General features: G+C 41.4%; 1 protein-coding gene across 4 annotated transcripts; it reads left to right on the top strand.

Moving 5' to 3' along the window:
* The first annotated feature begins 32,962 nt into the window (after positions 1-32,962).
* clstn1 (calsyntenin 1) lies at positions 32,963-106,912 on the top strand. 4 transcript variants are annotated; one of them, XM_078425437.1, is made up of 19 exons: positions 32,964-33,177; positions 62,113-62,235; positions 66,311-66,340; positions 71,545-71,740; positions 73,332-73,540; positions 76,212-76,361; positions 77,119-77,304; positions 79,805-80,062; positions 82,845-82,966; positions 83,924-84,086; positions 87,781-87,825; positions 89,831-89,988; positions 97,144-97,292; positions 98,759-98,985; positions 99,732-99,902; positions 100,973-101,118; positions 101,454-101,589; positions 103,628-103,812; positions 103,960-106,912. In XM_078425437.1, the coding sequence occupies exons 1-19, from the start codon at positions 33,093-33,095 to the stop codon at positions 104,152-104,154; spliced, it is 2,934 nt and encodes a 977-aa protein (XP_078281563.1). In that variant the 5' UTR covers positions 32,964-33,092; the 3' UTR covers positions 104,155-106,912. The 4 variants fall into 4 exon arrangements, with proteins under 4 accessions (XP_078281565.1, XP_078281563.1, XP_078281564.1 ...); XM_078425439.1 differs by lacking the exon at positions 87,781-87,825 and having other exon boundaries at positions 32,963-33,177; XM_078425438.1 differs by lacking the exon at positions 66,311-66,340.
* The last annotated feature ends 507 nt before the right edge of the window (positions 106,913-107,419 follow it).

Below are 107,419 nucleotides of genomic sequence, written 5' to 3'. Positions count from 1 at the left end.
TCTCACTTTGTGACTGCTTTTAGTTTAGTTTAGAGATACAGCTTGGAGACAGGCCCTTCAGCCCACCATGTCCATGCCGACCAGCGATCACCCGCACGCCAGTTCTATCCTACACACCAGGGACAATTTACAGAAGCCAATTGACCTACAAATCCACACGACTTTGGGATGTGGGAGGAAACTGGAAAACCCGGAGAACACCCAGGTGATGCAGGGAAAATGTTCCCAATGTTGGGGGAGTCGAGAACCAGGGGCCACAGTCTAAGAATAAAGGGGAGGCCATTTTAAAACTGAGGTGAGAAGAAACTTTTTCACCCAGAGAGTTGTGGAATTCTCTGCCACAGAAGGCAGTGGAGGCCGATTCACTGGATGATTTTAAAAGAGAGTTAGATAGAGCTCTAGGGGCTAGCGGAATCAGGGGATATGGGGAGAAGGCAGGCACGGGTTACTGATTGTGGATGATCAGCCATGATCACAATGGATGGTGGTGTTGGCTTGAAGGGCCAAATGGCCTCCTCCTTGCATCTGTTTTCTATGTTTCTATGTTTCTATGTTTCTATCATGGGGAGAAGGTATAAACCCCTCACAGACAGCACCCGTAGTCAGGATGGAGATCATGGGGAGAAGGTATAAACCCCTCACAGACAGCACCCATAGTCAGGATGGAACCCAGGTCTCTGACGCTGTGAGGCAGCTACGTCAGTATTCCTGTGCTGGTTTAAGTTCTAACTGAATCAAACACAGGACAAATATTGTTGCTGTGGAAAAATCAAGGAACTGCAGATGCTGGTTTACCAAGGTAAGACACAAAGTGCTGGAGTACCTCGACAAGTCAGGCAGCATCCCTGGAGTACATGGATGGGTGACGTTTCGGCTAGGACCCTTCTTCAGACGAAGCATCACCTATCCATGTTCTCCAGGGATGATGCCTGACCTGTTGAGTTGCTCCAGCAATTTGTGTCTTTCCTCGTAAAGATTGACACTACAGTATTTCTCTTCCCACAGATGCTGTTGCTGTACAGAGTTTGTACCTTCTCCCTGTGACCTGCGTGGGTTTTCTCCGGGGTGCTCCGGTTTCCTCCCACGCTCCAAAGACGCACAGGTTTGTCAGTTAATTGGCTTCGGTAAAAATTGTAAACTGTCCCTGATGTGTAGGATAGTGATTGTGGGTCTCGGTGGGCCGAAGGGCCTGTTTCCACGCTGCAACTCTAAAGTCTAAAGTCAATAGACAATAGACAATAGACAATAGGTGTAGGAGTAGGTCATTCGGCCCTTCGAGCCAGCACCGCCATTCAATGTGATCATGGCTGATCATTCTCAATCAGTACCCCGTTCCTGCTTTCTCCCCATACCCCCTGACTCCGCTATCCTTAAGACTCTATATAGCTCTCTCTTGAATGTATTCAGAGAATTGGCCTCCACTGCCCTCTGAGGCAGAGAATTCCACAGATTCACAACTCTCTGACTGAAAAAGTTTTTCCTCATCTCTGTTCTAAATGGCCTACCCCTTATTCTTAAACTGTGGCCCCTGGTTCTGGACTCCCCCAACATTGGGAACATGTTTCCTGCCTCTAACGTGTCCAACCCCTTAATAATCTTATACGTCAAGTCTAAAGATACAGTCTAGCCTGCTGAGTATTTCCGGCATTTTCTGGTTTTTGTTTTAGATTTCTAGCGTCCACAAGTTTTGATTTTCAATGACCTGAACCAGTTTCCAGCTTGCTGACCCTTACTGAGAGAGAAACCCCAGCTGCTACTTCTGTAAGGAATATTTCCAGCCTATCTACCAGCATACTACTTCATTTTACGATCTTACATAAATAATTCTTACTGGGAGTTCAACCTCAGGTTCAGCCTTACAATAAATGTACGCTTCTCTTCTTACATGTTCGCCAATGTTGTTCTTCTCCCTTGATGCCAACCTTCAGTAATGACCGTGGGAAATTAAAGTTCTCAGTGTCTATTTGACACTGGCGAGATAAATGATGTATTGAGCCCTCGAGGCATAGACTGGCCCATATTTGGCGCTCGAGCCTAATGGTGCATTATATTTCCTGTTATGAACACCTAATATAATACCTTTCTCTCTCGATCTCTTTGCTTGGCTCTCACGTGCCTGCTGCCTTCTATTTTTATCCTCGGATAGAGCAGTTACTTTCCCCCAGCTTTCCCTCTGCTCTTCTGAAAGGGCATTGCAAGGTGACAGGTTCCTGGGCTTGCAGGAGCTTCTTCTCCCGACTGTCCTTCATTGACCTCATATACCGCTTCGCTTGCTTACGAACCAAACATTACAGCACTGAGTCTGAAGAAGGGTCTCGACCCGAAACGTCACCTATTCCTTTTTCTCCAGAGATGCCGCCTGACCCACTGAGCTACTCCTGCACTTTGTGTGTCCATCTTCGATACGAACACCGAGTTCTCCAAATTAAGGTAACAACCCAACACCACCACCCCTCCCCCCCCTCCTCGTCACCGTTCATTTCCCTCCTCCTTTCAACGGTTCAATGGTGTTTTATTGTCACGTGTGTACTGCGCACTGACATTCCTTTTGCATGTGTACACGTGCACGAGTCGCCATATTTCAGCGCCATTTACATAAAGTCCAAAGTCCGCTCCACATGCCCAACCCAGGTGTGCACCCATGTCCCCTACTATCCCGCCCCCTTTCCCCTCCCACCACTCCCCCCAACCCCCCCCCCCCCCCTTTCTCCTATATTCCATCCTCCGGCTTCACAATTCACTCTCCTTATCTTACAGTATTTCGCCTCTGGCCTTTGTTCCCCTATCTGGCAATCTACCCCCCACCCCCCCCCCCCCCTCACCTGTTCCTATCGAACACTCACCAGGTTTTGAACCACCCCACCTCTTTTCCATCTTCCACCACCCCTATCCACCCCCCATCCCCCCCCACCCCCACCACACACAGTCAGAAGAAGGGTCCCGACACAAAAAGCTGCCTATGCATGTTTTTCAGAGATGGGGTCTGACTCGCTGTTACTCCAGCACTTTCCCTGTCGTGTTACTCTTCATTGACAGCTTTCTCTGGAGTGCCAGCGGTTGAGGGGAGACCTGATAGAAGTTGTATAACGTTATGAGAGCCATAGATAGGGGTAGACAGTCAGAACCTTTTACGTAGGGTGGAAATGTCACTTTAAGGTGAGAGGGGCAAAGTTTTAAGGCGATTTGGACGGCACGGTGGCACGGCGGAAAAGTTGCTGCCTTACAGCGCCAGAGACCCAGGTTTGATCTTCACTGCGGGTTCCATCGGTACAAAGTCTGTACGTTCTCCCCGTGACCACGTGGGTTTTCTATGGGTGCTCCAGTTTCCCCCAACACTCCAAAGACATACAGGTTTGTAGATTCATTGGCTTCGATAAAATTGTAAATTGCCCCTAGTGTATAGGACAGTGTTAGTGCATGGGGGGACCGCTGGTCGGCGAGGACTCGGTGGGCTGAAGGGCCCGTTTCTGCACTGTATGTCTAAGGTTTAACGTCTAAAGTCTAAAGAGATGTGCAGGACAAGTCTTTTACACAGAGGGTGGTGGGTGCCTGGAATGGGTAGTCAGGGGATGTGTTGGAGGGGGATAAGATAGTGGCATTTAAGTTAGGCACCAAGAAGTGCAAGGAATGGAGAGATATGGATCATGTGCTGACTGAATAATTTAACTTGGCATCATGTTAGGCACAGACATTGTGGGCTGAAGGGCCTGTTCCTGGGCTGTAACTGTTCTACGCTCTATGACAGTAGATGCTCAGAAGCTACAATGAAAACTGTTATTTAAATCCAAGTCTTCCTTCAGCATGTGTCCTCCTCATATTGGTCCCGATGAAATGGAGCAGCAATTGTTTGGGCAGCCACCTTGTGTGGATCGAATCTAGACAAACTTGTAAATATTATCCATAAAGAAGTCAAGAGGATCTAGAACCATCTTGTTGTCTGCAGAGAGCCACACGAAACAGGCTCAATTGGGAATTGGATTTATATACGTACAACAAGTGGGAATATTGTGCTCAGTTTCGATCACCCTGCCGTAAGAAGGATGCCATTAAGCTGGAACCAGTGCTAAGGCGATTTACGAGGATGTTGCCAGAACTTGAGGGCCTGAGCTAAAGGGAGACGCTGGACAGGACCTGTTCCCATGCTGTACGATTGCATGAGTTTAAACAAACTATATTGTATCCGGTGTTCCTGGGGGTGGAGGTGAAAACTGGGAGGAAGTGGAGAGCCGGTGAAGCTGTGCTACAAGGCCAAGGGGAAGGAGAGGCACAGGCTGGTCCAGGAGTTAGTGATGGTAGCGGTGGAGAAGGAGAAGTCCAGTGGAGTGGTTGGGTTGAGCCTGGACAAGGTGGGAGCAGGCCATGGACCGAAAAGTCACACGGACTGAGCTCTGGCAGGCTGAACCACAGCGTATCAAGTTCCTAGTCCAGGCAGTGTACGATGTCCTGCCCAGCCCATCCAACCTCTTCATCTGGGGCAAAGCGCAATCTCCGGCCTGCCCACAATGCTCAGGCAAGGGGACGTTGGAACACATCCTGAGCTGCTGCCCAAAGGCTCTTGGGCAGGGCCGGTACACCTGGTGTCAGGGCCAGGTTGTGAAACCCATTGCAGGAGCCATCAGCATGGGACTCAGCAGCTGCAGACGAGCACGCCCCACCACCCAGACGATCACCTTCGTGAAGGTTGGAGTGCAGCTGCCAAGAACCACAGCAGCCAAGAATCCGCCGGCAATCCTGGTGACTGCGCGGGGCTGGCAGCTTTCTGTAGACCTGGTGAAACAGCTGAAGTTCCCACGGCACATCGCCATGACCGCCCTGAGGCCGGACATCCTCCTGGTCTCACAGGCGACCAAAAACATCGTCTTGTTGGAACTGACAGTGCTGTGGGAGGACCGTCTGGAGGAGGCCCACGAGAGAAAGAAGACCAAGTACGAAGAGCTGGTCATAGACTGCCATAAGCAGGGCTGGAAGGCCAGGTGTAAGCCCATCGAGGTTGACTGTAGGGGTTTTGCAGGGCGATCGCACTGCAAGGCCTTGAGTGCACTGGGCATCACCGGAATGGAGAGGAGAAGAGCCATCAAGTACACCACAGAGGCAGCGGAGAAAGCCTGGAGATGGCTCTGGATCAGGAGAGGAGGTTCATGGGGAGGAGCGAATGCCACATGAACACAAGTCGTGGTCTGATCACCCACGGCTGGGTCGCCTGGGCGAGGGGGTCTGATGTTGAAAGACCCGAAACACCCAATGACCCCAGGTTACATCACTGTAATCATGTGTTCAGGAGCATCAAGAGATGTATTTATCAATCAATCGGTGTGGATTCCTACATATTGGCGAGACCAAACACAAACTGGGCGGCCATTTCGCTGAACACCTACGCTCAGTCTGCCTTGGCCTACGCAACCTCCCAGTTGCCAAACATTTTAATTCCACTTCCCATTCCCACACTGACCTTTCTGTCCTGGGCCTCCTCCATTGTCACAATGAGGCCAGAGTGCTAATTGGAGGAAAAGCATCTCATATTTCGCTTGGGCAGCTTACAATCCAGTGGCATGAATATTGATTTCTCTTGCTTCAAGTGACCCTTGCATTCCCCCATTCTCTCTGTCACGCCCCCACCCCAGTTCTCTCGCTAATTTCACTGTTTGTATTTCTTCGTTATCACCTCATCCCCAGCCAACAATAGACCATTGTGGGCTCCACCTTTCTTGAGTCATCGTTGCAGGCTTTGCTTTGTTCTGCACCTCTCCCAGACCTCCAGGTTCCCCTTCCCTAACTCGCAAACTGATGAAAGGTCTCGACATGAAACGTCACCTATTCCTTTTCTCTGGAGATGCTGCCTGGCACCCAATCATTTTGTGCCTGTCTTCTCAGTTACAGGGAGTTTGGATGAATGGAATGGCTTTTTCAGGTACATTGGAACAGAGAAGGCGACATCAGACTGAAAATTTGCAGAGGGATGAATCGCATCCTTATATTTGAGAACAAAATAGAAGCCGCAATTCATTTGACACTCCAGCCCCGGGGCCAAATGTGGGCCTGGCGATTTTGTAGGAAGATTAATGGGGCTCTATAATTGACCTTTTATTCTTTTTCATCAACTAGCACCAAGAGAGGGATAAAACTCTGTGGCAAAATAAAAGAGCGGTACATAATTTATTGCTGAAGGTTTCAATGACTATTACACAGCTGACCCAGAGACAGCTCGGTAAGGTAGCCCAGGCGGAGGGAGACTTTGCCTGCAGAGGACTGCGTGACATTAGCCTTTTGATGAACAGCAGCGGAGACAATAACAGAGCAGCATGCCACAGCTATGTGTTATTCAATGCGCTTTACTTGTATTGTGGTGACACTACAAACAATTGGTGTTAGGCACATATCATATCATATCATATCATATATATACAGCCGGAAACAGGCCTTTTCGGCCCTCCAAGTCCGTGCCGCCCAGTGATCCCCGTACATTAACACTATCCTACACCCACTAGGGACAATTTTTTACATTTACCCAGCCAATTAACCTACATACCTGTACGTCTTTGGAGTGTGGGAGGAAACCGAAGATCTCGGAGAAAACCCACGCAGGTCACGGGGAGAACGTACAAACTCCTTACAGTGCAGCACCCGTAGTCAGGATCGAACCTGAGTCTCCGGCGCTGCATTCGCTGTAAAGCAGCAACTCTACCGCTGCGCTACCGTGCCGCCCAATATACCTCCACATATGCCAGAGGTGGAGTTCTTGGCTATGAAAGCGTGGCCATTATGAGAAAAACATATGCAGGGCACATACTCCTCGTGTTTGGGGGAAAAAAAGCAAATTTTGAATGGCTTAATCAAATCATAATAGATTTCTGTAATGGATTCATTGCTAGTGCAGTGTGGCATTATTCCCATTATGGGCTTGCTTCTTGCAAAGACACTAATGACAAGTGATTTATGTTGAAATAGAACAGGCCCTCAGAGGTTGCAAATATAATACATGCTTTTACTCGCGAGGGATAATTGTGTAGGCAATTACAATCATATATAAAAATTCACTAAAATTGTCAATATCCGTCACTGCTTCAGGATTACTGTTAAACACTGGGGTGAATGTATACAGACTAGGTGAATGTCTCTGGGTCAGCTGTGTAATAGTCATTGAAACCTTCAGCAATAAATTATGTACCGCTCTTTTGTTTTGCCACAGAGTTTTACTCCTCTCTTGGTGCTAGTTGATGAAATAGTCAAGGCAAATGTGGGTCCCTTGAAGACAGAAGCAGGGGAATTTATTAATGGGAACAAAGAAATGGCAGATGAGTTAAACCGTTACTTTGGATCTGTCTTTACTGAGGAAGATACACACAATCTCCCAAATGTTCTAGGGGCCGGAGAACCTAGGGTGATGGAGGAACTGAAGGAAATCCACATTAGGCAGGAAATGGTTTTGGGTAGACTGATGGGACTGAAGGCTGATAAATCCCATGGGCCTGATGGTCTGCATCCCAGGGTACTTAAGGAGGTGGCTCTAGAAATAGTGGAAGCATTGGAGATCATTTTTCAATGTTCTATAGATTCAGGATCAGTTCCTGTGGATTGGAGGATAGCAAATGTTATCCCACTTTTTAAGAAAGGAGGGAGAGAGAAAACGGGTAATTATAGACCAGTTAGTCTGACATCAGTGGTGGGGAAGATGCTGGAGTCAATTATAAAAGACGAAATTGCTGAGCATTTGGATAGCAGTAACAGGATCATTCCGAGTCAGCATGGATTTACGAAGGGGAAATCATGCTTGACAAATCTACTGGAATTTTTTGAGGATGTAACTAGGAAAATTGACAGGGGAGAGTCAGTGGATGTGGTGTACCTCGACTTTCAGAAAGCCTTCGACAAGGTCCCACATAGGAGATTAGTGGGCAAAATTAGAGCACATGGTATTGGGGGTAGGGTACTGACATGGATAGAAAATTGGTTGACAGACAGAAAGCAAAGAGTGGGGATAAATGGGTCCCTTTCGGAATGGCAGGCAGTGACCAGTGGGGTACCGCAAGGTTCGGTGCTGGGACCCCAGCTATTTACGATATACATTAATGACTTAGACGAAAGGATTAAAAGTACCATTAGCAAATTTGCAGATGATACTAAGCTGGGGGGTAGTGTGAATTGTGAGGAAGATGCAATAAGGCTGCAGGGTGACTTGGACAGGTTGTGTGAGTGGGTGGATACATGGCAGATGCAGTTTAATCTAGATAAGTGTGAGGTTATTCACTTTGGAAGTAAGAATAGAAAGGCAGATTATTATCTGAATGGTGTCAAGTTAGGAAGAGGGGATGTTCAACGAGATCTGGGTGTCCTAGTGCATCAGTCACTGAAAGGAAGCATGCAGGTACAGCAGGCAGTGAAGAAAGCCAATGGAATGTTGGCCTTCATAACAAGAGGAGTTGAGTATAGGAGCAAAGAGGTCCTTCTACAGTTGTACCGGGCCCTGGTGAGACCGCACCTGGAGTACTGTGTGCAGTTTTGGTCTCCAAATTTGAGGAAGGATATTCTTGCTATTGAGGGCGTGCAGCGTAGGTTCACTAGGTTAATTCCCGGAATAGCGGGACTGTCGTATGTTGAAAGGCTGGAGCAATTAGACTTGTATACACTGGAATTTAGAAGGATGAGGGGGGATCTTATTGAAACATATAAGATAATTAGGGGATTGGACACATTAGAGGCAGGAAACATGTTCCCAATGTTGGGGGAGTCCAGAACAAGGGGCCACAGTTTAAGAATAAGGGGTAGGCCATTTAGAATGGAGATGAGGAAGAACTTTTTCAGTCAGAGAGTGGTGAAGGTGTGGAATTCTCTGCCTCAGAAGGCAGTGGAGGCTAGTTCGTTGGATGCTTTCAAGAGAGAGCTGGATAGAGCTCTTAAGGATAGTGGAGTGAGGGGGTATGGGGAGAAGGCAGGAACGGGGTACTGATTGAGAGTGATCAGCCATGATCGCATTGAATGGCGGTGCTGGCTCGAAGGGCTGAATGGCCTACTCCTGCACCTATTGTCTATTGTCTATTGTCTACACCGGCTGGTGTATAACTACCATCTCCATAGAAAGGCAGAAGGTTGCAGGCTCAGTCCTTGATCAACAAAACAGTGATCTGGAAACCAGAAAAAAAACTGCAGAAGCTGAAATAGAAAACAGGACGTGCTCGAAATGCTCAGCAGGTACAAATAATAGCGAGATAATATTGCAGGCCAAAGAACAAAGAGAGAGAGAGAAAACTTAGAAGGTTAGTTTTGAGCGTTCTGAATGATTTAAAGATGCAGCATGGAAACAGGCCCTTCGGCCCAACGAATCCAGGCATCCACCAGCAATCACCTTCTATGTTAAATCCCATTTCCCATCCACTTTCCAGAGGCCAATTAACCTACATTAACCGCATGCCTTTGGGACGTGGGAGGAAACCGGAGCACCCGGAGGTAACTCGCGCCTTCACAGGGAGAACATGCAAACTCCACTCAGGCAGCACCCGAGGTCAGGATTGAACCCGGGGGGCCTCTAGCGCGGTGTTGCCAGCGAGGTTGCGGAGGAGGGAGGCAGGGAATTGATGGGGGCAAAGGAATATCTCTGATAAGTGAAGGCCAAGTTTGCCGCGGGGGATATGCTGTAGATGAATTCGTCTGGTGGGTGGGTTCATGGGGCCATTTGCAGAGAAATAATGAACAAAAATAAGATGCGATATGCGTGCGAGAAGACACACATGAAGCTGCAGAGGTGTTGACAATGCAGAGCAAGTCAGACTTTGCCAATGGGCAAAACAAACACACAAAAAAAGATGAACTGATATTGCAGATTGATGACCAGCGGCTGAGCTGGCCGGTTCTGATATACCGTAAGAAGAGAGCGTGGGTTGCCTCAAGCTACTGAATTCAATGCTGAGTGTGGGAGGCTGCAGCGTGGGGAATATGATCCGGTCTCAGCAGTGCAGCAACAGTGGTGCCAGAGTGCCCTGGGCTGAGACAAGGAACTGCTGCCTTGCAAATCTGGCAGTGGATGAGTGGATGTGCGTGCACAGGCGAGGGACGAATCTGAACGTGATTACATAAGACTTCACTATTTTAAAGTGCCTTTCATGTTTCGCTCTGAACATTGCAGCGGTTTTTACAGCCAACTATGTTCTTTTGTAGTCATTGTTATGTTATTGAAGGCAGAGCACCCAAAATGCAACACAAGCTCCCACACACAGCAATGATGCAATGATTAGATGATCTGCATTAGTGCCGTCAGTTGTGAGATGAATAATGACAGGCGCACGAGCAACACAAGTCAATGGATATTTTTGAGATGAATACCCATTTTTAAGAGACCGCAAATGGGGCCTCGACCCGAAACGTCACCCATCCCTTCTCTCCAGAGATGCTGTCTGTTCCGCTGAGTTACTCCAGCATTTTTGTGCCTGTCTTCTCCATGAAGTGTAGGTGACTGCCAATACAATGGGTCAATTTGTCAGGTTTCGTGGCCTTCAGTTGTCAAACTCACAAATTTCTCGAGATTTCAATCTCAAATGGACTTGGTCTTATTTTGAGACTGTGACTAATATTCCAAACTCCTCGACTTGGCAAAACATCCTTCTGTATTCGCTGGGTTGAAGCTGCTCAGACTTTTGTATGTTTCCATGAGGTCACTTTCCTTCTTGCAATTTCTAAAGAATGGTGTCTACGCCTACTCAACCTCCCCTCGTGTGACAGACCCGCCACGCCACGCCATTATCCGAGTTGGTGAATCTTTGCTGGGCCCCTCTGCACGTACATCGTTTTTATGTCTTGTATGCAATACTGGTGAAGTTTCACCAAGCCCCTGTACAATTATCGTAAGGCATCTTAGTGTAAGAAAATAACTGCAGATGCTGGTACAAATCGAAGGTATTTATTCACAAAATGCTGGAGTAACTCAGCAGGTCAGGCAGCATCTCAGGAGAGAAGGAATGAATGGGCGACGTTTCGGGTCGAGACCCTTCTTCAGACTGATGTCAGGGGGGCGGGACAAAGGAAGGATAAAGGTGGAGATTATATATCCACCTATATCCTCTATATCCTTCCTTTGTCCCGCCCCCTGACATCTCGTAAGGCATCTTGAGCCTTGTATTCAAAAAAAAGATAATCGCTGTTATTTTATTTTTTAATGAATGCTTATTTATTTTTGCTATCCACTTTGCTGCTGTAACCCTGCAAATTTCCCCGTTGTGGGACGAATAAAGGATGATTATTATTATTATTATTATTATTATTATTATTATTATTATTATTATTATTATTATTATTATTATTATTATTATTATTATTATTATTATTATTATTATTATTATTATTATTATTATTATTATTATTATTATTATTATTATTATTATTATTATTATTATTATTAAAACCTCTGGCAAAAGAAGCCAAACTACTATTAAACTTCCTAAAATGTCCGCTGCACACATTTTGTGAGCTTCCAGCAAACATGGACTGCTCGGTCCCATTCCACCTCAATACTTCCCAATCTTTCACCACATAAGAGATACTCAATATTTAAGATATCCTAACACTTTCCCACTTTGTGTTCCATCTGCCATGTTAGTGTCCTCTCATGCAGCTTGTCTAGATGCTCTTGAAGCCTCCTTGCATCTTCAGCACGATTCATTTCCCCTCATGCATTTGGTCTGCCTTGCCAGACCATTGATATAGATTGTGAATAGTCAGGTCCAACCATTCTGCCGCACCCCACCGGCCACTCTCTTACAAACCAAGGAGTAATCAATTATGTAAGAAGGAACTTCAGATGCTGGTTTAAACCGAAGATAGACACAAAAAGCTGGAGTAACTCAGGCAGCATCTCTGGAGAGAAGGAATGGGTGGCGTTTCAGTCTGAAGAAGGGTCTCGACCCGAAACGCCACCCATTCCTTCTCTCCAGAGATGCTGCCTGTCCCGCTGAGTTACTCCAGCTTTTGGTGTCTATCTTCGGAGTAATAATAATGTGTAATATATTCCTTTATTCGTCCCACACTGGGGAAATTTACAGTGTTACAGCAGCAAAGTGAATAGCAAGAGATCATTCATTATAAATAAAAGATACATAAATCAGTTTCTGTCATCAGTTTTCTGTGTGTTCTTAGCTGTTATTGTTGACTCGTCTGCTGGGAGCAGTGCTGGTTGTGAAGACTCACAGCAGCGGGAAGGACCTCCTATATCTCTCCTTCACGCACTTGGGGTGAAGGAGTCTGTCACTGAAGGAGCTACTCAGTGCAGTGACAGTGTCCTGCATGGGGTGGGAGTCGTTGTCCCAGCAGCGATGTTAGTTTTGCCATCATCCTCCTCTCTCCCACCACCTGCACTGAGTCGAGGGGGCAACCCAGGACAGAGCTGGCCTTCCTGACCAGCTTGTCAAGTCTCTTCCCTTCCGCCGCTGAGATGCTGCTGCTCCAGCAGACCACTCCATAGAAAATGGCCGATGCAACCACCGTGTTGTAGAAGGTCCTTAGGAGTGCCCCCTGCACTCCAAAGGACCTGAGTCTCCTCAGCAGATAAAGTCTGCTCTGGCCCTTTCTGTATAGCGCATCGGTGTTTTCAGTCCAGTCCAGTTTATTGTTGAGGTAGACACCCAGGTACTTATAAGAAACCACCCCCTCGATGTCCATTCCCTGGATGTTCACCGGTGTCGGGGGAACCTGGCTGCGCCTGCGGAATTCTACCACCATCTCCCTGGTTTCCCCGGAATCATTTATTCCTGCTTTCCGTTTTCAATCTATTAATTAACTTTCATTCCAAACTGGGAATATGTAGCCCTCAGTCCCATGTGCTATAACTCAAGTGGGGAATCTTATTAAAAGCCTTACAGAAATCCAAGTATATCTCATCAACTGGTTCTCCAGCATCTACTCCGCTAGGTACGTGCTAAAAGGACTCCAATTTATATATCAAACATAAATCCATGCTGAATCATATTATTATTTTTTATGTTGATTGATATCGCATCCTTTATTATAGTCCAGCATTTTTCCAACATGAGATTAGGTTATGAACAGGTTGATAATCCCCTGTTCTGATCCTTTCCCTTTTGATAAACAGTAAGATCATATTTGCAACGCACCAACCTTCAAGAGCTGTGGACTTCAAAATCAACAGTCTCTTGCTAACTTACCCTCATTCCCTTTCCTTCTTGGTTGTTCATGGTTGAACTAAAAAATACAGTTTTTGTTTGCAAATGTGTATGCTTTTACTTCGATGGAACATTTTCTTTTGTTTGGATAACTTTGCGTGTTGGATGAAAAAACAAAAGTGCTGGAGTAACTCAACGGGTCAGGCAGCATCTGTGGAGGGAATGTCTCGGCGATGTTTCGAGTCAGGACCCTTTTAGCAGTCTGAAGAAGTGTCCTGGCCTGAAACATTACCTATCCATTCTCTCCATGGATGCTGCCTTACCTGTAGAGTTTCTCCAGCAGTTTGTGTTTTGCTCATAATGTCAGCATCTGCAGTTCCCTGTGTCTCCATTACCTATTGGATCCTCGTGCCTTAATTAATTCATTCATAATAAAATTGTACCTTTTTGAAAGATGCTTTGAATTTTCATGCTTAGGTTACGAATGCAGAACCTTTCTGAATGAGGATTCCACTCACCAAACCCAAGTTGATACAAGACCATGAGTAGATCTGAGTAGATCTTCACTGTCAAACTGTAGGGCGGCACGGTGGCGTAGCAGTAGAGTAGCTACCTTACAGCGCCAGAGACCCGGGTTCGATCCCGACCACGGGTGCTGTCTGTATGAAGTTTGTACGTTCTCCTTGTGACCGTGTGGAGCTCCGGTTTCCTCCCACACTCCAAAGACGTACAGGTTAATTGGCTTCAGTACAAATTGTAACTTGGCCCTACTGTGTAGGATAGTGCTAGTGTATGGGGACCGCTGGTCAGCATGGACTCGGTGGGCCGAGCGGCCTGTTTCCGCTCTGTATCTCTAAACTAAACTAAAGGAAACTAAACCAAGGGCGGCACGGTGGCGCAGCGGTAGAGCTGCTGCCTTACAGCGAATGCAGCGCCGGAGACTCAGGTTCGATCCTGACTACGGGCGCCGTCTGTACGGAGTTTGTACGTTGTCCCCGTGACCTGCGTGGGTTTTCTCCGAGATCTTCGGTTTCCTCTCACACTCCAAAGACGTACAGGTTTGTAGGTTAATTGGCTGGGCAAATGTAAAAATTGTCCCTAGTGGGTGTAGGATAGTGTTAATGTGCGGGGATCGCAGGGCGGCACGGACCCGGTGGGCCGAAGGGCCTGTTTCCTCGCTGCCTCTCTAAATCTAAATCTAAATCTAAGCTGCTTGCTTGAATGCCTGTGGAAATGTAGCTAGAAGTTCAGATAAAGAGAGAGCATTGGAATTAAAAAGACAAAAGGAGTTTAATCCAAAGATAGGCACATTTTCTTTTTAAACCTTTTTTTAAAAGACTGTGGTTTCAAATTTTCTTTCAGACAGAAATTCGACTAGAAATTATAATCTTATTTCCAGACACACAAAGAGATGATAACATTGCTTTACATTCCTGGTTGCACAACTAATCCTTCTTTTCATTCCTCAGCAAGTCCACGCACAGTCAGTTCATGAATAGCATGGAAAGCAGTGATGTTTGTGGAGCAGTTCAGTCACAGCTTGCGTGTATTAAACAGCCTTGGCATTCCTCTCCTCCCTTTCGAACAGATGCAACTTAAGGTTGGCCTTTTGAGGATTATCTCCAGCGTTGTTTGCTTGAGGACAGATAAGAGCTTGGAATTCAGATCGTAACCCGCACTGGCAGAAAGCTGGATCTTTACTTAAGGGGCTCTTTACTGTACCTCAGTACACGTGACAATAAATCAAACTGTGGCTGTTTTGGTGCAATACTGAATTGGGCAAAAGCATTTAATTACTTCCCCTTCTTTCTCCCCTTGTCTTGGAGCAGCGACCTGGGCCATAAGATGAGTCTACCAGTGATGGGAGCCTTACAGCATCGTATTCAAATGCCTTGATATTGTGGTGAGATTTATCAGTTTAGTTTAGTATAGTTTAGAAATAAAGTATGAATCAGGCCTTACGACCCACCAAGTCCACTCTGTCCATTGATCACCCGTTCACACTAGTTAGTTCTATGTTGTTGTCCCACTTTCTTGTCTAGTCCCGACACACTAGGGGCAATTCACGGAGGTCATTTCAACTACAACCTCGGACATCTTTGGGACGTGGGTGGACATCAGAGCACACGGTGGAAACTCTTGTGGCCAGAGCGAGAAGGTGCAAACTCCATACACACTGTACTGGCACTGCAGGCATTGCTTTCCCTTCTGGCCAACAAAAAACAGAGAGCCAGAAGTCCTCCAAGTTTGTGTTTAGGTTTCAGTTTATTATTGTCATGTTGTTTTGTACGCTATACAATCGAGTCAGATAAAACGATACATAAATACAGGCAAGCCAAACTCGTGCAATAGGTGGAGCAAAGGGGAAGATACAGAGTTCAGAATATAGTCTTCAGCATTGCAGTGCAGCGGTTCCATAGTCCGATGTCCGCAATGGAGTAGTGATGAATAGGACAGTACCCCGGCTTATGGAAGAGCCAGTCAGAAGCCTGATAATCTTATTTCCAGACACACAAGAGGGCAGAAGATGTTCCTGTGTCTGGTGGGGCGCGGTTTTCAAGCTTTTGTATCTTCTGCCCGACAGGAGCAGGGAGATGAAGAGATGATCGGGGTGGGAAAGGTCTTTGATTATGTTGATTGCTTTTCCGAGGCAGAGGGAGTCAATGGTGGATGTGATGGATTGAGGTACATCCACAATTCTGCACAGCACAGGCCCAGAGCCGTCAAACGCTCATCATGCATCAATGTGCTTGTCTGATACCTTGACAATTGTATCATTGCTACGTTGTTGACACCGTCCTTGGGAATAAACTCCCCAGCCTTCTGCAAGAATCATTCCATGCTCCAAGTTCCTCCGTCTTCTTGGATTTCCTTTCACCATTGTGGACAGAGCTTTGGGGAATCGTTTCCCTTCAACCTCTTTTCATGCCGAGAATCTATCGGATATGAACCTTTAATTAATATTTCACCAGAGAAGGGATTACATTTGGATAGTTTAGTTTGGAGATAAGGCGTGGAAATAGGCCCTTCGGCCCACCGAGCCTGTGCCGACCGATGATCACCTGTACTATCACTATAACACTGTGGGCAACCATGTTAATGGCAGTGTGCAAAAAGATGTCCTCAGGGTGAAGGGAATGTTTGCTCGTCCATTACCGGGTGTTCCAATAGAATGTCAGCTCTACTTCCTTAAGAAACCGGGGAGATGTGTGATCACTAGTTCTATCCCACAACCTGGGGGCAATTTACAGAAGCCAATTAACCTACAAACCTGGACGACTTTGGAATGTGGGAGGAAATCGGAGCACCCGGAGAAAACCCACACGGTCACAGGGAGAACATGGAAATTCCGTACAGACAGCACCCTTGGTCAGGATGGAACCCGGGCCTCTGGTGCTGTAAGGCAGCAATTCTACCGCTGCGCCACAACTGGATACGCTATTACACTGTTTGTAAGATGCAAAGCTGCGGGGCTTTTTTTAGCCAAAAGTCTCACTAGTATTACTTTATCGCTGGGTCAAAATCTTGCCACTCCTTTCCCAACATAATCTAAATCGCAGGGACAACAGTGATTCAAGAAGGACCCCTCTCTCCGCCACCATCTGAAAGGTATTTAATGACAGTTGTAAATGCAGGCCTTGCCAAGGACGCCTACTGTGCATCCTTTCAATGAATTGAAATAGAAAGAGGAAAGACATTAAAAAATATATCTGTACAAGATAATTATCTAACAAGAAACTGTTATGTTTTATCAGCCGCAAGACAAGTCTAGCATTTAAATATGTGGGCATTTGGACAGTGATAAGAAAATAATACTCTTACTTTGTTGAAATAATCAATTCCATTTGTCTACTATAATTATGCTAATATCAGTGGTACAACTGTGAAATTAACATAATAGGAACAAGAATGATTAAACGCCGCAAGATTAAGTTAATGGCTCCAAATATGAACAATTGTTCATCCTGGTATTCTAGTTGGATGATATTACAATCTTTTGGAGATAGATATAATTAACCGTGTAGAACATTGGTATTGAAAGCAACTCCTTTGCTTTTGATTTAAAAGAGCCAATTGTACGGGAATTAAATTGAAGAACGTTTATGTGATATTTCATTGCCTCGGTCCAAGTGTGAATTGAAAGCTGATTAAGTTTACAAAGTATTGGTTACTTGCAAGGACTTATACAGGATAAAATGAATAGAAAATAGTGGAATGCACAAAAGTGATCTTATATGTAGATATGAGCATGTCATAGAGAGTCATAGAGAGTCATAGAGTGATATACAGTGTGGAAACAGGTCATTCGGCCCAACTTGCCCACACCGGCCAACAATGTCCCAGCTACACTAGTCCCACTTGCCTGCGCTTGGTCCATATCCCTGCAAACCTGCCCTATCCATGTACCTGTCTAACTGTTTCTTAAACGATGGGATAGTCCCTGCCTCAACTATCTCCTCTGGCAGCTTGTTCCATACACGTATACAAGCATGTATTAAAAGAACCGTGAAGCCAAGGAAATTGTTACGATCGCTTCTTTCTCTCGCAATAAATGCAAGTATACTGCCTCTCACGTCAAAGGAGGGCCGCTGTCATAAGTGAATGAATGAATAAATTAGGTTAATACAGGCAAAATCCAGTAACTATGCAAATCTAGTTTAATTTCAGCAGTAATGTTTTAAAAGGATTGCTAAAGCGATTTCACTGTGAAACATGGGCTTGCACATGTGGGAGTGGAGAACTATTCCAGGTCACTGCAATGCTGTTGGCCATGCCCTGTGTCGATTAAAATAAAAAGAGCTTACAACTGAAAGAGCCATTCTTTAATTCAGAACCCTGGAATGAATCTTTTTTTATGAGGAAATATGTAAATGTATTAAGCAGATCATCATGGGGGGAAAACCAGGTATCTTACTTTAATTAATTTCTTCAAATTAAAAAATTGGACTTGTATAAATTGGTATTAGGACTGGAGATTATAGCCATTGGGAAGTAGATAAGATAATAGGAGAGTGATATGTGGTCGTCGAAGGTTAAACAGTGGGGAAGTGCAAACATAATTGGTTTTCTTGGTTACTTTTGTGATTATGCACAGGACATTCCTTTAAGAGATTAAATTAGTGGGTTTGAATGAAAGGGAAAGGCTTGATCAACAAAGTTTAAGGGAGAGGCTTGGAGCAATTTTTTTACACTCAGTGGTGAGTTCCTGAACCATGTTGCTAAGGGTGGTGGTGGAGGCTGATAAGATAGTGGCATTTAAGAGGCTCTTAGATAGGCACATGGATATGGAAAGAATGGACAGATGTGGATCACGGGCAGGCAGACTCAGCCTTATGTTTAGAATGGACATCGTGGGACAAAGAGCCTGTTGACTTTTCTATTGAGATACACATCTAACTGATTCCTGAGTTGTGAAGTGATAATCCTCAGTCAGACAACTGATAAAGGCACAAAGTTGCCTCGGCCTAGTTCAGAGACACAAGTACAATACACAATACAATACAATACAATATATCTTTATTATCATTGTACAGGGGTACAACGAGATTGGGAATGCGCCTCCCATACGATGCAATAAATGAATTCGTTAATCAGTATAAATTTATACAACCCAGTGAAACAAAATTAGAAACAGTTTTAAAACAGTATAAAGTCCAAGTAGGTCTGTGCCGGTTCACAGTGCGATGTGACCATCCGGCTCAGCAGGACCGGTTCATAGCAGCTATGGCCCTGGTGATGAAGCTGTTCCTGAGTCTGGAGGTGCGGGCCTTGTAGCGTCTGCCCGATGGTAGAATTTCGAACAGACTGTTGCAGGGGTGTGAGGAGTCTTTGTGAATGCTGGTAACAGCAAATGCTGCAATCTTTAGCAAAACACAAAGCGCTGGAGGGATTCAGCGGGTCAGGCAGCATCTGTGGAGGGAATGGACAGTCAAAATGAGTAAAGCCATAAGGTCATCAGTGATACGAGCAGAATTAGGCCACTCGGCCCATCAAATCTACTCCACCATTCAATCATGGCTGATATATTGTGTAGGAAGGAACTGCAGATGCTGGTTTAAACCGAAGATGGACACAAAAAGCTGGAGTAACACAGCAGGACAGGCAACATCTCTGGAGAGAAGGAATGGGTGACTTTTCGGGTCGGACCCTTCTTCAGACTGGTGAAGCGTCTCGACCTGATATGTCACCCATTCCTTCTCTCCAGAGATGCTGCCTGTATGGCTGATCAATCTCTCCCTCCTAACCCCATTCCCCTGCCTTCTCCCCATAACCCCTGACACAAGTAGTGTTGGGTAGCTAATTCTTTGCTCAACCTTACACAATAGGTTCTTCAACAGGCAAGTGGAACAGTGAGTCAAAATTTATTCTGTCTCTGAACACTGCCAGCATTGATTTAAGCGTAGATCAATTTTTAATCTACACAGGGCATAAGAGCAAATGGATGGCAATCAAAAGGCAAGCTGGCTCCTTTCATGTTACCCACCTTAACAAACAATTGGAGAGGCTACACTACTCTCCTGATGCATTGTTGACAAAGGTCAGAGATCCGACTTAGAACTATTTTGTTTAAAGAATCAAGGATTTTTATTCAACACGACAAAATTAAGGGTATATGAAATACCCAAAATTCAAGAAAGCAGAGGACTGAAGGTTACAGTGATATGTTTAGTTTGAACTACTTTCCTTTTTTCTATGTTGTGCTGTGGTGTCAAACAAAAGTTTACATTTTAAACCATATTCTGATTTATTTTATAATACACCTTATACTGTAACAACTTGAAACCTACAATCAGGAAATACTGGGACCTCAAGGATGATTCCCCATTTGGCCTGGGTGGGGCTTGGCTTCTCTAATTTCTCCCCTTGATGCTCAATGCAGTGGCTGCCCATAAGGGCCCTTGTATATCTAACGTGGGAAAGGAAAATCCTTCAGACATTGAAGTCTCTGTGTACTAACATTACAGGATATCATAGAGTTGTAGTCATACAGCATGGACACTGGCCCTTCAGCCCAACTCGTCCACGCCAACCAAAATGCCCCATCTAAGCTGGTCCTATTTTCACACATTTGTCCCATATCCCACTAAACTGCAACTTGTCTCCTGTTGCAACAGGTCCACGGCAGACGCCATCTCCCTGGCCCGAACCTCATCTCTGGTACATCTAGACGACAAGGACACCTACGTCAGACTCCTATTTATTGACCGTAGTTCTGCCTTCAAACTTATCTCCAAACTCCAGATCCAGGGGTCAGCACACTGGATCTTTGATTTTTCTGCCACTGGATCTGCCACTAGATCTGTGATTTTCAGCCGCATAGACCACGGCCAGTGAAGATAGTCAACAACACCTCCACCCACAATAATTCTCAACAGGGAAGTGCTACCTGCTCCCTATTGTACTCCATTTACACTCATGACTGTGGGGGCTAACTCTGCTCTGACTCCATCTACGGGTTTGCAGATGACACCACTGAGGTGGGGCGGGTTACGGACGACGATGAGACAGAGTACAGGAAGGAGATAGAGATCTTAATAACATCAGTGCCAGGACAATAATCTCTCCCTCAGTGTCAGCACGACAAAGGAGCTAGTTGTCGACTTCAGCAAGCAGGGTGGAGGTACGTGTCCCAATCAAAGGAGCCAAAATGGAAATGGTTGAGACCTTCAAGTTCCTTGGCGTAAATATTACCCGCAGTATGTGCGGGCTAACCGCAATGGAGTGGCAGCCAAGGAGGTACACCACTGCCACCACTTCCAACACCACCACTTCCTCAGCAGACTGAGGAAACTTGGCATATCTCCAATGACTCTTACAAACCTCTGCAAATGCACCACAGAAAGCATATTGTCGGGTTGCATCACAGCTTGGTTTTGGAACAGCTCTGCCTAACACTGCCAGAAATTGCAGAGAGTTGTGGATGTAGGCTAATCCATTTCACAGACCACACTCCCCGCCATTGACTCCAGTTATTCTGGGAACATAGCCAATTTAATTAAGGACATTTCCCAAACCAGTCATTCCCTCTTAGAGTCATACAGTCACAGAATGTGGAAACAGGCCCTTCGGCCCAACTTGCCCACACCGGCCAACATGTCCCAGCTACACTAGTCCCACCTGCCCACTTTTGATCCATATCCTTCCAAACCTGTCCTATCCATGCACCGGTCTAACTGTTTCTTAAATGTTGGGATAGTCCCAGCCACAACTACCTCCTCAGCCAGCTTGTTCCCTACACCCGCCACCCTTTGTGTGAAAAAGTTACCCCTCCGATTCCTATTAAATCTTTTCCCCTCCAGCTTAAACCTACAGTATGTCCTCTGGTCCTCGATTAACCTACTCTGGGCAAGAGACTCTGTGCATCTACCCGATCTATACCTCTCATGCACCTCAATAAGATCACCCCTCATCCTCCTGCGTTCCAAGGAATAGAGTCCCAGCCTACTCAACCTCTCCTTATAGCTCAGACCCTCTGGCCCAGGCAACATCTTTGTAAATCTTCTCTGTACCCTTTCCACCTTGACAACATCTTTCCTATAACATGGTGATAACAAATTCTTCTCCTTGATCCTGTTGGGTATAGGATACAGAAGCTTGAAAGCGTGTATCATCAGACTCAGGAACAGCTTCTTCCCCTCTGTTATCAGATGTCTGAATGGCTCTTCCATGAGCTAAGGTACAGTCCCAATTCTCCAAAATGACTTATCGTGGACATTGGACATATTCTCTGGAACCCTAACGCCACAATGCTGAGAACTATATTCTGCCTTCTGTGTATCCTTCTCATTCACCCTACCTTTTGTACTTGTGTAAGAAGGAAGTGCAGATGCTGGTTTAAACCGAAGATAGACACAAAAAGCTGGAGTAACTCAGCGGGACAGGCAGCATCTCTGGAGAGAAGGAATGGGTGACATTTCGGGACAAGACTGAAGAAGGGTCTCGACCCGAAACGTCACCCATTCCTTCTCTCCAGAGATGCTGCCTGTCCTGCTGAGTTACTCCAGCTTTTTGCGTCTATCTTTTGTACTTGTGTTTGGCTTGATTTGTATTTATATATAGTATTATTTGATTAGATTGGAGAGCATGCAAACAAAAGCTGAGACGGGAGATAGAAATTTGTTCTTAATGATAGTGTAATGATGGTGATATCAAACTGTTTGCCCTTGATATGCCCATTCCATTAACATCCATAGGAGTGACAATAATAATCCTAAATCTAATTTTTTCCTATCCACGTTCCTGTCCAAATGTCTTTTAAATGTTGTTATTGTACTTGCCTCAACTACCTCTGGCAGCTTGCTTCATACACCCATTAATTAGAATTATAATTAGAAATTTTCTCATTACACATTTTGGAAAGATAGACTATGCAACAGGAAATGGAAATTTGTTCCAAGTGGTCATGTAAAAAAGGTGATGTCAAATTATTTGCTCTTCACATGCCCAGTTCCATTAACATATGGAGGAGTGAACATTGGGCAATGTATATAATGGGCAAGAGATTCAGCATTTACTTTGTACAATTTGTGGTTTTTACAATAATGCCTAGCCATTACAATCAGTAAAGTAGACATTTTGAGGATTTTTCTCTAGTAATGTTTACAAACAGCCAAGCTGAAGCAACGACATTGTGGACACAAAATGCTCGGAGTAACTCAGTTAGTCAGGTAGCATCTCTGGAGAAAACGGATAGGTGACATTTCGGGGCTAGACCGATTTTAGTGGGGTGGGGGTGGGTGGTGTAGGGTGGGAAATGGAAGTGAGAAAAGATACAGGACAAATTGGGGCTGGCATGAGATAACCTCTGGCAGAGAGGCACGGTAGCGCAGCGGTAGAGTTGCTGCTTTACAGCGAATGCAGCGCCGGAGACTCAGGTTCGATCCTGACTACGGGTGCTGCACTGTAAGGAGTTTGTACGTTCTCCCCGTGACCTGCGTGGGTTTTCTCCGAGATCTTCGGTTTCCTCCCACACTCCAAAGACGTACAGGTATGTAGGTTAATTGGCTGGGTAAATGTAAAAATTGTCCCTAGTGGGTGTAGGATAGTGTTAATGTACGGGGATCGTTGGGCGGCAAGGACTTGGTGGGCCGAAAAGGCCTGTTTCCGGCTGTATATATATGATGATATGATATGATATGAGAGAGGTTCCCTGAGAGGCTGATTGTTGGCTAGAGACAGTGTGAGCCCAAGGTATTGGTATTTATTCACAAAATGCTGGAGTAACTCAGCAGGTCAGGCAGCATCTCAGGAGAGAAGGAATGGGCGACGTTTCGGGTCGAGACCGTTCTTCAGACATCAGAACTACCCGAAACGTCGCCCATTCCTTCTCTCCTGAGATGCTGCCTGACCTGCTGAGTTACTCCCGCATTTTGTGAATAAATACCTTCAATTTGTACCAACATCTGCAGTTATTTTCTTACACTACGTGTGAGCCCAAGGGATATGTTGTGGTGCACTGTGAGACTGGTCAGCCGACCTTTAGCTGAAGGGGGAGGAAGGGGGCAGGAAGGGGGAAGGAATGTGTTTGTCGGTCACCTTTATTTTATCTATCTATACTATCTATCTGTACTATCTATCTATCCTATCTAATCTAATCTAATCTATCTATCTAATCTATTACATGGAGGACAGATATTCATGAGCTGGCGCCAGAAGGTTGGTGCATGTACTGTAGATTACTTGTACTGCCGGCTACAGTCTACATCCATCATTGTAGCCTCAGCCAAGACTAGTCGTCACAATATTTGCAGGTTACGTTTTCCTAATTGTTTCTATTTCTGCAGCTGAGAGCATTTCTGCTCAAACTCCTCGACTTATAAATTAAACCTAAAGGAGAAAATAGGAAATTTGTGGCGTAGGTTTGTAATGTCTTGTCTGTTTGTTTATTTCATTGTATTTTTATGAATCACCCATAGTTGTCATAACGCCTATAATAACTCTAGAAAGACACACAATTTTTTTTTAAATTGCCAGTGTTAAGAAAAGGCTATAACATCTCAAATACTGGGCGTGATTTTTTCCCGTGATTTATGCCCAGACGTGCTCATTTCTGACAGAGGGAAGGGATTCTTACATTAGCCTTTCCAATCATTATAACCCATCTTTATTTAGCTTCCTTCTTTTGCTTTGTATATTATTCCACTGATGTGTGATTCTTTAAGCAATGAGTGAGAAAGGATAACTAATTTGAGATGAACATATTATGTACCGAGGACAAAGAATTTAAAAGACATTTAATAGAGGTCTTTCAAATTAGAAAAGGTTTTAATAGCATAGAGATTTTTACTTGCGGGCAAGATTAAAATGAAGGTCGTTAATATTGGAATAGAAAATATAAATTAACTGTCTTTATTCGGGGGAAATGGTAGGGTTGAATGGTTGAGAGGATTTACTGCAGGTCCTTTCAAGAGATGCTGAGATAAACATGTGGAAGGAGAATTAACATGTTATGAATCAGATGGGCCAAATGACTTGTTTCTATAAAAAGGCACAAAGTGCTGGAGTAACTCAGCAGGTCAGGCAGCATCTGTGAAGAACATGGATAGGTGACGTTTCAGGTTTAGCAGAGAGAGCAGAAGAACACCTTCAAAGTAGATTTATTCACAAAATGCTGGAGTAACTCAGCAGGTCAGGCAGCATCTCGGGAGAGAAGGAATGGGTGACGTTTCGGGTCGAGACCCTTCTTCAGACTGAAACACCTTCAAAGTAGGCTTAACTTCAGGAGATTTTGCAGTGGGTCAGTAAAATGTTAGAAACAGGGAACTACAGATTGTGGTTTACAAGAAAAGACATAGAGTGCTGGGGCAAATCAGTGGGTCAGGCAACATCTCTGGAGAACCTGGATAGGTGACGTTTTGGGTCGGGACAGTAAAAGGATCCTTCCAACATCATCCTCTTCCAGGCTGGTATATCTATCTCTAGCCATATTTCCAACAATCTGTCATGGGACAACTGCATTGAAGCAACAGCTAAGAAGGTACATCAAGTCTCTGCTTCCTCAGGAGACTGAGGAGATTCAGCAGGTCTCCAATGATTCTTACAAACCTCCACAGATGCATTATAGAAAAGATACTGATGGGTTGCACTGTAGCACAGTTTGGGAACAACCTGCCCAAGACAGCAAGAAATTGCTGAGAGTTGTGAATATGGCCTAGTCCATTACACAGACCAGATTCCCCAATGACTCCATCCACGCTTCACATTGTCTTGAGAAAGCAGCCAACATAATCAATGATAATTCCCACCCCGGTCATTCCTTCTTCCCTTTGCTCACGTTGGGCAGAAAATACAGAAGCTTGAAAGTGTGTACCACCAGACTCAGGAACAGCATCCTCATCTCTGTAATCGGGCTTCTGAACATTGCTTTCTGAAACTACGGTACTGTCTGATTCTCCTCACCCGCATTACGGACTTTGGGGTTTGTCTCTGGAACTGGTGCCCTGTAATGCTGAGAACTATATTCTGACCCTAGTGTGTAAGGAGTGGATGAGAAAGTGGGATGACATAAAACTAGCATGAACGGGTGAACGATGGTGGGCATGGACTGGGTGGGCAGAAAGGCCTGTTTCTAAGCCGCATCCCTCCTAACATGCCTGCCGTCAGCCTCCTGAAACTGTTACTCTATCCCAACTCTGTTAGTGGAAGGTATTTATTCACAAAATGCTGGAGTAACTCAGCAGGTCAGGCAGCATCTCAGGAGAGAAGTAATGGGTGACGTTTCGGGTCGAGACCCGTGTCAAAGGAAGGATATAGGTGGAGACTTATACTATCTTATACTACCTGTTAGTGGAAGGCATTACCTGGTGGACAGAGGAAAAGATCCAGGAATGTGCTCTAAGCCTCCTTAAAAAATGAGGCGTAGGCACTGGCACCTGGGGATCGCTGGCTCACAGCCACAGCCACCCTCTTTAGTCAGAGGGTAGTTAATCTGTGAAACTCATTGCCACAGAGGGCTGTGGAGGCCAAGTCAGTGGATATTTTTAAGGCAGAGATAAATAAATTCTTGATTAGAACGGGTGTCAAGGGTTCTGGGCAGAAGGCGGGAAAATGGGATTAGGAGGCAGCGATCAGCCATGATTGAATGGCGGAGAGGACTCGATGGCCGAATGGCTTGGTTCTACTCCTATAACTTGTGAACTTGTGAACACTGAAAAGTGGAGGATGAGCTTCCTGGATGGAATAGAGAAACTCAATCCTGGCGCCGAGGGAGTGGGTCAGGCAGTGAGAGCCATTACTGGCGGAATGATGGCAAGACTGGATCTCGGGTCACTGGAGCTGCAGAGCCTGTGTGATTGGATCATTGGCCTTGATGAGGCATCGCCAGAGGTTCAATGGTGCTTTATTGTCACCTATGCACGGCACAAAATTCTTTTGCAAACCCACAAATGCACCGTCGCCATCCTTTGGCACTGTTTACAAAGGAAAAGTCCAAAGTCCAGGTCCACATGTTTAGATTTTTTTGAGATACAGCGTGGAAACAGGCCCTTCGGCCCACCGAGTCCATGCCGCCCAGCGATCCCCGCACATTAACACTATCCCACACACACTAGGGACAATTTTTACATTTACCCAGTCAATTAACCTACAAACCTGTACGTCTTTGGAGTGTGGGAGGAAACCGAAGATCTCGGAGAAAACCCACGCAGGTCACGGGGAGAACGTACAAACTCCGTACAGATGGCGCCCGTAGTCAGGATCGAACCTGAGTCTCCGGCGCTGCATTCGCTGTAAGGCAGCAACTCTACCGCTGCGCCACCGTGCCGCCCTGTTGAAAGTACTGGAGCATTCCCAATCCAGGTAAACCCAGGGGGTAAGCCCAGATTGCTGCATGCCTGCAACCAGACATGCCTCTTCTCGCTCTGCCGCCTCTGTGCCCCGGGAACGCCACCTGCAACGGACCTTGAAGGGGCTGGAGGCACTCTCCTACCGGCCCACTCCTCACTTCCTTCATTGCGAGGGGCTCCCTCCTCAACTCTCCAGCCTCCCGAGCTTCCCCCCTTAGGCTGTGGCCCGCCGGGTCTACGTTCTCACCGTCCGCACTGGCCAGAGATATTATTTGTCTCCCAGAGAATCGATGACTCACGTATCAAAATGTATCATTCTGAAAACTGCTGTAAAATTGATTCCAAGAGTTCTTTTGCTTCCTTGCATCAGGAATGGGAGGGATGTCACAGGTTACCTTCAGTTTTGCGTTCCCAGGCACAAAGGTCCAACCAGAGGCATGGACACACAAGAGACTGCAGTTGCTGGAATCTGAAGAAGGGTCCTGACCTGAAATGGCGCCTGTCCAATTCCCTCCGCAGTTGCTGCCTGACCCACTGAGATCCACCAGTACTTTATGCTTTGCAATCAGAAACATGGTTCGGACATTGGTTAACAAAAGAAGTTCAAGGTTTTATTAGATCAAAAGGAAGGGGTCTATAATGTTGCTGAAAGGAGCCAAATTGGGCAGAATAGTGGCACAGCTGGTAGAGCTGCTACCTCACAGCGCCAGAGACCCTGATTTGAACATAGCTTTGGGTGCTGTCTGTGGGGAGTTTGCACGTTCTCCCTATGACCGTATGGGTTTCCTCTGAATGCCCCAGTTTCCTCCCACGTGTCCTCTATAAATTGCCCCTCATGTGTAAGGAGTGGATGCAAAAGTGGGATAACAGAACAAATGGAGTTACTCCAGCATTTTGTGTTTACTTTCGATTTGAACCAGTATCTGCAGTTATTTTCCTAAACAATTGTGAACAGGTGATCGATGGGCAGCATGGACCCAGTGGGCCAAAGGGCCTGTTCCCATGCTGTACCTGTAAACTAAACTAAAATCCCAACGATTGTGAAAATTACACAATTCGTGAAGGGAGTATCAAGGAATTGATAGAAAATAGAAAGTAGCACAGGAGAGTCTGAAGAAGGGTCCCAACCTGAAATGACACCCTCCTTTGCCTGACCCGCTGAGTTACTCCAGCACTTTGTGGTCTATCTTCGGTGTACATCAGCATCTGCAGTTCCTTTCCACACAAGTATAAAAGGTTTTTTTTGGGTACGGCAATGGCACGGCAAGTCTTGCAGATCCAGCAGCCAGGATTCAAATCCTGAGCAGTGTTGTCAGTGTGGAATTTACACATTCTCCTTGTGATTCGGGATGGTGGCATGGAAGGTGATTGGGAAAAGTCAGTGGGTGTGAATGGTCTGCAAACTCACCTCCCGCAGCCTCGGAAAGCACCCCAACATTCTGTAATCGGGTAAGGAAATGGGGCACGGCAGCCTTGGAGCATGGAAGCGGAGCCGGAGGGGCAAGTGTTGGAGGTGACAGATAGCACGTGGGGTTTGGTGTGGGCAGTGAGGGGCAAGGGAGCCGTGCAGCAGCCAGGTATGCAAGGGTATCGAATGCAGTGGAAAAAGCCGACGACATCACACTGGGTGATTTATCAATCCACAGCCGCCAGGACACTGAGCCTTAAAATTAGAATTTAAGAAACTGCATATCTCTTTGGGCCAAGATCAGACATTTCAGAGACATGGAAGTTGCAGGATGGATCCACAACATGGCGATTCTCTGCATGCTGTTTTGGAAGATAATAGACAATAGACAATAGGTGCAGGAGGAGGCCATTCGGCCCTTCGAGCCAGCACCGCCATTCAATGTGATCATGGCTGATCATTCCCAATCAGTACCCCGTTCCTGCCTTCTCCCCATACCCCCTGACTCCACTATCCTTAAGAGCTCTATCTAGCTCTCTCTTGAATGCATTCAGAGAATTGGCCTCCACTGCCTTCTGAGGCAGAGAATTCCACAGATTCACAACACTCTGACTGAAAATAGATATGTGTAGTCTGACTTGACTGGATAGCATGCAGAACAAGCAATTCAACATGTCTCTGTACATTAAACAATAAATTAATCTAAACTAAGAGTCAGAATCATACAGCATGGAAACGGGTCTGGCCCATCTCGTCCAAGCCAACCAAGATGCCTCATCTACACTAGTTCCTCCTGCCTGCATTTGGCCTCTATCCCTCTAGACCTTTAATATCCATGTACTTGTCCAAAGTAAATGATGTTATGGCACCTACCTCTGGCACCTCATTCCCAATACCCATCAACCTCTGAGTGGAAAAGTTGCCCCTCAGGTTCCTGTTGAAACTTTCCCCTCTCACTTTAAGAGGACACAACGTCAATGGCAGATGGGGTGCACCATCTCACGAACCTCTCACGAACCTCTCACCCACCTGTGCCATCAGGTGCCCCCTGTGCCATCCTAAAAGAGCCATTGGTTCTTCATCAGTTACCACAGAACCCACAGCACCAGAGTGGAGACACGTCATCCTCCATCCTGAGGATAGACATAAAAAGCTGGAGTAACAGCGGGACAGGCAACATCTCTGGAGAGAAGGAATGGGTGACATTTCATGTCGAGACCCTTCTTCACACTGGTTAGGGATAAGGGAAACAAGAGATGTAGAAAGTGAAGTGGAACAATGAATGAAAGATATGCAAAAAAGTAACAATGATAAAGGAAACAGGCCATTGTAAGCTGTTTGTTGGGTGAAAATGAGAAGCTAGTGCGACTTGGGTGGGGGAGGGACAGAGAGAGAGGAAATGCCAGGGCTACCTGAAATGAGAAAAATCAATATTCATACCACTGGGCTGTAAGCTTCCCAAGCGAAATATGAGATGCTGTTCCTCCAATTTGCATTTAGCCTCACTCGGACAATGGAGGAGACCGAGGACATAAAGGTCTGTGTGGGAATGGGAAGGAGAATTAAAGTGTCCAACAACCGGGAGGTCAGGTTGGTTCACGCGGGCTGAGTAAAGGTTGTCCGCGATGCGATCGCCCAGTCTGCGTTTGGTCGCGCCAATGTTTCGGAGTCCACATCTTGAACAACGGATACAGTAGATGAAGTTGGAAGAGGTGCAAATGAACCTCTGCCTAACCTGAAACAACTGTTGGGGTCCCTGGACAGAGTCGAGGGAGGAGGTACAGCGACAGCTGTTACATCTTCTGCGGTTTGGGTTTGCTTGCAAAGAAGAAGATGTGTATGAGTGTGTCTATATACAGTAGGTATATATAGACAAGCTTAAAATTGTTATAATACTGACAAAAAATTATGGAAATATTCAGCAGGCCAGAATGCCTGGACTTGGCCAGCATCTGTGGAGAGACGAGCAGATGCAACATTTCCAGTACAAAAAAACACAAAGCGCCGAAGTAACTCAGCAGGTCAGACAGTATCTGCGGAGAACATGGTTAGGTGATGTTTTGGGTTGGGACCTTTGCAGACCGATAGTGGAAGGCGGGGTTGGAAGAAAGCTGGAAGGGAGGAGGAGCAAGACAAAAGCTTGGCAAGTAATAGTTTGATACAGGTGAATGGGGGGGGGGGGGGGGGGGGGCAGGTTAATAGCAGATGGTTGCCAACAGCCAGAGATGAAAGGACAGGTGTGAGACGAAAGAATTTAAGTATTGTGAATTGTGAAGCTAGAGCAAGAAATGAATGTGGAGGGGGAGAAATAGTTGTGAGTCCTGGTGGGGCACAGAGGAGAGGGACTTGCCGGGGGGTTGGGGAAGAAGGGAGAGAGGGAGTATTTGCAGTTACCTAAAATTGGAGAATTAAATGTTCATACCATTTTGTTGTAAACCTGAAATTAGAGAACTCAATGTTCATCCCATTGGGTTCTAGGCCTAAAATTGGAGGATTTCATGTTACCTAGAATTGGAGAATTACCTGTCATCTAAAATGTGAGAATTATATTTCCAGTTACATTTCCAGTTGATGCCCATTAATCAAAACTGTCATCGAGCTGAAACTGTTCTGATGAAGGTATCACAAAATGCTGGAGTAACTCAGCAGGTCAGGCAGCATCTAGGAGAGAGGGAATGGGTGACATATCAGGTCGAGACCCTTCTTCAGACTGATGAAGACTCATTGCCTTGGAACGTTAACTCTGTTTCTCTCCCCGTGTGTTGTTGCCTGATCTGCTGAACATTTGAAGCATTTTTCTACGCACCTGAAGGGCAGCACGGTGGCTCAGTTGCTGTCTTACAGCGCCAGAGACCCGCATCTGATCCTGACTACGGGTGTCATCTGTACAAAGTTTGTACATTCACCCTGTGATCGCTCCGGTTTCCTCCCACACTCCAAAGACGTACAGGTTTGCAGGTTAATTGGCTTGGAATTAATGTAAAATTGTCCCTAGTGTGTGTAGGATAGTGCTAGTGGAGAATCACTGGTCAACGCAGATATGGTGGGCTGAAGGGCCTGTTTCCGCACTGTATTTCTAAAGTAAACTAGAAACTAAACAGAAGATAGACACAAAATGCTGGATTATTCAGCGAGCCAGACAGCATGTCTGGAGAAAAGGAATGGGTGATTTTTGGGGTCGAGACCCTTTCTCAGACTAAAAGTCACGGGAAAGGGAAACGAGAGATGTAGACGATGATGTAGAAAGATATAGAACAAATGAATGAAAGATATGCAAAAAAGTAACAATGATAAAGGAAACAGGCCATTGTTAGCTGTTTGCTAGGTGAGAACAAAAAGCAGGTGTGACTTGGGTAGGGGAGGAAAGGAGAGAGGGGGATGCCAAGGTTACTTGAATGTTAGAGAAATCAAGAGTCATACCCCTAGGTTGTAAGCTGCCCAAACGAAGTATGAGGTGCTGCTCCTCCAATTTGCGTTTAGCCTCACTCTGACAATGGAGGAGGCCTATGACAGAAAGGTCAGTGTGAGAAAATGGGAGGGGGAATTAAAGTGTTTAGCAAATGTAAAGATCAGGTAGGTCCAGGCAGACTGAGTGAAGGTGTTCAGTGATACGATCGCCCAGTCTCATTGGTCTCATCGATGTACAAGAATCCACATCTAGACCAAGGGATACAGTAGATAAGGTTGGAGGAGGTGCAAGTGAACCTCTGCCTAACCTGAAAGTACAGTCGGGATCCCTGGACAGAGTCGAGGTAGTAGGTATAGGGACAGTTGCTGCATCTCCTGCTGTTGCAGGAAAAACTGAACTGTAATATATGTTAGATTTAGCACTTAGTGCTAACAGAATCAAAGTATATATTTGGAGAAAGCAAGAATGGGGTTCTGATTTTGGAATGATCAGCCATGTTCATATTGAATGGCGGTGCTGGCTCGAAGGGCCGAAGGGCCTGCACCTATTTTCTATGTGTAGGAAGGAACTGCAGACTGAACTGAAGGTAGACACAAAAAGCTGGAGTAACTCAGCGGGACAGGCAACATTTATCTCTGGAGAGAAGGAAATGGGTGACTCTCTCGACCCGAAAGGTCACCCATTCCTTCTCTCCAGAGATGTTGCCTGTCCCGCTGTTACTCCAGCTTTTTGTGTCTATCAATAGACAATAGGTGCAGGAGGAGGCCATTCGGCCCTTCGAGCCAGCACCGCCATTCAATGTGATCATGGATGATCATTCTCAATCAGTAATGGATGGAGGATGATGTGTCTCCACTCTGGTGCTGTGGGTTCTGTGGTAACTGATGAAGAACCATTGGCTCTTTTAGGATGGCACAGGGGGCATTATAACTCCAGGCAACTATTATAACTCCAGGGACTAAATTTTATTTTCTGTATTAATTTTAATTTATATGCTGTAATTGTAACTTTTTTTTTGTTGCACTATCCGCAGGCATTGCCACTTTCATTTCACTGCACATCGTGTATGTGTATGTGTATGTGACAAATAAACTTGACTTGACTTGCTGCCTGTCCCGTTGAGTTACTCCAGCTTTTGGTGTCTGTCCTGTTTTGCCGTAAATATTTTTGCCGGGCGGGTCCCTTTAAGGGGTCACGTGGGGGTAGGGCGGGGCGCGCGGTGACGTGTCCTCTCCTTCCCTCCCACCCGGCGGCGGCGGCGGCGGTTGCGGTGACGTCAGGCAGGCGGTGGCGCGGGGCTGCGGAGCGCTGGCGATCCAGCGGGAGGGCGGCCGGCCGCCATTTTATCCCCACACACGGCCGACGAGCGGCAGCGGCACAGCGGCGACATGAATTCGGCCAGGTGCAGCAGACTCGCCGCCTCGCTCACCTGCCTATTGCTGAGCTTTTCGGTCGTAACCTCGGCCGCTAAAGGTGAGCACAACCCCCCCCTCCTGGTCTGGTTTAATATTTGGTCCCCCTGAGGCTGGGCTATATGTATGTATGTTTGCTTCGCTCCGGCCATGTTCCTGCAGATGCTCCTGGTATTGATGCTGAGGAGAAAAAAAAAAACCATGTTTATTTATCTCTCTATTTAAATAAAGGTTTAACTGATGCATTTTTGCTTTGCAAGGATTTATGGTTTGTCATTGTTTGCCATGTCCACTCGCCACCCTCCTCCATCTCCAACATCGGGTGAGAGAAGTGTGGCATCTCACAGATTTATTTGTAATCAAATTCTCTTCTTCAGTACAGGAATCCACCTACCTTTCCAGAAAATAGTTGTCTCTTTATAATTAGGGGGGGGGGGAAAACAACTTCTAGCCTATTTCATGTTTATATTCAAAACAAAATATTGCGTTTTTTTTGTTTTGGTATCTGGTGTTTACCTTTAAAAAGAGACCCTTATGCAATGCTTGGATGAGTTAAATATTCCAGAAGGTTGTCTCCTTTTTCAGTGTGCGTTTGGTTATAGGGACTTAGCAAAGGGCAAGGCTTTGTTTATGTGTAGAGCCAAATGACGTTACTTTAGACTGCAGTAGCAAAACATATTACACTGAAAGCTTTGGTTGTTAAGGCACCCTCTGTCTTCCGATGGGTTTCGTGCCCACCGGTAACTATGCCTGCCCACGCCTACACTTATTTCCTCGCATTTCTTTAAAATTGAGGTGTTCTGTTAAAATTCACTATTTTGAGGTAGCACCATATAACGTCAGTGTAATATGTAATATTTTTCTTAGTAGGTTTAAATAATTTTAATAGGAAACAAAGCCTTTAACACCTATCCCGCCCCACCCCCCGATTGGAAATGTTTTGATTCCATTGATTGCAGTTGTAAGCTTTGAAAGTGGTAACTTTTTCATGTTGTTTGGTGAGTTTTATAAGCCAGTCAGACATGTAGATAAATACATAATGGGCGATATTAATATTGATTATTCTTTTAAAGCGCAAAAGTCGCATTGCAGGTTCTTTTGATCTGTGTTTTTTTGTAATTTAGTGAAATTATTCAAATGTATTTTTGATATAGGTATCTTGGAGAATGTAGTTGTTCTATTCAGATTTTGCAGATGGACTTTTGTTTGTTCTGATGTAAAAATATTTAAATATTTACTGAGTTAGTATTCTGTATCATTAATGAGTAAATGTTGCAGTTTTAAATGCCAAAGATTTGCTGCCAGCTTCTCTTGAAAGCTGCTTAATCTTTAAGGGTTTCCAGAGTACTTTATCTATAAAGAATACCATTGTTTCACCCTATCCTGCTGAAACAAAGCAATAATTCAATGCATGGTGCATTTGGGATTTTAAAAACAATTTCATAGTTGCTGAACTGCTCAATTACAAAAAAAAAGGACAACAGAAAAATATTAATCAAGCTTTCTAGATTATTTTAGCTTCTCTGCCTTTATGTTGCTCAGCACAGTGACTTATAATTCACTCCTAAAATGCCACAATATTTGCTGCTGTTGTAGAAAAATTCCTGAAAATCGAAATGTTTTTCTTATAAATAGCTTACGCAATTTTTCAAGTGCATTGATTCGGAGAGCTGCTTAATAATTTTGTAACTATTTAAAAAGTTCAGTTGTAACACTAAATCATAGATGTTAGCTATGGCTTATTTTGAGGACTAAAGATTGTGATTAAAAACTTGGTTAAAATATGAATTGATGGAACTAGTTCAAGCTGTGGTTTCAGTCACCTTTAAGGCCTAGATTGATTGAAAGATACAGCATGGAAACAGTCCACGCTAGCCATCGATCAACCGTTCACACTAGTTCTATGTTGTCTCCCATTTTTACATCCAATCCCTACACACGGGCAATTTATAGAGGCCAATTAACCTACAAACGTGCAGGTCCTTGTGACTTGGGAGGAAACCGAAGAACCTGGAGGAAACTCACGCGGTCACAAGGACAACGTGAATCCCACACGGTGGAATTTTTTTTGGCAGGTTTCAAATCCAAATGCAAACATAATTGCTGTAATTTCCCCAGTCCTAGTTGAAACCTTTGGTTTCTTTAAATTATGTAATTAAAATTTGTTTTTTAAATGCATACCACAGGTAACATGTTGTACCATGTTTCAAAATATGTTTTGACTAGATTGAGGTACTTGCTCTCGAACAACAAATTTGCTTTGCAGTTACATTGTTCATGGTCTTGTTAACATTTCACTTTAAAAGTTTTGTTCTTGGAAAATGTCAACTTCCTATCTTTTAGTGTATGGCGATATTTTTATTTTTGTGGATAGTAATGAATAATTACCAGCTGAAATACATGATTCCATTCTTTGATGTAGGTTGGTTTACTTAACAAAGTGGTAAATAAAGTGTTTTAAGATTAAAAATTGGTTATAATACAAGGTGCTAACTATAATGCTCTTTTTCTTGGTCTTGTACTAATCCTAAAATATATGGTAAAAGTTCTTAATCGAAATGTCAAAGTTTAGAATACCTGCACCAGCAGTTCTATTGCAGGTTAGCTTGCAAGGATAAATATTAATTCTACAGTAGTATAGTACCATCAATATGAATTTACTAACCAATCTAGAGAACAGATTTATGGCTCTAATTTTTTTGCTGCTCTAGCTTTGTATTTAAGTATTTGATTTTCATCTTCCTAATTGGCTGAGAGCAATTCTGATTCAGTAGAAATAATTATTTGGATTAATTTGGGCATATTGCTTATTTCTAATTGCCCTGAAGAGCATTGCCATGTTGATTGCTCTTTGGGGTGCCCAGGATTCCCGCGCCAATCACCTGGGAGGAAGATTATATATATTTAAAATATTGGGGGGGGGGGGGGGGGGGGGAGAAGATTTGTACCCTGGTTTATTGTTAACTTGTTTGTTAAAATGCATCAAAATACCTCTCACCTTGAGACCAGCACTTGGCACTGTGTTCTTTCCTGTGGGTTGTTAATCCGGCACACTTGTATTGAGCTGAAGGCCACATCTGGGTTTTAAAGAAGGGTATTTATTTGTTGCTTGTAAACAGCACTGGGGATTCATTTAGACTCTGTTAACAAAACAACATTCTATATATATATATATATACACACATATATATTATAAAGCAACCCAGTAAGCATACGATTTACAGACCTTGATATAAAGCTTAATTAATTTATATAAATCTCTTAAATTTGCTGGACGTTATAACATTGAGCTATGGCCTTTAGACAAATGCACGCTTTAACAAAATGATTTTAAGCGTGAGTAACTCTGGCATAAATCATGTTTTTCAAAATGTAGCAATTGTGCATATTCATATCACTTTACTACAATGTACAAAGGATTTTCTATTAGACAAAACTAAACAAAAACCATTGAAGGAAATATTAGGACAAAAGGTTTATCAGAAGTTTATTTTAAGCAGCATCTTGAGTGAAGGAATTGCAGAAGACCTAAACAATTGAAGACCACATTTCCTGGATGGGTCCTCAACTGAGGATAACTTTGTCTAAATCAAGACTTCTGAGGTGGCTAAGCAGTCCCATCAGGATCAATAGATTCTGCCAGGAATGGAAAAGGTTGTCACAAAAAACTGGAGTAACTCAGCGGGTCAGACAGCATCTGTGGGGAGAAGAAATGGGAGACATTTAGGGTTGAGACCCTTCTTCAGACTGAAAGCCACAGGAAATGGAAACAGGAGATATAGATGATGTGGAGAGATATAGAACAATGAATGGAAGATATGCAAAAAAGTAACGATGATAAAGAAAACAGGCCATTGTTAGCTGATGGGTGAAAATGAGAAGATGTTGCAACTTGGGTGGGGAGGGATGGGGAGAGAGAGGGATTGCGGGGATTACTGGAAGTAAGAGAAATTAATACTCATACCACTTGGTGTAAGCTGTCCAAACAAAATATATGATGCTATTCCTCCAATTCGTGTTTAGCCTCACTCTTTGACAATGGAGGAGGCCTAGGACAGAGAGGTCAGTGTGGGAATGGGAAGGAGAATTAAAGTATTTAACAACCCGTGTGGGTGGGTATGTATATATGCACACACTGAACTTTTCTTCTCTTGTTTATTATATTGTTTACAGTGTACTATGTTTACATATTCTGTTCCTCTGCTGCAAGTAAGAATTTCATTGTTCTACCTGGGACATATGACAACAAAACATTCTTGACTCCTCTTACCATTACCATACTGGCTGGCCTCCATTGCCGGAGTGAGGCCACACGCAAACTGTACCTCATACTCTGGTTTGGTGGCTTACAACCTATGGTATGAACATTGAGTTCTCCAATTTTAGGTAATAAACAACCCCCCCAACCCTTTCTTCCCCCCACCCCCATTGTGCCCCACCTGGACTTGCACCTATTTCTCCCCTCCCCTTCCACCTACATTCCTTGCTCAAGATTCACAATTCACAACTCTTGAACCCTTCTTGGTCACACCTTCCTGTCTCTTTCATCTCTGGCCTGCCTTTATTCCAAACATCTGCCTCTCAAAATCCCCTCTTGCCTGTGTTGCCTATTACCTGCCAGGCTTTGCCCTGTTTATTCACAAAATGCTGGAGTAACTCAGCAGGTCAGGCAGCATCTCGGGAGAGAAGGAATGGGTGACGTTTCGGGTCGAGACCCTTCTGCAGGCTTTTCCCTGCCTCTCCCAGGTTTCTTCTCCCACCCCCCCCCCCATATGTCTGACAAAGGGTCCTGATCTGAAATGTTACCTTTCTATGTTCTCCAGAGGTGATGCCTCCAGCACTGTCTCTTTTTGTAAACCAACATCTGCAGTTCCTTGTTCGTACGTAATTGCTGTTGTGCTCCGTCTTGGTTGCATTTAACACTAACAGTCTATTTATCTTAAATAATGCAGATGCAGTAAGTAATTTTCTTGTGCAAGGGCAACAGGATCTTTCTGAGTATTAATGTTTCTTTATCACATCTTTTTCTGCTCTTCCCACTATTGAGTAGATTTACTAACCTTTATATTGACTGCTCTCTTAACACTCACAACTTTTGCTTGCCTATATATGTCAGCAAATTTTAATACAATGCAGTGGTCTCTTTGCCCAAGTCATTATAGATTGCATAGCAATGAACCATTTGCATGCTTGCTAATAAGAAAACAATAGGTTTATCCTTTGTTTTCTGCTAAGCTAAGTAATTCATCATATGACACTCCAGCTCTGCTGTTGCACTGTTCTCACTGTTTTTGGAACTCCAAGCACATTACATCCATTGGCTCACCTACATTATCCTACCATTTGCATTCTACATAAACACTCATTGTATTTAACCCAGACTTCCTCTGCCTGACAACATTGATCCTGCCTAATTGCTTGCATCTCTTCCTTAATAACGGAGTCTGCACTGACCATTCAACAGCTATTTGCTCTAATCCCATTTTAATCTCTTCACATTCCCATCAATTTCTCACAGATTCTATTGCTAGTCTAGGGAGATTTTAGAGATAAGTTAACTTTACAAGCTGCGGGACTTGTGATTTGGAAGGAAACAATATCTCCTAGAGAGAACCCAGACAGTGACAGGAAGAACATGCAAACTCCACACAGACAGAACCTGAGGTCTGGTGTGAATTTGGAGAGCCGTGAGATGGCACCTCTTGAATCTTTGTGGGGGATTAAATTGAACCAAGGACAGGTGCCTGAGGGATTCCTGTCGTGCCTGTTTGAGAAGGAAGGAAGACCTTTGCAGATGATTGTCATTTCATTTGAATACACACAATAGGATTAGGCAAGCAGAAATTATTTCTTTTTCGCTGTGCTTAGAAGCAACCTTTTCATCAGATGCTTACAGATCCGCAGTTATTATCTGATGCTGGTTTTCAATAACTACTTAAATGCTGGTGTTTCATTATTGGACAAAGTATTTCAATTTTTTGTTGCATAAATTGGTAAATAGCACCCCCTTATGAAGGTAGCTTGTATGAATCTAATTGTGTTTATTTTTTCTCATCCGCCTTGCACCCTAATCACATCCCATTGTTAGCAGTACATCTCCTGTGCGTCTTGTGTATTATGTCCTACGGTCTCCCCTGGAGCTGTCCTTGGCCCCTTCCCTTTTCTTCCACAATGTATAATGGTATTTCAGTTTGAAATATTGTTGTTAAGACTAGTCTACAGGTGTTAATATTCCTGACCTTGGTTTGCAGTTTAATTGGTACCCTCTGTGATTTCATTTTTGTGCAATAAAGAAATGCCAAGGTCACTCTCTCTCAGCCCAGCAGGTAGATTTAGTAGAGTTTCAATTATCCATGGTAGCAGAGGGAACTGCCACAACCATGCAAAAACTATAGTTTGTTCAAAGAAGTGTTGGATATTGATTACTTTGTGCTACAACTCAATCTCTCCACAATTGTGAATCAATAGTTAAGCCAATTTTGTAAAACTGTTGGGAGAACAGCCGTCCCAAGACTTGCGCCAGGCATGTGACTTGCAGGAATGATTGGGCAGATGGGATGGAATCGAGAAATGAGATAAACCACTGCCAGACCAATTGGGAATTCACCATTCCCCCTCCCCTATCTCCCACACACCCACCTGGGCTTGCACCTATTTTCCCCTCTCTCCCCCTCCACCCACATTCCTATCTCTTAAGTTCACAATTCGCAACTTCAATCTTTTTGTCCACCATCTTTTGCTTCAAACTGGCCTTTGTCCAACCAAAAACTTCTCTTGGCTGTGTTCACAGATTACATATGTGCTATCCTACCTCTCCTCTCTCCCAGCTTTCTCTCCCCCCCCCATCCCACAATCAGTCTGAAGGGTTCTGACCCGAACACTCACCTGTCCATGTTCCCCTGAGATGCTGCTTGTCTCACTGAGTTACTCCTGCACTTTGTGTCCTTTTTTATAAACCAGTATCTGCAGTGTTTAGTTTAGAGATACAGTGCGGAAACAGGCCCTTTGGCCCTCTGAGTCTGTGACCAGCAATCCCTGCATACGAACACTATCCTACATGTACTGGGGACAATTTACAATTTTACCAAGCCAATTAACCTTCAAACCTGTGTCTTGTGTGGGAGGAAACCGAAGATCTCGGAGAAAATCCACGCAGGTCATGGGAAGAACGTACAAACACTGTTCAGACAACACACGTGGTCAGGATCGAACCCAGGTCTCTGGCGCTGTAAAGCATCAATTCTTCTGTTGTGCCATCGTGCTGCCCTTTCTTTGTTTCTAGAAATGTATGTGTACTCCACTTTCTCCATCATTTGCACATTTTTGTTTCTCCCCTGACTGTTGTTAAATAGAATGGATTCTAGTATTTTCAAGATGTTCCCTTGACTAGACCTCCTAACATTTTTCCTTGTATATCCCTCAATTGACTTCATAGTGAGCTGCTCAACTGTTTGAAGGCAAATTGACTACAATTTTGTAAGCAAACTGTATCCCGTAGACAATTGATAATTGGTTTAATTCATGGATCAGGAAGCCATTCGGAATGTAGGAGGTTGGATGAATTGGCATTCATGGCCACCATCTTAAAATTAGTTTATTTAGTGCCATAATATTTAAGATGAAAGTACAGTATATATAATCTCTAGGTTAAGTGGAGTTTGGTACAATTGTAATCCAAATCCAAAATTGCAGGGGCTGGAGATCTGAAATAAAAATGCAGGCGGCAATAGATCAGGCAGCATTTTCTCCCTTTTAGACCTCTGCTTTTCTTTCTCCTGCAGATGCTGCTTCAGCAAGAGATGTGGTTAATGTTTCAGATTGAAGTTCTGATGAAGGGTCTTTCAACCTAATTTTGAATTGGGTGGATGTGTGTATATGGAGAGAGGTGGAGGGGAGGCATGGGAAATGAAGCTTGAAACATTTTAGTTTCCATATTAAATGCATTGATGTAACAATTATGTCAGTATTTCAAGCAGAGAGCCACCTGTTTTAAGACATTTATAGCTTGCTATGTTATGAATGGCTGACCTGTGGAAAGTAGAGCATGACTGTAGAAAAAGGCGAAACATTTATATTGAATCTCTGGGTGTGTCTTTTTTTTGGTTAACGTCTGCTTTGCCCAGACAGACCAGGCTTGTTCTAAAGCTGAGTGAGGTGGCTTATTTCACCTGATAAAATGGTTGCTTCTGTTATTTGAATAATGCCTACCTTTTACAATTTTAGTACTTGTGCATAGAATTCATTCATTTGCAAGTAACCAGGAATGTTTATTACCTGTGTTTGATTTTCGTTGAAGGATCACACTACAGATCAGATATTAAATCCTATTTTGGTTTGAATACAGGGCATTCCCCACTATGTTGTCATTTAATTCCCATTTCCACACCAACCTGTCTATCCTCTGCCTCCTCATTGCCAGGATGAGGCCAAGCACAAGCTAGAGGAACAGCACTTAATGGGTGGTCTACAACACAATAGTATGAAAGTTGAATTCTCTAATTTCAGGCAACCTGTACCCATTCAATCCCTTTCTCTCTTCTATTTACCCTAGTCCTCTCTTGTTCCCACAATGCCCCCCCCCCAAAAACACCATCTGCTCCTTCGTCTAACTGGTTCCTTTCAAATCCTCCCCACTGCTCACCACTCGCCTCTCTTGTGTTCTCATCTGCCGCCATCCCTCCTTTATTTGAATCCACATTTCGCCTTATCAGATTTTAGAAACTAGTCTTTTGTTTTCTCCACTAATCAATTCTCAACCTCAGTCATTATCTTCATCCTATCCACTCCCACCTTAAACCGTCTGCCAATCAACCTTTCCTTGCCTGTATTGACCTTTCATTTACTTGCACTTCCTCCATCCCACCTCTTTATACTGGCTAATGCTGCTCTGCAAATCCAGATGAAGGGTCTTAAAATGTCAACTATCCACTTTATTTTGTGGAATCTTTTATTTAATGAAATGGTTTAGTTCAGTGCAAGCTTTAATCCTGGTACAGTAAGCCTGGATGTTGAAATTTGTTGCAAGTCCTGTGATAGGTTAATTCCCGGAATGGCGGGACTGTCGTATGCTGAAAGGCTGGAGCAATTAGGCTTGTATACACTGGAATTTAGAAGGATGAGGGGGGATCTTATTGAAACATATAAGATAATTAGGAGATTGGACACATTAGAGGCAGGAAACATGTTCCCAATGTTGGGGGAGTCCAGAACAAGGGGCCACAGTTTAAGAATAAGGGGTAGGCCATTTAGAACGGAGATGAGGAAGAACTTTTTCAGTCAGAGAGTGGTGAAGGTGTGGAATTCTCTGCCTCAGAAGGCAGTGGAGGCCAGTTCGTTGGATGCTTTCAAGAGAGAGCTGGATAGAGCTCTTAAGGATAGCGGAGTGAGGGGGTATGGGGAGAAGGCAGGAACGGGGTACTGATTGAGAGTGATCAGCCATGATCGCATTGAATGGCGGTGCTGGCTCGAAGGGCTGAATGGCCTACTCCTGCACCTATTGTCTATTGTCTATAGCTTAACATTGGCATTTTTCACATGTATTGTTACAACAGTATTTTCACATGTATTGTTACTGTATTTGATAAATAAAGTAGAACTTGCATTTGAATCATCATATCAAGAATTTTTCACAAAGGCAACGTTAGTTCATAAGGTTATTTTATTGAAAGCAATTAATCATTTTTGCCCCTCCCATGATTTTCCTTAACATTAAAACAATTATCAATTTCTGCCTTGAATATACTTGACAACTTATTAGGGGACAACTTGCCCCATTAGGGTAGAAGATTCCAAAGAGATAGTATTCCCTTGGTAAAGACGTTTCTTCTGCTCAGTCCTGTGTGACTGACCATTTATTTTGAGAGTGTCCTCTGGTTCTAGAGGAAGCTAGGGGAAGCATTATTCCTGTACATACGCTGGCCAGCCCAATTAGAGGTTTGTGTCAATAAGATCAGTCTTTGTTCCTCTGAATTCTAGATTGAAATCTAGAGACACTGTTTGATCTCTTTCTCGTGGGTCAATCTCCCAATCCGGGAATTGAAGCTCGTAAACCTTTGCAGCACTGCCTCTTTTGCAAATTTACCCTACCTTGGGGGTAGATCAGATTTACATCTGGTGTATTTGTGTGGGCATGTTATACTTTTAATAGACATCTTTACACGCGTGCAAATATTCTCATAATAAGAATTAAAGTACCATTTGTCCTCCTAATGTCTTGCAGGATCACTTTCAGTGATTCGTTTACACAAACATGCAGGTCTTTCTAAATACCAATCTTGCTATTTAAAAAGTACTTTAGTATTCCACTTTTTACACCAAAATGGGTGATCTCTGCTATGTTATTTCCCCAAGCTTCTTTCGCCTCACAGCCCACAATGCCATCTAGTTTCATTTTATGAGCAAATTAGGATATATTACAATTAATCCTTTCTATGAAAGCAGTAGGACATAACGCTGCAGATCCCAAACCAAAAATTACCCATTTAGGCATACTATTTTATCTATTAAGTAATCATTATTCTAATTCCCCTGTGCTGTAATTATTTAATTTCTTGCAAATTAGCAATAATAGCATGGAGCCTTATTAAAGGCCTTCTGAAAGTCTGGGTACACAATATCTACTGGTTCACTCTAGTTTACATTGTTAAAATTTGTTAAACATGATTTCCCCTTCATAAATTCGTGTTCATTTTTTTATTTTCCAAGTGCACTTCCTTAAGAGCACTTACCGCTGACCCTATGTTATAGGGAAGGGGTTTAGGTTCATTTCCCGAAATCCATCTATATATATATTTTTTTGGTTTCTCTGCAGTGTTGGTAGTGACTCACCAACCTTATTTAACACCACCCTTATTTAACCTTAGACTCTGGATGGGAGATGTGGGATGGATGAGGCTCTTGCATAAATTCTGACAATTTTGATCTGAAGAAGGGTCTCGACCCAAAATGCCATCCACTCCTTCCCTCCAGAGACGCTGCCTGTCCCGCTGAGTTACTCCAGCTTTTGCGTGTCTCTTCGGTTTAAACCAGCATCTGCAGTTCATTCCTACACCGTGTATGTCAATTTTTAATTTTAGTCGTTCAATGTTGTGGGGCATTAAGATTTGGAAATTGCTTCAGTTGATTTGGCGATCGCGGCCGAGTCCCTCCATTGTCATGCCCTCTGCAGACCGAGGATGCTAAAAGATGCCTCAGCTCAGTGCTGATGCACTCTTCATCTGCCAGCGTTTTCTGTGACTGCAAGGCTTAATTAAGAAACATTTAAAGGGAGATGGTTCATGGAAGAAGTATGATGTCGGAGGAGTTTAGGTAATGTTAAAGCACGGTGAGTTAATGGAAGTGAAGTAAAGGACGAGGGGTGACTTTAAGGGGCTGGTCATGGTCACTGCAAGTGCCCATTTTCAATTTTAATAAAATATTTAATCAAATTGTGATCACAGTTCACAGACCACTACCAGTTAGTCCTTATTTTACTACCCAATTCAGTGTTCACTGGTTCCTCGTTGATTTTGAAAACAATCTATTTTATATATAAAACTACACTATTATTTCTTTATCTACACCACTTTTATTTTGATTTGTCCATTCTTTATGTAAAATCTCTCATGATGATTGTAATGCCGTAGTAACATGTACTTCTAATTTCTGGTTTGATACTATGCCCTGTATTATCAGTACTGTTTGGGCAAGGGGGTGGGAAGAAGTCTACGGATAACTTCCATGAATGCTTTTGACCTTTAATATTTCTTGGCTCTATTCAAACTGATCCCATGAAGATTTTTGACTTAAGATCTTTCCTCTTATCTCATTTATTAATATTCTCGTTTATCCTGCATCATTTTCTATTTAGCTTATTTCTTCTGAAAGAGTACCCAAAATTAATCAAATAAAGTTTCCAGCCTTGTCTGTTTTCATGTCTGTTTTGACTAATAGAACTACATCTTTATTTCTATTTGCCCTGTTAATACACCCATCTTCATCTGAATGTCTGAGGCATTCTTGGCAAGTCACTATTTTTCTCTTTGTATTGTATTTCTTTGTTATCTGTAGTTGGAGATATGATTAAAAGTTTGCATACTTTCCCTTCCTGCCAGACATTTGTTGTCAGTTGCCATATGCTAATATGCCTTAATGCTGTGTCCTTTCTATAACTGTCAAATTTTCCCTCTCCAGAGCCCATCCCCAACTAAAAAATGTTTCCTATAACCTTAGTTATTTGATTTATTGTCCCACTGACTATACTATTTACACTGCATGCCTTTTCCCAAGCTTTCTGTACCACAGTTGTCAAGTCAGTTTGCTCATCTACCCTGTATCTCTGTTTTTATCATGCTGATTGGACAAATGCAACGATTGAAGCTTCTGGTGTGCTACACTCAACATAGTTTTACCAACTTCATTTGTGTGCACATCCACGTGATTCTTATTTTTCAAGAACCTTGACGTAGCAAAGGACTCAAATTCAACCAAAAAAATTGCGATGTATTAAAATAGCAATTTAATCGTGGGCAATCAAACCTAGGCATCAGAATCTTACCCATTTGTAATTGATTTACCAGCAAGTCACAAATCTCTTGAAAACATGAAATCAAAATGATCAGTCTGAAGAAGGGTCTCGACCCAAAAAGTCACCCATTCCTTCTCTCCCGAGATGCTGCCTGACCTGCTGAGTTACTCCAGCATTTTGTGAATAAATACCTTCGATTTGTACCAGCATCTGCAGTTATCTTCTTAAATCAAAATGATCCATGTCAGTCTTAAGGATCTGCCATCCTAAAATTCATGTTTAAGGATTATTTGGGTGAAAGAAATGAGAAATTATAAACTCTTGGCTGAACCATACACAACTTTATCAGTTAATAATCCATAAAGAACAAACTTTCTTGACATAGCTCGAAAGGAATTTTTAATGTAATAATAGCAATAAACGGCAAGTTTTATCATGTATCTATTCTGTTATCCACACCCAAATCAAAAATGCCAAGCCAGCAGTTTCTCAATTGACACAAGAAATATTCTTGCAGCTTGATCTCTGCTTCCATTGGAACAAAAAAAAACATTTGTATCATTCCCCATATGTAAACAATATATAAGTTTCAATATATGGAGAATAGCTCTTGCCCAGGAAGAAGAGATTAACTGCAAGTTGAATATGGAGAAGGCAGTTAGGAGATGAGTGGAGAGCTTTGAGTAAGTGCTTAATATTCAACCACTACTGTGAAGTGGTTTGTGGTAAAACTCAGTGCTGGAAAACATTGTTGTTCTGGCTAAATTTATCAACATCCAAAAATACTTTCTGATCATTATCACTCTGTCGCTTGTGGGAATGTGTGCACATCAGATGTAATTTATACATTCCAAAAATGTTTGTACTTAGAGAAGTTATTTCATTTGTAATTCCATGCTTTGAGGAATAATTAAATTTTCTCTTCAAATAAATTAAATTCTATCCCTTGCACAAAATGTAAACAATTTATTTTGAGATTCTGAGATCAAATGAATGAAACAAGACCATATACAAATCCTAGAACTCCAATTTCTTAACATGACAACTTCTGTAAAGAATTTAAAAGGGAGAACGAGCAAATATGTATTTAGATGCAGATGCCACATGAGGTTCTTAAAATTAGAACACCTGGAATTAACGGCTCTACATTGGCATGAACTAAGTTGGTTAATTGAACAGGAATAAAAGGGTATTTTTTAGGTGGAGTGGCTGATAATTGGGCATTGCAAGGATCCATTTGGGAACCTAACTGTCTGTTATCTATATAAATGATTTGGTTGAATTTAATAATCCATTTAAGAATGGACAGATGCCAGCAGAAGTCAATGCAGAGGACTTAAAGGGGTTTCTGTCAAACTAAGTAAATGAATGTGTCTGGAATAAAACATGGAAAAAATGTGACATGATTAAAACAATGAAGTCACTGGAAATTAATGTAAGTACAACAAACTATTAGACAACTGCGAGAAGATTTGATCACAAGAATAGGGACTTCTTGCTGCCATTATATAGGGTACATAATTGTACATAATTATATACACTTGGAGCATTGTACACAAATATGGTGCCTTAACCTAAGGAAAGATGTACAGTGCATTCAGAAAGTATTCACACCCCTTCACCTTTTTCACAATTTACTAAGTTACAGCCTTATTTTAAAATGGATTATATTCTTTTTTTTAATCATCAATCTACACAAAATACCCCATAATAAAAAAGCAAAAACAGGTGCTTAGAAATTTTTGCTAAGTAATTAAAAAGAAATAACTGAAATATCACATTTACATAAGTGTACATTTACCAAGAATTAGTGCATCCCTTGGCACATAGTTCCTGCACCTTACAATTTAATTGTGGGCGGCTCCCTGCATTGGAGGGTCAGCACATTTCAGGCAAACCAAAACACACCTTCAACTTGATAATCTTCCAGCAGCGTTCTGTAAAATTTGGCCTTATTGTTCCACCCAGGGAGCAGCTTGCAGAGCAGTCTTTGATTAAAAACTGCTGCAGCCCATTCCCAACCTTATTCCAAGGGGGAAGGCGATCAATAGTCTTCTGCCCATTGCCACTGCCTCAAAAGAAGTGTGTATGGTATTAAGATTCCAGCTGTGCACAAAGGCAGGGGCTTCCTACCACCGTCACCATGTGGTGAGGTACTATCTGTCTCCTTTGTCGTAAAGCATGGGGACCTGGTCACCTTGATGTAGAACGTTCCGCTCAGTTGGACTGTGCCTTACCACCCGCACCTCATAGAAATGTCCAGAAACATACTTCCATCACAAGGCAATCAAGCAGCAACCTGCACAGAACGTCCTCGATGCTCTGTGGGAAATGGAGATGGTGAATTCTGTCAGATGGTTCTCTGAACAGACTGCCAGAGCCTCTTGGCAGAATGCGTCATTTCAGATTGGCAGGCAGTGACTAGTGGGGTACCGCAAGGCTCGGTGCTGGGACCGCAGCTATTTACAATATACGTTAATGACTTGGATGAAGGGATTAAAAGTAACATTAGCAAATTTGCAGATGACACGAAGCTGGGTGGCAGTGTGAACTGTGAGGAAGATGCTATGATGTTGCAGGGTGACTTGGACAGGTTGTGTGAGCGGGCGGATATATGGTAGATGCAGTTTAATGTGGATAAGTGTGAGGTTATCCACTTTGGTGGTAAGAATAGGAAGGCAGATTATTATCTGAATGGTGTCAAGTTAGGAAAAGGGAACGTACAATGAGATCTGGGTGTCCTAGTGCATCAGTCACTGAAAGGAAGCATGCAGGTACAGCAGGCAGTGAAGAAAGCCAATGTAATCTGTTGGCCTTCATAACAAGAGGAGTTGAGTACAGGAGCAAAGAGGTCCTTCTGCAGTTGTACAGGGCCCTAGTGAGACCGCACCTGGAGTACTGTGTGCTGTTTTGGTCTCCAAATTTGAGGAAGGATATTCTTGCTATTGAGGGCGTGCAGCGTAGGTTCACTAGGTTAATTCCCGGAATGGCGGGATTATCGTATGTTGAAAGGCTTGTACACACTGGAATTTAGAAGGATGAGAGGGGATCTTATTGAAACATTTAAGATTATTAAGGGGCTGGACACGTTAGCAGCAGGAAACATGTTCCCAATGTTGGGGGAGTCCAGAACCAGGGGCTACAGTTTAAGAATAAGGGGTAGGCCATTTAGAATGGAGATGAGGAAAAACTTTTTTCAGTCAGAGAGTTGTAAATTTGTGGAATTCTCTGCCACAGAAGGCAGTGGAGAAATTACCCAAATACATGTGTGCCAAGCTTGTAACGTCATATCTAAGAAAACTTGCGGCTGTAATCGCTGCCAAAGGTGCCTCAACAAAGACTGAGCAAAGGGTCTGAATACGTATGTAAAAGTGATATTTCAGTTATTTCTTTTTAATGACTTTGCAAAATTTGTAAACACGTTTTTTGCTTTTTTATTATGGGGTATTGTGTGTAGATTGATGATTTTAAAAAAATGAAATTAATCCATTTTAAAATAAGGCTGTAACGTAGCAAAATGTGGAAAGGGTGAAGGGGTCTTTTTACTTTCTGAATGCACTGTGCGTGAAATAGAGTGCATTGAGCATTCCATGGGTTCATTCCTTGGTGTCTGAGGAAGAAACCCGGCCCAAAACATCAGCTATACACGTTCTCAAGAGATGCTGCCTGATCTGCTGGGCTTCTCGAGCATTTTTTTAAATCACCATCTGCATTTCCTTGTTTCTTTATTCCTTGGGTGATTGTTTTATGTGTAGAGATTAAGCCAAATTGGCTTTAGCTTGCTTGATCTCAAAGCATGAGAGGTGACCTCATTGAAACATCAAGTTTTTACTGGGTTTGACACATTAGCTGCATAGTTGATCTTTCCAGAGGTTGGGTAACTAAAGCCAGGAGCCCTTCACTCAAAAAATAAGGAGCCAGCCATTCGGGAAAGATGTGAGGAGAATGTCTTCACCCTGAGGGTAGTGAATCTTTGGCATTCTCTATCCAAGAAGAACATGAAAGATCAGTTGGATATATTGAAGATGTAGCTAGATTTTTTAACACTTTAAGGGTTAATTGAAAAAATGTGAAGTTTTACAAGAGAGCTGTTGAACTAAAATACTAGCCATGATCATTTTGAATTACAGAGCAAGCACAGAACTGGGGTTTAGAACATAGAACTGCAGCCCTACAACCTCCAAATTAGCTCTGAACTACATAGACTTGGGGCATTGGTTTTGTCTATTTGCACTGACATTGTTTGTGTGTGTGTGTATATACCTCGTTTATTGTATTGTTTACATATTCTGTTGTGCTGCTGCAAGTAAGAATTTCATTGTTCCATCTGGGACACAGGACAATAAACACTCTTGACTCTTGAAAAACACCGCATGAGAAAAGGATCTTCAGCCCACGATGTCTGCCGAACATGAAGCCAAGATCAACTCTTATTTGCCTTTGTGTAATCCATTCCCTGCATAGCTACTGAATAATGACATCTATTAGCTTGAGTTGTGTAAATAATTTGTATTGAGCAAATTAAAACTCCATGAACTGGCATCTTCAGACTTTGGTGCCAGATCAGCTGTTTTTGCAGACCATTGAATGTTGTGTCCTTTAATGCTTTGCATTAGTTTGAAAGGAGTACAGCATGCATTTGCTGAAATTTGAGCAAAAATCTGTGGAGGGAAATGGATAGAGGAAATTTCAAGTTGGTACATTTTGGTCTTAAGAAAGATCCCAACTGAAAATGTCTGTCCATTTACCTTCACAGGTGCAACCTGATCTGCTGAGTTCCTTGTTTTTGTTCTTCATTCCCCTGTGCTTTGACTTCTGGTTAACTAGCTTGCATACTTCAGACAGATTTACCTGCATGATATTGCATAGAAGTGGTGTATATTGAACAGTCCAGCTCAGGAACACGCCCTTCAGACCACAATGTCCATGCCAAACATGATACCAAGTTAAACTAATCTCTGCCTGCACATGATCCCTAACCCTCCATTCCATACATATACATTTACCTGTCTAAAAACCTCTTAAATACCATTACTGTTGGTACCATTGTGGTTGTAAATACTACCTCTTACAGTGCATTCCAGACCCATTTGCAAACGAATGGACTTTTTCTTCGGTAATACATCTGTGCAAATAACTTTACAGAATAATTAACTGTAGAATTATTTTCTTTGAAGAATGCTATTAATGAGCTAAGAAATGTGCATAACTTCAGTTTAAAATTTTCGTATCATGAAGTGGAAGAGTGTACATTCTCTTCAGCTTTCATCTGTTAGAATCAGCAAATTCTGTAGGTTATTTCATTTTTCGTTTCTTGCTAGTTTAATTGAAATGTGTCTTGATCTTTTATCGAAGGTGAGCAAAAAAAATTCATTCGCCATTATCCAATTTCCAATTTAAAGTCACTACTGATAGATCTACCACTATTCAATTATATTCTGGTTCTTTCTGCTTTTTGGTTAATGATTCTCATGCAGTAGGTAACCCAAGTAATTTTGATGACCTATTAAATCTCTCTGACCTGCAACAATTAATTACAATTCCTCCTGACATGCCGTGCAACCGAAGCTCATTCCTGGTATAATTCCAGGAAATGTTTAGTGTCGATTGAGCCCTTGACGCCCCTATTAGGTGTGGGTCCCCGAACCACTCAAAATTGTAATCAAGGCATAATCACTGATTTAAAGTTTAGAATATTTTGTTTTGCTTCAATTTCTAAAACCAAAAATGCTAGTTTAATTTTAAATGGGTAATTCTGATCCATGTCTTGCTCTGCATTTCGACTTTTTGTTATCCCTTCATGTTTTGCATGTGGATAGACAAAAGAAAATACTTGCAACTGAAATATTGTATTACTGAAGCTGAACTGAGGTTCTCCTTGTTTTGGCTCAGGGTCTCATGCCATGAATTAATGTTCCCCTCTAGTTTTCACACAGTTTTTAATAATCGAAGTCAATCTTTGTTAGAAGAATTTGTTATAAGAATTAGGCTTTGTGTCCCCATTTGCACCAGATGATTCAATTCAATAAACAAGGGACTTCATACAACACCATATAAAATTGATCTGGTCATTATTGTCATTGCTATTGAGTGTCTTTGTGTAAATTAAATACCTCTATAATGACTGACTACATTTCAGATGTGATTACTTGCTGGTTAAAAGGCTTTGGAATGTGCTGAGGTTATGAAAGGTGTTATTTTATTTTATTCTAGTTTTTTCTTTTGATTTATATTTTTTATATTCCAAGTTGCAGCCAGTAAATAATGCTCAATTGCTATTGGCTGTGATGCCTTTTTGCAAAGTCAAAATATATACATTCGAATATACAAAAGGCACCTTTAAAATACATTTTTTGGGATGTACATATTTTTAATCATCAATCTCTTTACACTCTTGGAAATCAAAGCAAAATTAAGCAGCTTTTCCATGAATTAGTTCATTTTCTTGACTTTTTTCAAATCTTGCCAAGTTCAATCACATTCTTGTAAAGTTTTGTCTTTGGGTATCAAGAAACAAGGTTTTCTGCACATTATTTACCATAACCGTACCTGTGTTTGTAGATGGCGATTTAGCATCTGAATGATATTGCACGTCATTACAAGATAAAAACTTTTATTTACCTCCCCATGCAAGGATTGAAATACTAGCTTTATAGTTGATAAAGAAATATGGATCGAAAATGAATGCTTAAATGCAGCAAATGTTGAAATTATGGCCATGGATACACCACAATTTCTGACAATATGTGTGCTAATTCCTTTAGAACATCCGCTTCGAATTTTGCTTTGAATTTTCTTTTGGATGATTTTAATGTAATGACTCCTCTCCCCTTGAGGGGTGATGACCACAGGAGTATGGTTTTTGCGTCATTTTAATCAACCACAATTTTGCTCACCGAGCTTTTCATTAGTAGTATCGACAATGGCCAGCAGTAAACCTCTGTGGTCTTTTTCTTTTCTTCCCCCAGCCCTTCCATTACGGAAGAATAGTTTTTAAAATTGTTTTACTTTGCCAATTGTGCAATCATTCCAGTTTAATTCTTTCGGAGCAGGTTCTAAGCCTATTACTTTAATTCCTATGTTACCATCAGAACCATTGAGTTTGGCCAAACGCTGAAGAGAGATCATGAGGCAGGTGTTTTTTACTTTGCCTTACATTTGAAGTGCAAGTGGGTATGGTTTGATTACTTTTGTTATTTTAAATGTTTTCAGTAGAATAACTATAGGCTATGATCATGTAATGGATTGGGCATACAAGAATCATCAGTTATCAAGTTTTCAATTCGTTTGATCTACTTTCTGGTGCATTTAATTTCTATACAACTTGGTAGTTAATTGCTGATGAGCTGCTTTATCAGCGCATTGTAGCATAACTTATCAAGTCCGTCAACATAGTGCCAAGTGTTTGATGTTTGAGTCTGTTTAAATTTGGTGTTGATCAGTAAGTGGGAAAGTTAAATAGCCATGGGTCACATTTGTTATGTGCCAAAACTGCAGAATAATGAAAAGCAAGAAATGTTTTTCAATGTAACTGCAGTGATGCTGAACAGCTGTAGTCTTGTAAGTCTAATGTCTGATTTGAACTTGCTCTGCACTCTTCTGTAGATTTTCTTTCATTTGTACTTTGGAAAAAAAACGGACTAATAATTTCCCAAAGGCTTCCTATTAAATATGTACAGAGATTAGTAAAATCCCTGCTAATAATATAAAAGAGGATAGCGAGAGTTTCTTCAGTTATATAAAGAGTAAGAAAGAGGCAAGAGTGGATGTTGAACTGCTGGAAAATTATTCAGGAGAATTATTTAATGGGGAATAAAGAAATGACAGAGGAGTTGAATAACGTTTTTGTATCAGTCTTCACAGTGGAAGACACTAGCAACATGCCTGAAATTCAAAAGTCAGGGTGCAAGTTAGTAGGGTGGCTATTAGTAGGGAGAAGGTGCTTGGGAAGCTGAAAGGGGATAAATCACCTGGACCAGATGGATTGCCAGGGTGCCTAGGGTTCTGAGAGGTGGCTTTAGAGATTGTGGAGGCATTGATAGTGATATTTCAAGAATCACTAGACCTGGGAGTTGTTCCAGATGTTTGGAAAATTACCAATATTACCCTGCTGCACAAGAAGGGAGTAGAGCAGAATAGAGGGAACTACAGGCCGGTTAATCTGACTTCGATGATTGGTAAGATTTTAGAGTCCATTATAAAGGATGAGGTTACGGAGTACTTAGAAGTTCAAGATAAAATAGGCCAAAGTCATGGGTGACTTTGGCCTATTTTATCTTGAACTTCTAAGTACTCCGTAACCTCATCCTTTATAAGGATTGAAGGCTTTGCGGCCAAGTTTGTGGATGTTACAGAAATAGGTGGAGGGGCAGGTAGTGTAGGGAAAGCAGGGGCTCTGCAGGATGGATAGGTTGGGAGAGTGGGCAAAGAAGTGGTAGTTGGAATATAGTGTAGCAAAGTGTGGAGTCATGCATTTTGGTAGTAGGAATAAAGGAGTAGATTATTTTCTAAATGGGAAGAGAATCTAGAAATCAGAGGCGCAAAAGGACTTGGGAGTGCTGGTGCAGGATTCCCAAAAAATTAATCTGCAAGTCGAATCGGTTGTAAAGAAAGCAAATGCAATGCTAGCATTTATTTCGAGAGGGTTTGTATACAAAAACAGGGATGTAATGCTAAGGCTTTAAGACACTGGTCAGGCCGCATTTGGAATATTGTGAGCTATTTTGGGCACCATATCCGAGGGAAGGATGTGCTGGCTCTGGAGAGGGCCCAGAGGAGGTTACAAGAATGATCCCATGAATGAGTAGGTTAACATATGATGAGCCTTTGATGGCACTGGGCCTGAACTCGCTGGAGTTTATAAGATTGAGGGGGGACCTCATTGAAACATACAGAATAGTGAAAAGCTTGGACAGAGTGGATGTGGAGAGGATGTTTTCACTAGTGGGAGAGTCTAGGACTAGAGGTCATCGCCTCAGAGTTAAAGGACGTTCTTTCAGGAAGGAGATGAGGAGGAATTTCTTTAGTCAGAGGGTGGTGAATCTGTGTAATTCTTTGCTACAGAAGGCCGTGGAGGCAAAGTCAGTAGATGTATTTAATATTCAATATGGATAGATTCTTGATTAGAACGAGTGTCAGAGGAGAATGGGGTTTTGAGGGAGAGATAGATCAGCCACGATTGAGTAGACTTGATGGGCCGAATGACCTAATTCTGCTCCTATCTCTTATGATCCTTAAATGGGCACAGTTTTAAATGAGCAGCACAGTGATACAGCTGGTCAGAGCTGCTGTCTCTCAGTGCCAGACTTTTGTTGTTTTCTGTGTGGAGTTTGTACGTTCTCCATGTGACTGTGTGGGTTTCCTCTGGGTCTTTGGGGTATGGTTTCCCTTGCCTTTGGGATATGGTTTCCTCCCATATCCCAAAGACGTGCAGTATTCTAGTTTAATTAGTCATTTTGAAGCCCATGGATCTGAGTGGAATTAAATTGTCCTCTATTGAGGGACTGCTTTAGAACATTGCAGAGAGAAGAATTTGGCAATCCTGGTACAGAATTGTAATTGAATATTGTAGTTCCGTTGTAGCAAAGCACTCTGCCATCTTCACTTTAGTTACTTTGAACGTCTATCGCAATAAGGCCGCTAAGTAACTGACATATACTAGATACATTTACTAGATTTGTCTGATCATCTATACTTGGCAGGTTCTAGGTGAACATCAGACAGGCCTGTTACAAGAGATAAAAATATTATTTTTCCTACTTCTCCATGTAACTTATCTGTTTTACAATATAAGATTAGAAGGCATGTATCCCATTTTGTAGACCCACAAGGAGCCATGCAATCTACCAAGAAAAGCCATTTGGTTCCACCAAATCTTTATTTGACTTAAGTATTTAAGTTCTATTTTGGTTACATATATCCAGCATAAACATTTCATTTTTTAATACGATACGATAAAACTTTATTCATCCCAAGAGGGAAATTGGTTTGCCGACAGTCACAACACAAAAAGTACACAAAAACTTGAAATTAAAAAGTGAAAACAAAAAGAAAACGACAAGCAACTGTTGGCCGGCTGCCGTGTGCATAGTGCCTTTACCCAAACGAATGAAGAAACAAACACAGACTTATCCCCTGGGCAGAGGATTTTAAACGAGAGTGCTCCCCCACACCAGGTCCCCCTTTGTTCTCCCTCCCGGCCATCCCCCCATGCCGGGTTCCCATTGTTTTTCACGGCGGCCCCCCCACGCCGGGTCGCCGTTGTCTTCCCCTCGCCCCTCAAGCTCATCGACAGCAAGACCCCACTGCCACCGAGGCTCCCATTGCCGCTGAGACCCACATCAGGCTAACTACCAGGTACTTACCTTACACATAGATTGATTAGAAGTTGAAATATAAGGCACGATTTTTTTAATATTCAAGGAAGCTGTAGGGTATTTTTGGTGATGTGCAAGTTTATGAAGCTTCCTAATTATTTCTGATATGCCGTCTATTTTAAGAAGGGAAATGAAGCACCCTTTATGATGCATTACACAGGAGATGACTGAATCTTGAGTAAAAAGTAAATGGCTGAGGATAGGCAATAGGCCAGACAGCATCTATGAGGGATATGAACAGATGGATTAGGACCCTTCTGGTTGATGAAGTAGACGAGAGAAAGCTGGTAGATGTGAGGGAAAGGGGTGGGACTAGAACTCAGACATATGGATGAGGTGGTGTGTTTATAGGGATCTGGGCCAAATGCAGGCAAATGAGACTAACCCAGATTGACAGTGTCAAGTCAATTTTATTTGTATAGCACATTTAAAAACAACCCCACGTTGACCAAAGTGCTGTACATCAGTTCAGGTACTAAGAACGAACATACAATGGCACACAAACATACCAGTACATACATAAACAGTTCACAGCACCCCCTCAGTGCGCCTCAAACACTAGGGAGTAGAAATAGGTTTTGAGCCTGGACTTAAAGGAGTTGATGGAGGGGGCAGTTCTGATGGGGAGAGGGATGCTCTTCCACAGTCTAGGAGCTGCAACCGCATGGGCAAGTTGGGTCAAAGGGATTGTCTCTGTGCTGTATCACTCTATAACTGACAAGTGATAGATGGAAGTTAGACACAAAATGGTGGAGTAACTCAGTGGGTCAGGCAGCATCTCTGGAGAGAAGGAATGGGTGACGTTTCGGGTCGAGATCCTTCTTCAGACTGATTTCAGACAGACTTAGACAAGTGATAGATGGATCCAGGTGAGGAACGATGATTGTCAGATGGATGGAAATGGTAACAAAGGATGGAGGTGAAGTGGAGACAAAAGACTGCAGATGTGGAATATAGAGTAAAATGGGAAACGAAATGTAGAACCAGAGAAAGGATAGTGGTGGAAGGGATTGGGGGTGTGGGATTAAGGTGGGAAGAGGAGAAAATATATTGGGGGACCCACAGTAGGAGGGATAGGAGATGAATGAATGGTGATAGGGACAGGAACTTGGTTTAGTTTAGAGATACAGCGCGGAAACAGGTCCTTCGGCCCACTAAGTCCCGCACCCACCAGCGATCCCCGCACATCAACACTATCCTACATACTCTAGGACCAATTTACATTTATACCAAGCCAATTAAACTACAAACCTATGTGGCTTTGGAGTATGGGAGGAAACCAAAGATCTCGGTGAAAACCCAAAAGGTCATGGGGAGAACGTACAAACTCCGTACGGACAGAACCTGCAGTTAGGATCGAACCCGGGTCTCTGGCGTTGTAAGGCAGCAACTACAACTGTGTCACCATGCCACTGGTAACAAGTGGGGGTGGATGGGGGGTGTAAAGAACAATGTGTCCGGAGGGCGGAATGGGTAGAATGCAAAATTAAGAATTATTTTTTAAACTGTCATATAGAGGAGCAAATGGACTTTAATGTGGAAATGCAGAAGTATATGAAGTGGCAGCATAAGCCAATAATGTGCTTAAGGAGGCATTTTGGATCCTGGCCTTCAACTTTCAATTGCTTAAAATAACACAAAAGTGTACTTAATATTAAAAATAATGCAAATGTGTACAACTTGACAATTGGAACTACTAGTCGGGTGTATCCAAGAAATATCTTGAACATAATTCCTTCATGATAATCATGGGCAGTTGAAAATATATGTGGTGGATTACTCTGGATTATAATCCATTAAAGACAATGTGGAAGGTAGACACAAAAATCTGGAGTAACTCAGTGGGACAGGTAGCATCTCTGGAGAGAAGGAATGGAGTTGGTTATTAGTCTTGTTGCTAAAATTCTCTAAAAATTGATCTGGCTAACTAAAAGTTCCTTGAAGGTCGAGTGGCAGGTAGATAAGATGGTCAAAAAGGCTTTTGGCACTTTGGCCTTCATCAGTCAGAGTATTGACTATAGAAGTTGGGTGGTCATGTTGCAGTTGCATAAGACATTGGTGAGACTGCATTTAGAATATTGTATTCAATTCTGGGCATCATGTTATAGGAAAGATATTGTCAAGGTTGAAAGGGTTCAGAAAAGATTTACGAGGATGTTGCCAGGCCTAGAGGGTGTGAGCAATAGGGAGAGGTTGAGTAGGCTGGGTCTCGGGAGGATGAGGGGAGATCTTGTAGAGGTACACAAAATCATTAGAGGAATAGATCGGGTCTATTTGCCCAAAGCAGGGGAATCAAGGACCAGAAGACATTGGTTCAAGTTAAAGGGGAAAAGATTTAATAGGAATCCAAGGGGTAACTTTTTCACACAAAGGGTGGCGGGTCTATGGAACAAGCTGCCAGAGGAGGTAGTTGAGGCTGGGACTATCCCATCGTTTAAGAAACAGTTAGACTGGACAATGGATAGGACAGGGTTGGAGAGATATGGACCAAGCACAGGCAAGTGGGACCAGTAGCTCGGACATTGTTGGCAGTGTGGGCGAGTTGGGCCGAAGGGCCTGTTTCCACACTATATGATAAAAGGTTTTTTTTCTTTGGGCATTTCACTTAAGACTTCCACAGCTCTTCCAAGCTTGATTCTCTCTTTGGAAACTGATTCTGCAAGTTTCCTGTTTTTAAAATTTATATTGGAAATGTGTTGAATAAGAAAGAGGAGAAAACCACCAGGCCCTTTAAGCATGATCCTTTTTTCCTTAATTCCTTTAATGCCCAGAAATCTATCAGTGTTCTCAATAAACACATTCCACAGCACCAAAGGGCTCTGGGATAGGGAACTCCAAGGTTTGCCATCCTCTGAGTGAAGAGATATTTTCATGTCTCAGTCCTAAATTGCCTTCCCCTGTTCACAAATTCCACCTCCTTTCCCTAGAATCACAAATCTGGGGGGAAAAAACTTCCCTGCTAAGAATTTTGTTTGAGATTTCTTATTCTTACAAAAGAATGGATGAAATGCTATACTTTGAAATGTACGTATATATCTCGAATGAAGTTTTTGTTATTTTAATAAATTTAATAAATTTTTCCATTCTTCTTTAACTAACTTTTTCCTTATCTTTATAATTTGTTTTTGTTTTTGTTTTTATTTTGCTTCTCTCTCTTTTCTTCCTTTACTTCATCTATTTCTTTAGTTCTATCTAGTTTAAAAAAAAAAAGGGGGCAAAAGGTATTGGAGACAATATAATAATAATTGACAATATTATCAATTTAAAAATGTATGACTGTAAAGATGTACCTATCTCCAATAAAAAATTTATCTCAAAAAAAAAATAAAAAATCTAGTTTTGTTTATTTAGTCGCTTCTTGTAAGGCAGACCTGTCATCATTAGAACCATTCTAATTAATCTTTGTTAACCTCCATTATGCAAAGTTCTGTACAGCATTCTAACCTAATTTAGTACTCGTGGCATAGTCTCGCTAGCACCCTGTATACTTGCAAGATGACTTGTGCTGCAACATCGGAATCTTGAAATATAGGGTAATGTAATATTTGCCTCTTAATCGCTTGCATATTAGCCTTATAACTTTTGAACATTAACAACCTATCAAATCTCCCACTATCTTTCTATTATGTGCATCAAAATAGACAATGCTTTTCCCCCCCACATTAATCTATTTGCATATGTTGCCCATTCAGCTTGACCATGCCCATTTGAAGCCTCTTCACACCCTCTTCTGTATGTGCATTACCATCCAGTTTAGTATTGTCGGCAGACTTGAAAATTTGGTCGTCTCGAACAAATCATTGATTATAGATTGTGAATAGCTGAGGTCCAGGCACAGCTGACTGAAACTACTAGTTAGATCCTAATGATGTGAGGGATTATTTTATATTTACTCTTTGCTTTATCCGTTAACTAATTTTCAATCCATGTTGGTGTTTCACCCCCCAATTCCAATCTGTCGCAGAGCCTTATCGAACACTATCAGAACATTCAAATTTACCACATCCATTGGTTTCTGCTCAATCCATGTTGGCTCTGCTCAATCCTATTATTTGTTTCCGGGTGTTCTATTATTATCTCCATTGTAGATTCTAGCATTTTTCTATTGCTGACATAACAGTATAACAGAGCTTTATTTGTCATTCGGTACCGGGGTACCGAACGAAACTACATAGCAGTCATACAAAAAAAGAACACAAGACACATAACCCCAACACAAACGTCCATCACAGTGACTCCAAACACCCCCTCACTGTGATGGAGGCAACAAAACTTCCACTCTCTTCCCCACGCCCACGGACAGACAGCTCGTCCCCGACCGACCCGCACAGTGCCCGCAAGGGGATGGAAGTCCCCGCGGCCGAGTCGCACCGGGTGCTGAAACGTCTCGCGGCCGAGCCGGGCGATGGAAGGCCCCGCGACCAAGCCTTGCGCAGCTAAGTCCCGTGGCCGAGCCGCACCGGGCGATGTTAAGTCCCGCGGCCGAGCCGCACCAGCGATGAAAAGTCCCGCGGCCGAGCCGCACCAGCGATGTAAAGCCCCGCGGCCGAGCCGCACCGGGCGATGTTAAGTCCCGCGGCCGAGCCGCTCCGGGCGATGTTAGGCCCCGCAGCCGAGCTGCACCGGGCGATGTAAAGTCCCGCGGCCGAGCCGCACCGGGCGATGTTAGGCCCCGCAGCCGAGCTGCACCGGGCACTGTTAAGTCCAGCGGCCGAGCCGCACCAGCGATGTAAAGCCCCGCGGCCGAGCCGCACCGGGCGATGTTAAGTCCCGCGGCCGAACCGCACCAGCGATGAAAAGACCCGCGGCCGAGCTGCACCGGGCGATGTAAAGTCCCGCGGCCGAGCAGCACCGGGCGATGTTAGGCCCCGCAGCCGAGCTGCACCGGGCACTGTTAAGTCCAGCGGCCGAGCCGCACCAGCGATGTAAAGTCCCGCGGCCAAGCCGCACCGGGAACATTCAGCGTTCCCTGTTTTCTGTCTTCCTCTCAAAAAAATAGGGCCACATTGCTATCCTCCAATCCACACGAAGAGTTCCAAAATCTATAGAACATTGGAAGAGAATAACCAGAGCATCGTCTATCTCTAAAACCACCATTTAAATCCCCTTAAAACTCTGGAATGTAGATTATCAGGTCCTAATGGTTGCCCATTAAAACCATGATTACACTAAACACATTTGAGTTTTTTTGATGATACAATAGACAATAGGTGCAGGAGTAGGCCATTCAGCCCTTCGAGCCAGCACCGCCATGCAATGCGATCATGGCTGATCACTCTCAATCAGTACCCCGTTCCTGCCTTCTCCCCATACCCCCTCACTCCACTATCCTTAAGAGCTCTATCCAGCTCTCTCTTGAAAGCATCCAACGAACTGGCCTCCACTGCCTTCTGAGGCAGAGAATTCCACACCTTCACCACTCTCTGACTGAAAAAGTTCTTCCTCATCTCCGTTCTAAATGGCCTACCCCTTATTCTTAAACTGTGGCCCCTTGTTCTGGACTCCCCCAACATTGGGAACATGTTTCCTGCCTCTAATGTGTCCAATCCCCTAATTATCTTATATGTTTCAATAAGATCCCCCCTCATCCTTCTAAATTCCAGTGTATACAAGTATATACTATCACAACAAGATGATATTTACAGAGTTTGATATATGCATGTTTATAAAACCATCTCTATTGTGGCTGGTTTAACTGCATGCTTTCTTAATCATTGTCCCACATTCTGCCTCTTCCTGCTTAAATAGGATTTAACCAGATTTGTTGGTTTTATACTAAATAGCATTCTTGGATAACATGTGACTTAAAGTTGCTGTTTTCCCCCTACAAGGATTGTGACACAGTATGCAACATTTTAAGATATTTGAGTTAAGAAAGCTACGCTGTTAAGGTGCTTGCTGCAATAATATTGCGGACAAGGTGTAATGAGTTTTGGAAATCAACAGTTGTACGCATATTGTCCTTAATTATAATTTTGAAGCTGCAAATTTGAAATTGGATTAATTCATGAGAATTGCCAGACATTTATATTACCTGACATTTTTTTTGTCTTTGTAATTAAAAATGCATAATTTTTTGTAGTCAACCATTCATGTTGGTTTTTATTTTCTATAGTAAACAAGCACAAACCTTGGATAGAAACCACTTATCATGGTATTGTAACGGAGAATGATGTCGCAGTCCTGCTGGATCCTCCATTAATTGCCTTGGATAAAGATGCACCTCTGCGTTATGCTGGTAGGTATATTGATTGGCAAAATGTCCATGTTTTTAATTATTTACTGTATTCTAACTCCAGAAACGTGATTTGAAATCCACATCAAAGGATGGCTGTAAACTTGATTTTATGAATTATTCCTTTTGCGCCAGGGATTGTTGCTGCCACTTTTGGACAACATTGTCAACTTTGCCACATAAGTGACCTTTTAATAGAACTATTTATTACAACTTAATTTGTTTTAAAGTGGATTTATTAAACTTAAAGATAATGGAGTTCTGCACTGAAAAAAAATGCTGGGTTACTGAACCAAGCAAGGCCTTGCCTTGTCTATCTTCTATTGATTGTGAAAAGTCCCAACGACTCTTTCGGTAGTTAACAGTGGAATATTTAACGCATACTACTCATGTTCTAGTGTTTCAGAGGTGTTTTTATTCAAGCTATTGCAATAATGCTAGTGTCTGTAGTGTAGAAGTTGTTGGTGTAATTCCAAAATTACTTGATAAACTAGCTGAATTTGAAAAAGCCAGCAGAATTTGAAAAACCCACTTTTCAATTGTAAAAATTAATGATCCATTGTTGATGAAAGTTTTGATTACTATTTATATATGCATAAACATTTATTCAAATTAACACGACTTTGTATAGCTGATAATGCAGAAGCTCCGCATCATCGCAAGATGAAAATGCAGTTTTTCCTACATCAGCCTCTCCCGTGATAGCATTTAAAGGCACTTTTTTAAAGATCTTGCTCTTTTCTTACATGAAAAGTAGTGAAAAGAACAAAAGTAAATGTAACACACTACTCGAGTTATGCTCAATAAATGGCACCTGGGACATGTCTAAACTGTCAGATGTGTTTTTCTGTTGCCGCCTCCTGGTTTTTGGCTTAGAGGCTAAATGGGTGATCCTGCTGTTTATCAACAGGAAATGGTCTGCTCTACTGACTTCAACTATTAGGTTTTAGTTAAGCATTAGCAGTAGCTCTTCTGCCAATGTGTATGTTAACTTCCTTTGTCTACATCCAGTAAATTTTAACAGGTAAGGTGACAAGACCATCCTTGCCCGTGCCTCATCACACTTCTATATCTCCCCATGTGGTGAGTGAAGCAAGAAACTAAAGTAAATCCATCTCCAGAATGAGCCACTTCTTTTGGATACTGGAGTGAATTTTCACTGCAGCAGTGTGAAACAAGGGTATTATCTGCATACTACAGCTCTTGGCAATAGAACAGTTGGATAATTACTTGCACAAATCCGCAAAACCCTTTTAATTTATTTGGCATAAAGGATCACATTTCATTAAACCAGTTCACTCCATTAAATAGTTTGTTGGACAGGCTATTTTATTTTTGGGCAAACACAAATATGGCCGCTGATTGTTTCATGAAAACTATAGAGGTGTCTGTAGAGTACTACATTAGTAAAGCATTTTTAGAGCAGAATACCCTGGCAGCACAACATTACACCAACAAGTGCAGTTTGGCCATCTAACTAATTTTCTTTTCAATCTTTCAAGACTCATCACTGTGATGTGGCATTTCTAACCCATCTAACTGAATTTAAAATCACTTCTCCATAACTTGCAGTTGTGCCACCCACAGCTCGTGAGTCAGGATTAATTTGACACAACACTGAATTTGCAAGATAAGAATCCTATGCAGGAATTTGCATATCATTAAACATTTCAATTACATTAGCACCGTGTAATGTGCATTGCTTGACAGTCCACTTTTTTGTTTGCTTTTACTTTTCAAGTTGTTCCAAATATTTGTACTGTAATCTAGCTAGTAATTTTACAAATAACATTTGAGATAAATTTCCATTGAGATTTGTTCAGTTTACTCAGGTTATGCCAAATGAATTGGGATATATACAGTGAGTACCAGATGGTGTGAACATGACAGCACTTGCCCAGAAAGTCTTCCGATCCCCATCAGCTTATTGAATGGCCCTCAATCCAATTAGTACACATAACAATCGGGTTCCAAGCAAATTATGTCTAATGATACACCATATATTCTTAAAATTTAGTCAGGGTAAAAAAGAAAACAGGCATGGAAACATTCTAGCTAATTTGCACCTACTGTCCATCAGTTGAAGGATCCACTTTGGATTGCAGCAATCAGCTTTTGCAAGTACTGGTGTGAATGATTACAATGCTCCTCCTCAATTTGCCCGAGGTAGGCAATGCTGTTTGCTTAAAACCAGGAAGAAATCCACTGGGTCTCTAGATTCACATGCTTGGGTTTCTTTGCATTGCTTAATTTCAATAGGCATCATTGCTTAATTTCAATAGGCATCATCTGCTTAACCATCAGTTTTGCTACTAGTTTTCCTAAGGCAGTACTCCAAATGATTGCCTTCCCCGACTTGTCTGGGGAATAACCCTCTGTTTTCTCCACCTTTGCCCCTTAATACTATTGCTTTTGAGCATCTTGATTTCTGCACTCCTAATTCTGCAATCACTTGCCATCTTCCCTTTCCATTGATGTTGAGAACTTCTTAAATTAAATCTCCCTCTGCTCTTCTGCACAAATTGCTGAAGAAAGAAATAGCTGTGATACTTTTAGAAATAAAGTAAGAATTAAAATAGCACACAAGTAACTTTGGTCCAGAAAAATCTGATCTTGACTCGAATCGTCACATACCTTTTCTCCGGAGATGCTGTCTGACTCGCTGAGTCACTCCAGCTTTTTTGCCTATCATGGAGGAAAGATGTTTGTTGGCTGGGTCAGGTTTCCCTGGTGCTCCTAAATTTGGAACAATAGACAATAGACAATAGGTGCAGGAGTAGGCCATTCAGCCCTTCGAGCCAGCACCGCCATTCAATGCGATCATGGCTGATCACTCTCAATCAGTACCCCGTTCCTGCCTTCTCCCCATACCCCTTCACTCCGCTATCCTTAAGAGCTCTATCCAGCTCCCTTGAACCATCTCATCTCATTTTAAACCTTTGCCCTGGTTGAAAGTCATGACAGACCATCGTGACAGTGCAAACCAAAATCTGATATTGGGGAAATGTTTTTAGTTTCTAAACTGATGGTGGTGGTTTGGGGGGGAAGGTGGGTGGTTTGGTGAAAAAGGTAAATGTTTAAATCCTCGTCCCAAGCCTTGCTATAAATGGTCTATCCAACCTCTCCTAAGGTTTGCTGACTGAAAATAAAACAATGTTTTTAAAGAAGCTTGCTGTTCTTTCTCCAGATTACAATGTAAAGTTACAAAGCATTTAATTGGCTTTATTGAAGACTACAAATAACAAAATATAAAGATGTTAACATCTTAAAGGGAATATGTTACAAACGATTTTAATGATTCAAAAGGTAATGAGTGTTTCAGGAGGTAGTTACAAAGTGTAGTTTTGTATCTTTTCAATGAGTAACAGCATCTTGCTTCAGAACCTAATTGTTATTGGCTGATACAAATGATTGAATGATTCTGAAAGGAGAGAGTAAGGCTTGAAATAGTGCTATTGATCCAATATTTAATTATGCTTATGGTGTCTTTTGCAATATCTGGATCTCGTAAAAAGAGGCCATCCCAAGGTCAAATAAAGTAGGAAATATGAGTTGACTGTTAATTATGGAATATTTCCTGAAAAAAATGGAACAGTGGTATTCAATTCTAATTTATCTGAATTTTATTTTATCCAGGTAGCCTGTAATCTGTTGGATTATGCACCAAATTGCTTCCTGATTGCATTACTGTGAATAATCTTGATTGTCTTTAGTGAATCAAGTTACTATCATCATTCTGAAATAATAGTCTATGCAGATGTTGTATAATTCTGCAATGCATTGCTTATGGCTTGAGTCATGGTAGATGATTTATTTTTATAACCTGTTTTTAAAGGGAACCTGGAACTGTGAAGGTTAGTATGTTTTTAATGAGCTGTATTGCGCTAAGAATTTTCCTTAATCTCCTTTGACTAAAATTTCCATTGTTGGTTTGACAAAGATCCTAAAGTTATCTGTGCATGAAAAATATCAGTATAAGTTGCTTTGTATTTCACCGATTCTTTTACTTGTTCCTTCACTCTTTTTTGCTTTCTTACCTTGATGACTGACCTCTGTTTATCTTTTCTTCCCTTTATAGAGAGGTATGAGGTGACATTCACCAAAGAAGGTGATACCTGGGTTCTTTCTTTCATTCTTCATGAACAGTTATATTAACCCACTAACTCTGGTCATAAAATGGGGAATCAGCACTTAAACAGCAAATCCTGTCATCCATATTATTCCCCATTGTTATCCAGGCTTAACTGCAAAAATTACTGGATGTAAAGTTTAACATGAGTTCATTAGAAATATCAGTTGTTTGACATGTTTTACATTACATTTCTCCAGACTGTATTCAGCCCAAATTCTCTTCTGATGTTGATATACAAATAAATGGAAAATTTCCTTGATGTTGTATAATTCTCATTGCCAAAGGTTAACTTGATAGTATAAATCTGTATGCAAAATCTTATGCTTCTGTTGTCTGGACGTTTTGTGTAATTTTCTAGTTATGGTCACCATGTTACCAAATTGTTGGAGAGGGTGCTTGGGGCAGATACAATGAGTCGGCCTTGCTTTGGTAGAAAACAGTTCTGATTGCCTTCTTTGAGAGAGACAGAGGGTTAGACTTGGTCAGGAAAGAATGCAAGGCAATCTCTCTTTGTCTATGAGAGGAAGTATATTGGCTAAGTATTTGAGAGCTGTGATAAGTTGTTCCCTCATGCTCCCCTCCAACTCATCCCCTCCACCCCTTTCCTTCCCCCATCCCTACCTACTCCCCCTCCCCTCCAGTGCTCCACTCCTACTGCCTCCTTCCCCACCTCCCTCCCTCACACTTGTGCCATGGGGACAATTGTGTGATCAGTGCTTGTTGAGTGGTTATATGAATGAATGGCAGAGTTTGTTGTGGATGGGAGTGTGAGCTTAGTGAAGTAGGCTGGTTTAAATGGTGTTGAGCAAGGATTGGTCTACGTCATTGACTTGGGAATCTACTGTGTTGGATCTCTAAATCTGGTCCCACAGGCTCTGTAAAAACCACCGCCTTGAATGGATTACAGATGTTGAGTGTCATGCATGCATCGTTGCAAATTGTGGAAGTCTTGCAACTGTCAAGAGACCTCCTGCACCGAGGCATCAGATGCACGGAGAATTTGAAAAAAAAAGTTAACTATCTGGAACTTGCATGATCGTTGATTTTTTTAATGCTCATTGTTCAGTTTCTAAGCAGTGGCTGCATGCACCAGCAACTAGGAACAACTAGCAAGTAAGCTATCAGACCCTTCAAGTCAGTCCACTGCTTAATAAGATGGCTGATCCATGCTGGCCTTGGCTCCTCTTTGCCATTTCTCCTAAACCTTATTGTCTTATTCAATATTTATCTCCCTCCACTTTAAATACTTCAAATGATTTGGCTTCCACCACCTGCCAGGGCAGATAATTGCCAGAGAATCACTGCCTTTTTTTTAGAAGTAATTTAACTCAATTTTTAATGACTGGCCCATTATCTTGCTGTTATGTTCGCTTATTTGAGACTCTTAACACTAATAAAACGTCCCAGCATCTATTTATCACACTTCATTTGTAACTCCAAGAAATACAGGCTCAGACTAGGACAACCATATCATCCGATATATTAGCCCACTGAATCTCCTTTGTACTGCCTCCAATATTACTTTTTCTTTTTGGATAAGAGTATCAAAACTGTACATAGTATTCCAGGTGAAACCTCACCTACATCCTGTGCTATTGCAGTGAAGGCCAAGCAAAATGCCATTTGTTGTCTTAACTATTTGATTGACATGCCTGCTACCTTTTTGTGATTGATGCCCCTAGATCGCTCTGCTTCACTCACTTGTATTCTCTCTGCACTTAGATCATAATCTGCCTTTTGATTTATCTTACATGCATGATCTCTTGCCTTTCTAGTTATCTTGTTGTCTGGATAATTTGTCTAGTTACCTAGTTATCCCGGGAATGGTCTGTTGTACGAGTGGCATCTTGGCTTAGCTGTCCAGAGTCTGGCTTGAATTTCACTTCTGCTTTAATAGTGTTCAATTAATTTTTACACAATCTCTGTGCCAACCTTTTACTATCCAGAGAAAACATGAATGATTAGAAATGCTGTCTTTTGGTTAAGCTAAAACAAGACCCTGTTATACTCTTTCCACCTCTACTATTACCACCACCCTAGAAAACATTTGGTAGCATTCATTCAAAGGCAGGGAATGCTGCTGTCATGAAAAACCATTCTTCTCTCTGGAAACGTCAATTAAAACTTGTTCATCTATTGCTGCATGTGTATAAATTAGATCCTGCTAATGCCCCGATACCTATCCTTAAATGAACTCATTAATTATTAAGCTCTTTGGGATAAGCATGCCTGTTGGCAGGAGAATTTAATTGTAACGTGATTGATTGTGTGTGGACATCAATTGGAAATTATGGAAAAAAAGCAAACTTCAAATGCCATCTTTGCGATCTTATAAATTTTTCCTTTATTAGCTCACTTTCCCTAATGAATATGAATTGGTCTTGGTTATCCTTGTTCAACAGCTTGCATTTATCATTTGCCTTTACCACAAAGGTTTCCCTGAGGAACACTATCAAATAAAAATTGACATTGAACAATATGAAAGAGATATGGGATACATTTCAACTTGGAAGTGGAGGGCTTGAAGGAGGACATTTCATAGTTTTGGGGTCTTCTTATTTGTAAGTACAGTCCCTTTTAGTGCAGCAGGTGAATCCAGGAAATGGTCAAGAAGCATGTATTATTGTAGTGCAGATATGTTAAGAGCTGGAAGACTGGACAAGATTTGAGATGAGAGGTGGAGATGAAATAATGTTCTAGTGAATAGTTGAGTCATGCAAAACACTTCACTGTCTGAATTTACTAATCTGGGAGAAGGTAAACAGTATTTTCCAATAGCTGAAGTAAATTGAAAAACCGGAAGCATCGTATCCCTGATTTCTGGAAATGTGGACATCATGGTATTCCTTAAAAAAAAATCTATTGTGTATCAAAGTTCTTCAGCCATACCATGTCTTGCCTTAATAAACATTTGGACAATTTGTTGTAGATTAATTAATAATAAATGCTTTTGAAGATGAAATAAAGATGAATATGCGCTCGAAATTTAGTTGATAAATTAATTGCACTCTTTCATCTTGGGTGTGAAGGAAAATGGTGGAAGAATCTTTTTCTGGTGTCCAGTTTAATTGTCCCTAATAGTTTTGACCTCAGTCTAAATGTTAATGTTGGAAAGTTGAATTTTTGGTTGTTTCTCTAGCAGGCATGTGAATTTTTCGCGGATTTCCACATTAAAACAAAAAAAAAATCCGCACTTTTTGCGTGATTTCCGTGTTTTTCACTTTGCCAAATAAACGGAGAAATTGGGTCGAAAAAATAAAGAAAAAAAAGATGTATAGACTTATAATGAACACTAGGGTTCCGCTAGAGGTCGCTAGGGGTTCCGCGAGAAATCCCCCATGCCTTGGCAGTCTCCCCGAAAATGTGGCACCTAGGCTGGGCAAGGCAGCCAATCTCGACCTCATTGGGACTTCCATGGTCGATCGGTGGGTTGAATTTGCAACCTACGGTCGGGGCTCTGGAACTCCGGCCCAGCTGGAGCCAGCATATCTATCCCCATAGCCGACTTCCTTGGCCTGCTGGATAAACCAGCAAAGCTCGAACCAAAAGTGCCAGAAAATCAGTGGTGGAACTGTAATGAGTAAATATTAAATTTAAGTGCAAGATTATATTACTAAATTAATTAAGACAGGGTTAAAATATAAAACACAGCAGAAAAGTCAATTACCACCCTTTTGGTCTGATTATCAATTAATGTGCGAATTCACTTCAAAATGTTATTAGTGTACAGTGACATATTCACATTATTTTATAATGTCTGTTTTTACTTTGAAATGCACTAAAAGAGGCTTGAAGCTGGTAATTTTGTGTGTAACTTTTCAAAAAAATTCCAATTTTTGACCCCCGTTGCAAACGCTTGGGGTTTTTTCCTTTTTTTTAAAAACCTCACTCACGTGCCTGCTCTAGTTATCTGTTATTGCTGTGTTATCCAGCCCCTTTTGCAGTTCTTTTTATTTCTGATTGCCCCTGTGTTAATGGTAGTTGTTTGGAAGGTAGAGATCTATCCTGGTAGCAAAATGTGTGGTTTAACTTGCTATTTTGATTCCTTAGAGGAAGCGTGTGGTTATAGATAATTTAATTAATCCTAAACATTTAGAATTCATTTTAGATATCTTGCATGATGTGGGTTCACTAGATAGTGTAAGAAAATAACTGCAGATGCTGGTACAAATCGAAGGTATTTCACAAAATGCTGGAGTAACTCAGCAGGTCAGGCAGCATCTCAGGAGAGAAGGAATGGGTGACCCTTCGGGTCTGTCTGAAGAAGGGTCTTGACCCGAAACGTCACCCATTCCTTCTCTTCTGAGATGCTGCCTGACCAGCTGAGTTACTCCAGCATTTTGTGAAATAAATGGGTTCACTAGATGGCTTTTCTCAATTGTCCCCATCAGTCTGAAGGAGGGTCCCCACCCGAAACGTCACCTATCCATGTTCTCAAGAGATGCTGCCTGACCCGCTGAGTTACGCCAGCACCTTTGTCTTTTTTTTGTCAAACGAACTTAACATATTTAAGGTATTCTTAACATATGCAGGCTTAACATATGTAAGGTATTCTCTTTTGGGATAGGAAATCCAACTGATATTTCTAATGCTGAGTTGCCATCCAGTGATTTATCTTGATTCCTAATTATAGACAGATACATTGCACAGGAAGACTTAAAACATAATTTTTCAAAGAAATTGACAGAATTTGTGAAACTGTGCTGAATCTGTGTCAAATGCTTGTACATCTCTAGACTTTTAACTTGCACTTTAACTCTTTATCCTGGTCGGAATAGACAGCCCAGCTCTGTCCAGTAGCTTGGCATAGAAGATTCCAGCAGCCATGGCTGTGTGTTACAAGTTATAACTGTCATAAGTAATCCTGTGAAATGCCTGTCTTTTTTCTCTCCCTCTCTCTCCCTGTCTCTCTCTCTCCCTCTCTCTCTCTCTCTCTCTCTCTCTCTCCTGCATGAATGGATGCAATGTAAACCAGTGGCTTGGAAGGCAGGCATATGCACCCATACTAAATCCCAGAACTCACCCAAACAAGGCACAGGCTTTGCTTTCTCAACAGACCCTCACAATAAAAGCAAAACCCTTGGCTGTGAAGTTTGGACTGCTGTTGCACATTAAATCTTTTTGTTATTGAATTGTTGCATGATTGTTCCATCTCTAACTTGCCATTTGTTAATCTCTAGGTGAGATCTGTGGATTTAGAATTCATGGGCAGAATGTTCCTTTTGAAGCTGTAATGGTTGATAAAACCACTGGCGAAGGTGTCTTGCGTGCTAAAGAGGTCATGGACTGTGAGTTGCAGAAAGAGTATACATTTACTATCCAGGCCTATGACTGTGGCGAGGGTCCAGAAGGAGAAAATATGAAAAAATCCCATAAGTAAGTATACACTGCAACAGAAACTCCTCTGGGGTCTGCTGGTTGTTTCTTTTTAACATTTTAGTTAGAACAAAAGACATGGTATAACCAATCTAAAACTAGAGTTGCTAATGACTGCTCATTGTGGTCGAATCAAATCTCAAATACTCACATATGAAACTGATGTTTTGGCCCTGATTATGCACTCAGAATAGTTCAAAATGAATCACTATTGTCCCACTTTTACTTTCCCCTCATATTTAATAGAATTATGAATGGATGCTTGGTTTTCTATTATTCACTGCCAGATTTGTGTCAACCTTGCATTACTCAAATGAGTGAAGTTGAAAAGGATTGTTGCATTCCACAGCAAGTCACCAGTTATGTCAGTATTGGCCTGTGCAATTACCAACCAACATTTTAGATTACACAATTATTAAAATGTTAGTTTAAATCCCAGAAAGTCAAATATTGCACGTCAGAAATTTAACTGGTATGAATATTATATTAAGCAAACTTTATTACAATTGTATCTGCCTTGTTATTCTCAGCTGTTTTTAAAGGAAATTGATAGGGACTTGCTGCTTTTGAATTGCATCAAACATAAGTATATATCAATGAAAGCTTTAAATGGTGTCAAAGGTTCTAATTATTTTATTTTTAAATGTTCATCTCAAAATGCACCATGCCCCAATGTGGATTGCTGTCCAAATACTTGGGTGTTCTGCCAGCTGCTACACGATCTACTGATTGGATGGAGATTTTCCCACTGCAAGGAGATAATTAAACACATGGGTGATGGGTTGCAAGTCATTGGACTTGCACTTTAGTAGTCTACAAGCACAAAAATTAATTGATCGGACACCTAAGTGATGGATGAAAGAATACAGACTGTGGCACATTTCAAAATGTTGCAAGTTGAGTCAGCAGTCTTCATTGTTCTGGCACAAGCTATCTAGATCAGTTCATTAGAATTATAAAAATTAAACTAAGAAAACCATCATTTACAAATGTAGTTTGAATTTGTGTCGAAAGTAGTATGTGTCAATTCCTTTTAAGTTTGGTGCTACTATATACGTGCTTTGACTTGCCGAAAATTAGGTTCCTGTGCGTTACAAAATAATATCACTAGTCCATTAGTGAAATTATTTAATAAAGGCAGAACATCCAAGTGGTAATCTGCATGATCTCAACATCATTTGGGCATGTCTGATAAAAGGCCATGTGCTTGTCGATGACCAATCCCAACATGAAAGTTTAACTACCCGTCTTTGATTTAATGGCGTATAGTTTTCCATGGTGATCTCAATGTGTGCTTGGAGTCAGTATATTTCACATTCATCCCAATTCTAGTAATCAAAGTCAGTGACTGTTACAATGACATTCTTGTAAGCTTAAAGCTCTGTGCTGGAGCTTGTTTCAGGGTGGACGTGCCTTGAAAGGAACTCCCTCTTCAATTGATGATCAAGTAACTTGGGCTGGCTTGACCATTGTTGTTTATATATAAAAAGGAAGACATCCCACTATTTGTCATGCATTTTAAAGTGATTGAGATCCTGCCTCTTCATTTGTGGTTACTGACTTATGACTGACCGTATATTTCTGTTTTCAGGGCCAATGTTCATATCCAGGTGAATGATGTAAACGAGTACTCCCCAGTTTTCAAGGAGAAGTCCTACAAAGCTACAGTCAATGAAGGAAAGAAATATGACAGCATCTTGAGAGTGGAAGCGATTGATGCTGACTGTTCACCTCAGTACAGTCAAATCTGCAGTTATGAAATTGTTACTCCAAATGTACCATTTACTATTGATAAAGATGGTAAGATATACAGTATGCAGGTATAAAGTTAATTTCAAAGAATATAATTCAAATTAATCTTGGGTTTCTATCGGTGAGCTGTTTAAAATAGAGATTAAAAAAAAAAAAATCCAGCTTGAAATGGTGATTGTCAGCAGGTTTCTTGACCACAAAATGATTCTGAAATTAAATCGGTACTGAACAGTGTTGTCATACTAGGTAAGCAAAAGCTAAATTGATGGGTGTAAGTGCAACATGGAATTGCAGAAAAATAGGAACTGTAGTAGGCTATTTTGCCCTTCAAGACTACTGTCATTTAATAAACTCATAGCCGTGGTATTAAATTTCTGCCTTGACCTCATCCATTAATGCCATTCTTGTAACGGTGCAGCAGATAGTGTTGCTGCCTCACAGCTCCAATGTCCTAAGTCCTGACCTCCATTGTGATCTATGTAGCGTGATCACATTTCCCTCTGATCATGAGTTTCCATTCAGTCATGGCTTATCTAATTTTCCCCCTCAACCCCCATTCTCCTGCCTTTTCCATGTAACATCTGACACCCGTATTAATCAAGAATCTATCAATCTCGGCTTTAAAAATACCCATTGCCGTGGCCTCCACAGCCATCTGTGGCAATGAATTCCACATGGCTAAAGGGATTCCTCCTCAACTCCATTCTGAAGGTACGCCTTTTTATGCTGAGGCTGTTTTAGTTTATTGTCGTGTGTACTAAGGTACAGTGAAAAGCTTTTTCGTTGCTTGTTATCCAGCAGAAAGACTGTACACGATTACAATCAAGACACCCACAGTATACAGAATAAAGGGAATAATGTAGTATAAGATGATGTCTAGTAAAGTCCAATTAAAGATGATCCAAGGGTCTCCAATGAGGTAGTTGGTAGGTCATGACTGCACTCTAGTTGGTTTTATAGGATGGTTTAGTTGCCTGATGGCAGCTGGGAAGAAACTGTTCCTGAATCTGGAGGTATGCATTTTCACACTTCTGCACCTCTTGCCTGATGTGCGCTCTGGTTCTAGATTCTCCCATTACTGGAAACATCCTTTCCACATCCACTCTATCTAAGTCTTTCAATATTCTGAAAGAGCTTTATAGGCTGAATGAAAGGAGTGGGGAAAGTGGTCATATCCCACTACATCAGGTAAGATGTCTAGGACGAAGACGAGGAGACATTTTTCTCACTTAAGGGGTGGCAAATCTGTGAAATTTCCCACCATAGAAAACCGTGGCGACATAGAAACATAGAAACATAGAAAATAGGTGCAGGAGTAGGCCATTCGGCCCTTCGAGCCTGCACCGCCATTCAATATGATCATGGCTGATCATCCAGCTCAGTAGCCTGTACCTGCCTTCTCTCCATACCCCCTGATCCCTTTAGCAAAAAGGGCCACATCTAACTCCCTCTTAAATATAGCCAATGAACTGGCCTCAACTACCTTCTGTGGCAGAGAATTCCACAGACTCACCACTCTCTGTGTGAAGAAATGTTTTCTCATCTCGGTCCTAAAAGACTTCCCCCTTATCCTTAAGCTGTGACCCCTGGTTCTGGACTCCCCCAACATCGGGAACAATCTTCCCGCATCTAGCCTCTCCAACCCCTTAAGAATTTTATATGTTTCTATAAGATCCCCTCTCAGTCTTCTAAATTCCAGCGAGTACAATCCCAGTCTATCCAGTCTTTCCTCATATGCAAGTCCCGCCATCCCAGGGATTAATCTGGTGAACCTTCTCTGTACTCCCTCTAAGGCAAGAACGTCTTTCCTCGGGTTAGGAGACCAAAACTGCACACAATACTCCAGGTGCGGTCTCACCAAGGCCCTGTACAACTGCAGCAGAACCTCCCTGCTCCTAAACTCAAATCCTCTTGATATGAATGCCAACATACCATTCGCTTTCTTCACTGCCTGCTGCACCTGCATGCTTGCTTTCAATGACTGGTGCACCATGACACCCAGGTCACGTTGCATCTCCCCTTCTCCCAATCGGTCACCATTCAGGTAATACTCTGCTTTCCTGTTCTTGCCGCCAAAGTGGATAACCTCACATTTATCCACATTATATTGCATCTGCCATGCATTTGCCCACTCGCCTAATCTATCCAAGTCACTCTGCACTTGCTAAATATATCTATGGCAGCAATATGTAGATTTCTAGACACCTTCTAGACAATTTGGCTATTATCAAACACCCTAGATGTCGATGGGTGATAAGAGCTAATAAACATTTGAGAGAACGGGTTACTGAGAAATAAGTGGAGTAATGGGATAATAGAATTGCTCTAGGATCCAGCATAGATTCTGGGCCAAATGCCACTATGTATGTCATAATGAAATATGAATAGGATGTAGTCTAGAAACCTACATATTGCTGTCTTAAATATATTTAGCAACTTTATCTCCAAGATTTGCAATGGTGGAAAATGTTACTACTAAAGTTGTCCAGACAGGTCTGTAATTTTCTTTTTCCTCTTAAAAAAAAAAAAAAAAAAACACCCAGTGCACATTTTTTTTCTTGTACAGCAATGTAAGAAGATTTCATATCATTTATTCCAACTAAGTTTTAGTATTAAATATTTATTGATAAACTATTGTCCTCCATTTCCTAATGCCAGTATAATCAACATTATATTTTCTTCTATGCATGACGTTATTGTAAATTGTTGATTCTTGCAGGGTTTATTAAGAACACAGAGAAGGTGAATTATAGCAAAGATCGGCAGTATAAGCTTGCAGTGACTGCGTATGATTGTGGGAAGAAACGTTCCACAGAAGATGTTCTCGTCAAGATCAACATCAAACCTACATGCAAGCCTGGCTGGCAAGGTAATAAGCAGGGGTAGAAATGTTTATTTTGTACTACATGCACATTGCTGGCAATATACTATCCATCCCTAATTATTCTCAATGGATGAATGAATAAGTTTATTGGCCAAGTATGTGCGTATACAAGGAATGTGCCTTGGTGCTCCGCTCACAGTTAACAATTAGGAATAAAGCATAAACACATCAAAACAATAAGGATACAAACTGAAGAGGAGCTAGGGTCAACCACAGTGGTGTGTCTGTACTTATGTACAAAGCTCGACTGTGTAAGAGTGGCAGATTTTCTTGAAGGACATTTGTGAACTAGATGAGAGTTTTTATGGCTGTCGTGGTTTAATGGTTTACTGTTTTCTGCTAGTTTTTTAAAATCACTGATTTATTTGATTACGAACAAATTCTTCAGCTGCTGTATTAGGTTCAGTGGTCCAGAACACTAGCTGCAAGTCCAGTAACTTAACCACAATATTACCATACCCAAAAAGTAACATAATAGTCCTGAAATTATTTATTTGTTTCATGTTGCAACTGTTAATTTAAAGAATACATATTTAATAGTTATTGTTCCATATCTGAATGTTTTTTATGTATAAACATTGATTTATTTGAGATATAAAATTAGGAAACACACAATTCAAAGTGGCAATAAACAAGTTATTTGATCTGCAGCAGCATAACACTAAAGTGCTGTTGAATGTTTTTGTGGTGTTGGTGCTTTGATAAGACAATATTAAGGGCTATTAATATTTTTGTGCAATAGATTGGAGTAAAAGAATTGAATATGAGCCTGGCACTGGAAGCTTGGCATTATTTCCAAGTATGCATTTGGAGACGTGCGATGAACCTATAACATTCATTCAAGCAACAATTGAATTAGAAACAAGCCATATTGGCAAAGGATGCGACAGGGAAACGTATTCTGAAAAATCACTCCATAGATTGTGTGGTAAGATTTTTTTGTCAACTACTAGCAAACTGTTCGTTTGCACCTGCTGATTGCTTTTTATTGCAAGCAACTATTTGCTACTATTTATTGCTTTGGTGTACATCCTCTGTGAATTTTTTTGTAACCTGAGCTGTTCTGTTGTAAAATTACTTCCTGTGCTTTGAGAAGATTGGAAACTTAACTTGCCATGTTTTAAGTGTGTGAAATGACCTCGTACACTTATTGTGCAATAACTTTTAAAATGTAAAATATTCCCCATTTTTGTAAAAAGAAAAAAATCACCTTACTGGTATCAAAATACAGGATGAGTAATCTAATCACAAAGCCTTTGTGGGTTTGATGTGGATAATCATGCTCTTAACAATCAGGAGCAACCATCAGCTCTTGAACACTACACAACACTAACCTCAGCAACCATCAACTTCTATGGACTGTCTTTGGTTGCACTCCCTACTTTTTGTTTTATTGCACCAGTATTACGGTTATTAATTAATTTATTTTTTGTATTTATCCTTTGCCCCACAATGTTTGTGCTGACCATGATACCTAGTTAAACTGCTTTTATCTGCCTTGGCAATGCATGTTAAGCTGCTAGTAAAAGTTCATTGATCTGTTGTCAGTACATATAATTAAACACAGAACTCTTGACTCTTAATTTAATTGGATGAATGTGCGAACTTGTCAAAGGCAGTTTATTCTACCACAACCTGTTGCTTACGTTAGCATTGTTTCAGATGTTTTGGGGGATTTGAACTGTTATGCTTTGTGCCTCAACCATATTTTGACCTATAGCATAAGTGTTACTTTTGCCTAGGATAAAATTAGTTGATCTTTTATATTTTTGCAATCATCAAACTTCCACCGTGCTCTTAGTTTATTAAAAATCGATGCAAACTGTGTAACATTTGTTGAATGTTAACTTGTATCAAAGTTTAAACAAGATTTGCAATTTAAACCAATTTTAGATTTAAGTGCTCAATAAAAATGTTACTTGTATCCTGACAAGTTACATTTCAATGGAATCTTAAGGAATCATTGTACCTGTTCATAACCAGACATGAGCCAAAAGGTCATTAAAACTGCTATTCACGAATGGGGTGGGTGTAACTGAGATTGCACATTCCCAGACTTTGAGAAGGGCATGTCGAGCTTTGATCTTGATAGACTTTATCTAAGCACTGGCAATGGCACTCCCACTTGCACCTAAGATACTCCAAGATTTTGGTCTAATGTTAGAAGGGAATTGTATTTCTAAGGTAAGATGGTGTTCAGCATGGAGTCATTGTGCTCCCAAGTACCTCCCCATTGCTGGCTTAGCTTTCGAAGAAATCTTGATATGTTGGTGAAATGCATTTTGTGTATGTTGTAGAGTACATATATGCTGGTGATCCATGGAGTGGATGTTCATTATGCTAGTGTGAGGCAATAAGCATACTAACTGATCTAGAAGGGTTGAAGTCACAGAATGACAATATGGAAATTACCAAAGCCGTTGTGGGAAATCTTGCTCAATCTCACCAATGGAATGTGTTTAATCTCGAAGGTGCAGGAAAGGCTTAAGGAAGGCAGCACAGTGTCACAGCTGGTAGTGCTGCTGTCTCAGTGCCAGAGACCCAGGTTAAATCCTCACCTCGCATGCTGTCTGTGTGGAGTTTGCATGTTCTCCCAGTGACCGCGTGGGTTTCCTCCCACATCCCAAAGACATGGGTTTGTAGGTTTATTAGCTTTTAATTGCCCCTAGTATGTCGGGAGTGGATGGTAAAGTGGGATAACATAGAACTCGAATGAATAGTTGATCGGTCGACGTGGACTTGGTGGGCCTGTTTCCATGCTGGATTTCTTTTTTTTTTTTAAACTAAAGTCCGAGGCCCTTGGAAATAATTGAAAGTTGATTAAAAATTAGGTTGTAGAAGATGTTCGCTATAAATTGTTACTACAAGAGGCTCAAAATGATGCATTTTGATTTGATGTCATAGTATCACAAACAAGTTCTTCAGCTACTAAAGCTGCATTATTAATTTAATGCATATTCAGCTAACATGCATCCATATAAATTTATTCCATGTTCCTCCCCACTCCTTCCTCCACTTCCCCTTCAACTCTTCCTACATTTTGTCACCAATTTACAATGGCCTATTAATCTAGAAATCAACATCTTTATAGGTGGTTAAAATTGGAGCACTCGAGGAAAATCCCCATACCACAGGGGGAGGTGTGAAGTCCATGAAGATAGCACGGGACATAGACATAAAATGCTGGAGTAATGTCACCCATTCCTTTTCTCCAGAGATGCTGCCTGTCTGGCTGAATTACTCCAGCATTGTGTGTCTATCGTGTGTTTTTTGTGCAATTCATTTTTATGTTTCGTCTATAACAAAATAATTGGTTCTGCTTACATGATACTATATTGGTATTGTGTCTACTCTAATAAAGATTATTGCCTACATTGGCCATGTGTCTCTTAATAATGTACATGTCCAATTTTGTTGTCTGATGTCAGGTGTTGCGTCTGGAACAGTTGATCTCCTCCCCTCCCCAAGTAGCAGTACAAATTGGACAGTTGGTCTTCCGACAGACAATGGTCATGACAGTGATGAAGTCTTCGAATTCAATGGCACTCTAGCTGTGAAAATCCCAGATGGAATTTTGACGACAAATCCAGAGGAGCCACTTACCATTTCCGTGTGGATGCTGCATGGACCGGGTGCTGGTATTCAAGGGGAGAAGGAAACGATCCTCTGCAATTCTGACAAGAGAGGTATGCACGAGTTTACTCAAAGTTGCCTAATTAGTGTCTGAAGATCTTTGAAACACATCCATGTGACCAGGCTTCTGCTCAGCCATGCCCTTTGGTATGGAGCTATTTGTTCCTTTTGAAGTCATGTGGAATATTACCCTGCATTAATAGAAAGTGTAGACGCACTATTTATTAAAACATCCCATTAAATTGGCAAGTGATGCCAGGTGGAGAAGTATTTTTTTAGGCATGTACAACCAAGAATTAGCTGTCTTTTTAACCTAGTCAAAAATAAGTAGTTCAGATTATTTATGATCATGGATAAGACTTATTTCCAACTTTAGAAGAGTGATATAAAAATTAGTAAAACAGAAAAAAAAACAAATTATAGAATGTTATGATCGATTGAAAAAAGACTTCTAAATTACAGTTTAATCTGAGTACTTGATTAATGAATACATCGAACAGCTGGAAAATTGGGCTGACATTACAAAAGAAGCTGAATCCAGTCTGTAGTCACTTGGATCAAGGTAGAAATGATGCAATATCAAGAGTGAATTTCTGAAATGAGGTAGAAATAAGGTGCCTTCTGTTGAGAAATAGTGCCTTATGGTCACATCACATTTTTTTTAGGAAAATGTAAATGTATTCAGGTCGTAGGGACATACAGCATGGAAACATGCCCATCATCTCCAGTCGCCCATGCTAACCTAGCTACCCCACTAGTCTGCGCCTGGACCATATCCCTCCAAATATTTCCTATCCATGTTTCTGTCCAAGTGCCTTGTAAATGTCAAAATTGTAAATCTACTACTACTTCTAGCAGTTCGTTCCAAATGTGCACTCTCTCTGTATGGGGAAAAGTTGCCTCTCGGAACACTTTTAAATCTTTCTTCTCTCACGTTAAACCTTTGCCCCCTAGTTTTAAACTCCCTTGAGGGGGAAAAACTATGGATGTTAATCTTACTTGTGACCCGTATGATTTTATAAATCTCTTGGATCACCCATTAGCTTCCTATGTTCCAGGGAAAACAAATCTTACCATATCCAGGTTGTGACATCCTTTCTTTCGCAGAGCAACCTGAACTGTACACAGTACTCTGAATGTGGCCCTACCAGCATCTTGTACATCTACATCACTCATATACGCAATATCCTGACTGATGAAGAAGGCATGGGTGGCAGAAGCCACTTTCACCATCCTGTCTACCTGTGTCACCATTTTCATGTATCTGCACCTCTAGGTTTCTATTCTACAATACTCCTCAGGGTCCTCTCAGTTACTGTACAAGACCTGTCCTGGTTTGTCTTACCAAAATGTAACACCATGCATTTATCTGAATTAAACACCATCTGTCATTCCTCAACTCATTGGCTCAGTTATCAGACTTGAAATGGACCTCTCGTATGCTGAGGAAGTATTCTAATCTTCCAGTCTATCCTATTAGAGCCCTTGCAGTTTTTTTAAAATCTGGCTGTAGCACTATATTTTGCACTCTGTTTTCTCTCTCTTTTTGTATTACCCGTTGTACTCGTATATGGACTGACATGCCTGGATAGCAAGCAGAACAGTTTTTCACTGCATCTTGGTACTTGTGACAATAATAAACCAATATCAGTCGATCAAGATCTCATTGTAATCTTAGATACCCTTCACTGTCCACTATATCACCAATTTTAGTGTCATTCATAAACATAGTAACTATGCCACTTTTATTCTCATCCAAAGAGTTGATGCAAATAATGAACAGCAGTGTAACCAGCATTGCTTGTTGCAAACCTCCAATCTGAGAAACAATCCTCTAGCACCACCCTCTGTCTCCTTCCTTTAAGCCAATTTTGTATCCAGTTGGCTAGTTCGCCCTGGATCCCATGTGATCTAACCTTCTGGACCAGCATACCATGTGGTATCTTGTCAAAGGCCATGCTAAAGCTGTATGCTAAAGTTGTCCGGTTGTACATTTTTTATTATAAAATAGCTTGTATAATAAAACTGTAATACATTTTAAAAACAATGTATTAATATATCAACTGTATAATGTATACTTAAGTAATTAACTCAAAACAATTTTATAATACATTATACACATTATCGATATTGTGAATCGTTATTGCGACATTACGTACGGTGTTACGACATCATATTGTGAATTGATTACTTAAGTAAACACTTGGTTCATTAAGTTGGGCACCTTGTAGAATTCATTGATCATTTGTAACTCAGCCTCATGCAGCTTTATCTGCATCCACACATTTCACAAATTGGAATACTTGTCGCAAATTAGCTGATTTATAATTGGCCTCAGCTTGCTTGGATGGAGGAAATGTCAGGCAGGCTTCTTCCTACTGATTGCTATCTAGTGACCCCTGCTGAAATATGTATGTATTGTCTGTGTTGTTGTCTGCGGCATGAATGTAATTGATCAAGACCAAGATCAGACTGCATCTCCTAGCCCCTGCAGAACTCCTGATATTTTCAACCTGTGACATTGGCAATGGCAATTAATAAAAAGCTGCTATTGAGATTTAACAGAATTTTCTATGTCACAACCTGAAGTTGGCATTGTGATTAAATGTATTCAAAGGATTGTTAATTTTATCAACTAAGTGTAACGCAGGAAAAAAATGTAAGATGCCTTAGCACCCCTACGCATCCTTACGGGGGGGGGGGGGGGGGGGGGAGAATAAAAATACCAACCGTAGGACCATTCCTTCAAATATTTTCAAATAATTGAAGCTGATTAACTTTGGTGCTGCATAATTGGTAATTTACACTGCTTGTTGTGTATTTGAATCATTGTAGAAATGAATCGTCACCACTATTCCCTTTATGTGCACAACTGCCGCTTGGTATTCCTCTTCCGTCAGAATCCTTCAGAGAGTGAGAATTTCCGACCTGCAGAGTTCCATTGGAAAATAGACCAGGTTTGTAAATCTTTGTGTGAATGTGTTTATATCAGGCAAGAGCGACAAAGATAAATTATTGAATCTATATCAGGTGTGCTTTTAATGTAGTAATTATTTGTTTTCATCAAGATATAGCTCTAAAGAATTAGTCATACAGCATTGATAAACATCAAGTGCATTTCCAAATTATATATGAAAGCAAATTTTTAATATAATAAAACAAAACTACTGTGATGCGACATTATCGTATCGGCCACAATTTTGGTGACGAGAACGATCCTCTGCATGATGCAAAGGATTTTTGGGTTGCTAAAGGATGCCATGGCATATTGGGTGAATTTGTACACACAGTTGTTTTAGTGCGGTTGGCTGAGAAACTTGGTTTAAACTCCAGGTTTGGTTCAAAAGCCTACTCTAATAATGGTTTTCAAATATCCTTTTGTAGCTTAAAGGGTATCCTATATAAAGTGAATTTGAGCCATCTTAGTCCAGTTCCTAATTTGTATTGATCAGTAAAGTCATTTAAATTGACAGTGTCACCCAAATCGGTTAATATCATAACTCTGCAATCTAAGTTTGTAGCTGAGGGCCAGATCCTTTAACTGTCTTTAGCTGGATAAATTTACCATTTAATATATTGCAAGTTATATTGGAATTGGCTCTAATTCTTGATGTTGTCAGTTAACATTCAGGCAAATTAATAGCATGTTTTAGAATGGATAACTAATTTGTGGGGAACATGATCAAAATGAGGTCAGTAATAAAGGACGAGAAAGATAGAGGAAATAAGCTACTATTGTTGTTCTGGCATTATGACAGCAATATATTAAAATAAATTTTGTGTTTAAACTTTTGGAGCAAGTAGAATATCAACTTCTTGCGTACAAATTTTTGTTTTCTGTTAAACGGGGATCCATATCAGGAAATTGGATAACAGCTTGACCTTTCTTGTTATTCCTTTCCTACATCTTGTAGGTGTGTGATAAAGAATGGCATCACTATGTATTAAATGTTGACATCCCCACTGTGGCCCTGTTTGTGGATGGAGTTGCACACGATCCTTTTCTAGTTACTGAAGATTATCCACTGCACCATTCAAAGATCCAAACTCAGTTGGTGGTTGGAGCTTGCTGGCAAGGTAAAGTAATACATTACGTAATGTGCAGGCAGTTGGGGGATATGGGCAGTACAGTGGAATCACTGGCATATATTAAAATCCATAGATTTTGTTCTTAACTTTTGACATTTTAATATAAGTACAGATTGCAACAGTAGTAAGACAAAAAAAGCAGACTGAAAACTTCTATACATGTAAAAACGAAAAGATCGGCTAAAGTTAATAATAGAAATAAGGAACTGCCGATCTGGTTTACAAAAAAAGACAGTGCTGGAGTAACTCAGCAGGTCAGACATCATATCTGAAGAATATTGATAAGTGACATTTCAAGTCAGTACCCTCCCTTGTTGAAGAAGGGCCCCGACCTGAAACGTCACCTATCCATATTCTCAAGTGATGCAGCCTGACCTGCTGAGTTACACCAGAATTTTGTCTTTTTTAGCTAAAGGTAATATATGCTCCTTGCAACTCACAACAGGAGGATTTATCTTGGGGAGTAAGGAAATGCAAGGGAAATATTTTCTGCCTCCCCAGGAGAAGAAATGAGACGTTGAAGAGAACTAGGCGTGAGTGAATGAAGGAGCTCAAATAAACTGCATTAGTAAGATGTTAATATCCAGAGAGATTAGTGAGACTGAATTGCCAAGACCTGATGACCTGAAGGAAATGCACTCAGTCATTTTCCAAAATTCCACTGATTCGAGAACCGTTCCCTCAAATTGGAAGGAAGCACATATTACCGTATTTAATAAAAAGCAGGGGGTAGAGAAAGCCAGGATCAACTGACTGACATCAATAGTAGGAAAAATACTTGAAATTATTGTTAGTGAAGCTAAATAATGATAGGATTAAACTGAGATGACATGGGTTTGAAAGAAATATCGCATCCAATGTTTCAAATACAGTCTCCAAAATAATTTTGGGTTGGATGCTGTGGGGCAGTTGGAGTCTGGAATGGTGTCAGTTCATAATTTATATCAATAATTTGGACAAAGGGATCAAATGTAAATGTAAAAGTTCACCCACTTTGTCAAAAATATTGAAAAGCGGTGTTTTTAAAATGCTGATCAATTGAAAAATGGTGTTTAGAGTGACCTTGGTGTCCTCGATTATATTTGTCAATGAAAGTTAATATTTAAATACTATCTTCCTTATTACTTCATTGTGACAGGATGCGAATGCAAGAATATAGACATCTTGCTGAAATATGGAACCCAGTGTGTTGCTTTTGTTTAAACAGACTGGGCTTATACACTACAAGCTTGAATGAGAATCTTATTTAAATGTTTAAAAAAAACTCTTATAGGGCTTTGTGAAGTAGATGTTGGAGTGATGGTTCCCCTAATCGAGAACTAGTGTTCACAAACCAAAATAAGGGGTCAGTCATTAAGGATAAAGGAATCTTTTGATCCAGAGGTTTGTGAATCTTTAGAATCTTCTACCGAGGAGGGCTGTGGAGCTGTAGTCTAGGCATGATCAACACAAATTGGTAGATTTGTAGAAATTAAGGGAATTTGTAGAAATTAAGGGAATATGCGGGGTTGGTATAGAAAATGAATCAGCCAGACTTTTATTATATGTCAGCATACAGGTCAAATGACCTACACCATTTGTTCTTTTTGACATATATTTACTGAATAAAACAATTAGTTATTTATTGTGTTTAATCCACCAATTGAATTCTATTCGGTAAATGCTTCTGGTGTACCTGTGCATGTTAATGTGCTGGAAATTTAGGATCAGACTCAACTGTGATTGTTTCCCTCCCTTCCACCAACAAGATTGACCTGCTGACATTTGCTCTGCCTGGTAACATTTGATCAGGCTCTAGCTGATGTTCATAGTGGTTACTACTTCTGTATGACCACTGGCTGCAGAAAAGGAGGGAAGGTTTCAGAAATAACAAGGCTGTTATGCTTTACTCTCATTTAAAAAATAATCTAAACTGGAAATGATTGCATATAACTTATCTCATAAGAAAAGCTAAAATATTTTCTGAATAATTTTTTTTTAGAAAGATTCTGGCTGTTGGAAGAAAATGAAGAATAATGTAGATTAAATACAGATTACATTTAAGGTCAATGCAAAAGGGTGAATTAGTCTTGGGTAAAGGCACTAAGCATCCCAGTACCAAAATGTACAGGTGCATAATTAGGTTCAGCATTGAGAGATGGATTAGCTGCTTTCGGCTACTGATTATTATGCAGGTACTCCTAATGTAGGATACATGGATTTCGGGCTTGAGAAAACCAGCATACCTGCTCTTCATAAAACATGTAACATGGAACAGTACAACACAGGAACAGGCCAGTTGGTTTAATGACTGTGCCAAATGATGGCAAGACCAACTCTTATCTGCCTGCACATAATCCATATCCTCTATTCCCTGCAAAACTATATGCCTATCCAGAAATCACTTAAACAACATTAGAGTATCTGCCTCCACTACCACCATCCTCGGCAACGTGTTCCGGGGCACTCACCACTCTCTATCAAAAACTTGCTCTGCACACCTTCTTGAAACATTGCCCCACACGTCTTAAATTGATGCCCTCCAGTTTTTTGATATTTACATCCTGGGAAAATGCTATTCTATCAATGCCTTTCATAATTTTATACTAATATCGGGTCTTCCCTCATATATAAATATAATAGATTGTTTAATTCAGAGATACCACATGCAAACATGCCCTTTGGTCCATTGAGTTCACACCGACCATCGTTCACTCGTTCACACTAATTCTATGTTATCCCACTTTCTCCCCCTCCCTCTATAAGCTAGGGGTAATTTACAGAGCCAATCAACATATAAACCCGCACATCTTTGGGATAAGGGACAAAACCGGAGCACAGAAGATGCAAACTCCACACAGGCAGCATCTGAGGTCAGAATTGAACCCGAGTCTCTGGGCTTTGATGCAGCGGCTCTTCACTGTGCCAACCTGTGGCGTTCTGTTGTCCAACCTCTCCCTGGAGCTAATATCCCCCAATCCAGGCGTCATGCTGGTAAACCACCTCTGCACCCTTTCCAAATCCTTCACATCCTTCTTGCAGTGTGGCGACCAGAAGTGTACACACTGCTCCAAATGTGGCCCAACCAAAATCCTATAAAGTTGCATCATGACCTCACAACTCTCATACGCAAATGTCCCTACCAGTGAAGACAAAAATATCATATGCTGCCTTTACCACTCTATCTACTTTCAGTGTTGCCACTTTCAGGTAGTTCTGATCTTGAACCCCAAGATGCTGCTGAACATCAGTGCTGTTAAGGATCTTAGCACTAATTGTTTATTTTCCTCTTTTATTTAACTCCCAAAGTGCAGCAACTCTCACTTGCTCAGGTTAAACTCAAATAATTTTGGCAATGGACAAATGAATTGCAAGTTTTTGTTATGCTGTTTTGCCTAAGAAAGACCATCTAGGCAAGAACATCAAAATTGCTGCTTTGGATTTGTACGCCAAGATTAAATGACTTGAGAAATGAGGAGGAGACTGGATAAGTGGGTAACTTCCAAAAGCTGTTACTGCGTAATTAGATAAATATTTAATGGATGATCCAAGGAAATAAAGTCGGCATTTTTTTGTTCACTAGTTTAGAATTTGCAGCAAATTCCTAACCAAGGATTTTCCATTGTTTTGACGCACGCAGTTAGACTCCCCATAGTCATTTGGTCCTTTACTGCAGTTTTCTTTTTGTCTTGCTTTTCCACAGAATATACAGGAAATGAAAATGAAACTGTGACTGAAGCCTATCCAGGTTGCTGAGGGTTTCCTTCCTGTTTAGTATATATTCATATTTAGCATGAAAATGTTCATTTTTTAATCCACTTTGGCTGCATCATCCCCTGCTTATTTCTCCATTGTGCTACCTACATTTCTTTTCAGTGGGGAGTGTGGGGTTGTTGTGCAGTTGGGATTTCTGTGTACATGCTGTTTGACAGTGAATTGGTTATTAAATTGAATTACATATCTTGGAACAGTCCTATAAATAATGGGATATTATCGGTAAATACAAATTCCCATGTTAGTGCATTCAGTTTTATCTAAAATTGCATTATAATGTATTTTTGACACTATAAATTTGCTATTCTGAGACTTTGGAACATCGCTGTTAGAAGCAATTGATGATTTCTCAAATCTCTTTATGCACCAAATTTGTGAAGTTAATGTTCCAACTTATTATACCTCTCATTCAGCACTAAATGATTTAAACAAAGCTGTTAACATTTGTTACTTCTATTGATTCCTGCATTCTAGTATATAGAATCATATACCTATCAAAACCAAAGGCTTTTCCAACTGCTAATTTTCCAAATGTGATGGATTATTTCTTTGAATCCTACATTTAGAGGTTAACCATAAGACACACCCAGGAGTGATCACCCTGCGGTGGGCCTGCCTTGACTGAGGGTGTCTTGTGATAAAAAGGCCGAAACACCCAGTGATGTTGAGGTACACAACTGAAGATGTGTCTGAATGGTAGCCACATCACCTAGTGGTCACCCCCAAGAACAACACCAGTCAATTGTAGTGCAAACCTTAGGGATTGTAACATCTAGTCCTACTAATCAATCATTGCTAGTTACTAAGTTGCTAGCCCTTGGTATCAAGGATAAGTAGCATTCCACTTCTAAGAGAACCTTTATCCCCCAAATATTCAAAGTTATTGTATGTAAGCAAATTGAAATTGTTTATCTTGTACTAAAGTGGAATCACTACACAACAGGAATTTTAGTCAATAGATAAAGTGCTTCTTGATTTTTTTAATCCAATTATTCTTCCTAGTTCTCTTCTGGTCCACCATGTTACCAAGCCTAAGTGATATTCTGAGTGCCATTTCCCTTTACTTTAATCTATTAATGAATTTGTGATAACTTATGGCATCGGGAATATGACATATATTACAATACTGTTCAATACTGGCAATAGAAATGTGTGTAAATTGAAGTTACTCTGAGTGAAAGACAGAAATATAACAATCACAAGAAGCTGCAGATGCTGGAAAGTTGAGCAAGAAACAATCTGCTGGAGGAACTCAATGGGTCAGGCAGCATTTGTGGAGGGAAATGGAGAAACTGTTTTTGGTCAGAAAACCTTCCTTGGTCTCAAGCGGGGTCCTTACCCAAGGTGTAGTCTATCCATTTTACTCCACAGATGCTGCCTGGCTCGCAGAGTTTTTCCAACAGTTTTGTTTGTTTATGTAAATATAGCCAAGTGTTCAGGCAATTTGTGTAACAAAGCTTGTGGCAAGGGTTTGGGGGTAGAGGAATGGAGGAGCATGTTGATTATGTCGTAATGTGAGGTCTTGTGCTATATCAAGTTACTATTTTAATTTGGTAGATTTAAAAATTATTTTCATGTCATTTAGAATTTTATGAATTGGATTTGATATATAATCTGGCACAGATCATTGCCTGAATGATCTTTCTGCTCTACATTGTTCTAACTTGCACAACTTTAGCAATAGCTTAAATCTGGTGTTTGTGTACCACCTCACTGACTTAAAGCTTGTGCAACTACTCATCCCACCTACCCCAATTCCTTCCATCTTCATGAATTTTACTTGACTAAAGTACTGCTTGTTCCCCAATCCATATGCATGAGGGCATTTTCCCTACTGCAAGTCAGCCATTATGCACATGAGAGCAAAGCTAACCATGGTAAGAATGGAAGTTTCACTAACCTGCATGAATGCACGTTTATTGGAAGACTTGAAAGATTGCCAAGCATTAGGCATTTAATCCCATTTTTTAAAATGGCAGGAGGAGAATTCCGCATGGCTCAGTTTTACCACGGCAGTCTAGCTGGTTTAATGGTACAGACTGGAAAAATTGAAAGCAAAAAGGTGATTGACTGCTTGTACACATGCAAAGAAGGGCTGGATCTCTTGGATTCTGAGAATCTGGACAAAAGCATGAAGGTAAGAGCTGTTAAGGTTATTCTTTATATTTAAGTATTAAAGTATTTTATGGGATTTGTTCCCCTGCTCTCTCGTGTGTGAGTCAGATTCTGACTGATTTAGTTCTTGTCCAATGGGGAAAGAACTCCAGAATAAAATTCCAGAGAAGCCTGTACCCAGTCATATGTCATTGCAAGACCATTGTTACCATGTGAACCAGATATTGTGAAAATGTTTTGCTTTGTATCCATACTGGGATTTTTACACCTATGTGTACATAGTAAGTTACTACTTTTTCGTCCTCTCCTGCTCCCCTTAATGTTAAGAATTTCCCAGAAGATAAATTTCAATCAGTGGGGAAACATCTGGGAGATTATATGTATGTCATTTTTCTATTATACAATCTGCAAATTTGCTCATCGCATGCACTGTCAGCTGATAGCTACATCAGATTTTTTAAAGCTTCTAAGCTAGTTGTGTCTTAATAGCATTTGGAATAGTTAATTGTTTTCCAGTTTTATTCCAATTTTATAAACCATATACAATACAATATATCTTTATTGTCATTGTACAGGGGTACAACGAGATTGGGAATGCGCCTTCCATATGATGCAATAAATTAGCTAATCAGTATAAATTTAGACAACCCAGTGAAACAAAATTAGAAACAGTTTTAAAACAGTATAAAGTGCAAGTAGATCTGTGGCGGATCACTGTGCGATGTGATCATCCGGCTCAGCAGGACCGGTTCGTACCAGCTACGGCCCTGGGGATGAAGATGTTCCTGAGTCTGGAGGTGCGGGCATAGAAGGCCTTGTAGTGTCTGCCCGATGGTATAATTTCTAACAGACTATTGCAGGGGTTGTGAATGCTGGTGGCTTTTCTGAGGCATCGTGTGTTGTAGATGCCCTCCAAGGCTGGTGGCTGTGTTCCGATAGTCTTCTGAGCTCTATGGACTACCCGCTGCAGAGCTCTCCTCTCTGCCTCCGTGCAGCTGAGATACCACACAGGGATGCCATGCGTTAGGATGCTCTCTATGGTGCAGCGGTAGAAGGTCGTCAGCAGCTGTTGGGGTAGACCAGACTTTTTCCAGTGTTCTCAGGTGGAACAGTCATTGCTGCGCCTTCTTGACCAGCGCAGTGGTGTTAGTGGACCATGTGAGATGCTCTGAAATGTGAGTGCCCAGAAACTTGAAGCTGGACACACTCTCCACACTGTCCCCATTGATAAATATCGGAGCGTATTCCCCATTGTGTGATCTACGGAAGTTGATGATAAGCTCCTTGGTCTTGGAGGTGTTTAGGGACAGGTTGTTATCTGAACACCAGTCCGCCAGGTTCTGCATCTCCGCTCTGTAGTTTGTTTCATCACCGTTGGTGATCAGCCCGATCACCGTTGTGTCATCTGCAAACTTGACAATGGCGTTGGTGTCGAATGCAGGAACACAGTCGTATGTGAATAAGGAGTAGAGCATGGGGCTCAAAACACAGCCCTGTGGTGTGCCGGTAGTCAGGGTGATGGTGGAGGACAGGTGCGGGCCCATTCTCACTGCCTGCGGTCGCTCCATCAAGAACTCCACCTGCTGGCCAAACCATTCGAGGTTTTGAAACTGTTTTATGGGAGCTTAGACAAAAAAATGTATGATGAGATGAATTTTAAACTCTTCAGTACTATGTGCAATTTATATTACTAGTGGGATGTAGTGGTAAACAATACTAAATGCAGATAAAGCCTTTGGATAGCTCAAGGATATATCTTGAAGCTACTGAGTAGACTGCAGTAAAAATCTATTATTAATAGTTCAGAGAAGCTGTTGACTATTAATTGACTCAATCCACTTCTATAATGATTAGTTCAAAGTGGATATAAAAGTAGCATTCTTTTTTGATATGCCACTGTCGAGATTACGACTTGGGAGTTCCTGGTTGCTGCTGGCTACTAACAGAAATGGAGACTTGTGTTGTCAGTTGTTAGTTGTCAGTTGTCACTTGTCAGTTGCTTAATAACGTATTGCCCACAATTGTGCAGAATTCACAAGTAATGGAGATACACAATTAAAGACTTACGAAAGGTATGCTTTGCATTATTCAAGGATACCAAACAAATGCTCACACCTTGCACAATCTACCACTCATCGATACTCAATATTGATTATCAGTATGGGTCAGACTTATTTCTTCACTTTGTTACCCAAGATCTCTCTGCATCTCTGTTCTTGATCTACGCAGAGATTTGCTGTTACCAATACCCATCTCCCTCCTATTCTTCAATGCATTCATCCAGGGATCAATTAGTCCTGGAAATCCACTCTTTCAATTAAGTTGTTCTGGGTCTTCTTGTTATTCATTCCCAGAACTTTAGATGATTAATCATCACTGCATGAGGCAACTGCTAAATATGTTTCAAACTGAAAACCTTATCCATACTTCTGCAATATGAAGGCTATTTTAAGCTTTTAACTACTCTACCAAATACAGACATAAGAAATTTGGCTAATCTTTTGGCACATTTCTTTTAACCATTTCATTATGGTCAAAATGATTGTCAATCTCTCTCTCTCTCTCTCTCTCAAGTATACCCAATGACTGCCTCCACTGACCATTTGAGGAGAAAATTTCAAAGATCCATTGCAATTTAGAGGAAGAAATCTAGTTGAATGGCAGAGCAGGTTTGGGGAAGGGGGCATGGAGGGCAGAAGCGTATTGGTGTTGGTTTATTATTGTCGCATGCACCAAGATACAGTGAGAAGTTTTGGTTTGAGTGCTATTCAGCCAAATCAAATCATACTCTGCATTAATACAATCAAGTCTCTTCTCATTTCTTTTGTAATTGTGAACCAGGTTTATCAAAATTAATTAATGAAATTACTGCTCATTCTTCTAAACTGTCGAGAGTATAGACACCTTGTGATGAATCTCTCTTTCTTACAAACCTGCCATCCCAGAAATGCTCTTGGCCCTTCCCCAATTTCCCTCTATCACAATTATTTCATTCCCTCAGTATAGTGATTTGACCTTTGCACAATTCTCCAGGTATTCTGAGTTGTATATAATTGGAACAACCAAATCCTCTTTTAATCTTCTAATCGTGTCCACACATGCTAGATATTGTGTTTCAGCCAAAACAGAACACAAGTCTGAGCAATATCTTTGTTCTCTGTGAGGTCCTCAGCTTTGCATTTGTGCTCCAATAGAGGACATCTCAATAGGTGCTCCATAGTTTGTGGTTCAGTGCCACATATGCAGATGACGTCTTCAGTGTCTATATAACCCCACTTCTTGAGAGTCGCTTTACAACGACCAGTACCAGCTCTCAGTCTGTTGAGGCATTTCCATTCAGCACAGCTTGATTCCGCCCCAGGAGGAAGTTCTTCGTTGGCACTTATGGACATGGATGTCGTTGATGGGAGGTTGGCTAGTCTCTCTTCCCATAATGCAACTCTAGTACCTTCAGCTTCAGCATTTGGTTCAACTTCGTTGAGGAAGCTTTTCCTGGACTTTAGCCGACTCTTTGCGGGTTCATGGCCGAATAGGGGATGTCGTACATCTGTGGTCTGGCGATGGCGTTCTCTACTGCTTGCTGCACTGTGACGAATCTCTGGTGGCGCTATACCAGATAGTATGTATAGGCTGTCAGTTGATGTAGGGCCAAGACATCCAGTCAATCATCTTAGTATGGGCTGATCTTTCCCAGACTGTGCATGCATCCTCTTTTAATAAACGCCTACATACTGTTTGACTTTTTAATTGCCTGCAACATCTGCATATTAATTTTCCATGATTCGTGTGCAAGGATTCCCAGGGCTCTTCGACGTACAACGTACAACGTTAAATAAAACTCTACTTTTATCTTCTACCGTCATGGATGACCTAGTTTATTCAGATAATTTATCGATATTCTCGCCCATTCATGCTTTGTAAACCCAAAAGCCCACTGTACCCTCCTTATATCCTACTCATGACTTTGCATCAACAGCTAACTTGGAAATAGGACATATGTTCCCCCAAATAAATCATTGATGGGATTGTAAATATCTGGAGTCCACACCCTGATCCCTGTGAGACTCCATTAGGTACAGCCTCCCTACTGTTTTTTGTTTCCTAATCCTCCAACCATACCAGGGTTCTGATTTTTTAATAATAATGTCTTGTTTAGACACTATATCAAAGGTCTTCCAAATACATTGCAACTGGTTTGCCCTTATCTGATCTGCTAGTTAGACCTCAGAAAGAATTCCCTGGGCATATTGTATGGATGTAGACCCACGGCCATCAGTTCAATGTCCGGGCTACACACACGTTCCTTAACCATGATGTGACCAGGGTTACACCATTTGTTGTTGACGAGAATAGCAAGGCCAGCTTGAATAATCTCCTTAGCTACCATCAACAAATCACCTTCGACACCAAAGTACCCAACACATTGGACTGCAATACCACCATCAGGAACACCTACTCCTCCATCCCTTGCTTGCACTTCGGAAAATCTGACCGCCTGCCTGTGATGCTGCTTCCCACATATTTGGTAGAGACTGAAGAGCATAGCACTGGCAAAAGGGACTACAAAGTGCCAGTCTGGGGAGGCAGAGCGGTTGCAGGTCTGTTTGAATTGGTGGACTGGGCCAAGTTCAAGGATTTATCAGCAACCCAAATGAATCTGCCACAACTGAAGTCAGAGCTTCCTGCAAGAGGGTGAATCCACGCAAAGCACCAGCCCAGACTGTACTTGGCTCAGTGCTGAAGACCTATGTGGCTCATCTGGATGCAGTATTCAATGACATTTTCAACCTCTTGCTCCTTGAGTCAGAAATATCCACCTGCTTCTGGAGGATAGTTATTGTAAGTGCTCAGTAAGATCATGGTGACCTGCCTCAATTACTATTGACCGATAGCACTTGCATCTGCTGTAATGCAGTGTTTCAAGATGTTGGTTAGGGCGCAAATCAACTGCCTCAAATGACCTGGATCAACTTCAATTTGCCAATTGGTACAACCGGTCAGAAGATGCTATTTCACTTGCTTTCCTCTCTACTCTGGATCATCTGGTTAACAGAAACAAATATGTTCGGCTGCTGTTCATCGACTACAGCTCAATATTCAACACAATCACCCCTCTATACTTATCACCAGGCTCCAAGACGTGTTCCTGGATCCTTGACTTCCTTGGTAGACCTCAATCAGTGCGGATTAATAAAAGCATCTCTTCGCTGACCATCAGCTCTAATGTGCCATCATACTTAGACCCCTGCTCTACTACCTTTATTCCCTGACTGTGTAGTTAACGCAGCACCAATGCCATCTATAAATTCACTGATGACACCACTCTTGTTGCACAATTCACGGGCAGTGATGTGTCAGTGCACAAGAGGGAGATGATACCTGGTTGAACATCAACAAAACCAGGAACTAATCATTGACTTCAGAAAGAGGAAATTAGGAGACCATGCTCCTGTGGGTGGAGAGTGTTAGGAATTGTAAATTCCTGTGCATTAACGTGTGCTTATGTTAACATGTCCTTCCCAGGGCCCAACACAAATGTAGTTATGAACAAGGCATATCAATGCCTCGACATTCCTCGAAGATAAATGAGATTCACATATCACTGAATATTTTAACTTCAAATGCAATGTAGAAAAAAAGAAACGGTGCTGGAGTAACTCAGCAGGTCAGGCATGCATCTTTGGAGAAAGTATTTAGGTAATATTTCGGGTCAGGACCCTTCAGCCTGAAATGCTGCCTGACCAGCATCTGCAGTTCCTTGTTTCTGCAATACAAAGAATCCTGACTAGTTGCATGATGGCCTAGTAAGGCAATTCCAGCACATGGGAATGCAAGAGGCTGAGGTGTGTGTGGTAATCTCAGCGTAGTCTGTCCACGGGCAAGGTCCTCCCTGCCATCAAAATCATCAAAATAATCAATATAACGTGCTGCTTTAATAAGACAACATCCATCATCAGGTATTTCCACCATCAGGGCCATGTCCTCTTCTCACTGCTACATTTGGACAGGAGGTACAGAAGACTGAAATCCCACACCACATGTTTCAGGACAGCTAATGAACCAAACCAACCAGCCCAACCTCAATCTTACCCAGCAACAGAACATTACAGACCACCTCTTGCATTGCCATGGATATGTTTCTAACTGTTTCTTCGCTCATGATTTGTTTCGCAGTCTTTTCACTATTTTGTATTATTTTGTTCTGTGTTGAGAATATCTCCTGTGATGCTACTACATGGAAAATATTCATTGTACCTGCACCTCAAAGTACTTGTGCATGTGACAATAAACTGTACTGGACTTGAGCCAGGAAGGTGTACAGTATCATTACCTATAATTAGGATCTAGAAAGGTTGATGTATCTCTTGGAGTTGGGATTCTTCCCAGGACTGTGACTGGGATGAGCAATGGAAAAAGCAATATTGCTAGTGAGCTGCGCCGTTCTATTTAGTCGGTTTCTAATAGTAACCCTGTCGTCCTTAAGGATCCCTAAGCTGCAATGAGCTCTCAAACTTGGGTGGTTGCATATATGGTTTCCAAGTTCTGTAAACAAGTTTCAACCTTTAACGGTTATTTTGAACCAATTAACTGAGGGAATAAACCGTGTCACACAAATACATCTGCGATTTGTTGCATGTACCTCATAATATGCTCCCCAACTTGTGGAGACTTATTTGTGATTAATTATTTTCAATATTTTTAGCAGTTATTACATATGATCCACTGAAGGAGCAGCAATGACAGGCGAGGATTTCAGTGATGGTGGTTCAGAGTTCCTGGCATGTTTTCTATACCATCCTGTTTGGAGAATATTGTCATTGGTAACAGTGGTCAGAACCCACAAAAATTGTACTTTCCCCAGCTGTGGCACCTTTTATAGATGTGTGCCATTGAATATTCTCCATGATGCTGATAAAATAGAGCCATTAGTCTCCACTGGCATTATAAATGGAGTATTCATGAGCAGAGGACACAGCTGGTGAAGTGACTGCCCATATTTCCCTGCATGTAGGTGCTGAATAGGTCTTTGTAGAACCCTGTACCCCAAAATACAATAGAGCCATTTCACGCTACTGAATCAGAGTTGTCAAGCAAATCTCAAACGAACTGCAAAATCTCTAGTTCCTAATTTAGAAAACTTGTAAACAGGATTGAAAATATGTTTCTTTTTTTTAAGGTTCATTTCAATCCCACCCAGTCAGCGCTCATCTTGGAAGGAAACGATATTGAAAAATTTGATAAGAGTATACAACATGTGTCGTACCTCAACTCCAGGCAGTTCCCAACGCCTGGAATCAGACAATTGAAAATCACCACATCTGTGAAGTAAGGGTGGAAATTTGAAATTGGTTCATGCAGACATTTATAACTTTGTTTTCAATAGTCTAGGGAGCCTGTCATACATTTGATTATAATCTGAAGTAAGTTTGGATTCATCAAATATGCATGCTTCTCTAAAACTATCAATGGTAGCATGATAGCATCTAAGATATTTTGCACGGTTTTGATGTTTTCTAATATAGAGCTTGGTTAGTACAACTACTACTGTCTGAAGTGTTGCTCTTGCAAGTACATAATTTGCAAGAATTGCATTTAATTTGCTTCCATAAACCTGCAAAACTATTTTCAACCTTTCATATTAATATGGTCTTGTTTTTGCACATTACCCATGTTTTACCATTTTTAATGTGGCAAAAAATTGCCCAGCCTTAATACATGGGAGCATGTTTCTGAAGAAAATGCATCTCCAAGGCTAAGTAGTTGAAAATTTCCATTCAAGTGCTTGTGTGCTAGGGCCATACACAAATTTTAACATGTATAGAGCAGTGGCAAAACAAATCCCAAGGGTAATAGGCTATCTTGAGAAGAGGCCAGATGAACCCAAGCTCTGTATCTCGATAAAGAGTTTAGGAGTGACCTTGTGGTTTATATACTGTCACATGCAAGTAAATTGTCAACAGGGATGCATCTTGTAGCCAAGTGAGCTGTCTGAGCTGTGGCATTCTGTGGGCCACTATCTCGCAGATATCTTGTCTTCCAACACTAACACACCCTGCCTCTATCCAAGCACACCATCACTCCAAAACACATTAGCTCTTAAATGTGGTACCAGGATAAAATGGATTTTGATGCAGATCAAGATCAACTTCATCCTGTTCCTGCCAGTAATGTTTAGGATGCTGGTTACCTAAGGGCACCAAGGCTGCTTATGACAGTCATGAGGCATCTCAAACATGACATGGTTTTTGCTGGCCATGCACATCATGCTCGAGTATGACCATTGAGTTATTTAAGGATGTGATGATGTGTGTTATGTTTTAACCTCAGGTTGGGATTTATTTGTAAATATAGGCAGGAGGAGTTGTAATCATTAGCATTTGGATCTTTTGTCCCATTAGTTGGCACAGTACTGTTTTCAAACCATTGGATATGAAGGTTGAATAATGTATTGCAGTTACGGCTATCTTGCTTTTAGATAATATGAAGATCCTGCCTTATTTGGTCATAATTTATTTGCCGTTGACCTATGCATGTTAAAACATAATTGGAGAGCTTGTTTTCTTTGATAACCTCTCCACATACTTTAGAGGGATCACAGTTGTGGTTTTGAATAATGCCCTGTGGAATGGAGGAAGATATTTTAGCTATTAACGACAAGCAAGGGTGGATTAAGTGTAATCCATAGTTACATTTTCCCCTCTGAATGCTAGGAAATGTTGGCATCTGGAAAGGGTGCACATATTGTAAGCTAGCTAACACTTGAAAAACATTGCATAAAAATTCCCTTCCAGGTGCTTCAATGAGGAGACTTGTATCACCATCCCAGACGTAGAGGGCTACATAATGGTTCTTCAGCCTGATGAACCAAAGATAAGCCTGAGTGGTATCGATCACTTTGCACGTGCAGCCTCTGAATTTGAAAGTGATGAGGGTGTTCCACTGTTTCCAGAGCTGAAGATTATTAGTACTGTCACAAGGGAGGTGGATCCTGAAGGGGAGGATGAAGATGAGCCAACAGGTAAAATTGCTTGTTAAGTATCATATTCTAAATTATTTTCTAATAGTAATTACTTTTTAGCTTGCCTTGACGTACCTATTTAGTGTGAAATGATCAACTAGTTAGAGGAATATTATTCAGGTAGCTCTTATTTCACTTACTGGTGGATTTATATCCAGATCTCTCGTTAAAGAAACTTGGCCCGATTCTTTTAACAGCCTTTGTTAAAGCTGGAAACAAAGAAAGAGAGAAAGCAAAAAACTGCAGATGTTTGCAATCCAAAATAAAAACTAGATATCTGGAAATACTGAGCAGGTTTGGCAGCATCTGTGGAAATGGAAATGGAAATGATTCATGTTTCAGATGATCGGAAAAGAAGGGAACACTTATACACTGCACAACCGGGAGGGGTGGGGGGATTGAATAGCAAGGCTTAATGTTTTGTACTTAAAAAGAGGCCAGTTGCTATTGCACCACTGATCTTTGCAACCAAATTGTTGCTTAAACATGACCCACAAACTCAATTTTAAAGCTTGCTGACGTGCCGTCATTACAAGAAAATATTATGTAAGTAGATGAATGGCACTCAAAGCTGAGAGAGATCAACTGGTATATTCCGACTGTGATATTCAGTTTTGTACAGGTGTACAATGTAATTTGACTTTATTTATCTTGCTAACTATCTCGAGAAATGGACTTGTTCCATTATCGATGGCCAATTGTTGCTATTGATCTGATTTTATCTTCACTGGCTACTTTGTTTATAGTCCAAGAATCCATGATATCTGAGGAAATAATGCACAATCTTGATATGTGTGAGGTTTCTGTTCTTGGCGATGAACTAAACATGGAACAAGAAGGTTTTGATGTTGATCAGTCTCAACTTCGGCAAAGGGGTATGGAGATGAGTAACTCTTCAACTGGCATGATTATCACAGGTGAGATTAAAATGTGGGAACTTAACATCCTCCAAGTTTGATATGTTGATTGGTTGGTGGTAAATAGGTTTTTAAACAGTTTTCTCCCCCTCCCCAGAACTCCAGAGTCTGATGGGATTTTGGGTAGGGTTTGGGGCTATTTGATATCTTCTTGTATATTATCAGATTTCTGCATTTTGTTTTATGGGTTTGATTTCTGAGTTACCTACCATTTCTTTGTGCTAAAATCGATACTACAGATAAAGCACTATTTTGTGGAGCTGAATTTATCCTTCAGAAGCTAGTGAATAGACTCCACTAAATCCATTCTGCCTTGGATGACTTTACAAATGCTAACCTTCTTGTAAATCAATTTTTTCATGAGTTATCAATATATTGAAGCATCTTTCCTCCTTTAGAAAGGGGGGGTGGGGTGAAATAAGGTGTTTCCAAAACTATTCTCGACTGAGAGATGTTCACCTCTTGCCATTGGCTGATCTTGCAAAAATAGCATTGGAATGGTCACCTACAAGGTTTAATTGAAACACAAAGGAAGGGTGGGAAAGTGAGAGGAAGAATTAAATCCTTTTGTCATTTTACTATAGATATGCATCACGGCCATCTTATCTATTTTAAACCACAGGCACTTAATTTCATTTGTATAAGCACTTGATAGCTTTGTACAACAACAAAAAAAACCATGCAATTGATATATCTATAATTTGTTCACAACTCTTGAATGTTTAGCAGCATATTAAGGCCAAGTTTGATAGTTTCCTCTGTTATCTTGTTACTGAGTGTGAATGCTATTTTGATTGCAAGACATCACCCACAACAACGAAGAGCCAACGAACCTAACCATCTTCCTTCCTTTGTCCTAACAATAATGGTGCAACCAGTGTTGGAACCACTGTCCTCCTCCTGATAGATAAAATAAAATGCGGCAAAGTTAGTATCCTTCAGCAGTTCATTAAATAAACATAGTAAGCTCACATTAGCTGGATCACTCAGTCTTCTGGCTCGCAAGAGATTTGGAAAGAAAATCCTAATACGAGACATTGCTTGGAATTTCCATCTTTTATTTTGTGTAGGTGTCGATACCATGGCAAATTATGAAGAGATGCTGCATTTGATCCGTTATCGCAACTGGAACAAAGAGTCATTGTTTGAAAGGAAGTTTAAACTAGTTTGCTCAGAATTGAATGGACGCTATACCAGTAATGAGTTCAGCGTTGAGGTATGTAAAAATTGAGACTGCTGAAAGAAATATGCACATTCTTGCAACACTGAAATCATTGGATGATGAAGAGACAATGTTTGAACTTTTGTGTATTGTTTGCATATTCGTCAGAGCAAAGAAATTAATTTCCTTTACCGTGACACATTGATCTCATTGGTGTCCCCATTTATAAATTCTGATCCTTATCCAAAAATATTTAAGATGCATAAGTAATCTATTCCGTTTAGAGATTTATATTTTACTGCAGTGGGAACTGCTTGATTGTTCTGTTCAATTCTAATTTCCCATGAATCATGCGTCATTTTTAACTGAGTTTTATACATTATCTTCAGGTCAATGTTATTCATACTGCTAATCGAGTGGAGCATCCCAACCATGTATTGATACAGCCAGAGTTTGTCCGCCCAGTTCATCACGCTTCAGTTGACTTATCTGGACACAACCTTGCCAATCCACATCCATCCACAGGTACCCAGAAAAGCTTGAATTTTCAAAATACCTTCAAAGATAAAGAAGCTATTGACTCAAAAGATCCTGCCGTTGATAATGGATCAATCTTCCAGCAACCAGCTTTTTTGAGTTGGGTTTAGGTTTTGTTATTGTCACGTGTACCGAGGTTCAGTGAAAAGCTTTGTTTTGCATGCTATCCAAACAGATCAGATATACCATACATAAATATTGTCCTGGCAAACTCAAGTACAATAGGTAGAACAAAGTGGAATGCTTAAGTATGCTTAAGTATGTTCCTGTTAGGCACAGGTGAGATGCTGGAAGACTGGAGGGGAACGAATGTTGTGCCCCTATTTGAGACTTCTGTGTGGGTCTAATATCTGTGGTAGGCAAGTTGTTGGAGACAGTTCTGAGGGATAGGATGCATATGCATTTGGATAGACGGGAGCCAATTAGGGATAGTCAACATGGTTTTGTTCGTGGGAGAATGTCGTATGAATTTGCATTTTTTTTAAATAACCAAAGAGCTTGGTGAGGGCGAAGCCATAGATGTAGTCTATATGTACCAGCAAGGCATTAGATGTTTCCGCATGGTAGGCTGGTTAGATCGCATGCGCTCCAGGGAGTGTTAGCTGCCTGGATAATGAGTTGGCTTCATGGAAGGAAGCAGAGGATGATGATGAACGGTTGTTTTTTGGACTGGAGACCTCTAACTAGTGATGTGCCTCAAGGTTCAGTACTGGACAACTGTTTGTGGTTTATATCAATGATTTGGGTGAGACATGATTAATAAGTTTGCTGGTGAGAATAAAGTGAGTGGTATCGTAGATAACAAAGATTGTTATCAAAAACTGCAGCAGGATCTTAATCGGTTATTTGGGCAAGTGGGCTGAGGAATGGATGCTGGAGTTTAATGCAGATAAGTTCAAGGTTGGGAGGTCAAAACAGAGCAGGGCATTCAAAGTGAACGGCAGGATCCAGGGGAGTATTGTAAAGCAGAGCGATCTAGGGGTGCAGGTGCATAGTTCTTTGAAAGTGGCATTACAGGTATAGTGGTCAAGAAGGCTTGTGGTAGAAACAAAGCACTGCAGATGCTGGTTAATACACACAAGGACACCAAGTGTGGAATAACTCAGCAGGTCAGGCAGCATCCCTGGAGAACATGGAGAAGTAAAGTTTCAGATCAAGACCCTTCTTAACCTTAATCTGTAAGGGTATTGAGTATGAAATTTGGGATGTTATGCTACAGTTGTACAAGATGTTAGCGAGGCTGCATTTGAAGTATTGTGTTTAGTTTTGGTCGCCCTGCTATGAGAATGATGTTGTTTAGCTGGAAAGAATGTAGAAAAGATTTATGGGGATGTTGCCAGGACTTGAGGGCATGAGCTGTCGGCAGAGGTTGAGAGGTTAAGACTTTATTCCTTTAAACCTAGGTGGGTGAGGGATGATCTTAGAGGTGTACAAGATCATATGGGCAATAGGTAGGGTGAATGCAGTCTTTTACCCAGAGGAGGGGAATCGAGAAGCAGAAGGCATGGGTTTAAGGTGAGAGGGGAAAGATGTAATAGGAATCTGAAGGTGGTTACATATGGAATGGGGTGCCAGAGGAGGTAGTTGAGGCAGGTACTATAACATTTAAAAGACACTTGGACAGGTTCATGAATAGGAAAGGTTTAGAGAGATATGGGCCAAACACAGGCAGGTGGGACTAATGTAGATGTGACATCTTGGTCGGCATGGGCCAGTTAGGCCGAAGGGCCTTTTTCTGTGTTGCATGGCTCTGACCCATTCAGTGACTTCCTTAAGTCCTGGTGCAAAATGTTTCAATAGTTAATGGTCTGAAAGAATGCTTCAATTTTCAGGGGGTGGGGGGGAGGGTTGGTGGGGAGAGCAGTAATTAATGGTGATTATAAGTCATTGCAATTGGGTACAACAGATGCAGGAGAAAACTGTTACTGTCCTTTATGTAATGATTTTAATGAAAGCTCTTCTAAACAATGTCCTGGGCTGCAAATTGTTTCCTTGGGTTTAATGAAAATATAATTGTGTTTTTTAGTTATGCCCAGTGCAGCTACAGTTGTCATTGTGATCTGTGTCAGTTTCCTGGTCTTCATGATCATCCTTGGGGTTTTCCGAATTCGTGCTGCACACCAGCGAACGATAGGGGATCAGGAGAACGGGAAGGAGAACGAGATGGACTGGGATGATTCAGCCCTGACAATTACAGTCAACCCAATGGAGGTAAATAGTTCTTGCATTCAAAGTATCTCTTGAACTCCTAATCATTGCCCATCTGGAAACATTGTGGCATGTGCGGGCCATAATCTTGGAGAAGCTACCATCTCACTAATTGGCTTCTAGTAGTAATCTATTGCGTTGTCCCACTAGACATACGAGGACCAGCATAGTAGTGAAGAGGAGGAGGAGGAGGAAGAGGAGGAAGAAAGCGAGGAAGGTGATGAAGAAGATGACATCACCAGTGCAGAATCTGAAAGCAGTGAAGAGGAAGGTGAACAGGAAGACCAGCAGAACGTAAACAGGCAGCAGCAGCTCGAATGGGACGACTCAACTCTCACCTATTGATTTTCCCGCTGTTGCTTTGTGCTCTTGGAGACTCCGTTGCCCACTCCATCTTAGCTAAGGAACCATCTTGCACTTTTTTCTTGTCATCAGATGAATGACTCTAGCTAGACAATATACATGATTTTCAGGACTCTATGCTCTAAGAGGCAGCTTTGCTATTTTCAGTTTTTGTTGAAAGAAGAAAAATTGCATTGAGTAGCGTTTAAAGTTGCTTGGTTCTGACCTGGTCATAATTTTTTTCTAGTGCATGTGGAAAAAAATTGAAGAGGTCAATTTATGTAGAAGAATAACAAGATTTTTAATATTTTGTAAATATATTGAAATTATGTAATTAATGTCATGGTAGTGAAATATGAGGATTGGACAAACAAGTTAAAAGCAGACGTTTAAAGAGACTATCTTTTTTTAATGTTGTCCTTTTGACGCTATCTGTAATTAAAATATACTGCTATATATGACTGTTTAGTTATGGTCACCCTTACTGATGCTACATGAAACACTTCTGCTGTAATTGTCTTAAAGCTGATGTAAGGGGAAAATTGCTTTCAATAATTCTAACTGCTAATCCAGCCATAGGTAGACTTTAAATCTGAATGCCTTTTGGCATAGAACTCCACAGATATTTATTTCACCTTTTGAAATTAAATCAATTTTTTTAATTGGTGACCATTGGTGACTGTAAAAGTTTGAAACTGCATTGGATGTTAAAAATGGGCCTTGTGTTTACTAACAAAAGGTAATACTGTCTTTTTAAAATTGGGGATTTAATGGGATGTGGTGAATTCAACAAAACCAAGGACTTAATGCGCTTTCTTTGAGAACCATCCCTGTTGGATCAATACACTAAGTAACTACCAATAGTTCTGTACATTGAATTGTACTGTAGTTTTAAGCTATTTGTTTACATTTAGTAAACTTTGCTTTCTCCTTGTAATATTGTAGGTGAAATTGTACAAAGAAATTGGCTCATATTTGTGAATCAAATGTTTGGTGATTTTTAAAACAGTGCTCTGCCTCCATGTTTTTTTAAATGAACTTGTTAACTGATGTGCAAAGGATGTATGTCAGAAAGATACTCAAAACGCAGCTTTAGTGAGATGTACAGAGCAGTCTTGGCTGGATGGACGGAAGGAGAATTGGGTAGGATTTTGTAGGAGTGTTTGTGGTCAGTGATGGCTGTTGCAGCTTTTGAAAGATTTGTCGGCTGTGACTGAGGAACGTACTAAATGGTTAGAGCAGATGAAGTGAATTTAGCTTCTGTGAAGGGGGCAAAAGCAAGTCCTGGAAGAAAATGAAAGAAATGGCTGTTCTGTATTCTTGCAGACTTCACCTTTCTTTGAATTGGAAATAACATTCTTTAAAACTGCAAACGTCCCACAAGATTAAACCCTCCAGTTTTAATCTAGGGAGTGCCTGGAATGCCCAAAGCATTCTCAGTCTCGCAGAAGCTAGATGTGAGCTTTCCAGTCTTGAGTTGCTTGGGGTAATCTTTAGAAATTGGAAGTGTATAACAAGGTACATTATTGGGTGTAGAAAATTTGTTTGAGCATTATTTATGGCATTAACGCAATGTGGAAAGGCTAGCATCACACACACACACATACCAGTGGGCCCTAAATCAGCTTCTGCGTGAAGACAACCACGACTCAATGTTCCTGACTTTAATGGCTAAGAAGCAAGTCATTACACTGGTTAAAGTGAAAATGCAGCTCTTTTACAAAGGCTGAGACAGAAATACAACTACTTCATTTTGTAGGGAGCTTTCCAAGAGCCTGTCAGGTTCTGTGATGAACATCATTCCATCTTTAGTGGAATGGTCTCACTGGTTTTAAGCTGGTGGACTGGCGCGGGTGGATTATTCGCAAATATTTACGCCAACATTTTAATTAGTGATTGGCCAGGAGCGTTTTATTCCACGAGCTGAAGAAATACATTTGCATGCTGCTAAATTAATGATCTGTTGATGGTTAAAGATGGGCATTTAGCTCGAGTCCAGAAATTATGTAATGTTTTTTTTAAATGGTTTCATGAACACTTATTTCTATCGATCTGGATTTCTATAAATCCTTTGCCATGCAGCTTGTAATTCTGTGCTGTAGCCACAATGATCACCTAAAGCCAGGTTTGCTTTTTTTTTTGTTGCATCTTTTGTTCTTTGGATCAGGATCTGTCCTGAATACAAACATGTAATTTAAACTGGATTGAGATGAGCTGGTTTGGGAGTGCCTTGACTTTTGCAAATAGCATAACTTAATGATGTACATCTAGGAAGTGGAATAGTCTACATTTTTTTAAACTTTAAATTATAGTTTTCCTAACATTGGGGGAATATGGATTTACTTGATTCTTTCTTTTGTCAAGTTTTTTTTTAAATGTGCTAGTTTTTTTCATGGTAGAAAGTAAATCCTATGTTTAAATATTTGTCTGACATAGATGTCTTGTGTTCATGTTGTGCAAGAGACTCGACGTCTATTCATATATTGTCATCGTAGATAATGTATTAGACTGAAAGGCTATCATGTTAAAAGCTAACAATGGTGTAATCATGTTATAAATTGTATGTAGCCAATATGGGTATTACTTACAGATCTGTATATGATAGGTTAATTTGAAGCCTTTAAGCTACAATAAATTTCCAGCCCTAAACTCTACACTATTGTCCAGCATGTTTTAATGAGTTCTGTAGTGTGCAATTTCTTGGGGTGATGAAACTTGCTGCCTGAAGCAGAACAGTGTCAAATAAAACACTTCAAACCAGTGTTGGTTGTCTCAGTGCTTGTGTAAAATGGCTGAAATGATGCTTTGCTATGTTGGCTCAAAATTGTGCATGCCTGCTAGTCTGAAGAAGGGTCTCGACTCGAAACGTCACCCATTCCTTCTCCTCAGAGATGCTGCCTGTCCCGCTGAGTTACTCCAGCATTTTGTCTATTTTCTGCTCTTGACTTGTTCCCTTCCTCTGAAAACACATTTCTGACCCAGTCAGTGAAGGCCCACCAATACAAGGTACTGTCGATGTGAGACCATCCCAGGTTCTGCAACCAGAGTCCAGAGCGTTTAATTGTCATATATTTGGACAACAGAACAATTAAATTCTTTCTTGCAGCCACATTACTGGCCTGTAAACACACTACTTCAAAGACAACATATAATAAACAAACAGTGGCATAGCGATAGAGCAGCTGCCTCACAGTGCCAGAGACCCGACTTCGATCCTGACTCTGGATGCTGTCTGGCTGTGCAAAGTTTGTTCTCCCTGTAACCACGT

This window comes from Rhinoraja longicauda, chromosome 30 (assembly GCF_053455715.1).
Source record: "Rhinoraja longicauda isolate Sanriku21f chromosome 30, sRhiLon1.1, whole genome shotgun sequence".
NCBI lineage: Eukaryota > Metazoa > Chordata > Chondrichthyes > Rajiformes > Arhynchobatidae > Rhinoraja > Rhinoraja longicauda.
The sequence above is the reverse complement of the archived record's forward strand: the minus strand, read 5'-3'. Positions and strand labels throughout refer to the sequence as shown.

Excerpts from the sequence above, each read along its gene's own strand:
- clstn1 (XM_078425437.1), top strand. The coding sequence starts at position 33,093 with ATGAATTCGGCCAGGTGCAGCAGACTCGCCGCCTCGCTCACCTGCCTA. Across the intron at positions 73,541-76,211 it reads ATTTACTATTGATAAAGATG|GGTTTATTAAGAACACAGAG; the intron begins GTAAGATATACA and ends TGATTCTTGCAG. Across the intron at positions 80,063-82,844 it reads CTGCAATTCTGACAAGAGAG|AAATGAATCGTCACCACTAT; the intron begins GTATGCACGAGT and ends GAATCATTGTAG.